Genomic DNA, 144,179 nt, shown 5'->3' on the forward strand with positions numbered 1-144,179 from the left:
CCTCTGGAAATCTCAATACTTATACTTTTTTCGGTTTTCACGTACTTGGCTATCGACAACATGTTTTACTTTAACTTATATCAAGACATGTAGCACTCTAACTTGCTTCAAGACAAGCTCGCCTGAAAGTTTTATTAAGTTTTCTTCAACTTGCATACCCTTGGAAATCTCAATATTTATACTTTTTTCGGTTTGCTTCAACTTGCATACTTCTGGAAATCTCAATACTTATACTTTTTTCGGTTTTCACGTACTTGGCTATCGAACACATGTTTTACTTTGACTTATATCAAGACATGTAGCACTCTAACTTGCTGCAAGACAAGCTCGCCTGCCCGTTTTATTAAGTTGACTTCAACTTGCATACCCCTGGAAATCTCAATACTTATACTTTTTTCGGTTTGCTTCAACTTGCATACCCCTGGAAATCTCAATACTTATACTTTTTTCGGTTTTCACGTACTTGGCTATCGACAACATGTTTTACTTTGACTTATATCAAGACATGTAGCACTCTAACTTGCTTCAAGACAAGCTTGCCTGCAAGTTTTATTAAGTTTTCTTCAACTTGCATACCCCTGGAAATCTCAATACTTATACTTTTTTCGGTTTGCTTCAACTTGCATACCCCTGGAAATCTCAATACTTATACTTTTTTCGGTTTCCACGTGCTTGGCTATCGACAACATGTTTTACTTTGACTTATATCAAGACATGTAGCACTCTAACTTGCTGCAAGACAAGCTCGCCTGCAAGTTTTATTAAGTTGACTTCAACTTGCATACCCCTGGAAATCTCAATACTTATACTTTTTTCGGTTTTCTTCAACTTGCATACCCCTGGAAATCTCAATTCTTATACTTTTTTCGGTTTTCACGTACTTGGCTATCGACAACATGTTTTACTTTGACTTATATCAAGACATGTAGCACTCTAACTTGCTGCAAGACAAGCTCGCCTGCAAGTTTTATTAAGTTGACTTCAACTTGCATACCCCTGGAAATCTCAATACTTATACTTTGCTCGGTTTGCTTCAACTTGCATACCCCTGGAAATCTCAATACTTATACTTTTTTCGGTTTTCACGTACTTGGCTATCGACAACATGTTTTACTTTGACTTATATCAAGACATGTAGCACTCTAACTTGCTTCACGACAAGCTTGCCTGCAAGTTTTATTAAGTTTTCTTCAACTTGCATACCCCTGGAAATCTCAATACTTATACTTTGCTCGGTTTGCTTCAACTTGCATACCCCTGGAAATCTCAATACTTATACTTTTTTCGGTTTTCACGTACTTGGCTATCGACAACATGTTTTACTTTGACTTATATCAAGACATGTAGCACTCTAACTTGCTTCAAGACAAGCTTGCCTGCAAGTTTTATTAAGTTTTCTTCAACTTGCATACCTCTGGAAATCTCAATACTTATACTTTTTTCGGTTTTCACGTACTTGGCTATCGACAACATGTTTTACTTTGACTTATATCAAGACATGTAGCACTCTAACTTGCTGCAAGACAAGCTCGCCTGCAAGTTTTATTAAGTTGACTTCAACTTGCATACCCCTGGAAATCTCAATACTTATACTTTGCTCGGTTTGCTTCAACTTGCATACCCCTGGAAATCTCAATACTTATACTTTTTTCGGTTTCCACGTACTTGGCTATCGACAACATGTTTTACTTTGACTTATATCAAGACATGTAGCACTCTAACTTGCTGCAAGACAAGCTCGCCTGCAAGTTTTATTAAGTTGACTTCAACTTGCATACCCCTGGAAATCTCAATACTTATACTTTTTTCGGTTTTCTTCAACTTGCATACCCCTGGAAATCTCAATACTTATACTTTGCTCGGTTTGCTTCAACTTGCATACCCCTGGAAATCTCAATACTTATACTTTTTTCGGTTTTCACGTACTTGGCTATCGACAACATGTTTTACTTTGACTTATATCAAGACATGTAGCACTCTAACTTGCTTCAAGACAAGCTTGCCTGCAAGTTTTATTAAGTTTTCTTCAACTTGCATACCTCTGGAAATCTCAATACTTATACTTTTTTCGGTTTTCACGTACTTGGCTATCGACAACATGTTTTACTTTGACTTATATCAAGACATGTAGCACTCTAACTTGCTGCAAGACAAGCTCGCCTGCAAGTTTTATTAAGTTGACTTCAACTTGCATACCCCTGGAAATCTCAATACTTATACTTTGCTCGGTTTGCTTCAACTTGCATACCCCTGGAAATCTCAATACTTATACTTTTTTCGGTTTGCTTCAACTTGCATACCCCTGGAAATCTCAATACTTATACTTTTTTCGGTTTTCACGTACTTGGCTATCGACAACATGTTTTACTTTGACTTATATCAAGACATGTAGCACTCTAACTTGCTTCAAGACAAGCTTGCCTGCAAGTTTTATTAAGTTTTCTTCAACTTGCATACCTCTGGAAATCTCAATACTTATACTTTTTTCGGTTTTCACGTACTTGGCTATCGACAACATGTTTTACTTTAACTTATATCAAGACATGTAGCACTCTAACTTGCTTCAAGACAAGCTCGCCTGCAAGTTTTATTAAGTTTTCTTCAACTTGCATACCCTTGGAAATCTCAATATTTATACTTTTTTCGGTTTGCTTCAACTTGCATACTTCTGGAAATCTCAATACTTATACTTTTTTCGGTTTTCACGTACTTGGCTATCGAACACATGTTTTACTTTGACTTATATCAAGACATGTAGCACTCTAACTTGCTGCAAGACAAGCTCGCCTGCAAGTTTTATTAAGTTGACTTCAACTTGCATACCCCTGGAAATCTCAATACTTATACTTTGCTCGGTTTGCTTCAACTTGCATACCCCTGGAAATCTCAATACTTATACTTTTTTCGGTTTTCACGTACTTGGCTATCGACAACATGTTTTACTTTGACTTATATCAAGACATGTAGCACTCTAACTTGCTTCAAGACAAGCTTGCCTGCAAGTTTTATTAAGTTTTCTTCAACTTGCATACCTCTGGAAATCTCAATACTTATACTTTTTTCGGTTTTCACGTACTTGGCTATCGACAACATGTTTTACTTTGACTTATATCAAGACATGTAGCACTCTAACTTGCTGCAAGACAAGCTCGCCTGCAAGTTTTATTAAGTTTTCTTCAACTTGCATACCCTTGGAAATCTCAATATTTATACTTTTTTCGGTTTGCTTCAACTTGCATACTTCTGGAAATCTCAATACTTATACTTTTTTCGGTTTTCACGTACTTGGCTATCGACAACATGTTTTACTTTGACTTATATCAAGACATGTAGCACTCTAACTTGCTGCAAGACAAGCTCGCCTGCAAGTTTTATTAAGTTGACTTCAACTTGCATACCCCTGGAAATCTCAATACTTATACTTTTTTCGGTTTTCTTCAACTTGCATACCCCTGGAAATCTCAATACTTATACTTTTTTCGGTTTGCTTCAACTTGCATACCCCTGGAAATCTCAATACTTATACTTTTTTCGGTTTTCACGTACTTGGCTATCGACAACATGTTTTACTTTGACTTATATCAAGACATGTAGCACTCTAACTTGCTTCAAGACAAGCTTGCCTGCAAGTTTTATTAAGTTTTCTTCAACTTGCATACCTCTGGAAATCTCAATACTTATACTTTTTTCGGTTTTCACGTACTTGGCTATCGACAACATGTTTTACTTTAACTTATATCAAGACATGTAGCACTCTAACTTGCTTCAAGACAAGCTCGCCTGCAAGTTTTATTAAGTTTTCTTCAACTTGCATACCCTTGGAAATCTCAATATTTATACTTTTTTCGTTTTGCTTCAACTTGCATACCCCTGGAAATCTCAATACTTATACTTTTTTCGGTTTCCACGTACTTGGCTATCGACAACATGTTTTACTTTGACTTATATCAAGACATGTAGCACTCTAACTTGCTGCAAGACAAGCTCGCCTGCAAGTTTTATTAAGTTGACTTCAACTTGCATACCCCTGGAAATCTCAATACTTATACTTTTTTCGGTTTTCTTCAACTTGCATACCCCTGGAAATCTCAATACTTATACTTTTTTCGGTTTGCTTCAACTTGCATACCCCTGGAAATCTCAATACTTATACTTTTTTCGGTTTTCACGTACTTGGCTATCGACAACATGTTTTACTTTGACTTATATCAAGACATGTAGCACTCTAACTTGCTTCAAGACAAGCTTGCCTGCAAGTTTTATTAAGTTTTCTTCAACTTGCATACCTCTGGAAATCTCAATACTTATACTTTTTTCGGTTTTCACGTACTTGGCTATCGACAACATGTTTTACTTTAACTTATATCAAGACATGTAGCACTCTAACTTGCTTCAAGACAAGCTCGCCTGCAAGTTTTATTAAGTTTTCTTCAACTTGCATACCCTTGGAAATCTCAATATTTATACTTTTTTCGGTTTGCTTCAACTTGCATACTTCTGGAAATCTCAATACTTATACTTTTTTCGGTTTTCACGTACTTGGCTATCGAACACATGTTTTACTTTGACTTATATCAAGACATGTAGCACTCTAACTTGCTGCAAGACAAGCTCGCCTGCCCGTTTTATTAAGTTGACTTCAACTTGCATACCCCTGGAAATCTCAATACTTATACTTTTTTCGGTTTTCACGTACTTGGCTATCGACAACATGTTTTACTTTGACTTATATCAAGACATGTAGCACTCTAACTTGCTTCAAGACAAGCTTGCCTGCAAGTTTTATTAAGTTTTCTTCAACTTGCATACCCTTGGAAATCTCAATATTTATACTTTTTTCGGTTTGCTTCAACTTGCATACTTCTGGAAATCTCAATACTTATACTTTTTTCGGTTTTCACGTACTTGGCTATCGAACACATGTTTTACTTTGACTTATATCAAGACATGTAGCACTCTAACTTGCTGCAAGACAAGCTCGCCTGCCCGTTTTATTAAGTTGACTTCAACTTGCATACCCCTGGAAATCTCAATACTTATACTTTTTTCGGTTTGCTTCAACTTGCATACCCCTGGAAATCTCAATACTTATACTTTTTTCGGTTTTCACGTACTTGGCTATCGACAACATGTTTTACTTTAACTTATATCAAGACATGTAGCACTCTAACTTGCTTCAAGACAAGCTCGCCTGCAAGTTTTATTAAGTTTTCTTCAACTTGCATACCCCTGGAAATCTCAATATTTATACTTTTTTCGGTTTGCTTCAACTTGCATACCCCTGGAAATCTCAATACTTATACTTTTTTCGGTTTTCACGTACTTGGCTATCGACAACATGTTTTACTTTAACTTATATCAAGACATGTAGCACTCTAACTTGCTTCAAGACAAGCTCGCCTGCAAGTTTTATTAAGTTTTCTTCAACTTGCATACCCTTGGAAATCTCAATATTTATACTTTTTTCGGTTTGCTTCAACTTGCATACTTCTGGAAATCTCAATACTTATACTTTTTTCGGTTTTCACGTACTTGGCTATCGAACACATGTTTTACTTTGACTTATATCAAGACATGTAGCACTCTAACTTGCTGCAAGACAAGCTCGCCTGCCCGTTTTATTAAGTTGACTTCAACTTGCATACCCCTGGAAATCTCAATACTTATACTTTTTGCGGTTTTCTTCAACTTGCATACCCCTGGAAATCTCAATACTTATACTTTTTTCGGTTTGCTTCAACTTGCATACCCCTGGAAATCTCAATACTTATACTTTTTTCGGTTTTCACGTACTTGGCTATCGACAACATGTTTTACTTTGACTTATATCAAGACATGTAGCACTCTAACTTGCTTCAAGACAAGCTTGCCTGCAAGTTTTATTAAGTTTTCTTCAACTTGCATACCCCTGGAAATCTCAATACTTATACTTTTTTCGGTTTGCTTCAACTTGCATACCCCTGGAAATCTCAATACTTATACTTTGCTCGGTTTGCTTCAACTTGCATACCCCTGGAAATCTCAATACTTATACTTTTTTCGGTTTCCACGTACTTGGCTATCGACAACATGTTTTACTTTGACTTATATCAAGACATGTAGCACTCTAACTTGCTGCAAGACAAGCTCGCCTGCAAGTTTTATTAAGTTGACTTCAACTTGCATACCCCTGGAAATCTCAATACTTATACTTTTTTCGGTTTGCTTCAACTTGCATACCCCTGGAAATCTCAATACTTATACTTTTTTCGGTTTTCACGTACTTGGCTATCGACAACATGTTTTACTTTGACTTATATCAAGACATGTAGCACTCTAACTTGCTTCACGACAAGCTTGCCTGCAAGTTTTATTAAGTTTTCTTCAACTTGCATACCCCTGGAAATCTCAATACTTATACTTTGCTCGGTTTTCTTCAACTTGCATACCCCTGGAAATCTCAATTCTTATACTTTTTTCGGTTTTCACGTACTTGGCTATCGACAACATGTTTTACTTTGACTTATATCAAGACATGTAGCACTCTAACTTGCTGCAAGACAAGCTCGCCTGCAAGTTTTATTAAGTTGACTTCAACTTGCATACCCCTGGAAATCTCAATACTTATACTTTGCTCGGTTTGCTTCAACTTGCATACCCCTGGAAATCTCAATACTTATACTTTTTTCGGTTTTCACGTACTTGGCTATCGACAACATGTTTTACTTTGACTTATATCAAGACATGTAGCACTCTAACTTGCTTCAAGACAAGCTTGCCTGCAAGTTTTATTAAGTTTTCTTCAACTTGCATACCTCTGGAAATCTCAATACTTATACTTTTTTCGGTTTTCACGTACTTGGCTATCGACAACATGTTTTACTTTGACTTATATCAAGACATGTAGCACTCTAACTTGCTGCAAGACAAGCTCGCCTGCAAGTTTTATTAAGTTGACTTCAACTTGCATACCCCTGGAAATCTCAATACTTATACTTTGCTCGGTTTGCTTCAACTTGCATACCCCTGGAAATCTCAATACTTATACTTTTTTCGGTTTCCACGTACTTGGCTATCGACAACATGTTTTACTTTGACTTATATCAAGACATGTAGCACTCTAACTTGCTGCAAGACAAGCTCGCCTGCAAGTTTTATTAAGTTGACTTCAACTTGCATACCCCTGGAAATCTCAATACTTATACTTTTTTCGGTTTGCTTCAACTTGCATACCCCTGGAAATCTCAATACTTATACTTTTTTCGGTTTTCTTCAACTTGCATACCCCTGGAAATCTCAATACTTATACTTTTTTCGGTTTTCACGTACTTGGCTATCGACAACATGTTTTACTTTGACTTATATCAAGACATGTAGCACTCTAACTTGCTTCAAGACAAGCTTGCCTGCAAGTTTTATTAAGTTTTCTTCAACTTGCATACCCCTGGAAATCTCAATACTTATACTTTTTTCGGTTTGCTTCAACTTGCATACCCCTGGAAATCTCAATACTTATACTTTGCTCGGTTTGCTTCAACTTGCATACCCCTGGAAATCTCAATACTTATACTTTTTTCGGTTTCCACGTACTTGGCTATCGACAACATGTTTTACTTTGACTTATATCAAGACATGTAGCACTCTAACTTGCTGCAAGACAAGCTCGCCTGCAAGTTTTATTAAGTTGACTTCAACTTGCATACCCCTGGAAATCTCAATACTTATACTTTGCTCGGTTTGCTTCAACTTGCATACCCCTGGAAATCTCAATACTTATACTTTTTTCGGTTTCCACGTACTTGGCTATCGACAACATGTTTTACTTTGACTTATATCAAGACATGTAGCACTCTAACTTGCTGCAAGACAAGCTCGCCTGCAAGTTTTATTAAGTTGACTTCAACTTGCATACCCCTGGAAATCTCAATACTTATACTTTTTTCGGTTTGCTTCAACTTGCATACCCCTGGAAATCTCAATACTTATACTTTTTTCGGTTTTCTTCAACTTGCATACCCCTGGAAATCTCAATACTTATACTTTTTTCGGTTTTCACGTACTTGGCTATCGACAACATGTTTTACTTTGACTTATATCAAGACATGTAGCACTCTAACTTGCTTCAAGACAAGCTTGCCTGCAAGTTTTATTAAGTTTTCTTCAACTTGCATACCCCTGGAAATCTCAATACTTATACTTTTTTCGGTTTGCTTCAACTTGCATACCCCTGGAAATCTCAATACTTATACTTTGCTCGGTTTGCTTCAACTTGCATACCCCTGGAAATCTCAATACTTATACTTTTTTCGGTTTCCACGTACTTGGCTATCGACAACATGTTTTACTTTGACTTATATCAAGACATGTAGCACTCTAACTTGCTGCAAGACAAGCTCGCCTGCAAGTTTTATTAAGTTGACTTCAACTTGCATACCCCTGGAAATCTCAATACTTATACTTTTTTCGGTTTGCTTCAACTTGCATACCCCTGGAAATCTCAATACTTATACTTTTTTCGGTTTTCACGTACTTGGCTATCGACAACATGTTTTACTTTGACTTATATCAAGACATGTAGCACTCTAACTTGCTTCACGACAAGCTTGCCTGCAAGTTTTATTAAGTTTTCTTCAACTTGCATACCCCTGGAAATCTCAATACTTATACTTTGCTCGGTTTTCTTCAACTTGCATACCCCTGGAAATCTCAATTCTTATACTTTTTTCGGTTTTCACGTACTTGGCTATCGACAACATGTTTTACTTTGACTTATATCAAGACATGTAGCACTCTAACTTGCTGCAAGACAAGCTCGCCTGCAAGTTTTATTAAGTTGACTTCAACTTGCATACCCCTGGAAATCTCAATACTTATACTTTGCTCGGTTTGCTTCAACTTGCATACCCCTGGAAATCTCAATACTTATACTTTTTTCGGTTTTCACGTACTTGGCTATCGACAACATGTTTTACTTTGACTTATATCAAGACATGTAGCACTCTAACTTGCTTCAAGACAAGCTTGCCTGCAAGTTTTATTAAGTTTTCTTCAACTTGCATACCTCTGGAAATCTCAATACTTATACTTTTTTCGGTTTTCACGTACTTGGCTATCGACAACATGTTTTACTTTGACTTATATCAAGACATGTAGCACTCTAACTTGCTGCAAGACAAGCTCGCCTGCAAGTTTTATTAAGTTGACTTCAACTTGCATACCCCTGGAAATCTCAATACTTATACTTTGCTCGGTTTGCTTCAACTTGCATACCCCTGGAAATCTCAATACTTATACTTTTTTCGGTTTCCACGTACTTGGCTATCGACAACATGTTTTACTTTGACTTATATCAAGACATGTAGCACTCTAACTTGCTGCAAGACAAGCTCGCCTGCAAGTTTTATTAAGTTGACTTCAACTTGCATACCCCTGGAAATCTCAATACTTATACTTTTTTCGGTTTGCTTCAACTTGCATACCCCTGGAAATCTCAATACTTATACTTTTTTCGGTTTTCTTCAACTTGCATACCCCTGGAAATCTCAATACTTATACTTTTTTCGGTTTTCTTCAACTTGCATACCCCTGGAAATCTCAATTCTTATACTTTTTTCGGTTTTCACGTACTTGGCTATCGACAACATGTTTTACTTTGACTTATATCAAGACATGTAGCACTCTAACTTGCTTCAAGACAAGCTTGCCTGCAAGTTTTATTAAGTTTTCTTCAACTTGCATACCTCTGGAAATCTCAATACTTATACTTTTTTCGGTTTTCACGTACTTGGCTATCGACAACATGTTTTACTTTGACTTATATCAAGACATGTAGCACTCTAACTTGCTGCAAGACAAGCTCGCCTGCAAGTTTTATTAAGTTGACTTCAACTTGCATACCCCTGGAAATCTCAATACTTATACTTTGCTCGGTTTGCTTCAACTTGCATACCCCTGGAAATCTCAATACTTATACTTTTTTCGGTTTCCACGTACTTGGCTATCGACAACATGTTTTACTTTGACTTATATCAAGACATGTAGCACTCTAACTTGCTGCAAGACAAGCTCGCCTGCAAGTTTTATTAAGTTGACTTCAACTTGCATACCCCTGGAAATCTCAATACTTATACTTTTTTCGGTTTGCTTCAACTTGCATACCCCTGGAAATCTCAATACTTATACTTTTCTCGGTTTTCTTCAACTTGCATACCCCTGGAAATCTCAATTCTTATACTTTTTTCGGTTTTCACGTACTTGGCTATCGACAACATGTTTTACTTTGACTTATATCAAGACATGTAGCACTCTAACTTGCTGCAAGACAAGCTCGCCTGCAAGTTTTATTAAGTTGACTTCAACTTGCATACCCCTGGAAATCTCAATACTTATACTTTGCTCGGTTTGCTTCAACTTGCATACCCCTGGAAATCTCAATATTTATACTTTTTTCGGTTTTCACGTACTTGGCTATCGACAACATGTTTTACTTTGACTTATATCAAGACATGTAGCACTCTAACTTGCTTCACGACAAGCTTGCCTGCAAGTTTTATTAAGTTTTCTTCAACTTGCATACCCCTGGAAATCTCAATACTTATACTTTGCTCGGTTTTCTTCAACTTGCATACCCCTGGAAATCTCAATTCTTATACTTTTTTCGGTTTTCACGTACTTGGCTATCGACAACATGTTTTACTTTGACTTATATCAAGACATGTAGCACTCTAACTTGCTGCAAGACAAGCTCGCCTGCAAGTTTTATTAAGTTGACTTCAACTTGCATACCCCTGGAAATCTCAATACTTATACTTTGCTCGGTTTGCTTCAACTTGCATACCCCTGGAAATCTCAATACTTATACTTTTTTCGGTTTTCACGTACTTGGCTATCGACAACATGTTTTACTTTGACTTATATCAAGACATGTAGCACTCTAACTTGCTTCAAGACAAGCTTGCCTGCAAGTTTTATTAAGTTTTCTTCAACTTGCATACCCCTGGAAATCTCAATACTTATACTTTTTTCGGTTTGCTTCAACTTGCATACCCCTGGAAATCTCAATACTTATACTTTTTTCGGTTTTCTTCAACTTGCATACCCCTGGAAATCTCAATACTTATACTTTTTTCGGTTTTCTTCAACTTGCATACCCCTGGAAATCTCAATTCTTATACTTTTTTCGGTTTTCACGTACTTGGCTATCGACAACATGTTTTACTTTGACTTATATCAAGACATGTAGCACTCTAACTTGCTTCAAGACAAGCTTGCCTGCAAGTTTTATTAAGTTTTCTTCAACTTGCATACCTCTGGAAATCTCAATACTTATACTTTTTTCGGTTTTCACGTACTTGGCTATCGACAACATGTTTTACTTTGACTTATATCAAGACATGTAGCACTCTAACTTGCTGCAAGACAAGCTCGCCTGCAAGTTTTATTAAGTTGACTTCAACTTGCATACCCCTGGAAATCTCAATACTTATACTTTGCTCGGTTTGCTTCAACTTGCATACCCCTGGAAATCTCAATACTTATACTTTTTTCGGTTTCCACGTACTTGGCTATCGACAACATGTTTTACTTTGACTTATATCAAGACATGTAGCACTCTAACTTGCTGCAAGACAAGCTCGCCTGCAAGTTTTATTAAGTTGACTTCAACTTGCATACCCCTGGAAATCTCAATACTTATACTTTTTTCGGTTTGCTTCAACTTGCATACCCCTGGAAATCTCAATACTTATACTTTTTTCGGTTTTCTTCAACTTGCATACCCCTGGAAATCTCAATACTTATACTTTTTTCGGTTTTCTTCAACTTGCATACCCCTGGAAATCTCAATTCTTATACTTTTTTCGGTTTTCACGTACTTGGCTATCGACAACATGTTTTACTTTGACTTATATCAAGACATGTAGCACTCTAACTTGCTTCAAGACAAGCTTGCCTGCAAGTTTTATTAAGTTTTCTTCAACTTGCATACCTCTGGAAATCTCAATACTTATACTTTTTTCGGTTTTCACGTACTTGGCTATCGACAACATGTTTTACTTTGACTTATATCAAGACATGTAGCACTCTAACTTGCTGCAAGACAAGCTCGCCTGCAAGTTTTATTAAGTTGACTTCAACTTGCATACCCCTGGAAATCTCAATACTTATACTTTGCTCGGTTTGCTTCAACTTGCATACCCCTGGAAATCTCAATACTTATACTTTTTTCGGTTTCCACGTACTTGGCTATCGACAACATGTTTTACTTTGACTTATATCAAGACATGTAGCACTCTAACTTGCTGCAAGACAAGCTCGCCTGCAAGTTTTATTAAGTTGACTTCAACTTGCATACCCCTGGAAATCTCAATACTTATACTTTTTTCGGTTTGCTTCAACTTGCATACCCCTGGAAATCTCAATACTTATACTTTTTTCGGTTTTCTTCAACTTGCATACCCCTGGAAATCTCAATTCTTATACTTTTTTCGGTTTTCACGTACTTGGCTATCGACAACATGTTTTACTTTGACTTATATCAAGACATGTAGCACTCTAACTTGCTGCAAGACAAGCTCGCCTGCAAGTTTTATTAAGTTGACTTCAACTTGCATACCCCTGGAAATCTCAATACTTATACTTTGCTCGGTTTGCTTCAACTTGCATACCCCTGGAAATCTCAATATTTATACTTTTTTCGGTTTTCACGTACTTGGCTATCGACAACATGTTTTACTTTGACTTATATCAAGACATGTAGCACTCTAACTTGCTTCACGACAAGCTTGCCTGCAAGTTTTATTAAGTTTTCTTCAACTTGCATACCCCTGGAAATCTCAATACTTATACTTTGCTCGGTTTTCTTCAACTTGCATACCCCTGGAAATCTCAATTCTTATACTTTTTTCGGTTTTCACGTACTTGGCTATCGACAACATGTTTTACTTTGACTTATATCAAGACATGTAGCACTCTAACTTGCTGCAAGACAAGCTCGCCTGCAAGTTTTATTAAGTTGACTTCAACTTGCATACCCCTGGAAATCTCAATACTTATACTTTGCTCGGTTTGCTTCAACTTGCATACCCCTGGAAATCTCAATACTTATACTTTTTTCGGTTTTCACGTACTTGGCTATCGACAACATGTTTTACTTTGACTTATATCAAGACATGTAGCACTCTAACTTGCTTCAAGACAAGCTTGCCTGCAAGTTTTATTAAGTTTTCTTCAACTTGCATACCTCTGGAAATCTCAATACTTATACTTTTTTCGGTTTTCACGTACTTGGCTATCGACAACATGTTTTACTTTGACTTATATCAAGACATGTAGCACTCTAACTTGCTTCAAGACAAGCTCGCCTGCAAGTTTTATTCAGTTGACTTCAACTTGCATACCCCTGGAAATCTCAATTCTTATACTTTTTTCGGTTTTCACGTACTTGGCTATCGACAACATGTTTTACTTTGACTTATATCAAGACATGTAGCACTCTAACTTGCTGCAAGACAAGCTCGCCTGCAAGTTTTATTAAGTTGACTTCAACTTGCATACCCCTGGAAATCTCAATACTTATACTTTGCTCGGTTTGCTTCAACTTGCATACCCCTGGAAATCTCAATACTTATACTTTTTTCGGTTTTCACGTACTTGGCTATCGACAACATGTTTTACTTTGACTTATATCAAGACATGTAGCACTCTAACTTGCTTCACGACAAGCTTGCCTGCAAGTTTTATTAAGTTTTCTTCAACTTGCATACCCCTGGAAATCTCAATACTTATACTTTGCTCGGTTTTCTTCAACTTGCATACCCCTGGAAATCTCAATTCTTATACTTTTTTCGGTTTTCACGTACTTGGCTATCGACAACATGTTTTACTTTGACTTATATCAAGACATGTAGCACTCTAACTTGCTTCACGACAAGCTTGCCTGCAAGTTTTATTAAGTTTTCTTCAACTTGCATACCCCTGGAAATCTCAATACTTATACTTTGCTCGGTTTGCTTCAACTTGCATACCCCTGGAAATCTCAATACTTATACTTTGCTCGGTTTGCTTCAACTTGCATACCCCTGGAAATCTCAATATGCATACTTTTTTCGGTTTTCACGTACTTGGCTATCGACAACATGTTTTACTTTGACTTATATCAAGACATGTAGCACTCTAACTTGCTTCACGACAAGCTTGCCTGCAAGTTTTATTAAGTTTTCTTCAACTTGCATACCCCTGGAAATCTCAATACTTATACTTTGCTCGGTTTTCTTCAACTTGCATACCCCTGGAAATCTCAATTCTTATACTTTTTTCGGTTTTCACGTACTTGGCTATCGACAACATGTTTTACTTTGACTTATATCAAGACATGTAGCACTCTAACTTGCTGCAAGACAAGCTCGCCTGCAAGTTTTATTAAGTTGACTTCAACTTGCATACCCCTGGAAATCTCAATACTTATACTTTGCTCGGTTTGCTTCAACTTGCATACCCCTGGAAATCTCAATACTTATACTTTTTTCGGTTTTCACGTACTTGGCTATCGACAACATGTTTTACTTTGACTTATATCAAGACATGTAGCACTCTAACTTGCTTCAAGACAAGCTTGCCTGCAAGTTTTATTAAGTTTTCTTCAACTTGCATACCTCTGGAAATCTCAATACTTATACTTTTTTCGGTTTTCACGTACTTGGCTATCGACAACATGTTTTACTTTGACTTATATCAAGACATGTAGCACTCTAACTTGCTTCAAGACAAGCTCGCCTGCAAGTTTTATTCAGTTGACTTCAACTTGCATACCCCTGGAAATCTCAATTCTTATACTTTTTTCGGTTTTCACGTACTTGGCTATCGACAACATGTTTTACTTTGACTTATATCAAGACATGTAGCACTCTAACTTGCTGCAAGACAAGCTCGCCTGCAAGTTTTATTAAGTTGACTTCAACTTGCATACCCCTGGAAATCTCAATACTTATACTTTGCTCGGTTTGCTTCAACTTGCATACCCCTGGAAATCTCAATTCTTATACTTTTTTCGGTTTTCACGTACTTGGCTATCGACAACATGTTTTACTTTGACTTATATCAAGACATGTAGCACTCTAACTTGCTTCACGACAAGCTTGCCTGCAAGTTTTATTAAGTTTTCTTCAACTTGCATACCCCTGGAAATCTCAATACTTATACTTTGCTCGGTTTGCTTCAACTTGCATACCCCTGGAAATCTCAATACTTATACTTTGCTCGGTTTGCTTCAACTTGCATACCCCTGGAAATCTCAATATTTATACTTTTTTCGGTTTTCACGTACTTGGCTATCGACAACATGTTTTACTTTGACTTATATCAAGACATGTAGCACTCTAACTTGCTTCACGACAAGCTTGCCTGCAAGTTTTATTAAGTTTTCTTCAACTTGCATACCCCTGGAAATCTCAATACTTATACTTTGCTCGGTTTTCTTCAACTTGCATACCCCTGGAAATCTCAATTCTTATACTTTTTTCGGTTTTCACGTACTTGGCTATCGACAACATGTTTTACTTTGACTTATATCAAGACATGTAGCACTCTAACTTGCTGCAAGACAAGCTCGCCTGCAAGTTTTATTAAGTTGACTTCAACTTGCATACCCCTGGAAATCTCAATACTTATACTTTGCTCGGTTTGCTTCAACTTGCATACCCCTGGAAATCTCAATACTTATACTTTTTTCGGTTTTCACGTACTTGGCTATCGACAACATGTTTTACTTTGACTTATATCAAGACATGTAGCACTCTAACTTGCTTCACGACAAGCTTGCCTGCAAGTTTTATTAAGTTTTCTTCAACTTGCATACCCCTGGAAATCTCAATACTTATACTTTGCTCGGTTTTCTTCAACTTGCATACCCCTGGAAATCTCAATTCTTATACTTTTTTCGGTTTTCACGTACTTGGCTATCGACAACATGTTTTACTTTGACTTATATCAAGACATGTAGCACTCTAACTTGCTTCACGACAAGCTTGCCTGCAAGTTTTATTAAGTTTTCTTCAACTTGCATACCCCTGGAAATCTCAATACTTATACTTTGCTCGGTTTGCTTCAACTTGCATACCCCTGGAAATCTCAATACTTATACTTTGCTCGGTTTGCTTCAACTTGCATACCCCTGGAAATCTCAATACTTATACTTTTTTCGGTTTTCACGTACTTGGCTATCGACAACATGTTTTACTTTGACTTATATCAAGACATGTAGCACTCTAACTTGCTTCACGACAAGCTTGCCTGCAAGTTTTATTAAGTTTTCTTCAACTTGCATACCCCTGGAAATCTCAATACTTATACTTTGCTCGGTTTTCTTCAACTTGCATACCCCTGGAAATCTCAATTCTTATACTTTTTTCGGTTTTCACGTACTTGGCTATCGACAACATGTTTTACTTTGACTTATATCAAGACATGTAGCACTCTAACTTGCTTCACGACAAGCTTGCCTGCAAGTTTTATTAAGTTTTCTTCAACTTGCATACCCCTGGAAATCTCAATACTTATACTTTGCTCGGTTTGCTTCAACTTGCATACCCCTGGAAATCTCAATACTTATACTTTGCTCGGTTTGCTTCAACTTGCATACCCCTGGAAATCTCAATATGCATACTTTTTTCGGTTTTCACGTACTTGGCTATCGACAACATGTTTTACTTTGACTTATATCAAGACATGTAGCACTCTAACTTGCTTCACGACAAGCTTGCCTGCAAGTTTTATTAAGTTTTCTTCAACTTGCATACCCCTGGAAATCTCAATACTTATACTTTGCTCGGTTTTCTTCAACTTGCATACCCCTGGAAATCTCAATTCTTATACTTTTTTCGGTTTTCACGTACTTGGCTATCGACAACATGTTTTACTTTGACTTATATCAAGACATGTAGCACTCTAACTTGCTGCAAGACAAGCTCGCCTGCAAGTTTTATTAAGTTGACTTCAACTTGCATACCCCTGGAAATCTCAATACTTATACTTTGCTCGGTTTGCTTCAACTTGCATACCCCTGGAAATCTCAATACTTATACTTTTTTCGGTTTTCACGTACTTGGCTATCGACAACATGTTTTACTTTGACTTATATCAAGACATGTAGCACTCTAACTTGCTTCAAGACAAGCTTGCCTGCAAGTTTTATTAAGTTTTCTTCAACTTGCATACCTCTGGAAATCTCAATACTTATACTTTTTTCGGTTTTCACGTACTTGGCTATCGACAACATGTTTTACTTTGACTTATATCAAGACATGTAGCACTCTAACTTGCTTCAAGACAAGCTCGCCTGCAAGTTTTATTCAGTTGACTTCAACTTGCATACCCCTGGAAATCTCAATTCTTATACTTTTTTCGGTTTTCACGTACTTGGCTATCGACAACATGTTTTACTTTGACTTATATCAAGACATGTAGCACTCTAACTTGCTGCAAGACAAGCTCGCCTGCAAGTTTTATTAAGTTGACTTCAACTTGCATACCCCTGGAAATCTCAATACTTATACTTTGCTCGGTTTGCTTCAACTTGCATACCCCTGGAAATCTCAATTCTTATACTTTTTTCGGTTTTCACGTACTTGGCTATCGACAACATGTTTTACTTTGACTTATATCAAGACATGTAGCACTCTAACTTGCTTCACGACAAGCTTGCCTGCAAGTTTTATTAAGTTTTCTTCAACTTGCATACCCCTGGAAATCTCAATACTTATACTTTGCTCGGTTTGCTTCAACTTGCATACCCCTGGAAATCTCAATACTTATACTTTGCTCGGTTTGCTTCAACTTGCATACCCCTGGAAATCTCAATATTTATACTTTTTTCGGTTTTCACGTACTTGGCTATCGACAACATGTTTTACTTTGACTTATATCAAGACATGTAGCACTCTAACTTGCTTCACGACAAGCTTGCCTGCAAGTTTTATTAAGTTTTCTTCAACTTGCATACCCCTGGAAATCTCAATACTTATACTTTGCTCGGTTTTCTTCAACTTGCATACCCCTGGAAATCTCAATTCTTATACTTTTTTCGGTTTTCACGTACTTGGCTATCGACAACATGTTTTACTTTGACTTATATCAAGACATGTAGCACTCTAACTTGCTGCAAGACAAGCTCGCCTGCAAGTTTTATTAAGTTGACTTCAACTTGCATACCCCTGGAAATCTCAATACTTATACTTTGCTCGGTTTGCTTCAACTTGCATACCCCTGGAAATCTCAATACTTATACTTTTTTCGGTTTTCACGTACTTGGCTATCGACAACATGTTTTACTTTGACTTATATCAAGACATGTAGCACTCTAACTTGCTTCACGACAAGCTTGCCTGCAAGTTTTATTAAGTTTTCTTCAACTTGCATACCCCTGGAAATCTCAATACTTATACTTTGCTCGGTTTGCTTCAACTTGCATACCCCTGGAAATCTCAATACTTATACTTTGCTCGGTTTGCTTCAACTTGCATACCCCTGGAAATCTCAATATTTATACTTTTTTCGGTTTTCACGTACTTGGCTATCGACAACATGTTTTACTTTGACTTATATCAAGACATGTAGCACTCTAACTTGCTTCACGACAAGCTTGCCTGCAAGTTTTATTAAGTTTTCTTCAACTTGCATACCCCTGGAAATCTCAATACTTATACTTTGCTCGGTTTTCTTCAACTTGCATACCCCTGGAAATCTCAATTCTTATACTTTTTTCGGTTTTCACGTACTTGGCTATCGACAACATGTTTTACTTTGACTTATATCAAGACATGTAGCACTCTAACTTGCTGCAAGACAAGCTCGCCTGCAAGTTTTATTAAGTTGACTTCAACTTGCATACCCCTGGAAATCTCAATACTTATACTTTGCTCGGTTTGCTTCAACTTGCATACCCCTGGAAATCTCAATACTTATACTTTTTTCGGTTTTCACGTACTTGGCTATCGACAACATGTTTTACTTTGACTTATATCAAGACATGTAGCACTCTAACTTGCTTCAAGACAAGCTTGCCTGCAAGTTTTATTAAGTTTTCTTCAACTTGCATACCTCTGGAAATCTCAATACTTATACTTTTTTCGGTTTTCACGTACTTGGCTATCGACAACATGTTTTACTTTGACTTATATCAAGACATGTAGCACTCTAACTTGCTTCAAGACAAGCTCGCCTGCAAGTTTTATTCAGTTGACTTCAACTTGCATACCCCTGGAAATCTCAATTCTTATACTTTTTTCGGTTTTCACGTACTTGGCTATCGACAACATGTTTTACTTTGACTTATATCAAGACATGTAGCACTCTAACTTGCTGCAAGACAAGCTCGCCTGCAAGTTTTATTAAGTTGACTTCAACTTGCATACCCCTGGAAATCTCAATACTTATACTTTGCTCGGTTTGCTTCAACTTGCATACCCCTGGAAATCTCAATACTTATACTTTTTTCGGTTTTCACGTACTTGGCTATCGACAACATGTTTTACTTTGACTTATATCAAGACATGTAGCACTCTAACTTGCTTCACGACAAGCTTGCCTGCAAGTTTTATTAAGTTTTCTTCAACTTGCATACCCCTGGAAATCTCAATACTTATACTTTGCTCGGTTTTCTTCAACTTGCATACCCCTGGAAATCTCAATTCTTATACTTTTTGCGGTTTTCACGTACTTGGCTATCGACAACATGTTTTACTTTAACTTATATCAAGACATGTAGCACTCTATCTTGCTTCGCGACAAGCTCGCCTGCAAGTTTTATTAAGTTTTCTTCAACTTGCATACCCCTGGAAATCTCAATACTTATATTTTTTTCGGTTTTCTTCAACTTGCATACCCCTGGAAATCTCAATTCTTATACTTTTTTCGGTTTTCATATACTTGGCTATCGACAACATGTTTTACTTTGACTTATATCAAGACATGTAGCACTCTAACTTGCTGCAAGACAAGCTCGCCTGCAAGTTTTATTAAGTTGACTTCAACTTGCATACCCCTGGAAATCTCAATACTTATACTTTTTTCGGTTTGCTTCAACTTGCATACCCCTGGAAATCTCAATACTTATACTTTTTTCGGTTTTCACGTACTTGGCTATCGACAACATGTTTTACTTTGACTTATATCAAGACATGTAGCACTCTAACTTGCTTCAAGACAAGCTTGCCTGCAAGTTTTATTAAGTTTTCTTCAACTTGCATACCCCTGGAAATCTCAATACTTATACTTTTTTCGGTTTGCTTCAACTTGCATACCCCTGGAAATCTCAATACTTATACTTTTTTCGGTTTTCACGTACTTGGCTATCGACAACATGTTTTACTTTAACTTATATCAAGACATGTAGCACTCTAACTTGCTGCAAGACAAGCTCGCCTGCAAGTTTTATTAAGTTGACTTCAACTTGCATACCCCTGGAAATCTCAATACTTATACTTTGCTCGGTTTGCTTCAACTTGCATACCCCTGGAAATCTCAATACTTATACTTTTTTCGGTTTTCACGTACTTGGCTATCCACAACATGTTTTACTTTGACTTATATCAAGACATGTAGCACTCTAACTTGCTTCAAGACAAGCTTGCCTGCAAGTTTTATTAAGTTTTCTTCAACTTGCATACCTCTGGAAATCTCAATACTTATACTTTTTTCGGTTTTCACGTACTTGGCTATCGACAACATGTTTTACTTTGACTTATATCAAGACATGTAGCACTCTAACTTGCTTCAAGACAAGCTCGCCTGCAAGTTTTATTCAGTTGACTTCAACTTGCATACCCCTGGAAATCTCAATACTTATACTTTTTGCGGTTTTCACGTACTTGGCTATCGACAACATGTTTTACTTTAACTTATATCAAGACATGTAGCACTCTAACTTGCTTCGCGACAAGCTCGCCTGCAAGTTTTATTAAGTTTTCTTCAACTTGCATACCCCTGGAAATCTCAATACTTATATTTTTTTCGGTTTTCTTCAACTTGCATACCCCTGGAAATCTCAATTCTTATACTTTTTTCGGTTTTCATATACTTGGCTATCGACAACATGTTTTACTTTGACTTATATCAAGACATGTAGCACTCTAACTTGCTGCAAGACAAGCTCGCCTGCAAGTTTTATTAAGTTGACTTCAACTTGCATACCCCTGGAAATCTCAATACTTATACTTTTTTCGGTTTTCACGTACTTGGCTATCGACAACATGTTTTACTTTGACTTATATCAAGACATGTAGCACTCTAACTTGCTTCAAGACAAGCTTGCCTGCAAGTTTTATTAAGTTTTCTTCAACTTGCATACCCCTGGAAATCTCAATACTTATACTTTTTTCGGTTTGCTTCAACTTGCATACCCCTGGAAATCTCAATACTTATACTTTTTTCGGTTTTCTTCAACTTGCATACCCCTGGAAATATCAATTCTTATACTTTTTTCGGTTTTCACGTACTTGGCTATCGACAACATGTTTTACTTTGACTTATATCAAGACATGTAGCACTCTAACTTGCTGCAAGACAAGCTCGCCTGCAAGTTTTATTAAGTTGACTTCAACTTGCATACCCCTGGAAATCTCAATACTTATACTTTGCTCGGTTTGCTTCAACTTGCATACCCCTGGAAATCTCAATACTTATACTTTTTTCGGTTTTCACGTACTTGGCTATCGACAACATGTTTTACTTTGACTTATATCAAGACATGTAGCACTCTAACTTGCTTCAAGACAAGCTTGCCTGCAAGTTTTATTAAGTTTTCTTCAACTTGCATACCCCTGGAAATCTCAATACTTATACTTTTTTCGGTTTGCTTCAACTTGCATACCCCTGGAAATCTCAATACTTATACTTTTTTCGGTTTTCACGTACTTGGCTATCGACAACATGTTTTACTTTGACTTATATCAAGACATGTAGCACTCTAACTTGCTTCAAGACAAGCTTGCCTGCAAGTTTTATTAAGTTTTCTTCAACTTGCATACCCCTGGAAATCTCAATACTTATACTTTTTTCGGTTTGCTTCAACTTGCATACCCCTGGAAATCTCAATACTTATACTTTTTTCGGTTTTCTTCAACTTGCATACCCCTGGAAATCTCAATTCTTATACTTTTTTCGGTTTTCACGTACTTGGCTATCGACAACATGTTTTACTTTGACTTATATCAAGACATGTAGCACTCTAACTTGCTGCAAGACAAGCTCGCCTGCAAGTTTTATTAAGTTGACTTCAACTTGCATACCCCTGGAAATCTCAATACTTATACTTTTTTCGGTTTTCTTCAACTTGCATACCCCTGGAAATCTCAATTCTTATACTTTTTTCGGTTTTCACGTACTTGGCTATCGACAACATGTTTTACTTTGACTTATATCAAGACATGTAGCACTCTAACTTGCTGCAAGACAAGCTCGCCTGCAAGTTTTATTAAGTTGACTTCAACTTGCATACCCCTGGAAATCTCAATACTTATACTTTTTTCGGTTTTCTTCAACTTGCATACCCCTGGAAATCTCAATTCTTATACTTTTTTCGGTTTTCACGTACTTGGCTATCGACAACATGTTTTACTTTGACTTATATCAAGACATGTAGCACTCTAACTTGCTGCAAGACAAGCTCGCCTGCAAGTTTTATTAAGTTGACTTCAACTTGCATACCCCTGGAAATCTCAATACTTATACTTTGCTCGGTTTGCTTCAACTTGCATACCCCTGGAAATCTCAATACTTATACTTTTTTCGGTTTTCACGTACTTGGCTATCGACAACATGTTTTACTTTGACTTATATCAAGACATGTAGCACTCTAACTTGCTTCAAGACAAGCTTGCCTGCAAGTTTTATTAAGTTTTCTTCAACTTGCATACCTCTGGAAATCTCAATACTTATACTTTTTTCGGTTTTCACGTACTTGGCTATCGACAACATGTTTTACTTTGACTTATATCAAGACATGTAGCACTCTAACTTGCTTCAAGACAAGCTCGCCTGCAAGTTTTATTCAGTTGACTTCAACTTGCATACCCCTGGAAATCTCAATACTTATACTTTTTGCGGTTTTCACGTACTTGGCTATCGACAACATGTTTTACTTTAACTTATATCAAGACATGTAGCACTCTAACTTGCTTCGCGACAAGCTCGCCTGCAAGTTTTATTAAGTTTTCTTCAACTTGCATACCCCTGGAAATCTCAATACTTATATTTTTTTCGGTTTTCTTCAACTTGCATACCCCTGGAAATCTCAATTCTTATACTTTTTTCGGTTTTCATATACTTGGCTATCGACAACATGTTTTACTTTGACTTATATCAAGACATGTAGCACTCTAACTTGCTGCAAGACAAGCTCGCCTGCAAGTTTTATTAAGTTTTCTTCAACTTGCATACCCCTGGAAATCTCAATACTTATACTTTTTTCGGTTTGCTTCAACTTGCATACCCCTGGAAATCTCAATACTTATACTTTTTTCGGTTTTCTTCAACTTGCATACCCCTGGAAATCTCAATTCTTATACTTTTTTCGGTTTTCACGTACTTGGCTATCGACAACATGTTTTACTTTGACTTATATCAAGACATGTAGCACTCTAACTTGCTGCAAGACAAGCTCGCCTGCAAGTTTTATTAAGTTGACTTCAACTTGCATACCCCTGGAAATCTCAATACTTATACTTTTTTCGGTTTTCTTCAACTTGCATACCCCTGGAAATCTCAATTCTTATACTTTTTTCGGTTTTCACGTACTTGGCTATCGACAACATGTTTTACTTTGACTTATATCAAGACATGTAGCACTCTAACTTGCTGCAAGACAAGCTCGCCTGCAAGTTTTATTAAGTTGACTTCAACTTGCATACCCCTGGAAATCTCAATACTTATACTTTGCTCGGTTTGCTTCAACTTGCATACCCCTGGAAATCTCAATACTTATACTTTTTTCGGTTTTCACGTACTTGGCTATCGACAACATGTTTTACTTTGACTTATATCAAGACATGTAGCACTCTAACTTGCTTCAAGACAAGCTTGCCTGCAAGTTTTATTAAGTTTTCTTCAACTTGCATACCTCTGGAAATCTCAATACTTATACTTTTTTCGGTTTTCACGTACTTGGCTATCGACAACATGTTTTACTTTGACTTATATCAAGACATGTAGCACTCTAACTTGCTTCAAGACAAGCTCGCCTGCAAGTTTTATTCAGTTGACTTCAACTTGCATACCCCTGGAAATCTCAATACTTATACTTTTTGCGGTTTTCACGTACTTGGCTATCGACAACATGTTTTACTTTAACTTATATCAAGACATGTAGCACTCTAACTTGCTTCGCGACAAGCTCGCCTGCAAGTTTTATTAAGTTTTCTTCAACTTGCATACCCCTGGAAATCTCAATACTTATACTTTTTTCGGTTTGCTTCAACTTGCATACCCCTGGAAATCTCAATACTTATACTTTTTTCGGTTTCCACGTACTTGGCTATCGACAACATGTTTTACTTTGACTTATATCAAGACATGTAGCACTCTAACTTGCTGCAAGACAAGCTCGCCTGCAAGTTTTATTAAGTTGACTTCAACTTGCATACCCCTGGAAATCTCAATACTTATACTTTTTTCGGTTTGCTTCAACTTGCATACCCCTGGAAATCTCAATACTTATACTTTTTTCGGTTTTCACGTACTTGGCTATCGACAACATGTTTTACTTTGACTTATATCAAGACATGTAGCACTCTAACTTGCTTCAAGACAAGCTTGCCTGCAAGTTTTATTAAGTTTTCTTCAACTTGCATACCTCTGGAAATCTCAATACTTATACTTTTTTCGGTTTTCACGTACTTGGCTATCGACAACATGTTTTACTTTGACTTATATCAAGACATGTAGCACTCTAACTTGCTGCAAGACAAGCTCGCCTGCAAGTTTTATTAAGTTGACTTCAACTTGCATACCCCTGGAAATCTCAATACTTATACTTTTTTCGGTTTGCTTCAACTTGCATACCCCTGGAAATCTCAATACTTATACTTTTTTCGGTTTTCTTCAACTTGCATACCCCTGGAAATCTCAATTCTTATACTTTTTTCGGTTTTCACGTACTTGGCTATCGACAACATGTTTTACTTTGACTTATATCAAGACATGTAGCACTCTAACTTGCTGCAAGACAAGCTCGCCTGCAAGTTTTATTAAGTTGACTTCAACTTGCATACCCCTGGAAATCTCAATACTTATACTTTGCTCGGTTTGCTTCAACTTGCATACCCCTGGAAATCTCAATACTTATACTTTTTTCGGTTTTCACGTACTTGGCTATCGACAACATGTTTTACTTTGACTTATATCAAGACATGTAGCACTCTAACTTGCTTCAAGACAAGCTTGCCTGCAAGTTTTATTAAGTTTTCTTCAACTTGCATACCCCTGGAAATCTCAATACTTATACTTTTTTCGGTTTTCTTCAACTTGCATACCCCTGGAAATCTCAATTCTTATACTTTTTTCGGTTTTCACGTACTTGGCTATCGACAACATGTTTTACTTTGACTTATATCAAGACATGTAGCACTCTAACTTGCTGCAAGACAAGCTCGCCTGCAAGTTTTATTAAGTTGACTTCAACTTGCATACCCCTGGAAATCTCAATACTTATACTTTGCTCGGTTTGCTTCAACTTGCATACCCCTGGAAATCTCAATACTTATACTTTTTTCGGTTTTCACGTACTTGGCTATCGACAACATGTTTTACTTTGACTTATATCAAGACATGTAGCACTCTAACTTGCTTCAAGACAAGCTTGCCTGCAAGTTTTATTAAGTTTTCTTCAACTTGCATACCTCTGGAAATCTCAATACTTATACTTTTTTCGGTTTTCACGTACTTGGCTATCGACAACATGTTTTACTTTAACTTATATCAAGACATGTAGCACTCTAACTTGCTTCAAGACAAGCTCGCCTGCAAGTTTTATTAAGTTTTCTTCAACTTGCATACCCCTGGAAATCTCAATACTTATACTTTTTGCGGTTTTCACGTACTTGGCTATCGACAACATGTTTTACTTTAACTTATATCAAGACATGTAGCACTCTAACTTGCTGCAAGACAAGCTCGCCTGCAAGTTTTATTAAGTTGACTTCAACTTGCATACCCCTGGAAATCTCAATACTTATACTTTGCTCGGTTTGCTTCAACTTGCATACCCCTGGAAATCTCAATACTTATACTTTTTTCGGTTTTCACGTACTTGGCTATCGACAACATGTTTTACTTTGACTTATATCAAGACATGTAGCACTCTAACTTGCTTCAAGACAAGCTTGCCTGCAAGTTTTATTAAGTTTTCTTCAACTTGCATACCTCTGGAAATCTCAATACTTATACTTTTTTCGGTTTTCACGTACTTGGCTATCGACAACATGTTTTACTTTGACTTATATCAAGACATGTAGCACTCTAACTTGCTTCAAGACAAGCTCGCCTGCAAGTTTTATTAAGTTTTCTTCAACTTGCATACCCCTGGAAATCTCAATACTTATACTTTTTGCGGTTTTCACGTACTTGGCTATCGACAACATGTTTTACTTTAACTTATATCAAGACATGTAGCACTCTAACTTGCTTCGCGACAAGCTCGCCTGCAAGTTTTATTAAGTTTTCTTCAACTTGCATACCCCTGGAAATCTCAATACTTATATTTTTTTCGGTTTTCTTCAACTTGCATACCCCTGGAAATCTCAATTCTTATACTTTTTTCGGTTTTCATATACTTGGCTATCGACAACATGTTTTACTTTGACTTATATCAAGACATGTAGCACTCTAACTTGCTTCAAGACAAGCTTGCCTGCAAGTTTTATTAAGTTTTCTTCAACTTGCATACCTCTGGAAATTTCAATACTTATACTTTTTTCGGTTTTCACGTACTTGGCTATCGACAACATGTTTTACTTTGACTTATATCAAGACATGTAGCACTCTAACTTGCTTCAAGACAAGCTCGCCTGCAAGTTTTATTAAGTTTTCTTCAACTTGCATACCCCTGGAAATCTCAATACTTATACTTTTTTCGGTTTTCACGTACTTGGCTATCGACAACATGTTTTACTTTGACTTATATCAAGACATGTAGCACTCTAACTTGCTTCAAGACAAGCTTGCCTGCAAGTTTTATTAAGTTTTCTTCAACTTGCATACCTCTGGAAATCTCAATACTTATACTTTTTTCGGTTTTCACGTACTTGGCTATCGACAACATGTTTTACTTTGACTTATATCAAGACATGTAGCACTCTAACTTGCTTCAAGACAAGCTCGCCTGCAAGTTTTATTAAGTTTTCTTCAACTTGCATACCCCTGGAAATCTCAATACTTATACTTTTTGCGGTTTTCACGTACTTGGCTATCGACAACATGTTTTACTTTAACTTATATCAAGACATGTAGCACTCTAACTTGCTGCAAGACAAGCTCGCCTGCAAGTTTTATTAAGTTGACTTCAACTTGCATACCCCTGGAAATCTCAATACTTATACTTTGCTCGGTTTGCTTCAACTTGCATACCCCTGGAAATCTCAATACTTATACTTTTTTCGGTTTTCACGTACTTGGCTATCGACAACATGTTTTACTTTGACTTATATCAAGACATGTAGCACTCTAACTTGCTTCAAGACAAGCTTGCCTGCAAGTTTTATTAAGTTTTCTTCAACTTGCATACCTCTGGAAATCTCAATACTTATACTTTTTTCGGTTTTCACGTACTTGGCTATCGACAACATGTTTTACTTTGACTTATATCAAGACATGTAGCACTCTAACTTGCTTCAAGACAAGCTCGCCTGCAAGTTTTATTAAGTTTTCTTCAACTTGCATACCCCTGGAAATCTAAATACTTATACTTTTTGCGGTTTTCACGTACTTGGCTATCGACAACATGTTTTACTTTAACTTATATCAAGACATGTAGCACTCTAACTTGCTTCGCGACAAGCTCGCCTGCAAGTTTTATTAAGTTTTCTTCAACTTGCATACCCCTGGAAATCTCAATACTTATATTTTTTTCGGTTTTCTTCAACTTGCATACCCCTGGAAATCTCAATTCTTATACTTTTTTCGGTTTTCATATACTTGGCTATCGACAACATGTTTTACTTTGACTTATATCAAGACATGTAGCACTCTAACTTGCTTCAAGACAAGCTTGCCTGCAAGTTTATCAAGTTTTCTTCAACTTGCATACCCCTGGAAATCTCGATATTTATACTTTTTTCGGTTTTCACGTACTTGGCTATCGACAACATGTTTTACTTTGACTTATATCAAGACATGTAGCACTCTAACTTGCTTCAAGACAAGCTTGCCTGCAAGTTTTATTAAGTTTTCTTCAACTTGCATACCTCTGGAAATTTCAATACTTATACTTTTTTCGGTTTTCACGTACTTGGCTATCGACAACATGTTTTACTTTGACTTATATCAAGACATGTAGCACTCTAACTTGCTTCAAGACAAGCTCGCCTGCAAGTTTTATTAAGTTTTCTTCAACTTGCATACCCCTGGAAATCTCAATACTTATACTTTTTGCGGTTTTCACGTACTTGGCTATCGACAACATGTTTTACTTTAACTTATATCAAGACATGTAGCACTCTAACTTGCTTCGCGACAAGCTCGCCTGCAAGTTTTATTAAGTTTTCTTCAACTTGCATACCCCTGGAAATCTCAATACTTATATTTTTTTCGGTTTTCTTCAACTTGCATACCCCTGGAAATCTCAATTCTTATACTTTTTTCGGTTTTCATATACTTGGCTATCGACAACATGTTTTACTTTGACTTATATCAAGACATGTAGCACTCTAACTTGCTTCAAGACAAGCTTGCCTGCAAGTTTATCAAGTTTTCTTCAACTTGCATACCCCTGGAAATCTCGATATTTATACTTTTTTCGGTTTTCACGTACTTGGCTATCGACAACATGTTTTACTTTGACTTATATCAAGACATGTAGCACTCTAACTTGCTTCAAGACAAGCTTGCCTGCAAGTTTAATTAAGTTTTCTTCAACTTGCATACCTCTGGAAATTTCAATACTTATACTTTTTTCGGTTTTCACGTACTTGGCTATCGACAACATGTTTTACTTTGACTTATATCAAGACATGTAGCACTCTAACTTGCTTCAAGACAAGCTCGCCTGCAAGTTTTATTAAGTTTTCTTCAACTTGCATACCCCTGGAAATCTCAATACTTATACTTTTTGCGGTTTTCACGTACTTGGCTATCGACAACATGTTTTACTTTAACTTATATCAAGACATGTAGCACTCTAACTTGCTTCAAGACAAGCTCGCCTGCAAGTTTATCAAGTTTTCTTCAACTTGCATACCCCTGGAAATCTCGATATTTATACTTTTTTCGGTTTTCACGTACTTGGCTATCGACAACATGTTTTACTTTGACTTATATCAAGACATGTAGCACTCTAACTTGCTTCAAGACAAGCTTGCCTGCAAGTTTTATTAAGTTTTCTTCAACTTGCATACCCCTGGAAATCTCAATACTTATACTTTTTTCGGTTTTCTTCAACTTGCATACCCCTGGAAATCTCAAATCTTATACTTTTTTCGGTTTTCACGTACTTGGCTATCGACAACATGTTTTAATTTGACTTATATCAAGACATGTAGCACTTTAACTTGCTTCAAGACAAGCTCGCCTGAACGTTTTATTAAGTTGACTTCAACTTGCATACCCCTGGAAATCTCAATATTTATACTTTTTTCGGTTTGCTTCAACTTGCATACCCCTGGAAATCTCAATACTTATACTTTTTTCGGTTTTCACGTACTTGGCTAACGACAACATGTTTTACATTGACTTATATGAAGACATGTAGCACTCTAACTTGCTTCAAGACAAGCTTGCCTGCAAGTTTTATTAAGTTTTCTTCAACTTGCATACCCCTGGAAATCTCAATACTTATACTTTTTTCGGTTTTCACGTACTTGGCTATCGACAACATGTTTTACTGAAACTTATATCAAGACATGTAGCACTCTAACTTGCTTCGCGACAAGCTCGCCTGCAAGTTTTATTAAGTTGACTTCAACTTGCATACCCCTGGAAATCTCAATACTTATACTTTTTTCGGTTTTCTTCAACTTGCATACCCCTGATAATCTCAATACTTATACTTTTTTCGGTTTTCTTCAACTTGCATACCCCTGGAAATCTCGATATTTATACTTTTTCGGTTTTCACGTACTTGGCTATCGACAACATGTTTTACTTTGACTTATATCAAGACATGTAGCACTCTAACTTGCTTCAAGACAAGCTTGCCTGCAAGTTTTATTAAGTTTTCTTCAACTTGCATACCCCTGGAAATCTCAATACTTATACTTTTTTCGGTTTTCTTCAACTTGCATACCCCTGGAAATCTCAATACTTATACTTTTTTCGGTTTTCACGTACTTGGCTATCGACAACATGTTTTAATTTGACTTATATCAAGACATGTAGCACTTTAACTTGCTTCAAGACAAGCTCGCCTGAACGTTTTATTAAGTTTTCTTCAACTTGCATACCCCTGGAAATCTCAATACTTATATTTTTTTCGGTTTGCTTCAACTTGCATACCCCTGGAAATCTCAATACTTATACTTTTTTCGGTTTTCACGTACTTGGCTAACGACAACATGTTTTACATTGACTTATATCAAGACATGTAGCACTCTAACTTGCTTCAAGACAAGCTTGCCTGCAAGTTTTATTAAGTTTTCTTCAACTTGCATACCCCTGGAAATCTCAATACTTATACTTTTTTCGGTTTGCTTCAACTTGCATACCCCTGAAAATCTCAATATTTATATTTTTTTCGGTTTTCTTCAACTTGCATACCCCTGGAAATCTCAATTCTTATACTTTTTTCGGTTTTCATATACTTGGCTATCGACAACATGTTTTACTTTGACTTATATCAAGACATGTAGCACTCTAACTTGCTTCAAGACAAGCTTGCCTGCAAGTTTATCAAGTTTTCTTCAACTTGCATACCCCTGGAAATCTCAATACTTATATTTTTTTCGGTTTTCTTCAACTTGCATACCCCTGGAAATCTCAATTCTTATACTTTTTTCGGTTTTCATATACTTGGCTATCGACAACATGTTTTACTTTGACTTATATCAAGACATGTAGCACTCTAACTTGCTTCAAGACAAGCTTGCCTGCAAGTTTTATTAAGTTTTCTTCAACTTGCATACCCCTGGAAATCTCAATACTTATACTTTTTTCGGTTTTCTTCAACTTGCATACCCCTGGAAATCTCAATACTTATACTTTTTTCGGTTTTCACGTACTTGGCTATCGACAACATGTTTTAATTTGACTTATATCAAGACATGTAGCACTTTAACTTGCTTCAAGACAAGCTCGCCTGAACGTTTTATTAAGTTGACTTCAACTTGCATACCCCTGGAAATCTCAATATTTATACTTTTTTCGGTTTGCTTCAACTTGCATACCCCTGGAAATCTCAATACTTATACTTTTTTCGGTTTTCACGTACTTGGCTAACGACAACATGTTTTACATTGACTTATATGAAGACATGTAGCACTCTAACTTGCTTCAAGACAAGCTTGCCTGCAAGTTTTATTAAGTTTTCTTCAACTTGCATACCCCTGGAAATCTCAATACTTATACTTTTTTCGGTTTTCTTCAACTTGCATACCCCTGGAAATCTCAATACTTATACTTTTTTCGGTTTTCACGTACTTGGCTATCGACAACATGTTTTACTTTGACTTATATCAAGACATGTAGCACTCTAACTTGCTTCAAGACAAGCTCGCCTGCAAGTTTTATTAAGTTTTCTTCAACTTGCATACCCCTGGAAATCTCAATATTTATACTTTTTTCGGTTTTCTTCAACTTGCATACCCCTGGAAATCTCAATACTTATACTTTTTTCGGTTTTCACGTACTTGGCTATCGACAACATGTTTTACTGAAACTTATATCAAGACATGTAGCACTCTAACTTGCTTCGCGACAAGCTCGCCTGCAAGTTTTATTAAGTTGACTTCAACTTGCATACCCCTGGAAATCTCAATACTTATACTTTTTTCGGTTTTCTTCAACTTGCATACCCCTGATAATCTCAATACTTATACTTTTTTCGGTTTTCTTCAACTTGCATACCCCTGGAAATCTCGATATTTATACTTTTTCGGTTTTCACGTACTTGGCTATCGACAACATGTTTTACTTTGACTTATATCAAGACATGTAGCACTCTAACTTGCTTCAAGACAAGCTTGCCTGCAAGTTTTATTAAGTTTTCTTCAACTTGCATACCCCTGGAAATCTCAATACTTATACTTTTTTCGGTTTTCTTCAACTTGCATACCCCTGGAAATCTCAATACTTATACTTTTTTCGGTTTTCTTCAACTTGCATACCCCTGGAAATCTCAATACTTATACTTTTTTCGGTTTTCACGTACTTGGCTATCGACAACATGTTTTAATTTGACTTATATCAAGACATGTAGCACTTTAACTTGCTTCAAGACAAGCTCGCCTGAACGTTTTATTAAGTTTTCTTCAACTTGCATACCCCTGGAAATCTCAATACTTATACTTTTTTCGGTTTGCTTCAACTTGCATACCCCTGGAAATCTCAATACTTATACTTTTTTCGGTTTTCACGTACTTGGCTAACGACAACATGTTTTACATTGACTTATATCAAGACATGTAGCACTCTAACTTGCTTCAAGACAAGCTTGCCTGCAAGTTTTATTAAGTTTTCTTCAACTTGCATACCCCTGGAAATCTCAATACTTATACTTTTTTCGGTTTGCTTCAACTTGCATACCCCTGAAAATCTCAATATTTATATTTTTTTCGGTTTTCTTCAACTTGCATACCCCTGGAAATCTCAATTCTTATACTTTTTTCGGTTTTCATATACTTGGCTATCGACAACATGTTTTACTTTGACTTATATCAAGACATGTAGCACTCTAACTTGCTTCAAGACAAGCTTGCCTGCAAGTTTATCAAGTTTTCTTCAACTTGCATACCCCTGGAAATCTCAATACTTATACTTTTTTCGGTTTTCTTCAACTTGCATACCCCTGGAAATCTCAATTCTTATACTTTTTTCGGTTTTCACGTACTTGGCTATCGACAACATGTTTTACTTTGACTTATATCAAGACATGTAGCACTCTAACTTGCTTCAAGACAAGCTTGCCTGCAAGTTTTATTAAGTTTTCTTCAACTTGCATACCCCTGGAAATCTCAATACTTATACTTTTTTCGGTTTGCTTCAACTTGCATACCCCTGGAAATCTCAATATTTATACTTTTTTCGGTTTGCTTCAACTTGCATGCCCCTGGAAATCTCAATACTTATACTTTTTTCGGTTTTCACGTACTTGGCTATCGACAACATGTTTTACTTTGACTTATATCAAGACATGTAGCACTCTAACTTGCTTCAAGACAAGCTTGCGTGCAAGTTTATCAAGTTTTCTTCAACTTGCATACCCCTGGAAATCTCAATACTTATACTTTTTTCGGTTTTCTTCAACTTGCATACCCCTGGAAATCTCAATTCTTATACTTTTTTCGGTTTTCACGTACTTGGCTATCGACAACATGTTTTACTTTGACTTATATCAAGACATGTAGCACTCTAACTTGCTTCAAGACAAGCTCGCCTGCAAGTTTTATTAAGTTGACTTCAACTTGCATACCCCTGGAAATCTCAATTCTTATACTTTTTTCGGTTTTCATATACTTGGCTATCGACAACATGTTTTACTTTGACTTATATCAAGACATGTAGCACTCTAACTTGCTTCAAGACAAGCTTGCCTGCAAGTTTATCAAGTTTTCTTCAACTTGCATACCCCTGGAAATCTCAATACTTATACTTTTTTCGGTTTTCTTCAACTTGCATACCCCTGGAAATCTCAATTCTTATACTTTTTTCGGTTTTCACGTACTTGGCTATCGACAACATGTTTTACTTTGACTTATATCAAGACATGTAGCACTCTAACTTGCTTCAAGACAAGCTCGCCTGCAAGTTTTATTAAGTTGACTTCAACTTGCATACCCCTGTAAATCTCAATATTTATACTTTTTTCGGTTTGCTTCAACTTGCATACCCCTGGAAATCTCAATACTTATACTTTTTTCGGTTTTCTTCAACTTGCATACCCCTGGAAATCTCAATAATTATACTTTTTTCGGTTTTCACGTACTTGGCTATCGACAACATGTTTTACTTTAACTTATATCAAGACATGTAGCACTCTAACTTGCTTCAAGACAAGCTCGCCTGCAAGTTTTATTAAGTTTTCTTCAACTTGCATACCCCTGGAAATCTCAATATTTATACTTTTTTCGGTTTGCTTCAACTTGCATACCCCTGGAAATCTCAATACTTATACTTTTTTCGGTTTTCACGTACTTGGCTAACGACAACATGTTTTACATTGACTTATATCAAGACATGTAGCACTCTAACTTGCTTCAAGACAAGCTCGCCTGCAAGTTTTATTAAGTTTTCTTCAACTTGCATACCCCTGGAAACCTCAATACTTATACTTTTTTCGGTTTTCTTCAACTTGCATACCCCTGGAAATCTCAATACTTATACTTTTTTCGGTTTTCTTCAACTTGCATACCCCTGGAAATCTCAATACTTATACTTTTTTCGGTTTTCACGTACTTGGCTATCCACAACATGTTTTACTTTAACTTATATCAAGACATGTAGCACTCTAACTTGCTTCAAGACAAGCTCGCCTGCAAGTTTTATTAAGTTTTCTTCAACTTGCATACCCCTGGAAACCTCAATACTTATACTTTTTTCGGTTTTCTTCAACTTGCATACCCCTGGAAATCTCAATACTTATACTTTTTTCGGTTTTCACGTACTTGGCTAACGACAACATGTTTTACATTGACTTATATCAAGACATGTAGCACTCTAACTTGCTTCAAGACAAGCTCGCCTGCAAGTTTTATTAAGTTTTCTTCAACTTGCATACCCCTGGAAATCTCAATACTTATACTTTTTTCGGTTTTCTTCAACTTGCATACCCCTGGAAATCTCAATACTTATACTTTTTTCGGTTTTCTTCAACTTGCATACCCCTGGAAATCTCAATACTTATACTTTTTTCGGTTTTCTTCAACTTGCATACCCCTGGAAATCTCAATACTTATACTTTTTTCGGTTTTCTTCAACTTGCATACCCCTGGAAATCTCGATATTTATACTTTTTTCGGTTTTCACGTACTTGGCTATCGACAACATGTTTTACTTTGACTTATATCAAGACATGTAGCACTCTAACTTGCTTCAAGACAAGCTTGCCTGCAAGTTTTATTAAGTTTTCTTCAACTTGCATACCCCTGGAAATCTCAATACTTATACTTTTTTCGGTTTTCACGTACTTGGCTATCGTCAACATGTTTTAATTTGACTTATATCAAGACATGTAGCACTTTAACTTGCTTCAAGACAAGCTCGCCTGAACGTTTTATTAAGTTGACTTCAACTTGCATACCCCTGGAAATCTCAATATTTATACTTTTTTCGGTTTGCTTCAACTTGCATACCCCTGGAAATCTCAATACTTATACTTTTTTCGGTTTTCACGTACTTGGCTATCGACAACATGTTTTACTTTGACTTATATCAAGACATGTAGCACTCTAACTTGCTTCAAGACAAGCTTGCCTGCAAGTTTATCAAGTTTTCTTCAACTTGCATACCCCTGGAAATCTCAATACTTATAATTTTTTCGGTTTTCACGTACTTGGCTATCGACAAGATGTTTTACTTTAACTTATATCAAGACATGTAGCACTCTAACTTGCTTCAAGACAAGCTCGCCTGCAAGTTTTATTAAGTTTTCTTCAACTTGCATACCCCTGAAAATCTCAATATTTATACTTTTTTCGGTTTTCTTCAACTTGCATACCCCTGGAAATCTCAATACTTATACTTTTTTCGGTTTTCTTCAACTTGCATACCCCTGGAAATCTCAATTCTTATACTTTTTTCGGTTTTCACGTACTTGGCTATCGACAACATGTTTTACTTTGACTTATATCAAGACATGTAGCACTCTAACTTGCTTCAAGACAAGCTTGCCTGCAAGTTTTATAAAGTTTTCTTCAACTTGCATACCCCTGGAAATCTCAATACTTATACTTTTTTCGGTTTTCTTCAACTTGCATACCCCTGGAAATCTCAATTCTTATACTTTTTTCGGTTTTCACGTACTTGGCTAACGACAATATGTTTTACTTTGACTTATATCAAGACATGTAGCACTCTAACTTGCTTCAAGACAAGCTCGCCTGAACGTTTTATTAAGTTGACTTCAACTTGCATACCCCTGGAAATCTCAATACTTATACTTTTTTCGGTTTTCACGTACTTGGCTATCGACAACATGTTTTACTTTGACTTATATCAAGACATGTAGCACTCTAACTTGCTTCAAGACAAGCTTGCCTGCAAGTTTTATTAAGTTTTCTTCAACTTGCATACCCCTGAAAATCTCAATATTTATACTTTTTTCGGTTTTCTTCAACTTGCATACCCCTGGAAATCTCAATACTTATACTTTTTTCGGTTTTCTTCAACTTGCATACCCCTGGAAATCTCAATTCTTATACTTTTTTCGGTTTTCACGTACTTGGCTATCGACAACATGTTTTACTTTGACTTATATCAAGACATGTAGCACTCTAACTTGCTTCAAGACAAGCTTGCCTGCAAGTTTTATTAAGTTTTCTTCAACTTGCATACCCCTGGAAATCTCAATACTTATACTTTTTTCGGTTTTCTTCAACTTGCATACCCCTGAAAATCTCAATTCTTATACTTTTTTCGGTTTTCACGTACTTGGCTAACGACAACATGTTTTACATTGACTTATATCAAGACATGTAGCACTCTAACTTGCTTCAAGACAAGTTCGCCTGCAAGTTTTATTAAGTTTTCTTCAATTTGCAAACCCCTGGAAATCTCAATACTTATACTTTTTTCGGTTTTCTTCAACTTGCATACCCCTGGAAATCTCAATACTTATACTTTTTTCGGTTTTCACGTACTTGGCTATCGACAACATGTTTTACTTTGACTTATATCAAGACATGTAGCACTCTAACTTGCTTCAAGACAAGCTTGCCTGCAAGTTTTATTAAGTTTTCTTCAACTTGCATACCCCTGAAAATCTCAATATTTATACTTTTTTCGGTTTTCTTCAACTTGCATACCCCTGGAAATCTCAATACTTATACTTTTTTCGGTTTTCTTCAACTTGCATACCCCTGGAAATCTCAATTCTTATACTTTTTTCGGTTTTCACGTACTTGGCTATCGACAATATGTTTTACTTTGACTTATATCAAGACATGTAGCACTCTAACTTGCTTCAAGACAAGCTCGCCTGAACGTTTTATTAAGTTGACTTCAACTTGCATACCCCTGGAAATCTCAATATTTATACTTTTTTCGGTTTGCTTCAACTTGCATACCCCTGGAAATCTCAATACTTATACTTTTTTCGGTTTTCACGTACTTGGCTATCGACAACATGTTTTACTTTGACTTATATCAAGACATGTAGCACTTCAACTTGCTTCAAGACAAGCTTGCCTGCAAGTTTATCAAGTTTTCTTCAACTTGCATACCCCTGGAAATCTCAATTCTTATACTTTTTTCGGTTTTCACGTACTTGGCTATCGACAACATGTTTTACTTTGACTTATATCAAGACATGTAGCACTCTAACTTGCTTCAAGACAAGCTTGCCTGCAAGTTTTATTAAGTTTTCTTCAACTTGCATACCCCTGAAAATCTCAATATTTATACTTTTTTCGGTTTTCTTCAACTTGCATACCCCTGGAAATCTCAATACTTATACTTTTTTCGGTTTTCTTCAACTTGCATACCCCTGGAAATCTCAATTCTTATACTTTTTTCGGTTTTCACGTACTTGGCTATCGACAACATGTTTTACTTTGACTTATATCAAGACATGTAGCACTCTAACTTGCTTCAAGACAAGCTTGCCTGCAAGTTTTATTAAGTTTTCTTCAACTTGCATACCCCTGGAAATCTCAATACTTATACTTTTTTCGGTTTTCTTCAACTTGCATACCCCTGGAAATCTCAATTCTTATACTTTTTTCGGTTTTCACGTACTTGGCTAACGACAACATGTTTTACATTGACTTATATCAAGACATGTAGCACTCTAACTTGCTTCAAGACAAGTTCGCCTGCAAGTTTTATTAAGTTTTCTTCAATTTGCAAACCCCTGGAAATCTCAATACTTATACTTTTTTCGGTTTTCTTCAACTTGCATACCCCTGGAAATCTCAATACTTATACTTTTTTCGGTTTTCACGTACTTGGCTATCGACAACATGTTTTACTTTAACTTATATCAAGACATGTAGCACTCTAACTTGCTTCAAGACAAGCTCGCCTGCAAGTTTTATTAAGTTTTCTTCAACTTGCATACCCCTGGAAATCTCAATATTTATACTTTTTTCGGTTTTCTTCAACTTGCATACCCCTGGAAATCTCAATACTTATACTTTTTTCGGTTTTCACGTACTTGGCTATCGACAACATGTTTTACTTTGACTTATATCAAGACATGTAGCACTCTAACTTGCTTCAAGACAAGCTTGCCTGCAAGTTTATCAAGTTTTCTTCAACTTGCATACCCCTGGAAATCTCAATTCTTATACTTTTTTCGGTTTTCACGTACTTGGCTATCGACAACATGTTTTACTTTGACTTATATCAAGACATGTAGCACTCTAACTTGCTTCAAGACAAGCTTGCCTGCAAGTTTTATTAAGTTTTCTTCAACTTGCATACCCCTGAAAATCTCAATATTTATACTTTTTTCGGTTTTCTTCAACTTGCATACCCCTGGAAATCTCAATACTTATACTTTTTTCGGTTTTCTTCAACTTGCATACCCCTGGAAATCTCAATTCTTATACTTTTTTCGGTTTTCACGTACTTGGCTATCGACAACATGTTTTACTTTGACTTATATCAAGACATGTAGCACTCTAACTTGCTTCAAGACAAGCTTGCCTGCAAGTTTTATTAAGTTTTCTTCAACTTGCATACCCCTGGAAATCTCAATACTTATACTTTTTTCGGTTTTCTTCAACTTGCATACCCCTGGAAATCTCAATTCTTATACTTTTTTCGGTTTTCACGTACTTGGCTATCGACAACATGTTTTACTTTGACTTATATCAAGACATGTAGCACTCTAACTTGCTTCAAGACAAGCTTGCCTGCAAGTTTTATTAAGTTTTCTTCAACTTGCATACCCCTGGAAATCTCAATACTTATACTTTTTTCGGTTTTCTTCAACTTGCATACCCCTGGAAATCTCAATTCTTATACTTTTTTCGGTTTTCACGTACTTGGCTAACGACAACATGTTTTACATTGACTTATATCAAGACATGTAGCACTCTAACTTGCTTCAAGACAAGTTCGCCTGCAAGTTTTATTAAGTTTTCTTCAATTTGCAAACCCCTGGAAATCTCAATACTTATACTTTTTTCGGTTTTCTTCAACTTGCATACCCCTGGAAATCTCAATACTTATACTTTTTTCGGTTTTCACGTACTTGGCTATCGACAACATGTTTTACTTTAACTTATATCAAGACATGTAGCACTCTAACTTGCTTCAAGACAAGCTCGCCTGCAAGTTTTATTAAGTTTTCTTCAACTTGCATACCCCTGGAAATCTCAATATTTATACTTTTTTCGGTTTTCTTCAACTTGCATACCCCTGGAAATCTCAATACTTATACTTTTTTCGGTTTTCACGTACTTGGCTATCGACAACATGTTTTACTTTGACTTATATCAAGACATGTAGCACTCTAACTTGCTTCAAGACAAGCTTGCCTGCAAGTTTATCAAGTTTTCTTCAACTTGCATACCCCTGGAAATCTCAATTCTTATACTTTTTTCGGTTTTCACGTACTTGGCTATCGACAACATGTTTTACTTTGACTTATATCAAGACATGTAGCACTCTAACTTGCTTCAAGACAAGCTTGCCTGCAAGTTTTATTAAGTTTTCTTCAACTTGCATACCCCTGAAAATCTCAATATTTATACTTTTTTCGGTTTTCTTCAACTTGCATACCCCTGGAAATCTCAATACTTATACTTTTTTCGGTTTTCTTCAACTTGCATACCCCTGGAAATCTCAATTCTTATACTTTTTTCGGTTTTCACGTACTTGGCTATCGACAACATGTTTTACTTTGACTTATATCAAGACATGTAGCACTCTAACTTGCTTCAAGACAAGCTTGCCTGCAAGTTTTATTAAGTTTTCTTCAACTTGCATACCCCTGGAAATCTCAATACTTATACTTTTTTCGGTTTTCTTCAACTTGCATACCCCTGGAAATCTCAATTCTTATACTTTTTTCGGTTTTCACGTACTTGGCTAACGACAACATGTTTTACATTGACTTATATCAAGACATGTAGCACTCTAACTTGCTTCAAGACAAGTTCGCCTGCAAGTTTTATTAAGTTTTCTTCAATTTGCAAACCCCTGGAAATCTCAATACTTATACTTTTTTCGGTTTTCTTCAACTTGCATACCCCTGGAAATCTCAATACTTATACTTTTTTCGGTTTTCACGTACTTGGCTATCGACAACATGTTTTACTTTAACTTATATCAAGACATGTAGCACTCTAACTTGCTTCAAGACAAGCTCGCCTGCAAGTTTTATTAAGTTTTCTTCAACTTGCATACCCCTGGAAATCTCAATATTTATACTTTTTTCGGTTTTCTTCAACTTGCATACCCCTGGAAATCTCAATACTTATACTTTTTTCGGTTTTCACGTACTTGGCTATCGACAACATGTTTTACTTTAACTTATATCAAGACATGTAGCACTCTAACTTGCTTCGCGACAAGCTCGCCTGCAAGTTTTATTAAGTTTTCTTCAACTTGCATACCCCTGGAAATCTCAATATTTATACTTTTTTCGGTTTTCTTCAACTTGCATACCCCTGGAAATCTCAATTCTTATACTTTTTTCGGTTTTCACGTACTTGGCTATCGACAAGATGTTTTACTTTAACTTATATCAAGACATGTAGCACTCTAACTTGCTTCAAGACAAGCTCGCCTGCAAGTTTTATTAAGTTTTCTTCAACTTGCATACCCCTGGAAATCTCAATATTTATACTTTTTTCGGTTTGCTTCAACTTGCATACCCCTGGAAATCTCAATACTTATACTTTTTTCGGTTTTCACGTACTTGGCTATCGACAACATGTTTTACTTTGACTTATATCAAGACATGTAGCACTCTAACTTGCTTCAAGACAAGCTTGCCTGCAAGTTTATCAAGTTTTCTTCAACTTGCATACCCCTGGAAATCTCAATTCTTATACTTTTTTCGGTTTTCACGTACTTGGCTATCGACAACATGTTTTACTTTGACTTATATCAAGACATGTAGCACTCTAACTTGCTTCAAGACAAGCTTGCCTGCAAGTTTTATTAAGTTTTCTTCAACTTGCATACCCCTGGAAATCTCAATACTTATACTTTTTTCGGTTTTCACGTACTTGGCTATCGACAAGATGTTTTACTTTAACTTATATCAAGACATGTAGCACTCTAACTTGCTTCAAGACAAGCTCGCCTGCAAGTTTTATTAAGTTTTCTTCAACTTGCATACCCCTGAAAATCTCAATATTTATACTTTTTTCGGTTTTCTTCAACTTGCATACCCCTGGAAATCTCAATACTTATACTTTTTTCGGTTTTCTTCAACTTGCATACCCCTGGAAATCTCAATTCTTATACTTTTTTCGGTTTTCACGTACTTGGCTATCGACAACATGTTTTACTTTGACTTATATCAAGACATGTAGCACTCTAACTTGCTTCAAGACAAGCTTGCCTGCAAGTTTTATTAAGTTTTCTTCAACTTGCATACCCCTGAAAATCTCAATATTTATACTTTTTTCGGTTTTCTTCAACTTGCATACCCCTGGAAATCTCAATACTTATACTTTTTTCGGTTTTCTTCAACTTGCATACCCCTGGAAATCTCAATTCTTATACTTTTTTCGGTTTTCACGTACTTGGCTATCGACAACATGTTTTACTTTGACTTATATCAAGACATGTAGCACTCTAACTTGCTTCAAGACAAGCTTGCCTGCAAGTTTTATTAAGTTTTCTTCAACTTGCATACCCCTGGAAATCTCAATACTTATACTTTTTTCGGTTTTCTTCAACTTGCATACCCCTGGAAATCTCAATTCTTATACTTTTTTCGGTTTTCACGTACTTGGCTAACGACAACATGTTTTACATTGACTTATATCAAGACATGTAGCACTCTAACTTGCTTCAAGACAAGTTCGCCTGCAAGTTTTATTAAGTTTTCTTCAATTTGCAAACCCCTGGAAATCTCAATACTTATACTTTTTTCGGTTTTCTTCAACTTGCATACCCCTGGAAATCTCAATACTTATACTTTTTTCGGTTTTCACGTACTTGGCTATCGACAACATGTTTTACTTTAACTTATATCAAGACATGTAGCACTCTAACTTGCTTCAAGACAAGCTCGCCTGCAAGTTTTATTAAGTTTTCTTCAACTTGCATACCCCTGGAAATCTCAATATTTATACTTTTTTCGGTTTTCTTCAACTTGCATACCCCTGGAAATCTCAATACTTATACTTTTTTCGGTTTTCACGTACTTGGCTATCGACAACATGTTTTACTTTAACTTATATCAAGACATGTAGCACTCTAACTTGCTTCGCGACAAGCTCGCCTGCAAGTTTTATTAAGTTTTCTTCAACTTGCATACCCCTGGAAATCTCAATATTTATACTTTTTTCGGTTTTCTTCAACTTGCATACCCCTGGAAATCTCAATTCTTATACTTTTTTCGGTTTTCACGTACTTGGCTATCGACGAGATGTTTTACTTTAACTTATATCAAGACATGTAGCACTCTAACTTGCTTCAAGACAAGCTCGCCTGCAAGTTTTATTAAGTTTTCTTCAACTTGCATACCCCTGGAAATCTCAATATTTATACTTTTTTCGGTTTGCTTCAACTTGCATACCCCTGGAAATCTCAATACTTATACTTTTTTCGGTTTTCACGTACTTGGCTATCGACAACATGTTTTACTTTGACTTATATCAAGACATGTAGCACTCTAACTTGCTTCAAGACAAGCTTGCCTGCAAGTTTATCAAGTTTTCTTCAACTTGCATACCCCTGGAAATCTCAATTCTTATACTTTTTTCGGTTTTCACGTACTTGGCTATCGACAACATGTTTTACTTTGACTTATATCAAGACATGTAGCACTCTAACTTGCTTCAAGACAAGCTTGCCTGCAAGTTTTATTAAGTTTTCTTCAACTTGCATACCCCTGGAAATCTCAATACTTATACTTTTTTCGGTTTTCACGTACTTGGCTATCGACAAGATGTTTTACTTTAACTTATATCAAGACATGTAGCACTCTAACTTGCTTCAAGACAAGCTCGCCTGCAAGTTTTATTAAGTTTTCTTCAACTTGCATACCCCTGAAAATCTCAATATTTATACTTTTTTCGGTTTTCTTCAACTTGCATACCCCTGGAAATCTCAATACTTATACTTTTTTCGGTTTTCTTCAACTTGCATACCCCTGGAAATCTCAATTCTTATACTTTTTTCGGTTTTCACGTACTTGGCTATCGACAACATGTTTTACTTTGACTTATATCAAGACATGTAGCACTCTAACTTGCTTCAAGACAAGCTTGCCTGCAAGTTTTATTAAGTTTTCTTCTTTTTGCATACCCCTGGAAATCTCAATACTTATACTTTTTTCGGTTTTCTTCAACTTGCATACCCCTGGAAATCTCAATTCTTATACTTTTTTCGGTTTTCACGTACTTGGCTAACGACAACATGTTTTACATTGACTTATATCAAGACATGTAGCACTCTAACTTGCTTCAAGACAAGTTCGCCTGCAAGTTTTATTAAGTTTTCTTCAATTTGCAAACCCCTGGAAATCTCAATACTTATACTTTTTTCGGTTTTCTTCAACTTGCATACCCCTGGAAATCTCAATACTTATACTTTTTACGGTTTTCTTCAACTTGCATACCCCTGCAAATCTCAATACTTATACTTTTTTCGGTTTTCACGTACTTGGCTATCGACAACATGTTTTACTTTAACTTATATCAAGACATGTAGCACTCTAACTTGCTTCAAGACAAGCTCGCCTGCAAGTTTTATTAAGTTTTCTTCAACTTGCATACCCCTGGAAATCTCAATATTTATACTTTTTTCGGTTTTCTTCAACTTGCATACCCCTGGAAATCTCAATACTTATACTTTTTTCGGTTTTCACGTACTTGGCTATCGACAACATGTTTTACTTTAACTTATATCAAGACATGTAGCACTCTAACTTGCTTCAAGACAAGCTCGCCTGCAAGTTTTATTAAGTTTTCTTCAACTTGCATACCCCTGGAAATCTCAATATTTATACTTTTTTCGGTTTTCTTCAACTTGCATACCCCTGGAAATCTCAATACTTATACTTTTTTCGGTTTTCACGTACTTGGCTATCGACAACATGTTTTACTTTAACTTATATCAAGACATGTAGCACTCTAACTTGCTTCAAGACAAGCTCGCCTGCAAGTTTTATTAAGTTTTCTTCAACTTGCATACCCCTGGAAATCTCAATATTTATACTTTTTTCGGTTTTCTTCAACTTGCATACCCCTGGAAATCTCAATACTTATACTTTTTTCGGTTTTCACGTACTTGGCTATCGACAACATGTTTTACTTTAACTTATATCAAGACATGTAGCACTCTAACTTGCTTCAAGACAAGCTCGCCTGCAAGTTTTATTAAGTTTTCTTCAACTTGCATACCCCTGGAAATCTCAATATTTATACTTTTTTCGGTTTGCTTCAACTTGCATACCCCTGGAAATCTCAATACTTATACTTTTTTCGGTTTTCACGTACTTGGCTAACGACAACATGTTTTACATTGACTTATATCAAGACATGTAGCACTCTAACTTGCTTCAAGACAAGCTCGCCTGCAAGTTTTATTAAGTTTTCTTCAACTTGCATACCCCTGGAAATCTCAATATTTATACTTTTTCGGTTTTCTTCAACTTGCATACCCCTGGAAATCTCAATACTTATACTTTTGCCGGTTTTCACGTACTTGGCTATCGACAACATGTTTTACTTTAACTTATATCAAGACATGTAGCACTCTAACTTGCTTCAAGACAAGCTCGCCTGCAAGTTTTAATAAGTTTTCTTCAACTTGCATACCCCTGGAAATCTCAATATTTATACTTTTTTCGGTTTTCTTCAACTTGCATACCCCTGGAAATCTCAATACTTATACTTTTTTCGGTTTTCACGTACTTGGCTATCGACAACATGTTTTACTTTAACTTATATCAAGACATGTAGCACTCTAACTTGCTTCGCGACAAGCTCGCCTGCAAGTTTTATTAAGTTTTCTTCAACTTGCATACCCCTGGAAATCTCAATATTTATACTTTTTTCGGTTTTCTTCAACTTGCATACCCCTGGAAATCTCAATACTTATACTTTTTTCGGTTTTCACGTACTTGGCTATCGACAACATGTTTTACTTTAACTTATATCAAGACATGTAGCACTCTAACTTGCTTCAAGACAAGCTCGCCTGCAAGTTTTATTAAGTTTTCTTCAACTTGCATACCCCTGGAAATCTCAATATTTATACTTTTTTCGGTTTGCTTCAACTTGCATACCCCTGGAAATCTCAATACTTATACTTTTTTCGGTTTTCACGTACTTGGCTAACGACAACATGTTTTACATTGACTTATATCAAGACATGTAGCACTCTAACTTGCTTCAAGACAAGCTCGCCTGCAAGTTTTATTAAGTTTTCTTCAACTTGCATACCCCTGGAAATCTCAATATTTATACTTTTTCGGTTTTCTTCAACTTGCATACCCCTGGAAATCTCAATACTTATACTTTTGCCGGTTTTCACGTACTTGGCTATCGACAACATGTTTTACTTTAACTTATATCAAGACATGTAGCACTCTAACTTGCTTCAAGACAAGCTCGCCTGCAAGTTTTAATAAGTTTTCTTCAACTTGCATACCCCTGGAAATCTCAATATTTTTACTTTTTTCGGTTTTCTTCAACTTGCATACCCCTGGAAATCTCAATACTTATACTTTTTTCGGTTTTCACGTACTTGGCTATCGACAACATGTTTTACTTTAACTTATATCAAGACATGTAGCACTCTAACTTGCTTCAAGACAAGCTCGCCTGCAAGTTTTATTAAGTTTTCTTCAACTTGCATACCCCTGGAAATCTCAATATTTATACTTTTTTCGGTTTGCTTCAACTTGCATACCCCTGGAAATCTCAATACTTATACTTTTTTCAGTTTTCACGTACTTGGCTAACGACAACATGTTTTACTTTAACTTATATCAAGACATGTAGCACTCTAACTTGCTTCAACACAAGCTCGCCCGCAAGTTTTATTAAGTTTTCTTCAACTTGCATACCCCTGGAAATCTCAATATTTATACTTTTTTCGGTTTTCTTCAACTTGCATACCCCTGGAAATCTCAATATTTATACTTTTTTCGGTTTGCTTCAACTTGCATACCCCTGGAAATCTCAATACTTATACTTTTTTCGGTTTTCACGTACTTGGCTATCGACAACATGTTTTACTTTAACTTATATCAAGACATGTAGCACTCTAACTTGCTTCAAGACAAGCTCGCCTGCAAGTTTTATTAAGTTTTCTTCAACTTGCATACCCCTGGAAATCTCAATATTTATACTTTTTTCGGTTTTCTTCAACTTGCATACCCCTGGAAATCTCAATTCTTATACTTTTTTCGGTTTTCACGTACTTGGCTATCGACAATATGTTTTACTTTGACTTATATCAAGACATGTAGCACTCTAACTTGCTTCAAGACAAGCTCGCCTGCAAGTTTGATTAAGTTTTCTTCAACTTGCATACCCCTGGAAATCTCAATATTTATACTTTTTTCGGTTTTCTTCAACTTGCATACCCCTGGAAATCTCAATACATATACTTTTTTCGGTTTTCACGTACTTGGCTATCGACAACATGTTTTACTTTAACTTATATCAAGACATGTAGCACTCTAACTTGCTTCAAGACAAGCTCGCCTGCAAGTTTTATTAAGTTTTCTTCAACTTGCATACCCCTGGAAATCTCAATATTTATACTTTTTTCGGTCTGCTTCAACTTGCATACCCCTGGAAATCTCAATACTTATACTTTTTTCGGTTTTCACGTACTTGGCTAACGACAACATGTTTTACATTGACTTATATCAAGACATGTAGCACTCTAACTTGCTTCAAGACAAGCTCGCCTGCAAGTTTGATTAAGTTTTCTTCAACTTGCATACCCCTGGAAATCTCAATATTTATACTTTTTTCGGTTTTCTTCAACTTGCATACCCCTGGAAATCTCAATACTTATACTTTTTTCGGTTTTCACGTACTTGGCTATCGACAACATGTTTTACATTAACTTATATCAAGACATGTAGCACTCTAACTTGCTTCAAGACAAGCTTGCCTGCAAGTTTTATTAAGTTTTCTTCAACTTGCATACCCCTGGAAATCTCAATACTTATACTTTTTTCGGTTTGCTTCAACTTGCATACCCCTGGAAATCTCAATACTTATACTTTTTTCGGTTTTCACGTACTTGGCTATCGACAACATGTTTTACTTTAACTTATATCAAGACATGTAGCACTCTAACTTGCTTCAAGACAAGCTCGCCTGCAAGTTTGATTAAGTTTTCTTCAACTTGCATACCCCTGGAAATCTCAATATTTATACTTTTTTCGGTTTTCTTCAACTTGCATACCCCTGGAAATCTCAATACTTATACTTTTTTCAGTTTTCACGTACTTGGCTAACGACAACATGTTTTACTTTAACTTATATCAAGACATGTAGCACTCTAACTTGCTTCAACACAAGCTCGCCCGCAAGTTTTATTAAGTTTTCTTCAACTTGCATACCCCTGGAAATCTCAATATTTATACTTTTTTCGGTTTGCTTCAACTTGCATACCCCTGGAAATCTCAATACTTATACTTTTTTCGGTTTTCACGTACTTGGCTATCGACAACATGTTTTACTTTAACTGATATCAAGACATGTAGCACTCTAACTTGCTTCAAGACAAGCTCGCCTGCAAGTTTTATTAAGTTTTCTTCAACTTGCATACCCCTGGAAATCTCAATATTTATACTTTTTTCGGTTTTCTTCAACTTGCATACCCCTGGAAATCTCAATTCTTATACTTTTTTCGGTTTTCACGTACTTGGCTATCGACAATATGTTTTACTTTGACTTATATCAAGACATGTAGCACTCTAACTTGCTTCAAGACAAGCTCGCCTGCAAGTTTGATTAAGTTTTCTTCAACTTGCATACCCCTGGAAATCTCAATATTTATACTTTTTTCGGTTTTCTTCAACTTGCATACCCCTGGAAATCTCAATACATATACTTTTTTCGGTTTTCACGTACTTGGCTATCGACAACATGTTTTACTTTAACTTATATCAAGACATGTAGCACTCTAACTTGCTTCAAGACAAGCTCGCCTGCAAGTTTTATTAAGTTTTCTTCAACTTGCATACCCCTGGAAATCTCAATATTTATACTTTTTTCGGTCTGCTTCAACTTGCATACCCCTGGAAATCTCAATACTTATACTTTTTTCGGTTTTCACGTACTTGGCTAACGACAACATGTTTTACATTGACTTATATCAAGACATGTAGCACTCTAACTTGCTTCAAGACAAGCTCGCCTGCAAGTTTGATTAAGTTTTCTTCAACTTGCATACCCCTGGAAATCTCAATATTTATACTTTTTTCGGTTTTCTTCAACTTGCATACCCCTGGAAATCTCAATACTTATACTTTTTTCGGTTTTCACGTACTTGGCTATCGACAACATGTTTTACATTAACTTATATCAAGACATGTAGCACTCTAACTTGCTTCAAGACAAGCTTGCCTGCAAGTTTTATTAAGTTTTCTTCAACTTGCATACCCCTGGAAATCTCAATACTTATACTTTTTTCGGTTTGCTTCAACTTGCATACCCCTGGAAATCTCAATACTTATACTTTTTTCGGTTTTCACGTACTTGGCTATCGACAACATGTTTTACTTTAACTTATATCAAGACATGTAGCACTCTAACTTGCTTCAAGACAAGCTCGCCTGCAAGTTTGATTAAGTTTTCTTCAACTTGCATACCCCTGGAAATCTCAATATTTATACTTTTTTCGGTTTTCTTCAACTTGCATACCCCTGGAAATCTCAATTCTTATACTTTTTTCGGTTTTCACGTACTTGGCTATCGACAATATGTTTTACTTTGACTTATATCAAGACATGTAGCACTCTAACTTGCTTCAAGACAAGCTCGCCTGCAAGTTTGATTAAGTTTTCTTCAACTTGCATACCCCTGGAAATCTCAATATTTATACTTTTTTCGGTTTTCTTCAACTTGCATACCCCTGGAAATCTCAATACTTATACTTTTTTCGGTTTTCTTCAACTTGCATACCCCTGGAAATCTCAATACTTATACTTTTTTCGGTTTTCTTCAACTTGCATACCCCTGGAAATCTCAATATTTATACTTTTTTCGGTTTTCTTCAACTTGCATACCCCTGGAAATCTCAATACTTATACTTTTTTCGGTTTTCTTCAACTTGCATACCCCTGGAAATCTCAATACTTATACTTTTTTCGGTTTTCTTCAACTTGCATACCCCTGACAATCTCAATACTTATACTTTTTCCGGTTTTCACGTACTTGGCTATCGACAATATGTTTTACTTTGACTTATATCAAGACATGTAGCACTCTAACTTGCTTCAAGACAAGCTCGCCTGCAAGTTTTATTAAGTTTTCTTCAACTTGCATACCCCTGGAAATCTCAATATTTATACTTTTTTCGGTTTTCTTCAACTTGCATACCCCTGGAAATCTCAATTCTTATACTTTTTTCGGTTTTCTTCAACTTGCATACCCCTGGAAATCTCAATACTTATACTTTTTTCGGTTTTCTTCAACTTGCATACCCCTGGAAATCTCAATATTTATACTTTTTTCGGTTTTCTTCAACTTGCATACCCCTGGAAATCTCAATACTTATACTTTTTTCGGTTTTCTTCAACTTGCATACCCCTGACAATCTCAATACTTATACTTTTTTCGGTTTTCACGTACTTGGCTATCGACAATATGTTTTACTTTGACTTATATCAAGACATGTAGCACTCTAACTTGCTTCAAGACAAGCTCGCCTGCAAGTTTGATTAAGTTTTCTTCAACTTGCATACCCCTGGAAATCTCAATATTTATACTTTTTTCGGTTTTCTTCAACTTGCATACCCCTGGAAATCTCAATACTTATACTTTTTTCGGTTTTCTTCAACTTGCATACCCCTGGAAATCTCAATACTTATACTTTTTTCGGTTTTCTTCAACTTGCATACCCCTGGAAATCTCAATATTTATACTTTTTTCGGTTTTCTTCAACTTGCATACCCCTGGAAATCTCAATACTTATACTTTTTTCGGTTTTCTTCAACTTGCATACCCCTGACAATCTCAATTCTTATACTTTTTTCGGTTTTCACGTACTTGGCTATCGACAACATGTTTTACTTTAACTTATATCAAGACATGTAGCACTCTAACTTGCTTCAAGACAAGCTTGCCTGCAAGTTTTATTAAGTTTTCTTCAACTTGCATACCCCTGGAAATCTCAATATTTATACTTTTTTCGGTTTTCTTCAACTTGCATACCCCTGGAAATCTCAATTCTTATACTTTTTTCGGTTTTCACGTACTTGGCTATCGACAATATGTTTTACTTTGACTTATATCAAGACATGTAGCACTCTAACTTGCTTCAAGACAAGCTCGCCTGCAAGTTTGATTAAGTTTTCTTCAACTTGCATACCCCTGGAAATCTCAATATTTATACTTTTTTCGGTTTTCTTCAACTTGCATACCCCTGGATATCTCAATACTTATACTTTTTTCGGTTTTCTTCAACTTGCATACCCCTGGAAATCTCAATACTTATACTTTTTTCGGTTTTCTTCAACTTGCATACCCCTGGAAATCTCAATATTTATACTTTTTTCGGTTTTCTTCAACTTGCATACCCCTGGAAATCTCAATACTTATACTTTTTTCAGTTTTCACGTACTTGGCTAACGACAACATGTTTTACTTTAACTTATATCAAGACATGTAGCACTCTAACTTGCTTCAACACAAGCTCGCCCGCAAGTTTTATTAAGTTTTCTTCAACTTGCATACCCCTGGAAATCTCAATATTTATACTTTTTTCGGTTTTCTTCAACTTGCATACCCCTGGAAATCTCAATATTTATACTTTTTTCGGTTTGCTTCAACTTGCATACCCCTGGAAATCTCAATACTTATACTTTTTTCGGTTTTCACGTACTTGGCTATCGACAACATGTTTTACTTTAACTGATATCAAGACATGTAGCACTCTAACTTGCTTCAAGACAAGCTCGCCTGCAAGTTTTATTAAGTTTTCTTCAACTTGCATACCCCTGGAAATCTCAATATTTATACTTTTTTCGGTTTTCTTCAACTTGCATACCCCTGGAAATCTCAATTCTTATACTTTTTTCGGTTTTCACGTACTTGGCTATCGACAATATGTTTTACTTTGACTTATATCAAGACATGTAGCACTCTAACTTGCTTCAAGACAAGCTCGCCTGCAAGTTTGATTAAGTTTTCTTCAACTTGCATACCCCTGGAAATCTCAATATTTATACTTTTTTCGGTTTTCTTCAACTTGCATACCCCTGGAAATCTCAATACATATACTTTTTTCGGTTTTCACGTACTTGGCTATCGACAACATGTTTTACTTTAACTTATATCAAGACATGTAGCACTCTAACTTGCTTCAAGACAAGCTCGCCTGCAAGTTTTATTAAGTTTTCTTCAACTTGCATACCCCTGGAAATCTCAATATTTATACTTTTTTCGGTCTGCTTCAACTTGCATACCCCTGGAAATCTCAATACTTATACTTTTTTCGGTTTTCACGTACTTGGCTAACGACAACATGTTTTACATTGACTTATATCAAGACATGTAGCACTCTAACTTGCTTCAAGACAAGCTCGCCTGCAAGTTTGATTAAGTTTTCTTCAACTTGCATACCCCTGGAAATCTCAATATTTATACTTTTTTCGGTTTTCTTCAACTTGCATACCCCTGGAAATCTCAATACTTATACTTTTTTCGGTTTTCACGTACTTGGCTATCGACAACATGTTTTACATTAACTTATATCAAGACATGTAGCACTCTAACTTGCTTCAAGACAAGCTTGCCTGCAAGTTTTATTAAGTTTTCTTCAACTTGCATACCCCTGGAAATCTCAATACTTATACTTTTTTCGGTTTGCTTCAACTTGCATACCCCTGGAAATCTCAATACTTATACTTTTTTCGGTTTTCACGTACTTGGCTATCGACAACATGTTTTACTTTAACTTATATCAAGACATGTAGCACTCTAACTTGCTTCAAGACAAGCTCGCCTGCAAGTTTGATTAAGTTTTCTTCAACTTGCATACCCCTGGAAATCTCAATATTTATACTTTTTTCGGTTTTCTTCAACTTGCATACCCCTGGAAATCTCAATTCTTATACTTTTTTCGGTTTTCACGTACTTGGCTATCGACAATATGTTTTACTTTGACTTATATCAAGACATGTAGCACTCTAACTTGCTTCAAGACAAGCTCGCCTGCAAGTTTGATTAAGTTTTCTTCAACTTGCATACCCCTGGAAATCTCAATATTTATACTTTTTTCGGTTTTCTTCAACTTGCATACCCCTGGAAATCTCAATACTTATACTTTTTTCGGTTTTCTTCAACTTGCATACCCCTGGAAATCTCAATACTTATACTTTTTTCGGTTTTCTTCAACTTGCATACCCCTGGAAATCTCAATATTTATACTTTTTTCGGTTTTCTTCAACTTGCATACCCCTGGAAATCTCAATACTTATACTTTTTTCGGTTTTCTTCAACTTGCATACCCCTGGAAATCTCAATACTTATACTTTTTTCGGTTTTCTTCAACTTGCATACCCCTGACAATCTCAATACTTATACTTTTTCCGGTTTTCACGTACTTGGCTATCGACAATATGTTTTACTTTGACTTATATCAAGACATGTAGCACTCTAACTTGCTTCAAGACAAGCTCGCCTGCAAGTTTTATTAAGTTTTCTTCAACTTGCATACCCCTGGAAATCTCAATATTTATACTTTTTTCGGTTTTCTTCAACTTGCATACCCCTGGAAATCTCAATTCTTATACTTTTTTCGGTTTTCTTCAACTTGCATACCCCTGGAAATCTCAATACTTATACTTTTTTCGGTTTTCTTCAACTTGCATACCCCTGGAAATCTCAATATTTATACTTTTTTCGGTTTTCTTCAACTTGCATACCCCTGGAAATCTCAATACTTATACTTTTTTCGGTTTTCTTCAACTTGCATACCCCTGACAATCTCAATACTTATACTTTTTTCGGTTTTCACGTACTTGGCTATCGACAATATGTTTTACTTTGACTTATATCAAGACATGTAGCACTCTAACTTGCTTCAAGACAAGCTCGCCTGCAAGTTTGATTAAGTTTTCTTCAACTTGCATACCCCTGGAAATCTCAATATTTATACTTTTTTCGGTTTTCTTCAACTTGCATACCCCTGGAAATCTCAATACTTATACTTTTTTCGGTTTTCTTCAACTTGCATACCCCTGGAAATCTCAATACTTATACTTTTTTCGGTTTTCTTCAACTTGCATACCCCTGGAAATCTCAATATTTATACTTTTTTCGGTTTTCTTCAACTTGCATACCCCTGGAAATCTCAATACTTATACTTTTTTCGGTTTTCTTCAACTTGCATACCCCTGACAATCTCAATTCTTATACTTTTTTCGGTTTTCACGTACTTGGCTATCGACAACATGTTTTACTTTAACTTATATCAAGACATGTAGCACTCTAACTTGCTTCAAGACAAGCTTGCCTGCAAGTTTTATTAAGTTTTCTTCAACTTGCATACCCCTGGAAATCTCAATATTTATACTTTTTTCGGTTTTCTTCAACTTGCATACCCCTGGAAATCTCAATTCTTATACTTTTTTCGGTTTTCACGTACTTGGCTATCGACAATATGTTTTACTTTGACTTATATCAAGACATGTAGCACTCTAACTTGCTTCAAGACAAGCTCGCCTGCAAGTTTGATTAAGTTTTCTTCAACTTGCATACCCCTGGAAATCTCAATATTTATACTTTTTTCGGTTTTCTTCAACTTGCATACCCCTGGATATCTCAATACTTATACTTTTTTCGGTTTTCTTCAACTTGCATACCCCTGGAAATCTCAATACTTATACTTTTTTCGGTTTTCTTCAACTTGCATACCCCTGGAAATCTCAATATTTATACTTTTTTCGGTTTTCTTCAACTTGCATACCCCTGGAAATCTCAATACTTATACTTTTTTCGGTTTTCTTCAACTTGCATACCCCTGACAATCTCAATACTTGTACTTTTTTCGGTTTTCACGTACTTGGCTATCGACAATATGTTTTACTTTGACTTATATCAAGACATGTAGCACTCTAACTTGCTTCAAGACAAGCTCGCCTGCAAGTTTTATTAAGTTTTCTTCAACTTGCATACCCCTGGAAATCTCAATACTTATACTTTTTTCGGTTTTCTTCAACTTGCATACCCCTGGAAATCTCAATATTTATACTTTTTTCGGTTTTCTTCAACTTGCATACCCCTGGAAATCTCAATTCTTATACTTTTTTCGGTTTTCTTCAACTTGCATACCCCTAGAAATCTCAATACTTATACTTTTTTCGGTTTTCTTCAACTTGCATACCCCTGGAAATCTCAATATTTATACTTTTTTCGGTTTTCTTCAACTTGCATACCCCTGACAATCTCAATATTATACTTTTTTCGGTTTTCACGTACTTGGCTATCGACAATATGTTTTACTTTGACTTATATCAAGACATGTAGCACTCTAACTTGCTTCAAGACAAGCTCGCCTGCAAGTTTGATTAAGTTTTCTTCAACTTGCATACCCCTGGAAATCTCAATATTTATACTTTTTTCGGTTTTCTTCAACTTGCATACCCCTGGAAATCTCAATACTTATACTTTTTTCGGTTTTCTTCAACTTGCATACCCCTGGAAATCTCAATATTTATACTTTTTTCGGTTTTCTTCAACTTGCATACCCCTGACAATCTCAATTCTTATACTTTTTTCGGTTTTCACGTACTTGGCTATCGACAACATGTTTTACTTTAACTTATATCAAGACATGTAGCACTCTAACTTGCTTCAAGACAAGCTTGCCTGCAAGTTTTATTAAGTTTTCTTCAACTTGCATACCCCTGGAAATCTCAATACTTATACTTTTTTCGGTTTTCTTCAACTTGCATACCCCTGGAAATCTCAATACTTATACTTTTTTCGGTTTTCTTCAACTTGCATACCCCTGACAATCTCAATACTTATACTTTTTTCGGTTTTCACGTACTTGGCTATCGACAATATGTTTTACTTTGACTTATATCAAGACATGTAGCACTCTAACTTGCTTCAAGACAAGCTCGCCTGAACGTTTTATTAAGTTGACTTCAACTTGCATACCCCTGGAAATCTCAATACTTATACTTTTTTCGGTTTTCTTCAACTTGCATACCCCTGGAAATCTCAATACTTATACTTTTTTCGGTTTTCTTCAACTTGCATACCCCTGGAAATCTCAATATTTATACTTTTTTCGGTTTTCTTCAACTTGCATACCCCTGGAAATCTCAATACTTATACTTTTTTCGGTTTTCTTCAACTTGCATACCCCTGACAATCTCAATACTTGTACTTTTTTCGGTTTTCACGTACTTGGCTATCGACAATATGTTTTACTTTGACTTATATCAAGACATGTAGCACTCTAACTTGCTTCAAGACAAGCTCGCCTGCAAGTTTTATTAAGTTTTCTTCAACTTGCATACCCCTGGAAATCTCAATACTTATACTTTTTTCGGTTTTCTACAACTTGCATACCCCTGGAAATCTCAATATTTATACTTTTTTCGGTTTTCTTCAACTTGCATACCCCTGGAAATCTCAATTCTTATACTTTTTTCGGTTTTCTTCAACTTGCATACCCCTAGAAATCTCAATACTTATACTTTTTTCGGTTTTCTTCAACTTGCATACCCCTGGAAATCTCAATATTTATACTTTTTTCGGTTTTCTTCAACTTGCATACCCCTGACAATCTCAATATTATACTTTTTTCGGTTTTCACGTACTTGGCTATCGACAATATGTTTTACTTTGACTTATATCAAGACATGTAGCACTCTAACTTGCTTCAAGACAAGCTCGCCTGCAAGTTTGATTAAGTTTTCTTCAACTTGCATACCCCTGGAAATCTCAATATTTATACTTTTTTCGGTTTTCTTCAACTTGCATACCCCTGGAAATCTCAATACTTATACTTTTTTCGGTTTTCTTCAACTTGCATACCCCTGGAAATCTCAATATTTATACTTTTTTCGGTTTTCTTCAACTTGCATACCCCTGGAAATCTCAATACTTATACTTTTTTCGGTTTTCTTCAACTTGCATACCCCTGACAATCTCAATACTTGTACTTTTTTCGGTTTTCACGTACTTGGCTATCGACAATATGTTTTACTTTGACTTATATCAAGACATGTAGCACTCTAACTTGCTTCAAGACAAGCTCGCCTGCAAGTTTTATTAAGTTTTCTTCAACTTGCATACCCCTGGAAATCTCAATACTTATACTTTTTTCGGTTTTCTTCAACTTGCATACCCCTGGAAATCTCAATATTTATACTTTTTTCGGTTTTCTTCAACTTGCATACCCCTGGAAATCTCAATTCTTATACTTTTTTCGGTTTTCTTCAACTTGCATACCCCTAGAAATCTCAATACTTATACTTTTTTCGGTTTTCTTCAACTTGCATACCCCTGGAAATCTCAATATTTATACTTTTTTCGGTTTTCTTCAACTTGCATACCCCTGACAATCTCAATATTATACTTTTTTCGGTTTTCACGTACTTGGCTATCGACAATATGTTTTACTTTGACTTATATCAAGACATGTAGCACTCTAACTTGCTTCAAGACAAGCTCGCCTGCAAGTTTGATTAAGTTTTCTTCAACTTGCATACCCCTGGAAATCTCAATACTTATACTTTTTTCGGTTTTCTTCAACTTGCATACCCCTGGAAATCTCAATATTTATACTTTTTTCGGTTTTCTTCAACTTGCATACCCCTGACAATCTCAATTCTTATACTTTTTTCGGTTTTCACGTACTTGGCTATCGACAACATGTTTTACTTTAACTTATATCAAGACATGTAGCACTCTAACTTGCTTCAAGACAAGCTTGCCTGCAAGTTTTATTAAGTTTTCTTCAACTTGCATACCCCTGGAAATCTCAATACTTATACTTTTTTCGGTTTTCTTCAACTTGCATACCCCTGGAAATCTCAATACTTATACTTTTTTCGGTTTTCTTCAACTTGCATACCCCTGACAATCTCAATACTTATACTTTTTTCGGTTTTCACGTACTTGGCTATCGACAATATGTTTTACTTTGACTTATATCAAGACATGTAGCACTCTAACTTGCTTCAAGACAAGCTCGCCTGAACGTTTTATTAAGTTGACTTCAACTTGCATACCCCTGGAAATCTCAATACTTATACTTTTTTCGGTTTTCTTCAACTTGCATACCCCTGGAAATCTCAATACTTATACTTTTTTCGGTTTTCTTCAACTTGCATACCCCTGGAAATCTCAATATTTATACTTTTTTCGGTTTTCTTCAACTTGCATACCCCTGGAAATCTCAATACTTATACTTTTTTCGGTTTTCTTCAACTTGCATACCCCTGACAATCTCAATACTTGTACTTTTTTCGGTTTTCACGTACTTGGCTATCGACAATATGTTTTACTTTGACTTATATCAAGACATGTAGCACTCTAACTTGCTTCAAGACAAGCTCGCCTGCAAGTTTTATTAAGTTTTCTTCAACTTGCATACCCCTGGAAATCTCAATACTTATACTTTTTTCGGTTTTCTTCAACTTGCATACCCCTGGAAATCTCAATATTTATACTTTTTTCGGTTTTCTTCAACTTGCATACCCCTGGAAATCTCAATTCTTATACTTTTTTCGGTTTTCTTCAACTTGCATACCCCTAGAAATCTCAATACTTATACTTTTTTCGGTTTTCTTCAACTTGCATACCCCTGGAAATCTCAATATTTATACTTTTTTCGGTTTTCTTCAACTTGCATACCCCTGACAATCTCAATATTATACTTTTTTCGGTTTTCACGTACTTGGCTATCGACAATATGTTTTACTTTGACTTATATCAAGACATGTAGCACTCTAACTTGCTTCAAGACAAGCTCGCCTGCAAGTTTGATTAAGTTTTCTTCAACTTGCATACCCCTGGAAATCTCAATATTTATACTTTTTTCGGTTTTCTTCAACTTGCATACCCCTGGAAATCTCAATACTTATACTTTTTTCGGTTTTCTTCAACTTGCATACCCCTGGAAATCTCAATATTTATACTTTTTTCGGTTTTCTTCAACTTGCATACCCCTGGAAATCTCAATACTTATACTTTTTTCGGTTTTCTTCAACTTGCATACCCCTGACAATCTCAATACTTGTACTTTTTTCGGTTTTCACGTACTTGGCTATCGACAATATGTCCTACTTTGACTTATATCAAGACATGTAGCACTCTAACTTGCTTCAAGACAAGCTCGCCTGCAAGTTTTATTAAGTTTTCTTCAACTTGCATACCCCTGGAAATCTCAATACTTATACTTTTTTCGGTTTTCTTCAACTTGCATACCCCTGGAAATCTCAATATTTATACTTTTTTCGGTTTTCTTCAACTTGCATACCCCTGGAAATCTCAATTCTTATACTTTTTTCGGTTTTCTTCAACTTGCATACCCCTAGAAATCTCAATACTTATACTTTTTTCGGTTTTCTTCAACTTGCATACCCCTGGAAATCTCAATATTTATACTTTTTTCGGTTTTCTTCAACTTGCATACCCCTGACAATCTCAATATTATACTTTTTTCGGTTTTCACGTACTTGGCTATCGACAATATGTTTTACTTTGACTTATATCAAGACATGTAGCACTCTAACTTGCTTCAAGACAAGCTCGCCTGCAAGTTTGATTAAGTTTTCTTCAACTTGCATACCCCTGGAAATCTCAATATTTATACTTTTTTCGGTTTTCTTCAACTTGCATACCCCTGGAAATCTCAATACTTATACTTTTTTCGGTTTTCTTCAACTTGCATACCCCTGGAAATCTCAATATTTATACTTTTTTCGGTTTTCTTCAACTTGCATACCCCTGGAAATCTCAATACTTATACTTTTTTCGGTTTTCTTCAACTTGCATACCCCTGACAATCTCAATTCTTATACTTTTTTCGGTTTTCACGTACTTGGCTATCGACAACATGTTTTACTTTAACTTATATCAAGACATGTAGCACTCTAACTTGCTTCAAGACAAGCTTGCCTGCAAGTTTTATTAAGTTTTCTTCAACTTGCATACCCCTGGAAATCTCAATACTTATACTTTTTTCGGTTTTCTTCAACTTGCATACCCCTGGAAATCTCAATACTTATACTTTTTTCGGTTTTCTTCAACTTGCATACCCCTGACAATCTCAATACTTATACTTTTTTCGGTTTTCACGTACTTGGCTATCGACAATATGTTTTACTTTGACTTATATCAAGACATGTAGCACTCTAACTTGCTTCAAGACAAGCTCGCCTGCAAGTTTGATTAAGTTTTCTTCAACTTGCATACCCCTGGAAATCTCAATATTTATACTTTTTTCGGTTTTCTTCAACTTGCATACCCCTGACAATCTCAATACTTATACTTTTTTCGGTTTTCACGTACTTGGCTATCGACAATATGTTTTACTTTGACTTATATCAAGACATGTAGCACTCTAACTTGCTTCAAGACAAGCTCGCCTGCAAGTTTTATTAAGTTTTCTTCAACTTGCATACCCCTGGAAATCTCAATATTTATACTTTTTTCGGTTTTCTTCAACTTGCATACCCCTGGAAATCTCAATTCTTATACTTTTTTCGGTTTTCTTCAACTTGCATACCCCTGGAAATCTCAATACTTATACTTTTTTCGGTTTTCTTCAACTTGCATACCCCTGACAATCTCAATTCTTATACTTTTTTCGGTTTTCACGTACTTGGCTATCGACAACATGTTTTACTTTAACTTATATCAAGACATGTAGCACTCTAACTTGCTTCAAGACAAGCTTGCCTGCAAGTTTTATTAAGTTTTCTTCAACTTGCATACCCCTGGAAATCTCAATACTTATACTTTTTTCGGTTTTCTTCAACTTGCATACCCCTGGAAATCTCAATACTTATACTTTTTTCGGTTTTCTTCAACTTGCATACCCCTGACAATCTCAATACTTATACTTTTTTCGGTTTTCACGTACTTGGCTATCGACAATATGTTTTACTTTGACTTATATCAAGACATGTAGCACTCTAACTTGCTTCAAGACAAGCTCGCCTGCAAGTTTGATTAAGTTTTCTTCAACTTGCATACCCCTGGAAATCTCAATATTTATACTTTTTTCGGTTTTCTTCAACTTGCATACCCCTGACAATCTCAATACTTATACTTTTTTCGGTTTTCACGTACTTGGCTATCGACAATATGTTTTACTTTGACTTATATCAAGACATGTAGCACTCTAACTTGCTTCAAGACAAGCTCGCCTGCAAGTTTTATTAAGTTTTCTTCAACTTGCATACCCCTGGAAATCTCAATATTTATACTTTTTTCGGTTTTCTTCAACTTGCATACCCCTGGAAATCTCAATTCTTATACTTTTTTCGGTTTTCTTCAACTTGCATACCCCTGGAAATCTCAATACTTATACTTTTTTCGGTTTTCTTCAACTTGCATACCCCTGGAAATCTCAATATTTATACTTTTTTCGGTTTTCTTCAACTTGCATACCCCTGGAAATCTCAATACTTATACTTTTTTCGGTTTTCTCCAACTTGCATACCCCTGACAATCTCAATACTTATACTTTTTTCGGTTTTCACGTACTTGGCTATCGACAATATGTTTTACTTTGACTTATATCAAGCCATGTAGCACTCTAACTTGCTTCAAGACAAGCTCGCCTGCAAGTTTGATTAAGTTTTCTTCAACTTGCATACCCCTGGAAATCTCAATATTTATACTTTTTTCGGTTTTCTTCAACTTGCATACCCCTGGAAATCTCAATACTTATACTTTTTTCGGTTTTCTTCAACTTGCATACCCCTGGAAATCTCAATACTTATACTTTTTTCGGTTTTCTTCAACTTGCATACCCCTGGAAATCTCAATATTTATACTTTTTTCGGTTTTCTTCAACTTGCATACCCCTGACAATCTCAATACTTATACTTTTTTCGGTTTTCACGTACTTGGCTATCGACAACATGTTTTACTTTAACTTATATCAAGACATGTAGCACTCTAACTTGCTTCAAGACAAGCTCGCCTGCAAGTTTTATTAAGTTTTCTTCAACTTGCATACCCCTGGAAATCTCAATTCTTATACTTTTTTCGGTTTTCTTCAACTTGCATACCCCTAGAAATCTCAATACTTATACTTTTTTCGGTTTTCTTCAACTTGCATACCCCTGGAAATCTCAATATTTATACTTTTTTCGGTTTTCTTCAACTTGCATACCCCTGACAATCTCAATATTATACTTTTTTCGGTTTTCACGTACTTGGCTATCGACAATATGTTTTACTTTGACTTATATCAAGACATGTAGCACTCTAACTTGCTTCAAGACAAGCTCGCCTGCAAGTTTGATTAAGTTTTCTTCAACTTGCATACCCCTGGAAATCTCAATATTTATACTTTTTTCGGTTTTCTTCAACTTGCATACCCCTGGAAATCTCAATACTTATACTTTTTTCGGTTTTCTTCAACTTGCATACCCCTGGAAATCTCAATACTTATACTTTTTTCGGTTTTCTTCAACTTGCATACCCCTGGAAATCTCAATATTTATACTTTTTTCGGTTTTCTTCAACTTGCATACCCCTGACAATCTCAATACTTATACTTTTTTCGGTTTTCACGTACTTGGCTATCGACAACATGTTTTACTTTAACTTATATCAAGACATGTAGCACTCTAACTTGCTTCAAGACAAGCTCGCCTGCAAGTTTTATTAAGTTTTCTTCAACTTGCATACCCCTGGAAATCTCAATTCTTATACTTTTTTCGGTTTTCTTCAACTTGCATACCCCTAGAAATCTCAATACTTATACTTTTTTCGGTTTTCTTCAACTTGCATACCCCTGGAAATCTCAATATTTATACTTTTTTCGGTTTTCTTCAACTTGCATACCCCTGACAATCTCAATATTATACTTTTTTCGGTTTTCACGTACTTGGCTATCGACAATATGTTTTACTTTGACTTATATCAAGACATGTAGCACTCTAACTTGCTTCAAGACAAGCTCGCCTGCAAGTTTGATTAAGTTTTCTTCAACTTGCATACCCCTGGAAATCTCAATATTTATACTTTTTTCGGTTTTCTTCAACTTGCATACCCCTGGAAATCTCAATACTTATACTTTTTTCGGTTTTCTTCAACTTGCATACCCCTGGAAATCTCAATATTTATACTTTTTTCGGTTTTCTTCAACTTGCATACCCCTGGAAATCTCAATACTTATACTTTTTTCGGTTTTCTTCAACTTGCATACCCCTGACAATCTCAATACTTGTACTTTTTTCGGTTTTCACGTACTTGGCTATCGACAATATGTTTTACTTTGACTTATATCAAGACATGTAGCACTCTAACTTGCTTCAAGACAAGCTCGCCTGCAAGTTTTATTAAGTTTTCTTCAACTTGCATACCCCTGGAAATCTCAATACTTATACTTTTTTCTGTTTTCTTCAACTTGCATACCCCTGGAAATCTCAATATTTATACTTTTTTCGGTTTTCTTCAACTTGCATACCCCTGGAAATCTCAATTCTTATACTTTTTTCGGTTTTCTTCAACTTGCATACCCCTAGAAATCTCAATACTTATACTTTTTTCGGTTTTCTTCAACTTGCATACCCCTGGAAATCTCAATATTTATACTTTTTTCGGTTTTCTTCAACTTGCATACCCCTGACAATCTCAATATTATACTTTTTTCGGTTTTCACGTACTTGGCTATCGACAATATGTTTTACTTTGACTTATATCAAGACATGTAGCACTCTAACTTGCTTCAAGACAAGCTCGCCTGCAAGTTTGATTAAGTTTTCTTCAACTTGCATACCCCTGGAAATCTCAATATTTATACTTTTTTCGGTTTTCTTCAACTTGCATACCCCTGGAAATCTCAATACTTATACTTTTTTCGGTTTTCTTCAACTTGCATACCCCTGGAAATCTCAATATTTATACTTTTTTCGGTTTTCTTCAACTTGCATACCCCTGGAAATCTCAATACTTATACTTTTTTCGGTTTTCTTCAACTTGCATACCCCTGACAATCTCAATTCTTATACTTTTTTCGGTTTTCACGTACTTGGCTATCGACAACATGTTTTACTTTAACTTATATCAAGACATGTAGCACTCTAACTTGCTTCAAGACAAGCTTGCCTGCAAGTTTTATTAAGTTTTCTTCAACTTGCATACCCCTGGAAATCTCAATACTTATACTTTTTTCGGTTTTCTTCAACTTGCATACCCCTGGAAATCTCAATACTTATACTTTTTTCGGTTTTCTTCAACTTGCATACCCCTGACAATCTCAATACTTATACTTTTTTCGGTTTTCACGTACTTGGCTATCGACAATATGTTTTACTTTGACTTATATCAAGACATGTAGCACTCTAACTTGCTTCAAGACAAGCTCGCCTGCAAGTTTGATTAAGTTTTCTTCAACTTGCATACCCCTGGAAATCTCAATATTTATACTTTTTTCGGTTTTCTTCAACTTGCATACCCCTGACAATCTCAATACTTATACTTTTTTCGGTTTTCACGTACTTGGCTATCGACAATATGTTTTACTTTGACTTATATCAAGACATGTAGCACTCTAACTTGCTTCAAGACAAGCTCGCCTGCAAGTTTTATTAAGTTTTCTTCAACTTGCATACCCCTGGAAATCTCAATATTTATACTTTTTTCGGTTTTCTTCAACTTGCATACCCCTGGAAATCTCAATATTTATACTTTTTTCGGTTTTCTTCAACTTGCATACCCCTGACAATCTCAATACTTATACTTTTTTCGGTTTTCACGTACTTGGCTATCGACAATATGTTTTACTTTGACTTATATCAAGACATGTAGCACTCTAACTTGCTTCAAGACAAGCTCGCCTGCAAGTTTGATTAAGTTTTCTTCAACTTGCATACCCCTGGAAATCTCAATTCTTATACTTTTTTCGGTTTTCTTCAACTTGCATACCCCTAGAAATCTCAATACTTATACTTTTTTCGGTTTTCTTCAACTTGCATACCCCTGGAAATCTCAATATTTATACTTTTTTCGGTTTTCTTCAACTTGCATACCCCTGACAATCTCAATATTATACTTTTTTCGGTTTTCACGTACTTGGCTATCGACAATATGTTTTACTTTGACTTATATCAAGACATGTAGCACTCTAACTTGCTTCAAGACAAGCTCGCCTGCAAGTTTGATTAAGTTTTCTTCAACTTGCATACCCCTGGAAATCTCAATATTTATACTTTTTTCGGTTTTCTTCAACTTGCATACCCCTGGAAATCTCAATACTTATACTTTTTTCGGTTTTCTTCAACTTGCATACCCCTGGAAATCTCAATATTTATACTTTTTTCGGTTTTCTTCAACTTGCATACCCCTGGAAATCTCAATACTTATACTTTTTTCGGTTTTCTTCAACTTGCATACCCCTGACAATCTCAATTCTTATACTTTTTTCGGTTTTCACGTACTTGGCTATCGACAACATGTTTTACTTTAACTTATATCAAGACATGTAGCACTCTAACTTGCTTCAAGACAAGCTTGCCTGCAAGTTTTATTAAGTTTTCTTCAACTTGCATACCCCTGGAAATCTCAATACTTATACTTTTTTCGGTTTTCTTCAACTTGCATACCCCTGGAAATCTCAATACTTATACTTTTTTCGGTTTTCTTCAACTTGCATACCCCTGACAATCTCAATACTTATACTTTTTTCGGTTTTCACGTACTTGGCTATCGACAATATGTTTTACTTTGACTTATATCAAGACATGTAGCACTCTAACTTGCTTCAAGACAAGCTCGCCTGCAAGTTTGATTAAGTTTTCTTCAACTTGCATACCCCTGGAAATCTCAATATTTATACTTTTTTCGGTTTTCTTCAACTTGCATACCCCTGACAATCTCAATACTTATACTTTTTTCGGTTTTCACGTACTTGGCTATCGACAATATGTTTTACTTTGACTTATATCAAGACATGTAGCACTCTAACTTGCTTCAAGACAAGCTCGCCTGCAAGTTTTATTAAGTTTTCTTCAACTTGCATACCCCTGGAAATCTCAATATTTATACTTTTTTCGGTTTTCTTCAACTTGCATACCCCTGGAAATCTCAATTCTTATACTTTTTTCGGTTTTCTTCAACTTGCATACCCCTGGAAATCTCAATACTTATACTTTTTTCGGTTTTCTTCAACTTGCATACCCCTGGAAATCTCAATATTTATACTTTTTTCGGTTTTCTTCAACTTGCATACCCCTGGAAATCTCAATACTTATACTTTTTTCGGTTTTCTCCAACTTGCATACCCCTGACAATCTCAATACTTATACTTTTTTCGGTTTTCACGTACTTGGCTATCGACAATATGTTTTACTTTGACTTATATCAAGCCATGTAGCACTCTAACTTGCTTCAAGACAAGCTCGCCTGCAAGTTTGATTAAGTTTTCTTCAACTTGCATACCCCTGGAAATCTCAATATTTATACTTTTTTCGGTTTTCTTCAACTTGCATACCCCTGGAAATCTCAATACTTATACTTTTTTCGGTTTTCTTCAACTTGCATACCCCTGGAAATCTCAATACTTATACTTTTTTCGGTTTTCTTCAACTTGCATACCCCTGGAAATCTCAATATTTATACTTTTTTCGGTTTTCTTCAACTTGCATACCCCTGGAAATCTCAATACTTATACTTTTTTCGGTTTTCTCCAACTTGCATACCCCTGACAATCTCAATACTTATACTTTTTTCGGTTTTCACGTACTTGGCTATCGACAATATGTTTTACTTTGACTTATATCAAGCCATGTAGCACTCTAACTTGCTTCAAGACAAGCTCGCCTGCAAGTTTGATTAAGTTTTCTTCAACTTGCATACCCCTGGAAATCTCAATATTTATACTTTTTTCGGTTTTCTTCAACTTGCATACCCCTGGAAATCTCAATACTTATACTTTTTTCGGTTTTCTTCAACTTGCATACCCCTGGAAATCTCAATACTTATACTTTTTTCGGTTTTCTTCAACTTGCATACCCCTGGAAATCTCAATATTTATACTTTTTTCGGTTTTCTTCAACTTGCATACCCCTGGAAATCTCAATATTTATACTTTTTTCGGTTTTCTTCAACTTGCATACCCCTGACAATCTCAATATTATACTTTTTTCGGTTTTCACGTACTTGGCTATCGACAATATGTTTTACTTTGACTTATATCAAGACATGTAGCACTCTAACTTGCTTCAAGACAAGCTCGCCTGCAAGTTTGATTAAGTTTTCTTCAACTTGCATACCCCTGGAAATCTCAATATTTATACTTTTTTCGGTTTTCTTCAACTTGCATACCCCTGGAAATCTCAATACTTATACTTTTTTCGGTTTTCTTCAACTTGCATACCCCTGGAAATCTCAATATTTATACTTTTTTCGGTTTTCTTCAACTTGCATACCCCTGGAAATCTCAATACTTATACTTTTTTCGGTTTTCTTCAACTTGCATACCCCTGACAATCTCAATACTTGTACTTTTTTCGGTTTTCACGTACTTGGCTATCGACAATATGTTTTACTTTGACTTATATCAAGACATGTAGCACTCTAACTTGCTTCAAGACAAGCTCGCCTGCAAGTTTTATTAAGTTTTCTTCAACTTGCATACCCCTGGAAATCTCAATACTTATACTTTTTTCGGTTTTCTTCAACTTGCATACCCCTGGAAATCTCAATATTTATACTTTTTTCGGTTTTCTTCAACTTGCATACCCCTGGAAATCTCAATTCTTATACTTTTTTCGGTTTTCTTCAACTTGCATACCCCTAGAAATCTCAATACTTATACTTTTTTCGGTTTTCTTCAACTTGCATACCCCTGGAAATCTCAATATTTATACTTTTTTCGGTTTTCTTCAACTTGCATACCCCTGACAATCTCAATATTATACTTTTTTCGGTTTTCACGTACTTGGCTATCGACAATATGTTTTACTTTGACTTATATCAAGACATGTAGCACTCTAACTTGCTTCAAGACAAGCTCGCCTGCAAGTTTGATTAAGTTTTCTTCAACTTGCATACCCCTGGAAATCTCAATATTTATACTTTTTTCGGTTTTCTTCAACTTGCATACCCCTGGAAATCTCAATACTTATACTTTTTTCGGTTTTCTTCAACTTGCATACCCCTGGAAATCTCAATATTTATACTTTTTTCGGTTTTCTTCAACTTGCATACCCCTGGAAATCTCAATACTTATACTTTTTTCGGTTTTCTTCAACTTGCATACCCCTGACAATCTCAATTCTTATACTTTTTTCGGTTTTCACGTACTTGGCTATCGACAACATGTTTTACTTTAACTTATATCAAGACATGTAGCACTCTAACTTGCTTCAAGACAAGCTTGCCTGCAAGTTTTATTAAGTTTTCTTCAACTTGCATACCCCTGGAAATCTCAATACTTATACTTTTTTCGGTTTTCTTCAACTTGCATACCCCTGGAAATCTCAATACTTATACTTTTTTCGGTTTTCTTCAACTTGCATACCCCTGACAATCTCAATACTTATACTTTTTTCGGTTTTCACGTACTTGGCTATCGACAATATGTTTTACTTTGACTTATATCAAGACATGTAGCACTCTAACTTGCTTCAAGACAAGCTCGCCTGCAAGTTTGATTAAGTTTTCTTCAACTTGCATACCCCTGGAAATCTCAATATTTATACTTTTTTCGGTTTTCTTCAACTTGCATACCCCTGACAATCTCAATACTTATACTTTTTTCGGTTTTCACGTACTTGGCTATCGACAATATGTTTTACTTTGACTTATATCAAGACATGTAGCACTCTAACTTGCTTCAAGACAAGCTCGCCTGCAAGTTTTATTAAGTTTTCTTCAACTTGCATACCCCTGGAAATCTCAATATTTATACTTTTTTCGGTTTTCTTCAACTTGCATACCCCTGGAAATCTCAATTCTTATACTTTTTTCGGTTTTCTTCAACTTGCATACCCCTGGAAATCTCAATACTTATACTTTTTTCGGTTTTCTTCAACTTGCATACCCCTGGAAATCTCAATATTTATACTTTTTTCGGTTTTCTTCAACTTGCATACCCCTGGAAATCTCAATACTTATACTTTTTTCGGTTTTCTCCAACTTGCATACCCCTGACAATCTCAATACTTATACTTTTTTCGGTTTTCACGTACTTGGCTATCGACAATATGTTTTACTTTGACTTATATCAAGCCATGTAGCACTCTAACTTGCTTCAAGACAAGCTCGCCTGCAAGTTTGATTAAGTTTTCTTCAACTTGCATACCCCTGGAAATCTCAATATTTATACTTTTTTCGGTTTTCTTCAACTTGCATACCCCTGGAAATCTCAATACTTATACTTTTTTCGGTTTTCTTCAACTTGCATACCCCTGGAAATCTCAATACTTATACTTTTTTCGGTTTTCTTCAACTTGCATACCCCTGGAAATCTCAATATTTATACTTTTTTCGGTTTTCTTCAACTTGCATACCCCTGGAAATCTCAATACTTATACTTTTTTCGGTTTTCTCCAACTTGCATACCCCTGACAATCTCAATACTTATACTTTTTTCGGTTTTCACGTACTTGGCTATCGACAATATGTTTTACTTTGACTTATATCAAGACATGTAGCACTCTAACTTGCTTCAAGACAAGCTCGCCTGCAAGTTTTATTAAGTTTTCTTCAACTTGCATACCCCTGGAAATCTCAATATTTATACTTTTTTCGGTTTTCTTCAACTTGCATACCCCTGGAAATCTCAATTCTTATACTTTTTTCGGTTTTCTTCAACTTGCATACCCCTGGAAATCTCAATACTTATACTTTTTTCGGTTTTCTTCAACTTGCATACCCCTGGAAATCTCAATATTTATACTTTTTTCGGTTTTCTTCAACTTGCATACCCCTGGAAATCTCAATACTTATACTTTTTTCGGTTTTCTCCAACTTGCATACCCCTGACAATCTCAATACTTATACTTTTTTCGGTTTTCACGTACTTGGCTATCGACAATATGTTTTACTTTGACTTATATCAAGCCATGTAGCACTCTAACTTGCTTCAAGACAAGCTCGCCTGCAAGTTTGATTAAGTTTTCTTCAACTTGCATACCCCTGGAAATCTCAATATTTATACTTTTTTCGGTTTTCTTCAACTTGCATACCCCTGACAATCTCAATACTTATACTTTTTTCGGTTTTCACGTACTTGGCTATCGACAATATGTTTTACTTTGACTTATATCAAGACATGTAGCACTCTAACTTGCTTCAAGACAAGCTCGCCTGCAAGTTTTATTAAGTTTTCTTCAACTTGCATACCCCTGGAAATCTCAATATTTATACTTTTTTCGGTTTTCTTCAACTTGCATACCCCTGGAAATCTCAATTCTTATACTTTTTTCGGTTTTCTTCAACTTGCATACCCCTGGAAATCTCAATACTTATACTTTTTTCGGTTTTCTTCAACTTGCATACCCCTGGAAATCTCAATATTTATACTTTTTTCGGTTTTCTTCAACTTGCATACCCCTGGAAATCTCAATACTTATACTTTTTTCGGTTTTCTCCAACTTGCATACCCCTGACAATCTCAATACTTATACTTTTTTCGGTTTTCACGTACTTGGCTATCGACAATATGTTTTACTTTGACTTATATCAAGCCATGTAGCACTCTAACTTGCTTCAAGACAAGCTCGCCTGCAAGTTTGATTAAGTTTTCTTCAACTTGCATACCCCTGGAAATCTCAATATTTATACTTTTTTCGGTTTTCTTCAACTTGCATACCCCTGGAAATCTCAATACTTATACTTTTTTCGGTTTTCTTCAACTTGCATACCCCTGGAAATCTCAATACTTATACTTTTTTCGGTTTTCTTCAACTTGCATACCCCTGGAAATCTCAATATTTATACTTTTTTCGGTTTTCTTCAACTTGCATACCCCTGGAAATCTCAATACTTATACTTTTTTCGGTTTTCTCCAACTTGCATACCCCTGACAATCTCAATACTTATACTTTTTTCGGTTTTCACGTACTTGGCTATCGACAATATGTTTTACTTTGACTTATATCAAGACATGTAGCACTCTAACTTGCTTCAAGACAAGCTCGCCTGCAAGTTTTATTAAGTTTTCTTCAACTTGCATACCCCTGGAAATCTCAATATTTATACTTTTTTCGGTTTTCTTCAACTTGCATACCCCTGGAAATCTCAATTCTTATACTTTTTTCGGTTTTCTTCAACTTGCATACCCCTGGAAATCTCAATACTTATACTTTTTTCGGTTTTCTTCAACTTGCATACCCCTGGAAATCTCAATATTTATACTTTTTTCGGTTTTCTTCAACTTGCATACCCCTGGAAATCTCAATACTTATACTTTTTTCGGTTTTCTCCAACTTGCATACCCCTGACAATCTCAATACTTATACTTTTTTCGGTTTTCACGTACTTGGCTATCGACAATATGTTTTACTTTGACTTATATCAAGCCATGTAGCACTCTAACTTGCTTCAAGACAAGCTCGCCTGCAAGTTTGATTAAGTTTTCTTCAACTTGCATACCCCTGGAAATCTCAATATTTATACTTTTTTCGGTTTTCTTCAACTTGCATACCCCTGGAAATCTCAATACTTATACTTTTTTCGGTTTTCTTCAACTTGCATACCCCTGGAAATCTCAATACTTATACTTTTTTCGGTTTTCTTCAACTTGCATACCCCTGGAAATCTCAATATTTATACTTTTTTCGGTTTTCTTCAACTTGCATACCCCTGGAAATCTCAATACTTATACTTTTTTCGGTTTTCTCCAACTTGCATACCCCTGACAATCTCAATACTTATACTTTTTTCGGTTTTCACGTACTTGGCTATCGACAATATGTTTTACTTTGACTTATATCAAGCCATGTAGCACTCTAACTTGCTTCAAGACAAGCTCGCCTGCAAGTTTGATTAAGTTTTCTTCAACTTGCATACCCCTGGAAATCTCAATATTTATACTTTTTTCGGTTTTCTTCAACTTGCATACCCCTGGAAATCTCAATACTTATACTTTTTTCGGTTTTCTTCAACTTGCATACCCCTGGAAATCTCAATACTTATACTTTTTTCGGTTTTCTTCAACTTGCATACCCCTGGAAATCTCAATATTTATACTTTTTTCGGTTTTCTTCAACTTGCATACCCCTGGAAATCTCAATACTTATACTTTTTTCGGTTTTCTTCAACTTGCATACCCCTGACAATCTCAATACTTATACTTTTTTCGGTTTTCACGTACTTGGCTATCGACAACATGTTTTACTTTAACTTATATCAAGACATGTAGCACTCTAACTTGCTTCAAGACAAGCTCGCCTGCAAGTTTTATTAAGTTTTCTTCAACTTGCATACCCCTGGAAATCTCAATACTTATACTTTTTTCGGTTTTCTTCAACTTGCATACCCCTGGAAATCTCAATACTTATACTTTTTTCGGTTTTCACGTACTTGGCTATCGACAACATGTTTTACTTTAACTTATATCAAGACATGTAGCACTCTAACTTGCTGCAAGACAAGCTCGCCTGCAAGTTTTATTAAGTTTTCTTCAACTTGCATACCCCTGGAAATCTCAATATTTATACTTTTTTCGGTTTTCTTCAACTTGCATACCCCTGGAAATCTCAATACTTATACTTTTTTCGGTTTTCACGTACTTGGCTATCGACAATATGTTTTACTTTAACTTATATCAAGACATGTAGCACTCTAACTTGCTTCAAGACAAGCTCGCCTGCAAGTTTTATTAAGTTTTCTTCAACTTGCATACCCCTGGAAATCTCAATATTTATACTTTTTTCGGTTTTCTTCAACTTGCATACCCCTGGAAATCTCAATACTTATACTTTTTTCGGTTTTCTTCAACTTGCATACCCCTGGAAATCTCAATTCTTATACTTTTTTCGGTTTTCACGTACTTGGCTATCGACAACATGTTTTAATTTGACTTATATCAAGACATGTAGCACTCTAACTTGCTTCAAGACAAGCTCGCCTGAACGTTTTATTAAGTTGACTTCAACTTGCATACCCCTGGAAATCTCAATACTTATACTTTTTTCGGTTTTCTTCAACTTGCATACCCCTGGAAATCTCAATACTTATACTTTTTTCGGTTTTCTTCAACTTGCATACCCCTGGAAATCTCAATATTTATACTTTTTTCGGTTTTCTTCAACTTGCATACCCCTGGAAATCTCAATACTTATACTTTTTTCGGTTTTCTTCAACTTGCATACCCCTGACAATCTCAATACTTGTACTTTTTTCGGTTTTCACGTACTTGGCTATCGACAATATGTTTTACTTTGACTTATATCAAGACATGTAGCACTCTAACTTGCTTCAAGACAAGCTCGCCTGCAAGTTTTATTAAGTTTTCTTCAACTTGCATACCCCTGGAAATCTCAATACTTATACTTTTTTCGGTTTTCTTCAACTTGCATACCCCTGGAAATCTCAATATTTATACTTTTTTCGGTTTTCTTCAACTTGCATACCCCTGGAAATCTCAATTCTTATACTTTTTTCGGTTTTCTTCAACTTGCATACCCCTGGAAATCTCAATACTTATACTTTTTTCGGTTTTCTTCAACTTGCATACCCCTGGAAATCTCAATATTTATACTTTTTTCGGTTTTCTTCAACTTGCATACCCCTGGAAATCTCAATACTTATACTTTTTTCGGTTTTCTTCAACTTGCATACCCCTGACAATCTCAATACTTATACTTTTTTCGGTTTTCACGTACTTGGCTATCGACAACATGTTTTACTTTAACTTATATCAAGACATGTAGCACTCTAACTTGCTTCAAGACAAGCTCGCCTGCAAGTTTTATTAAGTTTTCTTCAACTTGCATACCCCTGGAAATCTCAATACTTATACTTTTTTCGGTTTTCTTCAACTTGCATACCCCTGGAAATCTCAATACTTATACTTTTTTCGGTTTTCACGTACTTGGCTATCGACAACATGTTTTACTTTAACTTATATCAAGACATGTAGCACTCTAACTTGCTGCAAGACAAGCTCGCCTGCAAGTTTTATTAAGTTTTCTTCAACTTGCATACCCCTGGAAATCTCAATATTTATACTTTTTTCGGTTTTCTTCAACTTGCATACCCCTGGAAATCTCAATACTTATACTTTTTTCGGTTTTCACGTACTTGGCTATCGACAATATGTTTTACTTTAACTTATATCAAGACATGTAGTACTCTAACTTGCTTCAAGACAAGCTCGCCTGCAAGTTTTATTAAGTTTTCTTCAACTTGCATACCCCTGGAAATCTCAATATTTATACTTTTTTCGGTTTTCTTCAACTTGCATACCCCTGGAAATCTCAATACTTATACTTTTTTCGGTTTTCTTCAACTTGCATACCCCTGGAAATCTCAATTCTTATACTTTTTTCGGTTTTCACGTACTTGGCTATCGACAACATGTTTTAATTTGACTTATATCAAGACATGTAGCACTCTAACTTGCTTCAAGACAAGCTCGCCTGAACGTTTTATTAAGTTGACTTCAACTTGCATACCCCTGGAAATCTCAATACTTATACTTTTTTCGGTTTTCTTCAACTTGCATACCCCTGGAAATCTCAATATTTATACTTTTTTCGGTTTTCTTCAACTTGCATACCCCTGGAAATCTCAATACTTATACTTTTTTCGGTTTTCTTCAACTTGCATACCCCTGACAATCTCAATACTTGTACTTTTTTCGGTTTTCACGTACTTGGCTATCGACAATATGTTTTACTTTGACTTATATCAAGACATGTAGCACTCTAACTTGCTTCAAGACAAGCTCGCCTGCAAGTTTTATTAAGTTTTCTTCAACTTGCATACCCCTGGAAATCTCAATACTTATACTTTTTTCGGTTTTCTTCAACTTGCATACCCCTGGAAATCTCAATATTTATACTTTTTTCGGTTTTCTTCAACTTGCATACCCCTGGAAATCTCAATTCTTATACTTTTTTCGGTTTTCTTCAACTTGCATACCCCTAGAAATCTCAATACTTATACTTTTTTCGGTTTTCTTCAACTTGCATACCCCTGGAAATCTCAATATTTATACTTTTTTCGGTTTTCTTCAACTTGCATACCCCTGACAATCTCAATATTATACTTTTTTCGGTTTTCACGTACTTGGCTATCGACAATATGTTTTACTTTGACTTATATCAAGACATGTAGCACTCTAACTTGCTTCAAGACAAGCTCGCCTGCAAGTTTGATTAAGTTTTCTTCAACTTGCATACCCCTGGAAATCTCAATATTTATACTTTTTTCGGTTTTCTTCAACTTGCATACCCCTGGAAATCTCAATACTTATACTTTTTTCGGTTTTCTTCAACTTGCATACCCCTGGAAATCTCAATATTTATACTTTTTTCGGTTTTCTTCAACTTGCATACCCCTGGAAATCTCAATACTTATACTTTTTTCGGTTTTCTTCAACTTGCATACCCCTGACAATCTCAATTCTTATACTTTTTTCGGTTTTCACGTACTTAACTATCGACAACATGTTTTACTTTAACTTATATCAAGACATGTAGCACTCTAACTTGCTTCAAGACAAGCTTGCCTGCAAGTTTTATTAAGTTTTCTTCAACTTGCATACCCCTGGAAATCTCAATACTTATACTTTTTTCGGTTTTCTTCAACTTGCATACCCCTGACAATCTCAATACTTATACTTTTTTCGGTTTTCACGTACTTGGCTATCGACAATATGTTTTACTTTGACTTATATCAAGACATGTAGCACTCTAACTTGCTTCAAGACAAGCTCGCCTGCAAGTTTGATTAAGTTTTCTTCAACTTGCATACCCCTGGAAATCTCAATATTTATACTTTTTTCGGTTTTCTTCAACTTGCATACCCCTGACAATCTCAATACTTATACTTTTTTCGGTTTTCACGTACTTGGCTATCGACAATATGTTTTACTTTGACTTATATCAAGACATGTAGCACTCTAACTTGCTTCAAGACAAGCTCGCCTGCAAGTTTTATTAAGTTTTCTTCAACTTGCATACCCCTGGAAATCTCAATATTTATACTTTTTTCGGTTTTCTTCAACTTGCATACCCCTGGAAATCTCAATTCTTATACTTTTTTCGGTTTTCTTCAACTTGCATACCCCTGGAAATCTCAATACTTATACTTTTTTCGGTTTTCTTCAACTTGCATACCCCTGGAAATCTCAATATTTATACTTTTTTCGGTTTTCTTCAACTTGCATACCCCTGGAAATCTCAATACTTATACTTTTTTCGGTTTTCTCCAACTTGCATACCCCTGACAATCTCAATACTTATACTTTTTTCGGTTTTCACGTACTTGGCTATCGACAATATGTTTTACTTTGACTTATATCAAGCCATGTAGCACTCTAACTTGCTTCAAGACAAGCTCGCCTGCAAGTTTGATTAAGTTTTCTTCAACTTGCATACCCCTGGAAATCTCAATATTTATACTTTTTTCGGTTTTCTTCAACTTGCATACCCCTGGAAATCTCAATACTTATACTTTTTTCGGTTTTCTTCAACTTGCATACCCCTGGAAATCTCAATACTTATACTTTTTTCGGTTTTCTTCAACTTGCATACCCCTGGAAATCTCAATATTTATACTTTTTTCGGTTTTCTTCAACTTGCATACCCCTGGAAATCTCAATACTTATACTTTTTTCGGTTTTCTTCAACTTGCATACCCCTGACAATCTCAATACTTATACTTTTTTCGGTTTTCACGTACTTGGCTATCGACAACATGTTTTACTTTAACTTATATCAAGACATGTAGCACTCTAACTTGCTTCAAGACAAGCTCGCCTGCAAGTTTTATTAAGTTTTCTTCAACTTGCATACCCCTGGAAATCTCAATACTTATACTTTTTTCGGTTTTCTTCAACTTGCATACCCCTGGAAATCTCAATTCTTATACTTTTTTCGGTTTTCACGTACTTGGCTATCGACAACATGTTTTAATTTGACTTATATCAAGACATGTAGCACTCTAACTTGCTTCAAGACAAGCTCGCCTGAACGTTTTATTAAGTTGACTTCAACTTGCATACCCCTGGAAATCTCAATACTTATACTTTTTTCGGTTTTCTTCAACTTGCATACCCCTGGAAATCTCAATACTTATACTTTTTTCGGTTTTCTTCAACTTGCATACCCCTGGAAATCTCAATACTTATACTTTTTTCGGTTTTCTTCAACTTGCATACCCCTGGAAATCTCAATACTTATACTTTTTTCGGTTTTCTTCAACTTGCATACCCCTGGAAATCTCAATACTTATACTTTTTTCGGTTTTCTTCAACTTGCATACCCCTGGAAATCTCAATATTTATACTTTTTTCGGTTTTCTTCAACTTGCATACCCCTGGAAATCTCAATACTTATACTTTTTTCGGTTTTCTTCAACTTGCATACCCCTGACAATCTCAATACTTGTACTTTTTTCGGTTTTCACGTACTTGGCTATCGACAATATGTTTTACTTTGACTTATATCAAGACATGTAGCACTCTAACTTGCTTCAAGACAAGCTCGCCTGCAAGTTTTATTAAGTTTTCTTCAACTTGCATACCCCTGGAAATCTCAATACTTATACTTTTTTCGGTTTTCTTCAACTTGCATACCCCTGGAAATCTCAATATTTATACTTTTTTCGGTTTTCTTCAACTTGCATACCCCTGGAAATCTCAATTCTTATACTTTTTTCGGTTTTCTTCAACTTGCATACCCCTAGAAATCTCAATACTTATACTTTTTTCGGTTTTCTTCAACTTGCATACCCCTGGAAATCTCAATATTTATACTTTTTTCGGTTTTCTTCAACTTGCATACCCCTGACAATCTCAATATTATACTTTTTTCGGTTTTCACGTACTTGGCTATCGACAATATGTTTTACTTTGACTTATATCAAGACATGTAGCACTCTAACTTGCTTCAAGACAAGCTCGCCTGCAAGTTTGATTAAGTTTTCTTCAACTTGCATACCCCTGGAAATCTCAATATTTATACTTTTTTCGGTTTTCTTCAACTTGCATACCCCTGGAAATCTCAATACTTATACTTTTTTCGGTTTTCTTCAACTTGCATACCCCTGGAAATCTCAATATTTATACTTTTTTCGGTTTTCTTCAACTTGCATACCCCTGGAAATCTCAATACTTATACTTTTTTCGGTTTTCTTCAACTTGCATACCCTTGACAATCTCAATTCTTATACTTTTTTCGGTTTTCACGTACTTAACTATCGACAACATGTTTTACTTTAACTTATATCAAGACATGTAGCACTCTAACTTGCTTCAAGACAAGCTTGCCTGCAAGTTTTATTAAGTTTTCTTCAACTTGCATACCCCTGGAAATCTCAATACTTATACTTTTTTCGGTTTTCTTCAACTTGCATACCCCTGACAATCTCAATACTTATACTTTTTTCGGTTTTCACGTACTTGGCTATCGACAATATGTTTTACTTTGACTTATATCAAGACATGTAGCACTCTAACTTGCTTCAAGACAAGCTCGCCTGCAAGTTTGATTAAGTTTTCTTCAACTTGCATACCCCTGGAAATCTCAATATTTATACTTTTTTCGGTTTTCTTCAACTTGCATACCCCTGACAATCTCAATACTTATACTTTTTTCGGTTTTCACGTACTTGGCTATCGACAATATGTTTTACTTTGACTTATATCAAGACATGTAGCACTCTAACTTGCTTCAAGACAAGCTCGCCTGCAAGTTTTATTAAGTTTTCTTCAACTTGCATACCCCTGGAAATCTCAATATTTATACTTTTTTCGGTTTTCTTCAACTTGCATACCCCTGGAAATCTCAATTCTTATACTTTTTTCGGTTTTCTTCAACTTGCATACCCCTGGAAATCTCAATACTTATACTTTTTTCGGTTTTCTTCAACTTGCATACCCCTGGAAATCTCAATATTTATACTTTTTTCGGTTTTCTTCAACTTGCATACCCCTGGAAATCTCAATACTTATACTTTTTTCGGTTTTCTCCAACTTGCATACCCCTGACAATCTCAATACTTATACTTTTTTCGGTTTTCACGTACTTGGCTATCGACAATATGTTTTACTTTGACTTATATCAAGCCATGTAGCACTCTAACTTGCTTCAAGACAAGCTCGCCTGCAAGTTTGATTAAGTTTTCTTCAACTTGCATACCCCTGGAAATCTCAATATTTATACTTTTTTCGGTTTTCTTCAACTTGCATACCCCTGGAAATCTCAATACTTATACTTTTTTCGGTTTTCTTCAACTTGCATACCCCTGGAAATCTCAATACTTATACTTTTTTCGGTTTTCTTCAACTTGCATACCCCTGGAAATCTCAATATTTATACTTTTTTCGGTTTTCTTCAACTTGCATACCCCTGGAAATCTCAATACTTATACTTTTTTCGGTTTTCTTCAACTTGCATACCCCTGACAATCTCAATACTTATACTTTTTTCGGTTTTCACGTACTTGGCTATCGACAACATGTTTTACTTTAACTTATATCAAGACATGTAGCACTCTAACTTGCTTCAAGACAAGCTCGCCTGCAAGTTTTATTAAGTTTTCTTCAACTTGCATACCCCTGGAAATCTCAATACTTATACTTTTTTCGGTTTTCTTCAACTTGCATACCCCTGGAAATCTCAATACTTATACTTTTTTCGGTTTTCACGTACTTGGCTATCGACAACATGTTTTACTTTAACTTATATCAAGACATGTAGCACTCTAACTTGCTGCAAGACAAGCTCGCCTGCAAGTTTTATTAAGTTTTCTTCAACTTGCATACCCCTGGAAATCTCAATATTTATACTTTTTTCGGTTTTCTTCAACTTGCATACCCCTGGAAATCTCAATACTTATACTTTTTTCGGTTTTCACGTACTTGGCTATCGACAACATGTTTTACTTTAACTTATATCAAGACATGTAGCACTCTAACTTGCTTCAAGACAAGCTCGCCTGCAAGTTTTATTAAGTTTTCTTCAACTTGCATACCCCTGGAAATCTCAATATTTATACTTTTTTCGGTTTTCTTCAACTTGCATACCCCTGGAAATCTCAATACTTATACTTTTTTCGGTTTTCTTCAACTTGCATACCCCTGGAAATCTCAATTCTTATACTTTTTTCGGTTTTCACGTACTTGGCTATCGACAACATGTTTTAATTTGACTTATATCAAGACATGTAGCACTCTAACTTGCTTCAAGACAAGCTCGCCTGAACGTTTTATTAAGTTGACTTCAACTTGCATACCCCTGGAAATCTCAATACTTATACTTTTTTCGGTTTTCTTCAACTTGCATACCCCTGGAAATCTCAATACTTATACTTTTTTCGGTTTTCTTCAACTTGCATACCCCTGGAAATCTCAATACTTATACTTTTTTCGGTTTTCTTCAACTTGCATACCCCTGGAAATCTCAATACTTATACTTTTTTCGGTTTTCTTCAACTTGCATACCCCTGGAAATCTCAATACTTATACTTTTTTCGGTTTTCTTCAACTTGCATACCCCTGGAAATCTCAATACTTATACTTTTTTCGGTTTTCACGTACTTGGCTATCGACAACATGTTTTACTTTAACTTATATCAAGACATGTAGCACTCTAACTTGCTGCAAGACAAGCTCGCCTGCAAGTTTTATTAAGTTTTCTTCAACTTGCATACCCCTGGAAATCTCAATATTTATACTTTTTTCGGTTTTCTTCAACTTGCATACCCCTGGAAATCTCAATACTTATACTTTTTTCGGTTTTCACGTACTTGGCTATCGACAACATGTTTTACTTTAACTTATATCAAGACATGTAGCACTCTAACTTGCTTCAAGACAAGCTCGCCTGCAAGTTTTATTAAGTTTTCTTCAACTTGCATACCCCTGGAAATCTCAATATTTATACTTTTTTCGGTTTTCTTCAACTTGCATACCCCTGGTAATCTCAATACTTATACTTTTTTCGGTTTTCACGTACTTGGCTATCGACAACATGTTTTAATTTGACTTATATCAAGACATGTAGCACTCTAACTTGCTTCAAGACAAGCTCGCCTGAACGTTTTATTAAGTTGACTTCAACTTGCATACCCCTGGAAATCTCAATATTTATACTTTTTTCGGTTTGCTTCAACTTGCATCACCCTGGAAATCTCAATACTTATACTTTTTTCGGTTTTCACGTACTTGGCTAACGACACCATGTTTTACATTGACTTATATCAAGACATGTAGCACTCTAACTTGCTTCAAGACAAGCTCGCCTGCAAGTTTGATTAAGTTTTCTTCAACTTGCATACCCCTGGAAATCTCAATATTTATACTTTTTTCGGTTTTCTTCAACTTGCATACCCCTGGAAATCTCAATACTTATACTTTTTTCGGTTTTCTTCAACTTGCATACCCCTGGAAATCTCAATACTTATACTTTTTTCGGTTTTCTTCAACTTGCATACCCCTGGAAATCTCAATATTTATACTTTTTTCGGTTTTCTTCAACTTGCATACCCCTGGAAATCTCAATACTTATACTTTTTTCGGTTTTCTTCAACTTGCATACCCCTGACAATCTCAATACTTATACTTTTTTCGGTTTTCACGTACTTGGCTATCGACAACATGTTTTACTTTAACTTATATCAAGACATGTAGCACTCTAACTTGCTTCAAGACAAGCTCGCCTGCAAGTTTTATTAAGTTTTCTTCAACTTGCATACCCCTGGAAATCTCAATACTTATACTTTTTTCGGTTTTCTTCAACTTGCATACCCCTGGAAATCTCAATACTTATACTTTTTTCGGTTTTCACGTACTTGGCTATCGACAACATGTTTTAATTTGACTTATATCAAGACATGTAGCACTCTAACTTGCTTCAAGACAAGCTCGCCTGCAAGTTTGATTAAGTTTTCTTCAACTTGCATACCCCTGGAAATCTCAATATTTATACTTTTTTCGGTTTTCTTCAACTTGCATACCCCTGGAAATCTCAATACTTATACTTTTTTCGGTTTTCACGTACTTGGCTATCGACAACATGTTTTACTTTAACTTATATCAAGACATGTAGCACTCTAACTTGCTTCAAGACAAGCTCGCCTGCAAGTTTTATTAAGTTTTCTTCAACTTGCATACCCCTGGAAATCTCAATATTTATACTTTTTTCGGTTTTCTTCAACTTGCATACCCCTGACAATCTCAATACTTATACTTTTTTCGGTTTTCACGTACTTGGCTATCGACAACATGTTTTACTTTAACTTATATCAAGACATGTAGCACTCTAACTTGCTTCAAGACAAGCTCGCCTGCAAGTTTTATTAAGTTTTCTTCAACTTGCATACCCCTGGAAATCTCAATACTTATACTTTTTTCGGTTTTCTTCAACTTGCATACCCCTGGAAATCTCAATACTTATACTTTTTTCGGTTTTCACGTACTTGGCTATCGACAACATGTTTTACTTTAACTTATATCAAGACATGTAGCACTCTAACTTGCTGCAAGACAAGCTCGCCTGCAAGTTTTATTAAGTTTTCTTCAACTTGCATACCCCTGGAAATCTCAATATTTATACTTTTTTCGGTTTTCTTCAACTTGCATACCCCTGGAAATCTCAATACTTATACTTTTTTCGGTTTCCACGTACTTGGCTATCGACAATATGTTTTACTTTGACTTATATCAAGACATGTAGCACTCTAACTTGCTTCAAGACAAGCTCGCCTGCAAGTTTTATTAAGTTTTCTTCAACTTGCATACCCCTGGAAATCTCAATATTTATACTTTTTTCGGTTTTCTTCAACTTGCATACCCCTGCAAATCTCAATACTTATACTTTTTTCGGTTTTCACGTACTTGGCTATCGACAACATGTTTTACTTTAACTTATATCAAGACATGTAGCACTCTAACTTGCTTCAAGACAAGCTCGCCTGCAAGTTTTATTAAGTTTTCTTCAACTTGCATACCCCTGGAAATCTCAATATTTATACTTTTTTCGGTTTTCTTCAACTTGCATACCCCTGGAAATCTCAATACTTATACTTTTTTCGGTTTTCACGTACTTGGCTATCGACAACATGTTTTACTTTGACTTATATCAAGACATGTAGCACTCTAACTTGCTTCAAGACAAGCTTGCCTGCAAGTTTATCAAGTTTTCTTCAACTTGCATACCCCTGGAAATCTCAATACTTATACTTTTTTCGGTTTTCTTCAACTTGCATACCCCTGGAAATCTCAATTCTTATACTTTTTTCGGTTTTCACGTACTTGGCTATCGACAACATGTTTTAATTTGACTTATATCAAGACATGTAGCACTCTAACTTGCTTCAAGACAAGCTCGCCTGAACGTTTTATTAAGTTGACTTCAACTTGCATACCCCTGGAAATCTCAATATTTATACTTTTTTCGGTTTGCTTCAACTTGCATCACCCTGGAAATCTCAATACTTATACTTTTTTCGGTTTTCACGTACTTGGCTAACGACAACATGTTTTACATTGACTTATATCAAGACATGTAGCACTCTAACTTGCTTCAAGACAAGCTCGCCTGCAAGTTTTATTAAGTTTTCTTCAACTTGCATACCCCTGGAAATCTCAATACTTATACTTTTTTCGGTTTTCTTCAACTTGCATACCCCTGGAAATCTCAATACTTATACTTTTTACGGTTTTCTTCAACTTGCATACCCCTGCAAATCTCAATACTTATACTTTTTTCGGTTTTCACGTACTTGGCTATCGACAACATGTTTTACTTTAACTTATATCAAGACATGTAGCACTCTAACTTGCTTCAAGACAAGCTCGCCTGCAAGTTTTATTAAGTTTTCTTCAACTTGCATACCCCTGGAAATCTCAATATTTATACTTTTTTCGGTTTTCTTCAACTTGCATACCCCTGGAAATCTCAATTCTTATACTTTTTTCGGTTTTCACGTACTTGGCTATCGACAATATGTTTTACTTTGACTTATATCAAGACATGTAGCACTCTAACTTGCTTCAAGACAAGCTCGCCTGCAAGTTTGATTAAGTTTTCTTCAACTTGCATACCCCTGGAAATCTCAATATTTATACTTTTTTCGGTTTTCTTCAACTTGCATACCCCTGGAAATCTCAATACTTATACTTTTTTCGGTTTTCACGTACTTGGCTATCGACAACATGTTTTAATTTGACTTATATCAAGACATGTAGCACTCTAACTTGCTTCAAGACAAGCTCGCCTGAACGTTTTATTAAGTTGACTTCAACTTGCATACCCCTGGAAATCTCAATATTTATACTTTTTTCGGTTTGCTTCAACTTGCATCACCCTGGAAATCTCAATACTTATACTTTTTTCGGTTTTCACGTACTTGGCTAACGACAACATGTTTTACATTGACTTATATCAAGACATGTAGCACTCTAACTTGCTTCAAGACAAGCTCGCCTGCAAGTTTTATTAAGTTTTCTTCAACTTGCATACCCCTGGAAATCTCAATACTTATACTTTTTTCGGTTTTCTTCAACTTGCATACCCCTGGAAATCTCAATACTTATACTTTTTACGGTTTTCTTCAACTTGCATACCCCTGCAAATCTCAATACTTATACTTTTTTCGGTTTTCACGTACTTGGCTATCGACAACATGTTTTACTTTAACTTATATCAAGACATGTAGCACTCTAACTTGCTTCAAGACAAGCTCGCATGCAAGTTTTATTAAGTTTTCTTCAACTTGCATACCCCTGGAAATCTCAATATTTATACTTTTTTCGGTTTTCTTCAACTTGCATACCCCTGGAAATCTCAATATTTATACTTTTTTCGGTTTTCTTCAACTTGCATACCCCTGCAAATCTCAATACTTATACTTTTTTCGGTTTTCACGTACTTGGCTATCGACAATATGTTTTACTTTGACTTATATCAAGACATGTAGCACTCTAACTTGCTTCAAGACAAGCTCGCCTGCAAGTTTTATTAAGTTTTCTTCAACTTGCATACCCCTGGAAATCTCAATATTTATACTTTTTTCGGTTTGCTTCAACTTGCATACCCCTGGAAATCTCAATACTTATACTTTTTTCGGTTTTCACGTACTTGGCTAACGACAACATGTTTTACTTTAACTTATATCAAGACATGTAGCACTCTAACTTGCTTCAAGACAAGCTCGCCTGCAAGTTTGATTAAGTTTTCTTCAACTTGCATACCCCTGGAAATCTCAATATTTATACTTTTTTCGGTTTTCTTCAACTTGCATACCCCTGACAATCTCAATACTTATACTTTTTTCGGTTTTCTTCAACTTGCATACCCCTGGAAATCTCAATATTTATACTTTTTTCGGTTTTCTTCAACTTGCATACCCCTGGAAATCTCAATATTTATACTTTTTTCGGTTTTCTTCAACTTGCATACCCCTGACAATCTCAATACTTATACTTTTTTCGGTTTTCTTCAACTTGCATACCCCTGGAAATCTCAATTCTTATACTTTTTTCGGTTTTCACGTACTTGGCTATCGACAATATGTTTTACTTTGACTTATATCAAGACATGTAGCACTCTAACTTGCTTCAAGACAAGCTCGCCTGCAAGTTTGATTAAGTTTTCTTCAACTTGCATACGTCTGGAAATCTCAATATTTATACTTTTTTCGGTTTTCTTCAACTTGCATACCCCTGGAAATCTCAATACTTATACTTTTTTCGGTTTTCACGTACTTGGCTATCGACAACATGTTTTAATTTGACTTATATCAAGACATGTAGCACTCTAACTTGCTTCAAGACAAGCTCGCCTGAACGTTTTATTAAGTTGACTTCAACTTGCATACCCCTGGAAATCTCAATATTTATACTTTTTTCGGTTTGCTTCAACTTGCATCACCCTGGAAATCTCAATACTTATACTTTTTTCGGTTTTCACGTACTTGGCTAACGACAACATGTTTTACATTGACTTATATCAAGACATGTAGCACTCTAACTTGCTTCAAGACAAGCTCGCCTGCAAGTTTTATTAAGTTTTCTTCAACTTGCATACCCCTGGAAATCTCAATACTTATACTTTTTTCGGTTTTCTTCAACTTGCATACCCCTGGAAATCTCAATACTTATACTTTTTACGGTTTTCTTCAACTTGCATACCCCTGCAAATCTCAATACTTATACTTTTTTCGGTTTTCACGTACTTGGCTATCGACAACATGTTTTACTTTAACTTATATCAAGACATGTAGCACTCTAACTTGCTTCAAGACAAGCTCGCATGCAAGTTTTATTAAGTTTTCTTCAACTTGCATACCCCTGGAAATCTCAATATTTATACTTTTTTCGGTTTTCTTCAACTTGCATACCCCTGGAAATCTCAATATTTATACTTTTTTCGGTTTTCTTCAACTTGCATACCCCTGCAAATCTCAATACTTATACTTTTTTCGGTTTTCACGTACTTGGCTATCGACAATATGTTTTACTTTGACTTATATCAAGACATGTAGCACTCTAACTTGCTTCAAGACAAGCTCGCCTGCAAGTTTTATTAAGTTTTCTTCAACTTGCATACCCCTGGAAATCTCAATATTTATACTTTTTTCGGTTTGCTTCAACTTGCATACCCCTGGAAATCTCAATACTTATACTTTTTTCGGTTTTCACGTACTTGGCTAACGACAACATGTTTTACTTTAACTTATATCAAGACATGTAGCACTCTAACTTGCTTCAAGACAAGCTCGCCTGCAAGTTTGATTAAGTTTTCTTCAACTTGCATACCCCTGGAAATCTCAATATTTATACTTTTTTCGGTTTTCTTCAACTTGCATACCCCTGACAATCTCAATACTTATACTTTTTTCGGTTTTCTTCAACTTGCATACCCCTGGAAATCTCAATATTTATACTTTTTTCGGTTTTCTTCAACTTGCATACCCCTGGAAATCTCAATACTTATACTTTTTTCGGTTTTCTTCAACTTGCATACCCCTGACAATCTCAATACTTGTACTTTTTTCGGTTTTCACGTACTTGGCTAACGACAACATGTTTTACTTTAACTTATATCAAGACATGTAGCACTCTAACTTGCTTCAAGACAAGCTCGCCTGCAAGTTTGATTAAGTTTTCTTCAACTTGCATACCCCTGGAAATCTCAATATTTATACTTTTTTCGGTTTTCTTCAACTTGCATACCCCTGACAATCTCAATTCTTATACTTTTTTCGGTTTTCTTCAACTTGCATACCCCTGGAAATCTCAATACTTATACTTTTTTCGGTTTTCTTCAACTTGCATACCCCTGGAAATCTCAATATTTATACTTTTTTCGGTTTTCTTCAACTTGCATACCCCTGGAAATCTCAATACTTATACTTTTTTCGGTTTTCTCCAACTTGCATACCCCTGACAATCTCAATACTTATACTTTTTTCGGTTTTCACGTACTTGGCTATCGACAATATGTTTTACTTTGACTTATATCAAGCCATGTAGCACTCTAACTTGCTTCAAGACAAGCTCGCCTGCAAGTTTGATTAAGTTTTCTTCAACTTGCATACCCCTGGAAATCTCAATATTTATACTTTTTTCGGTTTTCTTCAACTTGCATACCCCTGGAAATCTCAATACTTATACTTTTTTCGGTTTTCTTCAACTTGCATACCCCTGGAAATCTCAATACTTATACTTTTTTCGGTTTTCTTCAACTTGCATACCCCTGGAAATCTCAATATTTATACTTTTTTCGGTTTTCTTCAACTTGCATACCCCTGGAAATCTCAATACTTATACTTTTTTCGGTTTTCTTCAACTTGCATACCCCTGACAATCTCAATACTTATACTTTTTTCGGTTTTCACGTACTTGGCTATCGATAACATGTTTTACTTTAACTTATATCAAGACATGTAGCACTCTAACTTGCTTCAAGACAAGCTCGCCTGCAAGTTTTATTAAGTTTTCTTCAACTTGCATACCCCTGGAAATCTCAATACTTATACTTTTTTCGGTTTTCTTCAACTTGCATACCCCTGGAAATCTCAATACTTATACTTTTTTCGGTTTTCACGTACTTCGCTATCGACAACATGTTTTACTTTAACTTATATCAAGACATGTAGCACTCTAACTTGCTGCAAGACAAGCTCGCCTGCAAGTTTTATTAAGTTTTCTTCAACTTGCATACCCCTGGAAATCTCAATATTTATACTTTTTTCGGTTTTCTTCAACTTGCATACCCCTGGAAATCTCAATTCTTATACTTTTTTCGGTTTTCTTCAACTTGCATACCCCTGGAAATCTCAATACTTATACTTTTTTCGGTTTTCACGTACTTGGCTATCGACAATATGTTTTACTTTGACTTATATCAAGACATGTAGCACTCTAACTTGCTTCAAGACAAGCTCGCCTGCAAGTTTTATTAAGTTTTCTTCAACTTGCATACCCCTGGAAATCTCAATATTTATACTTTTTTCGGTTTGCTTCAACTTGCATACCCCTGGAAATCTCAATACTTATACTTTTTTCGGTTTTCACGTACTTGGCTAACGACAACATGTTTTACTTTAACTTATATCAAGACATGTAGCACTCTAACTTGCTTCAAGACAAGCTCGCCTGCAAGTTTGATTAAGTTTTCTTCAACTTGCATACCCCTGGAAATCTCAATATTTATACTTTTTTCGGTTTTCTTCAACTTGCATACCCCTGACAATCTCAATACTTATACTTTTTTCGGTTTTCTTCAACTTGCATACCCCTGGAAATCTCAATATTTATACTTTTTTCGGTTTTCTTCAACTTGCATACCCCTGGAAATCTCAATACTTATACTTTTTTCGGTTTTCTTCAACTTGCATACCCCTGACAATCTCAATACTTGTACTTTTTTCGGTTTTCACGTACTTGGCTATCGACAATATGTTTTACTTTGACTTATATAAGTATTGAGATTTCCAGGGGTATGCAAGTTGAAGAAAACCGAAAACAGTATAAGTATTGAGATTTCCAGGGGTATGCAAGTTGAAGAAAACCGAAAAAAGTATAAATATTGAGATTTCCAGGGGTATGCAAGTTGAAGAAAACTAAATAAACTTGCAGGCGAGCTTGTCTTGAAGCAAGTTAGAGTGCTACATGTCTTGATATAAGTCAAAGTAAAACATATTGTCGATAGCCAAGTACGTGAAAACCGAAAAAAGTATAAGTATTGAGATTGTCAGGGGTATGCAAGTTGAAGAAAACCGAAAAAAGTATAAGTATTGAGATTTCCAGGGGTTATTAAGTTTTCTTCAACTTGCATACCCCTGGAAATCTCAATACTTATACTTTTTTCGGTTTTCTTCAACTTGCATACCCCTGGAAATCTCAATACTTATACTTTTTTCGGTTTTCTTCAACTTGCATACCCCTGACAATCTCAATACTTATACTTTTTTCGGTTTTCACGTACTTGGCTATCGACAATATGTTTTACTTTGACTTATATCAAGACATGTAGCACTCTAACTTGCTTCAAGACAAGCTCGCCTGCAAGTTTGATTAAGTTTTCTTCAACTTGCATACCCCTGGAAATCTCAATATTTATACTTTTTTTCGGTTTTCTTCAACTTGCATACCCCTGACAATCTCAATACTTATACTTTTTTCGGTTTTCACGTACTTGGCTATCGACAATATGTTTTACTTTGACTTATATCAAGACATGTAGCACTCTAACTTGCTTCAAGACAAGCTCGCCTGCAAGTTTTATTAAGTTTTCTTCAACTTGCATACCCCTGGAAATCTCAATATTTATACTTTTTTCGGTTTGCTTCAACTTGCATACCCCTGGAAATCTCAATACTTATACTTTTTTCGGTTTTCACGTACTTGGCTAACGACAACATGTTTTACTTTAACTTATATCAAGACATGTAGCACTCTAACTTGCTTCAAGACAAGCTCGCCTGCAAGTTTGATTAAGTTTTCTTCAACTTGCATACCCCTGGAAATCTCAATATTTATACTTTTTTCGGTTTTCTTCAACTTGCATACCCCTGACAATCTCAATACTTATACTTTTTTCGGTTTTCTTCAACTTGCATACCCCTGGAAATCTCAATATTTATACTTTTTTCGGTTTTCTTCAACTTGCATACCCCTGGAAATCTCAATACTTATACTTTTTTCGGTTTTCTTCAACTTGCATACCCCTGACAATCTCAATACTTGTACTTTTTTCGGTTTTCACGTACTTGGCTATCGACAATATGTTTTACTTTGACTTATATAAGTATTGAGATTTCCAGGGGTATGCAAGTTGAAGAAAACCGAAAAAAGTATAAGTATTGAGATTTCCAGGGGTATGCAAGTTGAAGAAAACCGAAAAAAGTATAAATATTGAGATTTCCAGGGGTATGCAAGTTGAAGAAAACTTAATCAAACTTGCAGGCGAGCTTGTCTTGAAGCAAGTTAGAGTGCTACATGTCTTGATATAAGTCAAAGTAAAACATATTGTCGATAGCCAAGTACGTGAAAACCGAAAAAAGTATAAGTATTGAGATTGTCAGGGGTATGCAAGTTGAAGAAAACCGAAAAAAGTATAAGTATTGAGATTTCCAGGGGTTATTAAGTTTTCTTCAACTTGCATACCCCTGACAATCTCAATACTTATACTTTTTTCGGTTTTCACGTACTTGGCTATCGATAACATGTTTTACTTTAACTTATATCAAGACATGTAGCACTCTAACTTGCTTCAAGACAAGCTCGCCTGCAAGTTTTATTAAGTTTTCTTCAACTTGCATACCCCTGGAAATCTCAATACTTATACTTTTTTCGGTTTTCTTCAACTTGCATACCCCTGGAAATCTCAATTCTTATACTTTTTTCGGTTTTCTTCAACTTGCATACCCCTGGAAATCTCAATACTTATACTTTTTTCGGTTTTCACGTACTTGGCTATCGACAATATGTTTTACTTTGACTTATATCAAGACATGTAGCACTCTAACTTGCTTCAAGACAAGCTCGCCTGCAAGTTTTATTAAGTTTTCTTCAACTTGCATACCCCTGGAAATCTCAATATTTATACTTTTTTCGGTTTGCTTCAACTTGCATACCCCTGGAAATCTCAATACTTATACTTTTTTCGGTTTTCACGTACTTGGCTAACGACAACATGTTTTACTTTAACTTATATCAAGACATGTAGCACTCTAACTTGCTTCAAGACAAGCTCGCCTGCAAGTTTGATTAAGTTTTCTTCAACTTGCATACCCCTGGAAATCTCAATATTTATACTTTTTTCGGTTTTCTTCAACTTGCATACCCCTGACAATCTCAATACTTATACTTTTTTCGGTTTTCTTCAACTTGCATACCCCTGGAAATCTCAATATTTATACTTTTTTCGGTTTTCTTCAACTTGCATACCCCTGGAAATCTCAATACTTATACTTTTTTCGGTTTTCTTCAACTTGCATACCCCTGACAATCTCAATACTTGTACTTTTTTCGGTTTTCACGTACTTGGCTATCGACAATATGTTTTACTTTGACTTATATAAGTATTGAGATTTCCAGGGGTATGCAAGTTGAAGAAAACCGAAAAAAGTATAAGTATTGAGATTTCCAGGGGTATGCAAGTTGAAGAAAACCGAAAAAAGTATAAATATTGAGATTTCCAGGGGTATGCAAGTTGAAGAAAACTTAATCAAACTTGCAGGCGAGCTTGTCTTGAAGCAAGTTAGAGTGCTACATGTCTTGATATAAGTCAAAGTAAAACATATTGTCGATAGCCAAGTACGTGAAAACCGAAAAAAGTATAAGTATTGAGATTGTCAGGGGTATGCAAGTTGAAGAAAACCGAAAAAAGTATAAGTATTGAGATTTCCAGGGGTTATTAAGTTTTCTTCAACTTGCATACCCCTGGAAATCTCAATACTTATACTTTTTTCGGTTTTCTTCAACTTGCATACCCCTGGAAATCTCAATACTTATACTTTTTTCGGTTTTCTTCAACTTGCATACCCCTGACAATCTCAATACTTATACTTTTTTCGGTTTTCACGTACTTGGCTATCGACAATATGTTTTACTTTGACTTATATCAAGACATGTAGCACTCTAACTTGCTTCAAGACAAGCTCGCCTGCAAGTTTGATTAAGTTTTCTTCAACTTGCATACCCCTGGAAATCTCAATATTTATACTTTTTTTCGGTTTTCTTCAACTTGCATACCCCTGACAATCTCAATACTTATACTTTTTTCGGTTTTCACGTACTTGGCTATCGACAATATGTTTTACTTTGACTTATATCAAGACATGTAGCACTCTAACTTGCTTCAAGACAAGCTCGCCTGCAAGTTTTATTAAGTTTTCTTCAACTTGCATACCCCTGGAAATCTCAATATTTATACTTTTTTCGGTTTGCTTCAACTTGCATACCCCTGGAAATCTCAATACTTATACTTTTTTCGGTTTTCACGTACTTGGCTAACGACAACATGTTTTACTTTAACTTATATCAAGACATGTAGCACTCTAACTTGCTTCAAGACAAGCTCGCCTGCAAGTTTGATTAAGTTTTCTTCAACTTGCATACCCCTGGAAATCTCAATATTTATACTTTTTTCGGTTTTCTTCAACTTGCATACCCCTGACAATCTCAATACTTATACTTTTTTCGGTTTTCTTCAACTTGCATACCCCTGGAAATCTCGATATTTATACTTTTTTCGGTTTTCTTCAACTTGCATACCCCTGGAAATCTCAATACTTATACTTTTTTCGGTTTTCTTCAACTTGCATACCCCTGACAATCTCAATACTTGTACTTTTTTCGGTTTTCACGTACTTGGCTATCGACAATATGTTTTACTTTGACTTATATAAGTATTGAGATTTCCAGGGGTATGCAAGTTGAAGAAAACCGAAAAAAGTATAAGTATTGAGATTTCCAGGGGTATGCAAGTTGAAGAAAACCGAAAAAAGTATAAATATTGAGATTTCCAGGGGTATGCAAGTTGAAGAAAACTTAATCAAACTTGCAGGCGAGCTTGTCTTGAAGCAAGTTAGAGTGCTACATGTCTTGATATAAGTCAAAGTAAAACATATTGTCGATAGCCAAGTACGTGAAAACCGAAAAAAGTATAAGTATTGAGATTGTCAGGGGTATGCAAGTTGAAGAAAACCGAAAAAAGTATAAGTATTGAGATTTCCAGGGGTTATTAAGTTTTCTTCAACTTGCATACCCCTGGAAATCTCAATATTTATACTTTTTTCGGTTTTCTTCAACTTGCATACCCCTGACAATCTCAATACTTATACTTTTTTCGGTTTTCTTCAACTTGCATACCCCTGACAATCTCAATACTTATACTTTTTTCGGTTTTCACGTACTTGGCTATCGACAATATGTTTTACTTTGACTTATATCAAGACATGTAGCACTCTAACTTGCTTCAAGACAAGCTCGCCTGCAAGTTTGATTAAGTTTTCTTCAACTTGCATACCCCTGGAAATCTCAATATTTATACTTTTTTCGGTTTTCTTCAACTTGCATACCCCTGACAATCTCAATACTTATACTTTTTTCGGTTTTCACGTACTTGGCTATCGACAATATGTTTTACTTTGACTTATATCAAGACATGTAGCACTCTAACTTGCTTCAAGACAAGCTCGCCTGCAAGTTTTATTAAGTTTTCTTCAACTTGCATACCCCTGGAAATCTCAATATTTATACTTTTTTCGGTTTTCTTCAACTTGCATACCCCTGGAAATCTCAATTCTTATACTTTTTTCGGTTTTCTTCAACTTGCATACCCCTGGAAATCTCAATACTTATACTTTTTTCGGTTTTCTTCAACTTGCATACCCCTGGAAATCTCAATATTTATACTTTTTTCGGTTTTCTTCAACTTGCATACCCCTGGAAATCTCAATACTTATACTTTTTTCGGTTTTCTCCAACTTGCATACCCCTGACAATCTCAATACTTATACTTTTTTCGGTTTTCACGTACTTGGCTATCGACAATATGTTTTACTTTGACTTATATCAAGCCATGTAGCACTCTAACTTGCTTCAAGACAAGCTCGCCTGCAAGTTTGATTAAGTTTTCTTCAACTTGCATACCCCTGGAAATCTCAATATTTATACTTTTTTCGGTTTTCTTCAACTTGCATACCCCTGGAAATCTCAATACTTATACTTTTTTCGGTTTTCTTCAACTTGCATACCCCTGGAAATCTCAATACTTATACTTTTTTCGGTTTTCTTCAACTTGCATACCCCTGGAAATCTCAATATTTATACTTTTTTCGGTTTTCTTCAACTTGCATACCCCTGGAAATCTCAATACTTATACTTTTTTCGGTTTTCTTCAACTTGCATACCCCTGACAATCTCAATACTTATACTTTTTTCGGTTTTCACGTACTTGGCTATCGATAACATGTTTTACTTTAACTTATATCAAGACATGTAGCACTCTAACTTGCTTCAAGACAAGCTCGCCTGCAAGTTTTATTAAGTTTTCTTCAACTTGCATACCCCTGGAAATCTCAATACTTATACTTTTTTCGGTTTTCTTCAACTTGCATACCCCTGGAAATCTCAATACTTATACTTTTTTCGGTTTTCACGTACTTGGCTATCGACAACATGTTTTACTTTAACTTATATCAAGACATGTAGCACTCTAACTTGCTGCAAGACAAGCTCGCCTGCAAGTTTTATTAAGTTTTCTTCAACTTGCATACCCCTGGAAATCTCAATATTTATACTTTTTTCGGTTTTCTTCAACTTGCATACCCCTGGAAATCTCAATTCTTATACTTTTTTCGGTTTTCTTCAACTTGCATACCCCTGGAAATCTCAATACTTATACTTTTTTCGGTTTTCTTCAACTTGCATACCCCTGGAAATCTCAATACTTATACTTTTTTCGGTTTTCTTCAACTTGCATACCCCTGGAAATCTCAATATTTATACTTTCTTCGGTTTTCTTCAACTTGCATACCCCTGGAAATCTCAATACTTATACTTTTTTCGGTTTTCTTCAACTTGCATACCCCTGACAATCTCAATACTTATACTTTTTTCGGTTTTCACGTACTTGGCTATCGATAACATGTTTTACTTTAACTTATATCAAGACATGTAGCACTCTAACTTGCTTCAAGACAAGCTCGCCTGCAAGTTTTATTAAGTTTTCTTCAACTTGCATACCCCTGGAAATCTCAATACTTATACTTTTTTCGGTTTTCTTCAACTTGCATACCCCTGGAAATCTCAATACTTATACTTTTTTCGGTTTTCACGTACTTGGCTATCGACAACATGTTTTACTTTAACTTATATCAAGACATGTAGCACTCTAACTTGCTGCAAGACAAGCTCGCCTGCAAGTTTTATTAAGTTTTCTTCAACTTGCATACCCCTGGAAATCTCAATATTTATACTTTTTTCGGTTTTCTTCAACTTGCATACCCCTGGAAATCTCAATTCTTATACTTTTTTCGGTTTTCTTCAACTTGCATACCCCTGGAAATCTCAATACTTATACTTTTTTCGGTTTTCTTCAACTTGCATACCCCTGGAAATCTCAATACTTATACTTTTTTCGGTTTTCTTCAACTTGCATACCCCTGGAAATCTCAATATTTATACTTTTTTCGGTTTTCTTCAACTTGCATACCCCTGGAAATCTCAATACTTATACTTTTTTCGGTTTTCTTCAACTTGCATACCCCTGACAATCTCAATACTTGTACTTTTTTCGGTTTTCACGTACTTGGCTATCGACAATATGTTTTACTTTGACTTATATCAAGACATGTAGCACTCTAACTTGCTTCAAGACAAGCTCGCCTGCAAGTTTTATTAAGTTTTCTTCAACTTGCATACCCCTGGAAATCTCAATACTTATACTTTTTTCGGTTTTCTTCAACTTGCATACCCCTGGAAATCTCAATATTTATACTTTTTTCGGTTTTCTTCAACTTGCATACCCCTGGAAATCTCAATTCTTATACTTTTTTCGGTTTTCTTCAACTTGCATACCCCTAGAAATCTCAATACTTATACTTTTTTCGGTTTTCTTCAACTTGCATACCCCTGGAAATCTCAATATTTATACTTTTTTCGGTTTTCTTCAACTTGCATACCCCTGACAATCTCAATATTATACTTTTTTCGGTTTTCACGTACTTGGCTATCGACAATATGTTTTACTTTGACTTATATCAAGACATGTAGCACTCTAACTTGCTTCAAGACAAGCTCGCCTGCAAGTTTGATTAAGTTTTCTTCAACTTGCATACCCCTGGAAATCTCAATATTTATACTTTTTTCGGTTTTCTTCAACTTGCATACCCCTGGAAATCTCAATACTTATACTTTTTTCGGTTTTCTTCAACTTGCATACCCCTGGAAATCTCAATATTTATACTTTTTTCGGTTTTCTTCAACTTGCATACCCCTGGAAATCTCAATACTTATACTTTTTTCGGTTTTCTTCAACTTGCATACCCCTGACAATCTCAATTCTTATACTTTTTTCGGTTTTCACGTACTTAACTATCGACAACATGTTTTACTTTAACTTATATCAAGACATGTAGCACTCTAACTTGCTTCAAGACAAGCTTGCCTGCAAGTTTTATTAAGTTTTCTTCAACTTGCATACCCCTGGAAATCTCAATACTTATACTTTTTTCGGTTTTCTTCAACTTGCATACCCCTGACAATCTCAATACTTATACTTTTTTCGGTTTTCACGTACTTGGCTATCGACAATATGTTTTACTTTGACTTATATCAAGACATGTAGCACTCTAACTTGCTTCAAGACAAGCTCGCCTGCAAGTTTGATTAAGTTTTCTTCAACTTGCATACCCCTGGAAATCTCAATATTTATACTTTTTTCGGTTTTCTTCAACTTGCATACCCCTGACAATCTCAATACTTATACTTTTTTCGGTTTTCACGTACTTGGCTATCGACAATATGTTTTACTTTGACTTATATCAAGACATGTAGCACTCTAACTTGCTTCAAGACAAGCTCGCCTGCAAGTTTTATTAAGTTTTCTTCAACTTGCATACCCCTGGAAATCTCAATATTTATACTTTTTTCGGTTTTCTTCAACTTGCATACCCCTGGAAATCTCAATTCTTATACTTTTTTCGGTTTTCTTCAACTTGCATACCCCTGGAAATCTCAATACTTATACTTTTTTCGGTTTTCTTCAACTTGCATACCCCTGACAATCTCAATACTTATACTTTTTTCGGTTTTCACGTACTTGGCTATCGACAATATGTTTTACTTTGACTTATATCAAGACATGTAGCACTCTAACTTGCTTCAAGACAAGCTCGCCTGCAAGTTTGATTAAGTTTTCTTCAACTTGCATACCCCTGGAAATCTCAATATTTATACTTTTTTTCGGTTTTCTTCAACTTGCATACCCCTGACAATCTCAATACTTATACTTTTTTCGGTTTTCACGTACTTGGCTATCGACAATATGTTTTACTTTGACTTATATCAAGACATGTAGCACTCTAACTTGCTTCAAGACAAGCTCGCCTGCAAGTTTTATTAAGTTTTCTTCAACTTGCATACCCCTGGAAATCTCAATACTTATACTTTTTTCGGTTTTCACGTACTTGGCTAACGACAACATGTTTTACTTTAACTTATATCAAGACATGTAGCACTCTAACTTGCTTCAAGACAAGCTCGCCTGCAAGTTTGATTAAGTTTTCTTCAACTTGCATACCCCTGGAAATCTCAATATTTATACTTTTTTCGGTTTTCTTCAACTTGCATACCCCTGACAATCTCAATACTTATACTTTTTTCGGTTTTCTTCAACTTGCATACCCCTGGAAATCTCAATATTTATACTTTTTTCGGTTTTCTTCAACTTGCATACCCCTGGAAATCTCAATACTTATACTTTTTTCGGTTTTCTTCAACTTGCATACCCCTGACAATCTCAATACTTGTACTTTTTTCGGTTTTCACGTACTTGGCTATCGACAATATGTTTTACTTTGACTTATATAAGTATTGAGATTTCCAGGGGTATGCAAGTTGAAGAAAACCGAAAAAAGTATAAGTATTGAGATTTCCAGGGGTATGCAAGTTGAAGAAAACCGAAAAAAGTATAAATATTGAGATTTCCAGGGGTATGCAAGTTGAAGAAAACTTAATCAAACTTGCAGGCGAGCTTGTCTTGAAGCAAGTTAGAGTGCTACATGTCTTGATATAAGTCAAAGTAAAACATATTGTCGATAGCCAAGTACGTGAAAACCGAAAAAAGTATAAGTATTGAGATTGTCAGGGGTATGCAAGTTGAAGAAAACCGAAAAAAGTATAAGTATTGAGATTTCCAGGGGTTATTAAGTTTTCTTCAACTTGCATACCCCTGACAATCTCAATACTTATACTTTTTTCGGTTTTCACGTACTTGGCTATCGACAATATGTTTTACTTTGACTTATATCAAGACATGTAGCACTCTAACTTGCTTCAAGACAAGCTCGCCTGCAAGTTTTATTAAGTTTTCTTCAACTTGCATACCCCTGGAAATCTCAATATTTATACTTTTTTCGGTTTTCTTCAACTTGCATACCCCTGGAAATCTCAATTCTTATACTTTTTTCGGTTTTCTTCAACTTGCATACCCCTGGAAATCTCAATACTTATACTTTTTTCGGTTTTCTTCAACTTGCATACCCCTGGAAATCTCAATATTTATACTTTTTTCGGTTTTCTTCAACTTGCATACCCCTGGAAATCTCAATACTTATACTTTTTTCGGTTTTCTCCAACTTGCATACCCCTGACAATCTCAATACTTATACTTTTTTCGGTTTTCACGTACTTGGCTATCGACAATATGTTTTACTTTGACTTATATCAAGCCATGTAGCACTCTAACTTGCTTCAAGACAAGCTCGCCTGCAAGTTTGATTAAGTTTTCTTCAACTTGCATACCCCTGGAAATCTCAATATTTATACTTTTTTCGGTTTTCTTCAACTTGCATACCCCTGGAAATCTCAATACTTATACTTTTTTCGGTTTTCTTCAACTTGCATACCCCTGGAAATCTCAATACTTATACTTTTTTCGGTTTTCTTCAACTTGCATACCCCTGGAAATCTCAATATTTATACTTTTTTCGGTTTTCTTCAACTTGCATACCCCTGGAAATCTCAATACTTATACTTTTTTCGGTTTTCTTCAACTTGCATACCCCTGACAATCTCAATACTTATACTTTTTTCGGTTTTCACGTACTTGGCTATCGATAACATGTTTTACTTTAACTTATATCAAGACATGTAGCACTCTAACTTGCTTCAAGACAAGCTCGCCTGCAAGTTTTATTAAGTTTTCTTCAACTTGCATACCCCTGGAAATCTCAATACTTATACTTTTTTCGGTTTTCTTCAACTTGCATACCCCTGGAAATCTCAATACTTATACTTTTTTCGGTTTTCACGTACTTGGCTATCGACAACATGTTTTACTTTAACTTATATCAAGACATGTAGCACTCTAACTTGCTGCAAGACAAGCTCGCCTGCAAGTTTTATTAAGTTTTCTTCAACTTGCATACCCCTGGAAATCTCAATATTTATACTTTTTTCGGTTTTCTTCAACTTGCATACCCCTGGAAATCTCAATTCTTATACTTTTTTCGGTTTTCTTCAACTTGCATACCCCTGGAAATCTCAATACTTATACTTTTTTCGGTTTTCTTCAACTTGCATACCCCTGGAAATCTCAATACTTATACTTTTTTCGGTTTTCTTCAACTTGCATACCCCTGGAAATCTCAATATTTATACTTTTTTCGGTTTTCTTCAACTTGCATACCCCTGGAAATCTCAATACTTATACTTTTTTCGGTTTTCTTCAACTTGCATACCCCTGACAATCTCAATACTTGTACTTTTTTCGGTTTTCACGTACTTGGCTATCGACAATATGTTTTACTTTGACTTATATCAAGACATGTAGCACTCTAACTTGCTTCAAGACAAGCTCGCCTGCAAGTTTTATTAAGTTTTCTTCAACTTGCATACCCCTGGAAATCTCAATACTTATACTTTTTTCGGTTTTCTTCAACTTGCATACCCCTGGAAATCTCAATATTTATACTTTTTTCGGTTTTCTTCAACTTGCATACCCCTGGAAATCTCAATTCTTATACTTTTTTCGGTTTTCTTCAACTTGCATACCCCTAGAAATCTCAATACTTATACTTTTTTCGGTTTTCTTCAACTTGCATACCCCTGGAAATCTCAATATTTATACTTTTTTCGGTTTTCTTCAACTTGCATACCCCTGACAATCTCAATATTATACTTTTTTCGGTTTTCACGTACTTGGCTATCGACAATATGTTTTACTTTGACTTATATCAAGACATGTAGCACTCTAACTTGCTTCAAGACAAGCTCGCCTGCAAGTTTGATTAAGTTTTCTTCAACTTGCATACCCCTGGAAATCTCAATATTTATACTTTTTTCGGTTTTCTTCAACTTGCATACCCCTGGAAATCTCAATACTTATACTTTTTTCGGTTTTCTTCAACTTGCATACCCCTGGAAATCTCAATATTTATACTTTTTTCGGTTTTCTTCAACTTGCATACCCCTGGAAATCTCAATACTTATACTTTTTTCGGTTTTCTTCAACTTGCATACCCCTGACAATCTCAATTCTTATACTTTTTTCGGTTTTCACGTACTTAACTATCGACAACATGTTTTACTTTAACTTATATCAAGACATGTAGCACTCTAACTTGCTTCAAGACAAGCTTGCCTGCAAGTTTTATTAAGTTTTCTTCAACTTGCATACCCCTGGAAATCTCAATACTTATACTTTTTTCGGTTTTCTTCAACTTGCATACCCCTGACAATCTCAATACTTATACTTTTTTCGGTTTTCACGTACTTGGCTATCGACAATATGTTTTACTTTGACTTATATCAAGACATGTAGCACTCTAACTTGCTTCAAGACAAGCTCGCCTGCAAGTTTGATTAAGTTTTCTTCAACTTGCATACCCCTGGAAATCTCAATATTTATACTTTTTTCGGTTTTCTTCAACTTGCATACCCCTGACAATCTCAATACTTATACTTTTTTCGGTTTTCACGTACTTGGCTATCGACAATATGTTTTACTTTGACTTATATCAAGACATGTAGCACTCTAACTTGCTTCAAGACAAGCTCGCCTGCAAGTTTTATTAAGTTTTCTTCAACTTGCATACCCCTGGAAATCTCAATATTTATACTTTTTTCGGTTTTCTTCAACTTGCATACCCCTGGAAATCTCAATTCTTATACTTTTTTCGGTTTTCTTCAACTTGCATACCCCTGGAAATCTCAATACTTATACTTTTTTCGGTTTTCTTCAACTTGCATACCCCTGGAAATCTCAATATTTATACTTTTTTCGGTTTTCTTCAACTTGCATACCCCTGGAAATCTCAATACTTATACTTTTTTCGGTTTTCTCCAACTTGCATACCCCTGACAATCTCAATACTTATACTTTTTTCGGTTTTCACGTACTTGGCTATCGACAATATGTTTTACTTTGACTTATATCAAGCCATGTAGCACTCTAACTTGCTTCAAGACAAGCTCGCCTGCAAGTTTGATTAAGTTTTCTTCAACTTGCATACCCCTGGAAATCTCAATATTTATACTTTTTTCGGTTTTCTTCAACTTGCATACCCCTGGAAATCTCAATACTTATACTTTTTTCGGTTTTCTTCAACTTGCATACCCCTGGAAATCTCAATATTTATACTTTTTTCGGTTTTCTTCAACTTGCATACCCCTGGAAATCTCAATACTTATACTTTTTTCGGTTTTCTTCAACTTGCATACCCCTGACAATCTCAATACTTATACTTTTTTCGGTTTTCACGTACTTGGCTATCGACAACATGTTTTACTTTAACTTATATCAAGACATGTAGCACTCTAACTTGCTTCAAGACAAGCTCGCCTGCAAGTTTTATTAAGTTTTCTTCAACTTGCATACCCCTGGAAATCTCAATACTTATACTTTTTTCGGTTTTCTTCAACTTGCATACCCCTGGAAATCTCAATACTTATACTTTTTTCGGTTTTCACGTACTTGGCTATCGACAACATGTTTTACTTTAACTTATATCAAGACATGTAGCACTCTAACTTGCTGCAAGACAAGCTCGCCTGCAAGTTTTATTAAGTTTTCTTCAACTTGCATACCCCTGGAAATCTCAATATTTATACTTTTTTCGGTTTTCTTCAACTTGCATACCCCTGGAAATCTCAATACTTATACTTTTTTCGGTTTTCACGTACTTGGCTATCGACAACATGTTTTACTTTAACTTATATCAAGACATGTAGCACTCTAACTTGCTTCAAGACAAGCTCGCCTGCAAGTTTTATTAAGTTTTCTTCAACTTGCATACCCCTGGAAATCTCAATATTTATACTTTTTTCGGTTTTCACGTACTTGGCTATCGACAACATGTTTTAATTTGACTTATATCAAGACATGTAGCACTCTAACTTGCTTCAAGACAAGCTCGCCTGAACGTTTTATTAAGTTGACTTCAACTTGCATACCCCTGGAAATCTCAATATTTATACTTTTTTCGGTTTGCTTCAACTTGCATCACCCTGGAAATCTCAATACTTATACTTTTTTCGGTTTTCACGTACTTGGCTAACGACACCATGTTTTACATTGACTTATATCAAGACATGTAGCACTCTAACTTGCTTCAAGACAAGCTCGCCTGCAAGTTTGATTAAGTTTTCTTCAACTTGCATACCCCTGGAAATCTCAATATTTATACTTTTTTCGGTTTTCTTCAACTTGCATACCCCTGGAAATCTCAATACTTATACTTTTTTCGGTTTTCTTCAACTTGCATACCCCTGGAAATCTCAATACTTATACTTTTTTCGGTTTTCTTCAACTTGCATACCCCTGGAAATCTCAATATTTATACTTTTTTCGGTTTTCTTCAACTTGCATACCCCTGACAATCTCAATACTTATACTTTTTTCGGTTTTCACGTACTTGGCTATCGACAACATGTTTTACTTTAACTTATATCAAGACATGTAGCACTCTAACTTGCTTCAAGACAAGCTCGCCTGCAAGTTTTATTAAGTTTTCTTCAACTTGCATACCCCTGGAAATCTCAATACTTATACTTTTTTCGGTTTTCACGTACTTGGCTATCGACAACATGTTTCAATTTGACTTATATCAAGACATGTAGCACTCTAACTTGCTTCAAGACAAGCTCGCCTGCAAGTTTGATTAAGTTTTCTTCAACTTGCATACCCCTGGAAATCTCAATATTTATACTTTTTTCGGTTTTCTTCAACTTGCATACCCCTGGAAATCTCAATACTTATACTTTTTTCGGTTTTCACGTACTTGGCTATCGACAACATGTTTTACTTTAACTTATATCAAGACATGTAGCACTCTAACTTGCTTCAAGACAAGCTCGCCTGCAAGTTTGATTAAGTTTTCTTCAACTTGCATACCCCTGGAAATCTCAATATTTATACTTTTTTCGGTTTTCTTCAACTTGCATACCCCTGGAAATCTCAATACTTATACTTTTTTCGGTTTTCACGTACTTGGCTATCGACAACATGTTTTACTTTAACTTATATCAAGACATGTAGCACTCTAACTTGCTTCAAGACAAGCTCGCCTGCAAGTTTTATTAAGTTTTCTTCAACTTGCATACCCCTGGAAATCTCAATATTTATACTTTTTTCGGTTTTCTTCAACTTGCATACCCCTGGAAATCTCAATACTTATACTTTTTTCGGTTTTCACGTACTTGGCTATCGACAACATGTTTTACTTTGACTTATATCAAGACATGTAGCACTCTAACTTGCTTCAAGACAAGCTCGCCTGCAAGTTTGATTAAGTTTTCTTCAACTTGCATACCCCTGGAAATCTCAATATTTATACTTTTTTCGGTTTTCTTCAACTTGCATACCCCTGACAATCTCAATACTTATACTTTTTTCGGTTTTCACGTACTTGGCTATCGACAATATGTTTTACATTGACTTATATCAAGACATGTAGCACTCTAACTTGCTTCAAGACAAGCTCGCCTGCAAGTTTTATTAAGTTTTCTTCAACTTGCATACCCCTGGAAATCTCAATACTTATACTTTTTTCGGTTTTCTTCAACTTGCATACCCCTGGAAATCTCAATACTTATACTTTTTACGGTTTTCTTCAACTTGCATACCCCTGCAAATCTCAATACTTATACTTTTTTCGGTTTTCACGTACTTGGCTATCGACAACATGTTTTACTTTAACTTATATCAAGACATGTAGCACTCTAACTTGCTTCAAGACAAGCTCGCCTGCAAGTTTTATTAAGTTTTCTTCAACTTGCATACCCCTGGAAATCTCAATATTTATACTTTTTTCGGTTTTCTTCAACTTGCATACCCCTGGAAATCTCAATTCTTATACTTTTTTCGGTTTTCACGTACTTGGCTATCGACAATATGTTTTACTTTGACTTATATCAAGACATGTAGCACTCTAACTTGCTTCAAGACAAGCTCGCCTGCAAGTTTGATTAAGTTTTCTTCAACTTGCATACCCCTGGAAATCTCAATATTTATACTTTTTTCGGTTTTCTTCAACTTGCATACCCCTGGAAATCTCAATACTTATACTTTTTTCGGTTTTCACGTACTTGGCTATCGACAACATGTTTTAATTTGACTTATATCAAGACATGTAGCACTCTAACTTGCTTCAAGACAAGCTCGCCTGAACGTTTTATTAAGTTGACTTCAACTTGCATACCCCTGGAAATCTCAATATTTATACTTTTTTCGGTTTGCTTCAACTTGCATCACCCTGGAAATCTCAATACTTATACTTTTTTCGGTTTTCACGTACTTGGCTAACGACAACATGTTTTACATTGACTTATATCAAGACATGTAGCACTCTAACTTGCTTCAAGACAAGCTCGCCTGCAAGTTTTATTAAGTTTTCTTCAACTTGCATACCCCTGGAAATCTCAATACTTATACTTTTTTCGGTTTTCTTCAACTTGCATACCCCTGGAAATCTCAATACTTATACTTTTTACGGTTTTCTTCAACTTGCATACCCCTGCAAATCTCAATACTTATACTTTTTTCGGTTTTCACGTACTTGGCTATCGACAACATGTTTTACTTTAACTTATATCAAGACATGTAGCACTCTAACTTGCTTCAAGACAAGCTCGCCTGCAAGTTTTATTAAGTTTTCTTCAACTTGCATACCCCTGGAAATCTCAATATTTATACTTTTTTCGGTTTTCTTCAACTTGCATACCCCTGGAAATCTCAATATTTATACTTTTTTCGGTTTTCTTCAACTTGCATACCCCTGCAAATCTCAATACTTATACTTTTTTCGGTTTTCACGTACTTGGCTATCGACAATATGTTTTACTTTGACTTATATCAAGACATGTAGCACTCTAACTTGCTTCAAGACAAGCTCGCCTGCAAGTTTTATTAAGTTTTCTTCAACTTGCATACCCCTGGAAATCTCAATATTTATACTTTTTTCGGTTTGCTTCAACTTGCATACCCCTGGAAATCTCAATACTTATACTTTTTTCGGTTTTCACGTACTTGGCTAACGACAACATGTTTTACTTTAACTTATATCAAGACATGTAGCACTCTAACTTGCTTCAAGACAAGCTCGCCTGCAAGTTTGATTAAGTTTTCTTCAACTTGCATACCCCTGGAAATCTCAATATTTATACTTTTTTCGGTTTTCTTCAACTTGCATACCCCTGACAATCTCAATACTTATACTTTTTTCGGTTTTCTTCAACTTGCATACCCCTGGAAATCTCAATATTTATACTTTTTTCGGTTTTCTTCAACTTGCATACCCCTGGAAATCTCAATACTTATACTTTTTTCGGTTTTCACGTACTTGGCTATCGACAACATGTTTTAATTTGACTTATATCAAGACATGTAGCACTCTAACTTGCTTCAAGACAAGCTCGCCTGAACGTTTTATTAAGTTGACTTCAACTTGCATACCCCTGGAAATCTCAATATTTATACTTTTTTCGGTTTGCTTCAACTTGCATCACCCTGGAAATCTCAATACTTATACTTTTTTCGGTTTTCACGTACTTGGCTAACGACAACATGTTTTACATTGACTTATATCAAGACATGTAGCACTCTAACTTGCTTCAAGACAAGCTCGCCTGCAAGTTTTATTAAGTTTTCTTCAACTTGCATACCCCTGGAAATCTCAATACTTATACTTTTTTCGGTTTTCTTCAACTTGCATACCCCTGGAAATCTCAATACTTATACTTTTTACGGTTTTCTTCAACTTGCATACCCCTGCAAATCTCAATACTTATACTTTTTTCGGTTTTCACGTACTTGGCTATCGACAACATGTTTTACTTTAACTTATATCAAGACATGTAGCACTCTAACTTGCTTCAAGACAAGCTCGCCTGCAAGTTTTATTAAGTTTTCTTCAACTTGCATACCCCTGGAAATCTCAATATTTATACTTTTTTCGGTTTTCTTCAACTTGCATACCCCTGGAAATCTCAATATTTATACTTTTTTCGGTTTTCTTCAACTTGCATACCCCTGCAAATCTCAATACTTATACTTTTTTCGGTTTTCACGTACTTGGCTATCGACAATATGTTTTACTTTGACTTATATCAAGACATGTAGCACTCTAACTTGCTTCAAGACAAGCTCGCCTGCAAGTTTTATTAAGTTTTCTTCAACTTGCATACCCCTGGAAATCTCAATATTTATACTTTTTTCGGTTTGCTTCAACTTGCATACCCCTGGAAATCTCAATACTTATACTTTTTTCGGTTTTCACGTACTTGGCTAACGACAACATGTTTTACTTTAACTTATATCAAGACATGTAGCACTCTAACTTGCTTCAAGACAAGCTCGCCTGCAAGTTTGATTAAGTTTTCTTCAACTTGCATACCCCTGGAAATCTCAATATTTATACTTTTTTCGGTTTTCTTCAACTTGCATACCCCTGACAATCTCAATACTTATACTTTTTTCGGTTTTCTTCAACTTGCATACCCCTGGAAATCTCAATATTTATACTTTTTTCGGTTTTCTTCAACTTGCATACCCCTGGAAATCTCAATACTTATACTTTTTTCGGTTTTCTTCAACTTGCATACCCCTGACAATCTCAATACTTGTACTTTTTTCGGTTTTCACGTACTTGGCTATCGACAATATGTTTTACTTTGACTTATATAAGTATTGAGATTTCCAGGGGTATGCAAGTTGAAGAAAACCGAAAAAAGTATAAGTATTGAGATTTCCAGGGGTATGCAAGTTGAAGAAAACCGAAAAAAGTATAAATATTGAGATTTCCAGGGGTATGCAAGTTGAAGAAAACTTAATCAAACTTGCAGGCGAGCTTGTCTTGAAGCAAGTTAGAGTGCTACATGTCTTGATATAAGTCAAAGTAAAACATATTGTCGATAGCCAAGTACGTGAAAACCGAAAAAAGTATAAGTATTGAGATTGTCAGGGGTATGCAAGTTGAAGAAAACCGAAAAAAGTATAAGTATTGAGATTTCCAGGGGTTATTAAGTTTTCTTCAACTTGCATACCCCTGGAAATCTCAATACTTATACTTTTTTCGGTTTTCTTCAACTTGCATACCCCTGGAAATCTCAATACTTATACTTTTTTCGGTTTTCTTCAACTTGCATACCCCTGACAATCTCAATACTTATACTTTTTTCGGTTTTCACGTACTTGGCTATCGACAATATGTTTTACTTTGACTTATATCAAGACATGTAGCACTCTAACTTGCTTCAAGACAAGCTCGCCTGCAAGTTTGATTAAGTTTTCTTCAACTTGCATACCCCTGGAAATCTCAATATTTATACTTTTTTCGGTTTTCTTCAACTTGCATACCCCTGACAATCTCAATACTTATACTTTTTTCGGTTTTCACGTACTTGGCTATCGACAATATGTTTTACTTTGACTTATATCAAGACATGTAGCACTCTAACTTGCTTCAAGACAAGCTCGCCTGCAAGTTTTATTAAGTTTTCTTCAACTTGCATACCCCTGGAAATCTCAATATTTATACTTTTTTCGGTTTTCTTCAACTTGCATACCCCTGGAAATCTCAATTCTTATACTTTTTTCGGTTTTCTTCAACTTGCATACCCCTGGAAATCTCAATACTTATACTTTTTTCGGTTTTCTTCAACTTGCATACCCCTGGAAATCTCAATATTTATACTTTTTTCGGTTTTCTTCAACTTGCATACCCCTGGAAATCTCAATACTTATACTTTTTTCGGTTTTCTCCAACTTGCATACCCCTGACAATCTCAATACTTATACTTTTTTCGGTTTTCACGTACTTGGCTATCGACAATATGTTTTACTTTGACTTATATCAAGCCATGTAGCACTCTAACTTGCTTCAAGACAAGCTCGCCTGCAAGTTTGATTAAGTTTTCTTCAACTTGCATACCCCTGGAAATCTCAATATTTATACTTTTTTCGGTTTTCTTCAACTTGCATACCCCTGGAAATCTCAATACTTATACTTTTTTCGGTTTTCTTCAACTTGCATACCCCTGGAAATCTCAATACTTATACTTTTTTCGGTTTTCTTCAACTTGCATACCCCTGGAAATCTCAATATTTATACTTTTTTCGGTTTTCTTCAACTTGCATACCCCTGGAAATCTCAATACTTATACTTTTTTCGGTTTTCTTCAACTTGCATACCCCTGACAATCTCAATACTTATACTTTTTTCGGTTTTCACGTACTTGGCTATCGATAACATGTTTTACTTTAACTTATATCAAGACATGTAGCACTCTAACTTGCTTCAAGACAAGCTCGCCTGCAAGTTTTATTAAGTTTTCTTCAACTTGCATACCCCTGGAAATCTCAATACTTATACTTTTTTCGGTTTTCTTCAACTTGCATACCCCTGGAAATCTCAATACTTATACTTTTTTCGGTTTTCACGTACTTGGCTATCGACAACATGTTTTACTTTAACTTATATCAAGACATGTAGCACTCTAACTTGCTGCAAGACAAGCTCGCCTGCAAGTTTTATTAAGTTTTCTTCAACTTGCATACCCCTGGAAATCTCAATATTTATACTTTTTTCGGTTTTCTTCAACTTGCATACCCCTGGAAATCTCAATTCTTATACTTTTTTCGGTTTTCTTCAACTTGCATACCCCTGGAAATCTCAATACTTATACTTTTTTCGGTTTTCTTCAACTTGCATACCCCTGGAAATCTCAATTCTTATACTTTTTTCGGTTTTCACGTACTTGGCTATCGACAACATGTTTTAATTTGACTTATATCAAGACATGTAGCACTCTAACTTGCTTCAAGACAAGCTCGCCTGAACGTTTTATTAAGTTGACTTCAACTTGCATACCCCTGGAAATCTCAATACTTATACTTTTTTCGGTTTTCTTCAACTTGCATACCCCTGGAAATCTCAATACTTATACTTTTTTCGGTTTTCTTCAACTTGCATACCCCTGGAAATCTCAATACTTATACTTTTTTCGGTTTTCTTCAACTTGCATACCCCTGACAATCTCAATACTTATACTTTTTTCGGTTTTCACGTACTTGGCTATCGACAATATGTTTTACTTTGACTTATATCAAGACATGTAGCACTCTAACTTGCTTCAAGACAAGCTCGCCTGCAAGTTTGATTAAGTTTTCTTCAACTTGCATACCCCTGGAAATCTCAATATTTATACTTTTTTCGGTTTTCTTCAACTTGCATACCCCTGACAATCTCAATACTTATACTTTTTTCGGTTTTCACGTACTTGGCTATCGACAATATGTTTTACTTTGACTTATATCAAGACATGTAGCACTCTAACTTGCTTCAAGACAAGCTCGCCTGCAAGTTTTATTAAGTTTTCTTCAACTTGCATACCCCTGGAAATCTCAATATTTATACTTTTTTCGGTTTTCTTCAACTTGCATACCCCTGGAAATCTCAATTCTTATACTTTTTTCGGTTTTCTTCAACTTGCATACCCCTGGAAATCTCAATACTTATACTTTTTTCGGTTTTCTTCAACTTGCATACCCCTGGAAATCTCAATATTTATACTTTTTTCGGTTTTCTTCAACTTGCATACCCCTGGAAATCTCAATACTTATACTTTTTTCGGTTTTCTCCAACTTGCATACCCCTGACAATCTCAATACTTATACTTTTTTCGGTTTTCACGTACTTGGCTATCGACAATATGTTTTACTTTGACTTATATCAAGCCATGTAGCACTCTAACTTGCTTCAAGACAAGCTCGCCTGCAAGTTTGATTAAGTTTTCTTCAACTTGCATACCCCTGGAAATCTCAATATTTATACTTTTTTCGGTTTTCTTCAACTTGCATACCCCTGGAAATCTCAATACTTATACTTTTTTCGGTTTTCTTCAACTTGCATACCCCTGGAAATCTCAATACTTATACTTTTTTCGGTTTTCTTCAACTTGCATACCCCTGGAAATCTCAATATTTATACTTTTTTCGGTTTTCTTCAACTTGCATACCCCTGGAAATCTCAATACTTATACTTTTTTCGGTTTTCTTCAGTTTGCATACCCCTGACAATCTCAATACTTGTACTTTTTTCGGTTTTCACGTACTTGGCTATCGACAATATGTTTTACTTTGACTTATATCAAGACATGTAGCACTCTAACTTGCTTCAAGACAAGCTCGCCTGCAAGTTTTATTAAGTTTTCTTCAACTTGCATACCCCTGGAAATCTCAATACTTATACTTTTTTCGGTTTTCTTCAACTTGCATACCCCTGGAAATCTCAATATTTATACTTTTTTCGGTTTTCTTCAACTTGCATACCCCTGGAAATCTCAATATTTATACTTTTTTCGGTTTTCTTCAACTTGCATACCCCTGGAAATCTCAATACTTATACTTTTTTCGGTTTTCTTCAACTTGCATACCCCTGACAATCTCAATATTATACTTTTTTCGGTTTTCACGTACTTGGCTATCGACAATATGTTTTACTTTAACTTATATCAAGACATGTAGCACTCTAACTTGCTTCAAGACAAGCTTGCCTGCAAGTTTGATTAAGTTTTCTTCAACTTGCATACCCCTGGAAATCTCAATATTTATACTTTTTTCGGTTTTCTTCAACTTGCATACCCCTGGAAATCTCAATACTTATACTTTTTTCGGTTTTCTTCAACTTGCATACCCCTGGAAATCTCAATATTTATACTTTTTTCGGTTTTCTTCAACTTGCATACCCCTGGAAATCTCAATACTTATACTTTTTTCGGTTTTCTTCAACTTGCATACCCCTGACAATCTCAATTCTTATACTTTTTTCGGTTTTCACGTACTTGGCTATCGACAACATGTTTTACTTTAACTTATATCAAGACATGTAGCACTCTAACTTGCTTCAAGACAAGCTTGCCTGCAAGTTTTATTAAGTTTTCTTCAACTTGCATACCCCTGGAAATCTCAATACTTATACTTTTTTCGGTTTTCTTCAACTTGCATACCCCTGACAATCTCAATACTTGTACTTTTTTCGGTTTTCACGTACTTGGCTATCGACAATATGTTTTACTTTGACTTATATCAAGACATGTAGCACTCTAACTTGCTTCAAGACAAGCTCGCCTGCAAGTTTTATTAAGTTTTCTTCAACTTGCATACCCCTGGAAATCTCAATACTTATACTTTTTTCGGTTTTCTTCAACTTGCATACCCCTGGAAATCTCAATATTTATACTTTTTTCGGTTTTCTTCAACTTGCATACCCCTGGAAATCTCAATTCTTATACTTTTTTCGGTTTTCTTCAACTTGCATACCCCTAGAAATCTCAATACTTATACTTTTTTCGGATTTCTTCAACTTGCATACCCCTGGAAATCTCAATATTTATACTTTTTTCGGTTTTCTTCAACTTGCATACCCCTGGAAATCTCAATATTTATACTTTTTTCGGTTTTCTTCAACTTGCATACCCCTGGAAATCTCAATACTTATACTTTTTTCGGTTTTCTTCAACTTGCATACCCCTGACAATCTCAATACTTATACTTTTTTCGGTTTTCACGTACTTGGCTATCGACAACATGTTTTACTTTAACTTATATCAAGACATGTAGCACTCTAACTTGCTTCAAGACAAGCTCGCCTGCAAGTTTTATTAAGTTTTCTTCAACTTGCATACCCCTGGAAATCTCAATACTTATACTTTTTTCGGTTTTCTTCAACTTGCATACCCCTGGAAATCTCAATACTTATACTTTTTTCGGTTTTCACGTACTTGGCTATCGACAACATGTTTTACTTTAACTTATATCAAGACATGTAGCACTCTAACTTGCTGCAAGACAAGCTCGCCTGCAAGTTTTATTAAGTTTTCTTCAACTTGCATACCCCTGGAAATCTCAATATTTATACTTTTTTCGGTTTTCTTCAACTTGCATACCCCTGGAAATCTCAATACTTATACTTTTTTCGGTTTTCTTCAACTTGCATACCCCTGGAAATCTCAATTCTTATACTTTTTTCGGTTTTCACGTACTTGGCTATCGACAACATGTTTTAATTTGACTTATATCAAGACATGTAGCACTCTAACTTGCTTCAAGACAAGCTCGCCTGAACGTTTTATTAAGTTGACTTCAACTTGCATACCCCTGGAAATCTCAATACTTATACTTTTTTCGGTTTTCTTCAACTTGCATACCCCTGGAAATCTCAATACTTATACTTTTTTCGGTTTTCTTCAACTTGCATACCCCTGGAAATCTCAATACTTATACTTTTTTCGGTTTTCTTCAACTTGCATACCCCTGACAATCTCAATACTTGTACTTTTTTCGGTTTTCACGTACTTGGCTATCGACAATATGTTTTACTTTGACTTATATCAAGACATGTAGCACTCTAACTTGCTTCAAGACAAGCTCGCCTGCAAGTTTTATTAAGTTTTCTTCAACTTGCATACCCCTGGAAATCTCAATACTTATACTTTTTTCGGTTTTCTTCAACTTGCATACCCCTGGAAATCTCAATATTTATACTTTTTTCGGTTTTCTTCAACTTGCATACCCCTGGAAATCTCAATTCTTATACTTTTTTCGGTTTTCTTCAACTTGCATACCCCTAGAAATCTCAATACTTATACTTTTTTCGGATTTCTTCAACTTGCATACCCCTGGAAATCTCAATATTTATACTTTTTTCGGTTTTCTTCAACTTGCATACCCCTGGAAATCTCAATATTTATACTTTTTTCGGTTTTCTTCAACTTGCATACCCCTGGAAATCTCAATACTTATACTTTTTTCGGTTTTCACGTACTTGGCTATCGACAACATGTTTTACTTTAACTTATATCAAGACATGTAGCACTCTAACTTGCTTCAAGACAAGCTCGCCTGCAAGTTTTATTAAGTTTTCTTCAACTTGCATACCCCTGGAAATCTCAATACTTATACTTTTTTCGGTTTTCTTCAACTTGCATACCCCTGGAAATCTCAATACTTATACTTTTTTCGGTTTTCACGTACTTGGCTATCGACAACATGTTTTACTTTAACTTATATCAAGACATGTAGCACTCTAACTTGCTGCAAGACAAGCTCGCCTGCAAGTTTTATTAAGTTTTCTTCAACTTGCATACCCCTGGAAATCTCAATATTTATACTTTTTTCGGTTTTCTTCAACTTGCATACCCCTGGAAATCTCAATACTTATACTTTTTTCGGTTTTCTTCAACTTGCATACCCCTGGAAATCTCAATTCTTATACTTTTTTCGGTTTTCACGTACTTGGCTATCGACAACATGTTTTAATTTGACTTATATCAAGACATGTAGCACTCTAACTTGCTTCAAGACAAGCTCGCCTGAACGTTTTATTAAGTTGACTTCAACTTGCATACCCCTGGAAATCTCAATACTTATACTTTTTTCGGTTTTCTTCAACTTGCATACCCCTGGAAATCTCAATACTTATACTTTTTTCGGTTTTCTTCAACTTGCATACCCCTGGAAATCTCAATATTTATACTTTTTTCGGTTTTCTTCAACTTGCATACCCCTGGAAATCTCAATACTTATACTTTTTTCGGTTTTCTTCAACTTGCATACCCCTGACAATCTCAATACTTGTACTTTTTTCGGTTTTCACGTACTTGGCTATCGACAATATGTTTTACTTTGACTTATATCAAGACATGTAGCACTCTAACTTGCTTCAAGACAAGCTCGCCTGCAAGTTTTATTAAGTTTTCTTCAACTTGCATACCCCTGGAAATCTCAATACTTATACTTTTTTCGGTTTTCTTCAACTTGCATACCCCTGGAAATCTCAATATTTATACTTTTTTCGGTTTTCTTCAACTTGCATACCCCTGGAAATCTCAATTCTTATACTTTTTTCGGTTTTCTTCAACTTGCATACCCCTAGAAATCTCAATACTTATACTTTTTTCGGTTTTCTTCAACTTGCATACCCCTGGAAATCTCAATATTTATACTTTTTTCGGTTTTCTTCAACTTGCATACCCCTGACAATCTCAATATTATACTTTTTTCGGTTTTCACGTACTTGGCTATCGACAATATGTTTTACTTTGACTTATATCAAGACATGTAGCACTCTAACTTGCTTCAAGACAAGCTCGCCTGCAAGTTTGATTAAGTTTTCTTCAACTTGCATACCCCTGGAAATCTCAATATTTATACTTTTTTCGGTTTTCTTCAACTTGCATACCCCTGGAAATCTCAATACTTATACTTTTTTCGGTTTTCTTCAACTTGCATACCCCTGGAAATCTCAATATTTATACTTTTTTCGGTTTTCTTCAACTTGCATACCCCTGGAAATCTCAATACTTATACTTTTTTCGGTTTTCTTCAACTTGCATACCCCTGACAATCTCAATTCTTATACTTTTTTCGGTTTTCACGTACTTGGCTATCGACAACATGTTTTACTTTAACTTATATCAAGACATGTAGCACTCTAACTTGCTTCAAGACAAGCTTGCCTGCAAGTTTTATTAAGTTTTCTTCAACTTGCATACCCCTGGAAATCTCAATACTTATACTTTTTTCGGTTTTCTTCAACTTGCATACCCCTGACAATCTCAATACTTGTACTTTTTTCGGTTTTCACGTACTTGGCTATCGACAATATGTTTTACTTTGACTTATATCAAGACATGTAGCACTCTAACTTGCTTCAAGACAAGCTCGCCTGCAAGTTTTATTAAGTTTTCTTCAACTTGCATACCCCTGGAAATCTCAATACTTATACTTTTTTCGGTTTTCTTCAACTTGCATACCCCTGGAAATCTCAATATTTATACTTTTTTCGGTTTTCTTCAACTTGCATACCCCTGGAAATCTCAATTCTTATACTTTTTTCGGTTTTCTTCAACTTGCATACCCCTAGAAATCTCAATACTTATACTTTTTTCGGTTTTCTTCAACTTGCATACCCCTGGAAATCTCAATATTTATACTTTTTTCGGTTTTCTTCAACTTGCATACCCCTGGAAATCTCAATATTTATACTTTTTTCGGTTTTCTTCAACTTGCATACCCCTGGAAATCTCAATACTTATACTTTTTTCGGTTTTCTTCAACTTGCATACCCCTGACAATCTCAATACTTGTACTTTTTTCGGTTTTCACGTACTTGGCTATCGACAATATGTTTTACTTTGACTTATATCAAGACATGTAGCACTCTAACTTGCTTCAAGACAAGCTCGCCTGCAAGTTTTATTAAGTTTTCTTCAACTTGCATACCCCTGGAAATCTCAATACTTATACTTTTTTCGGTTTTCTTCAACTTGCATACCCCTGGAAATCTCAATATTTATACTTTTTTCGGTTTTCTTCAACTTGCATACCCCTGGAAATCTCAATTCTTATACTTTTTTCGGTTTTCTTCAACTTGCATACCCCTAGAAATCTCAATACTTATACTTTTTTCGGTTTTCTTCAACTTGCATACCCCTGGAAATCTCAATATTTATACTTTTTTCGGTTTTCTTCAACTTGCATACCCCTGACAATCTCAATATTATACTTTTTTCGGTTTTCACGTACTTGGCTATCGACAATATGTTTTACTTTGACTTATATCAAGACATGTAGCACTCTAACTTGCTTCAAGACAAGCTCGCCTGCAAGTTTGATTAAGTTTTCTTCAACTTGCATACCCCTGGAAATCTCAATATTTATACTTTTTTCGGTTTTCTTCAACTTGCATACCCCTGGAAATCTCAATACTTATACTTTTTTCGGTTTTCTTCAACTTGCATACCCCTGGAAATCTCAATATTTATACTTTTTTCGGTTTTCTTCAACTTGCATACCCCTGGAAATCTCAATACTTATACTTTTTTCGGTTTTCTTCAACTTGCATACCCCTGACAATCTCAATTCTTATACTTTTTTCGGTTTTCACGTACTTGGCTATCGACAACATGTTTTACTTTAACTTATATCAAGACATGTAGCACTCTAACTTGCTTCAAGACAAGCTTGCCTGCAAGTTTTATTAAGTTTTCTTCAACTTGCATACCCCTGGAAATCTCAATACTTATACTTTTTTCGGTTTTCTTCAACTTGCATACCCCTGACAATCTCAATACTTGTACTTTTTTCGGTTTTCACGTACTTGGCTATCGACAATATGTTTTACTTTGACTTATATCAAGACATGTAGCACTCTAACTTGCTTCAAGACAAGCTCGCCTGCAAGTTTTATTAAGTTTTCTTCAACTTGCATACCCCTGGAAATCTCAATACTTATACTTTTTTCGGTTTTCTTCAACTTGCATACCCCTGGAAATCTCAATATTTATACTTTTTTCGGTTTTCTTCAACTTGCATACCCCTGGAAATCTCAATTCTTATACTTTTTTCGGTTTTCTTCAACTTGCATACCCCTAGAAATCTCAATACTTATACTTTTTTCGGTTTTCTTCAACTTGCATACCCCTGGAAATCTCAATATTTATACTTTTTTCGGTTTTCTTCAACTTGCATACCCCTGGAAATCTCAATATTTATACTTTTTTCGGTTTTCTTCAACTTGCATACCCCTGGAAATCTCAATACTTATACTTTTTTCGGTTTTCTTCAACTTGCATACCCCTGACAATCTCAATACTTGTACTTTTTTCGGTTTTCACGTACTTGGCTATCGACAATATGTTTTACTTTGACTTATATCAAGACATGTAGCACTCTAACTTGCTTCAAGACAAGCTCGCCTGCAAGTTTTATTAAGTTTTCTTCAACTTGCATACCCCTGGAAATCTCAATACTTATACTTTTTTCGGTTTTCTTCAACTTGCATACCCCTGGAAATCTCAATATTTATACTTTTTTCGGTTTTCTTCAACTTGCATACCCCTGGAAATCTCAATTCTTATACTTTTTTCGGTTTTCTTCAACTTGCATACCCCTAGAAATCTCAATACTTATACTTTTTTCGGTTTTCTTCAACTTGCATACCCCTGGAAATCTCAATATTTATACTTTTTTCGGTTTTCTTCAACTTGCATACCCCTGACAATCTCAATATTATACTTTTTTCGGTTTTCACGTACTTGGCTATCGACAATATGTTTTACTTTGACTTATATCAAGACATGTAGCACTCTAACTTGCTTCAAGACAAGCTCGCCTGCAAGTTTGATTAAGTTTTCTTCAACTTGCATACCCCTGGAAATCTCAATATTTATACTTTTTTCGGTTTTCTTCAACTTGCATACCCCTGGAAATCTCAATACTTATACTTTTTTCGGTTTTCTTCAACTTGCATACCCCTGGAAATCTCAATATTTATACTTTTTTCGGTTTTCTTCAACTTGCATACCCCTGGAAATCTCAATACTTATACTTTTTTCGGTTTTCTTCAACTTGCATACCCCTGACAATCTCAATTCTTATACTTTTTTCGGTTTTCACGTACTTGGCTATCGACAACATGTTTTACTTTAACTTATATCAAGACATGTAGCACTCTAACTTGCTTCAAGACAAGCTTGCCTGCAAGTTTTATTAAGTTTTCTTCAACTTGCATACCCCTGGAAATCTCAATACTTATACTTTTTTCGGTTTTCTTCAACTTGCATACCCCTGACAATCTCAATACTTGTACTTTTTTCGGTTTTCACGTACTTGGCTATCGACAATATGTTTTACTTTGACTTATATCAAGACATGTAGCACTCTAACTTGCTTCAAGACAAGCTCGCCTGCAAGTTTTATTAAGTTTTCTTCAACTTGCATACCCCTGGAAATCTCAATACTTATACTTTTTTCGGTTTTCTTCAACTTGCATACCCCTGGAAATCTCAATATTTATACTTTTTTCGGTTTTCTTCAACTTGCATACCCCTGGAAATCTCAATTCTTATACTTTTTTCGGTTTTCTTCAACTTGCATACCCCTAGAAATCTCAATACTTATACTTTTTTCGGTTTTCTTCAACTTGCATACCCCTGGAAATCTCAATATTTATACTTTTTTCGGTTTTCTTCAACTTGCATACCCCTGGAAATCTCAATATTTATACTTTTTTCGGTTTTCTTCAACTTGCATACCCCTGGAAATCTCAATACTTATACTTTTTTCGGTTTTCTTCAACTTGCATACCCCTGACAATCTCAATACTTGTACTTTTTTCGGTTTTCACGTACTTGGCTATCGACAATATGTTTTACTTTGACTTATATCAAGACATGTAGCACTCTAACTTGCTTCAAGACAAGCTCGCCTGCAAGTTTTATTAAGTTTTCTTCAACTTGCATACCCCTGGAAATCTCAATACTTATACTTTTTTCGGTTTTCTTCAACTTGCATACCCCTGGAAATCTCAATACTTATACTTTTTTCGGTTTTCACGTACTTGGCTATCGACAATATGTTTTACTTTGACTTATATCAAGACATGTAGCACTCTAACTTGCTGCAAGACAAGCTCGCCTGCAAGTTTTATTAAGTTTTCTTCAACTTGCATACCCCTAGAAATCTCAATACTTATACTTTTTTCGGTTTTCTTCAACTTGCATACCCCTGGAAATCTCAATATTTATACTTTTTTCGGTTTTCTTCAACTTGCATACCCCTGACAATCTCAATACTTGTACTTTTTTCGGTTTTCACGTACTTGGCTATCGACAATATGTTTTACTTTGACTTATATCAAGACATGTAGCACTCTAACTTGCTGCAAGACAAGCTCGCCTGCAAGTTTTATTAAGTTTTCTTCAACTTGCATACCCCTAGAAATCTCAATATTTATACTTTTTTCGGTTTTCTTCAACTTGCATACCCCTGGAAATCTCAATTCTTATACTTTTTTCGGTTTTCTTCAACTTGCATACCCCTAGAAATCTCAATACTTATACTTTTTTCGGTTTTCTTCAACTTGCATACCCCTGGAAATCTCAATATTTATACTTTTTTCGGTTTTCTTCAACTTGCATACCCCTGGAAATCTCAATATTTATATTTTTTCGGGTTTTCTTCAACTTGCATACCCCTGGAAATCTCAATTCTTATACTTTTTTCGGTTTTCACGTACTTGGCTATCGACAACATGTTTTAATTTGACTTATATCAAGACATGTAGCACTCTAACTTGCTTCAAGACAAGCTCGCCTGAACGTTTTATTAAGTTGACTTCAACTTGCATACCCCTGGAAATCTCAATACTTATACTTTTTTCGGTTTTCTTCAACTTGCATACCCCTGGAAATCTCAATACTTATACTTTTTTCGGTTTTCTTCAACTTGCATACCCCTGGAAATCTCAATATTTATACTTTTTTCGGTTTTCTTCAACTTGCATACCCCTGGAAATCTCAATACTTATACTTTTTTCGGTTTTCTTCAACTTGCATACCCCTGACAATCTCAATACTTGTACTTTTTTCGGTTTTCACGTACTTGGCTATCGACAATATGTTTTACTTTGACTTATATCAAGACATGTAGCACTCTAACTTGCTTCAAGACAAGCTCGCCTGCAAGTTTTATTAAGTTTTCTTCAACTTGCATACCCCTGGAAATCTCAATACTTATACTTTTTTCGGTTTTCTTCAACTTGCATACCCCTGACAATCTCAATATTTATACTTTTTTCGGTTTTCTTCAACTTGCATACCCCTGGAAATCTCAATTCTTATACTTTTTTCGGTTTTCTTCAACTTGCATACCCCTAGAAATCTCAATACTTATACTTTTTTCGGTTTTCTTCAACTTGCATACCCCTGGAAATCTCAATATTTATACTTTTTTCGGTTTTCTTCAACTTGCATACCCCTGACAATCTCAATATTATACTTTTTTCGGTTTTCACGTACTTGGCTATCGACAATATGTTTTACTTTGACTTATATCAAGACATGTAGCACTCTAACTTGCTTCAAGACAAGCTCGCCTGCAAGTTTGATTAAGTTTTCTTCAACTTGCATACCCCTGGAAATCTCAATATTTATACTTTTTTCGGTTTTCTTCAACTTGCATACCCCTGGAAATCTCAATACTTATACTTTTTTCGGTTTTCTTCAACTTGCATACCCCTGGAAATCTCAATATTTATACTTTTTTCGGTTTTCTTCAACTTGCATACCCCTGGAAATCTCAATACTTATACTTTTTTCGGTTTTCTTCAACTTGCATACCCCTGACAATCTCAATTCTTATACTTTTTTCGGTTTTCACGTACTTGGCTATCGACAACATGTTTTACTTTAACTTATATCAAGACATGTAGCACTCTAACTTGCTTCAAGACAAGCTTGCCTGCAAGTTTTATTAAGTTTTCTTCAACTTGCATACCCCTGGAAATCTCAATACTTATACTTTTTTCGGTTTTCTTCAACTTGCATACCCCTGACAATCTCAATACTTGTACTTTTTTCGGTTTTCACGTACTTGGCTATCGACAATATGTTTTACTTTGACTTATATCAAGACATGTAGCACTCTAACTTGCTTCAAGACAAGCTCGCCTGCAAGTTTTATTAAGTTTTCTTCAACTTGCATACCCCTGGAAATCTCAATACTTATACTTTTTTCGGTTTTCTTCAACTTGCATACCCCTGGAAATCTCAATATTTATACTTTTTTCGGTTTTCTTCAACTTGCATACCCCTGGAAATCTCAATTCTTATACTTTTTTCGGTTTTCTTCAACTTGCATACCCCTGGAAATCTCAATACTTATACTTTTTTCGGTTTTCTTCAACTTGCATACCCCTGACAATCTCAATACTTGTACTTTTTTCGGTTTTCACGTACTTGGCTATCGACAATATGTTTTACTTTGACTTATATCAAGACATGTAGCACTCTAACTTGCTTCAAGACAAGCTCGCCTGCAAGTTTTATTAAGTTTTCTTCAACTTGCATACCCCTGGAAATCTCAATACTTATACTTTTTTCGGTTTTCTTCAACTTGCATACCCCTGGAAATCTCAATATTTATACTTTTTTCGGTTTTCTTCAACTTGCATACCCCTGGAAATCTCAATTCTTATACTTTTTTCGGTTTTCTTCAACTTGCATACCCCTAGAAATCTCAATACTTATACTTTTTTCGGTTTTCTTCAACTTGCATACCCCTGGAAATCTCAATATTTATACTTTTTTCGGTTTTCTTCAACTTGCATACCCCTGACAATCTCAATATTATACTTTTTTCGGTTTTCACGTACTTGGCTATCGACAATATGTTTTACTTTGACTTATATCAAGACATGTAGCACTCTAACTTGCTTCAAGACAAGCTCGCCTGCAAGTTTGATTAAGTTTTCTTCAACTTGCATACCCCTGGAAATCTCAATATTTATACTTTTTTCGGTTTTCTTCAACTTGCATACCCCTGGAAATCTCAATACTTATACTTTTTTCGGTTTTCTTCAACTTGCATACCCCTGGAAATCTCAATATTTATACTTTTTTCGGTTTTCTTCAACTTGCATACCCCTGGAAATCTCAATACTTATACTTTTTTCGGTTTTCTTCAACTTGCATACCCCTGACAATCTCAATTCTTATACTTTTTTCGGTTTTCACGTACTTGGCTATCGACAACATGTTTTACTTTAACTTATATCAAGACATGTAGCACTCTAACTTGCTTCAAGACAAGCTTGCCTGCAAGTTTTATTAAGTTTTCTTCAACTTGCATACCCCTGGAAATCTCAATACTTATACTTTTTTCGGTTTTCTTCAACTTGCATACCCCTGACAATCTCAATACTTGTACTTTTTTCGGTTTTCACGTACTTGGCTATCGACAATATGTTTTACTTTGACTTATATCAAGACATGTAGCACTCTAACTTGCTTCAAGACAAGCTCGCCTGCAAGTTTTATTAAGTTTTCTTCAACTTGCATACCCCTGGAAATCTCAATACTTATACTTTTTTCGGTTTTCTTCAACTTGCATACCCCTGGAAATCTCAATATTTATACTTTTTTCGGTTTTCTTCAACTTGCATACCCCTGGAAATCTCAATTCTTATACTTTTTTCGGTTTTCTTCAACTTGCATACCCCTAGAAATCTCAATACTTATACTTTTTTCGGTTTTCTTCAACTTGCATACCCCTGGAAATCTCAATATTTATACTTTTTTCGGTTTTCTTCAACTTGCATACCCCTGGAAATCTCAATACTTATACTTTTTTCGGTTTTCTTCAACTTGCATACCCCTGGAAATCTCAATACTTATACTTTTTTCGGTTTTCTTCAACTTGCATACCCCTGACAATCTCAATACTTGTACTTTTTTCGGTTTTCACGTACTTGGCTATCGACAATATGTTTTACTTTGACTTATATCAAGACATGTAGCACTCTAACTTGCTTCAAGACAAGCTCGCCTGCAAGTTTTATTAAGTTTTCTTCAACTTGCATACCCCTGGAAATCTCAATACTTATACTTTTTTCGGTTTTCTTCAACTTGCATACCCCTGGAAATCTCAATATTTATACTTTTTTCGGTTTTCTTCAACTTGCATACCCCTGGAAATCTCAATTCTTATACTTTTTTCGGTTTTCTTCAACTTGCATACCCCTAGAAATCTCAATACTTATACTTTTTTCGGTTTTCTTCAACTTGCATACCCCTGGAAATCTCAATATTTATACTTTTTTCGGTTTTCTTCAACTTGCATACCCCTGACAATCTCAATATTATACTTTTTTCGGTTTTCACGTACTTGGCTATCGACAATATGTTTTACTTTGACTTATATCAAGACATGTAGCACTCTAACTTGCTTCAAGACAAGCTCGCCTGCAAGTTTGATTAAGTTTTCTTCAACTTGCATACCCCTGGAAATCTCAATATTTATACTTTTTTCGGTTTTCTTCAACTTGCATACCCCTGGAAATCTCAATACTTATACTTTTTTCGGTTTTCTTCAACTTGCATACCCCTGGAAATCTCAATATTTATACTTTTTTCGGTTTTCTTCAACTTGCATACCCCTGGAAATCTCAATACTTATACTTTTTTCGGTTTTCTTCAACTTGCATACCCCTGACAATCTCAATTCTTATACTTTTTTCGGTTTTCACGTACTTGGCTATCGACAACATGTTTTACTTTAACTTATATCAAGACATGTAGCACTCTAACTTGCTTCAAGACAAGCTTGCCTGCAAGTTTTATTAAGTTTTCTTCAACTTGCATACCCCTGGAAATCTCAATACTTATACTTTTTTCGGTTTTCTTCAACTTGCATACCCCTGACAATCTCAATACTTGTACTTTTTTCGGTTTTCACGTACTTGGCTATCGACAATATGTTTTACTTTGACTTATATCAAGACATGTAGCACTCTAACTTGCTTCAAGACAAGCTCGCCTGCAAGTTTTATTAAGTTTTCTTCAACTTGCATACCCCTGGAAATCTCAATACTTATACTTTTTTCGGTTTTCTTCAACTTGCATACCCCTGGAAATCTCAATATTTATACTTTTTTCGGTTTTCTTCAACTTGCATACCCCTGGAAATCTCAATTCTTATACTTTTTTCGGTTTTCTTCAACTTGCATACCCCTAGAAATCTCAATACTTATACTTTTTTCGGTTTTCTTCAACTTGCATACCCCTGGAAATCTCAATATTTATACTTTTTTCGGTTTTCTTCAACTTGCATACCCCTGGAAATCTCAATACTTATACTTTTTTCGGTTTTCTTCAACTTGCATACCCCTGACAATCTCAATTCTTATACTTTTTTCGGTTTTCACGTACTTGGCTATCGACAACATGTTTTACTTTAACTTATATCAAGACATGTAGCACTCTAACTTGCTTCAAGACAAGCTTGCCTGCAAGTTTTATTAAGTTTTCTTCAACTTGCATACCCCTGGAAATCTCAATACTTATACTTTTTTCGGTTTTCTTCAACTTGCATACCCCTGGAAATCTCAATACTTATACTTTTTTCGGTTTTCTTCAACTTGCATACCCCTGACAATCTCAATACTTATACTTTTTTCGGTTTTCACGTACTTGGCTATCGACAATATGTTTTACTTTGACTTATATCAAGACATGTAGCACTCTAACTTGCTTCAAGACAAGCTCGCCTGCAAGTTTTATTAAGTTTTCTTCAACTTGCATACCCCTGGAAATCTCAATACTTATACTTTTTTCGGTTTTCTTCAACTTGCATACCCCTGGAAATCTCAATATTTATACTTTTTTCGGTTTTCTTCAACTTGCATACCCCTGGAAATCTCAATTCTTATACTTTTTTCGGTTTTCTTCAACTTGCATACCCCTAGAAATCTCAATACTTATACTTTTTTCGGTTTTCTTCAACTTGCATACCCCTGGAAATCTCAATATTTATACTTTTTTCGGTTTTCTTCAACTTGCATACCCCTGGAAATCTCAATACTTATACTTTTTTCGGTTTTCTTCAACTTGCATACCCCTGACAATCTCAATTCTTATACTTTTTTCGGTTTTCACGTACTTGGCTATCGACAACATGTTTTACTTTAACTTATATCAAGACATGTAGCACTCTAACTTGCTTCAAGACAAGCTTGCCTGCAAGTTTTATTAAGTTTTCTTCAACTTGCATACCCCTGGAAATCTCAATACTTATACTTTTTTCGGTTTTCTTCAACTTGCATACCCCTGGAAATCTCAATACTTATACTTTTTTCGGTTTTCTTCAACTTGCATACCCCTGACAATCTCAATACTTATACTTTTTTCGGTTTTCACGTACTTGGCTATCGACAATATGTTTTACTTTGACTTATATCAAGACATGTAGCACTCTAACTTGCTTCAAGACAAGCTCGCCTGCAAGTTTGATTAAGTTTTCTTCAACTTGCATACCCCTGGAAATCTCAATATTTATACTTTTTTCGGTTTTCTTCAACTTGCATACCCCTGACAATCTCAATACTTATACTTTTTTCGGTTTTCACGTACTTGGCTATCGACAATATGTTTTACTTTGACTTATATCAAGACATGTAGCACTCTAACTTGCTTCAAGACAAGCTCGCCTGCAAGTTTTATTAAGTTTTCTTCAACTTGCATACCCCTGGAAATCTCAATATTTATACTTTTTTCGGTTTTCTTCAACTTGCATACCCCTGGAAATCTCAATTCTTATACTTTTTTCGGTTTTCTTCAACTTGCATACCCCTGGAAATCTCAATACTTATACTTTTTTCGGTTTTCTTCAACTTGCATACCCCTGGAAATCTCAATATTTATACTTTTTTCGGTTTTCTTCAACTTGCATACCCCTGGAAATCTCAATACTTATACTTTTTTCGGTTTTCTCCAACTTGCATACCCCTGACAATCTCAATACTTATACTTTTTTCGGTTTTCACGTACTTGGCTATCGACAATATGTTTTACTTTGACTTATATCAAGCCATGTAGCACTCTAACTTGCTTCAAGACAAGCTCGCCTGCAAGTTTGATTAAGTTTTCTTCAACTTGCATACCCCTGGAAATCTCAATATTTATACTTTTTTCGGTTTTCTTCAACTTGCATACCCCTGGAAATCTCAATACTTATACTTTTTTCGGTTTTCTTCAACTTGCATACCCCTGGAAATCTCAATACTTATACTTTTTTCGGTTTTCTTCAACTTGCATACCCCTGGAAATCTCAATATTTATACTTTTTTCGGTTTTCTTCAACTTGCATACCCCTGACAATCTCAATACTTATACTTTTTTCGGTTTTCACGTACTTGGCTATCGACAACATGTTTTACTTTAACTTATATCAAGACATGTAGCACTCTAACTTGCTTCAAGACAAGCTCGCCTGCAAGTTTTATTAAGTTTTCTTCAACTTGCATACCCCTGGAAATCTCAATTCTTATACTTTTTTCGGTTTTCTTCAACTTGCATACCCCTAGAAATCTCAATACTTATACTTTTTTCGGTTTTCTTCAACTTGCATACCCCTGGAAATCTCAATATTTATACTTTTTTCGGTTTTCTTCAACTTGCATACCCCTGACAATCTCAATATTATACTTTTTTCGGTTTTCACGTACTTGGCTATCGACAATATGTTTTACTTTGACTTATATCAAGACATGTAGCACTCTAACTTGCTTCAAGACAAGCTCGCCTGCAAGTTTGATTAAGTTTTCTTCAACTTGCATACCCCTGGAAATCTCAATATTTATACTTTTTTCGGTTTTCTTCAACTTGCATACCCCTGGAAATCTCAATACTTATACTTTTTTCGGTTTTCTTCAACTTGCATACCCCTGGAAATCTCAATATTTATACTTTTTTCGGTTTTCTTCAACTTGCATACCCCTGGAAATCTCAATACTTATACTTTTTTCGGTTTTCTTCAACTTGCATACCCCTGACAATCTCAATACTTGTACTTTTTTCGGTTTTCACGTACTTGGCTATCGACAATATGTTTTACTTTGACTTATATCAAGACATGTAGCACTCTAACTTGCTTCAAGACAAGCTCGCCTGCAAGTTTTATTAAGTTTTCTTCAACTTGCATACCCCTGGAAATCTCAATACTTATACTTTTTTCGGTTTTCTTCAACTTGCATACCCCTGGAAATCTCAATATTTATACTTTTTTCGGTTTTCTTCAACTTGCATACCCCTGGAAATCTCAATTCTTATACTTTTTTCGGTTTTCTTCAACTTGCATACCCCTAGAAATCTCAATACTTATACTTTTTTCGGTTTTCTTCAACTTGCATAACCCTGGAAATCTCAATATTTATACTTTTTTCGGTTTTCTTCAACTTGCATACCCCTGACAATCTCAATATTATACTTTTTTCGGTTTTCACGTACTTGGCTATCGACAATATGTTTTACTTTGACTTATATCAAGACATGTAGCACTCTAACTTGCTTCAAGACAAGCTCGCCTGCAAGTTTGATTAAGTTTTCTTCAACTTGCATACCCCTGGAAATCTCAATATTTATACTTTTTTCGGTTTTCTTCAACTTGCATACCCCTGGAAATCTCAATACTTATACTTTTTTCGGTTTTCTTCAACTTGCATACCCCTGGAAATCTCAATATTTATACTTTTTTCGGTTTTCTTCAACTTGCATACCCCTGGAAATCTCAATACTTATACTTTTTTCGGTTTTCTTCAACTTGCATACCCCTGACAATCTCAATTCTTATACTTTTTTCGGTTTTCACGTACTTGGCTATCGACAACATGTTTTACTTTAACTTATATCAAGACATGTAGCACTCTAACTTGCTTCAAGACAAGCTTGCCTGCAAGTTTTATTAAGTTTTCTTCAACTTGCATACCCCTGGAAATCTCAATACTTATACTTTTTTCGGTTTTCTTCAACTTGCATACCCCTGGAAATCTCAATACTTATACTTTTTTCGGTTTTCTTCAACTTGCATACCCCTGACAATCTCAATACTTATACTTTTTTCGGTTTTCACGTACTTGGCTATCGACAATATGTTTTACTTTGACTTATATCAAGACATGTAGCACTCTAACTTGCTTCAAGACAAGCTCGCCTGCAAGTTTGATTAAGTTTTCTTCAACTTGCATACCCCTGGAAATCTCAATATTTATACTTTTTTCGGTTTTCTTCAACTTGCATACCCCTGACAATCTCAATACTTATACTTTTTTCGGTTTTCACGTACTTGGCTATCGACAATATGTTTTACTTTGACTTATATCAAGACATGTAGCACTCTAACTTGCTTCAAGACAAGCTCGCCTGCAAGTTTTATTAAGTTTTCTTCAACTTGCATACCCCTGGAAATCTCAATATTTATACTTTTTTCGGTTTTCTTCAACTTGCATACCCCTGGAAATCTCAATTCTTATACTTTTTTCGGTTTTCTTCAACTTGCATACCCCTGGAAATCTCAATACTTATACTTTTTTCGGTTTTCTTCAACTTGCATACCCCTGGAAATCTCAATATTTATACTTTTTTCGGTTTTCTTCAACTTGCATACCCTTGGAAATCTCAATACTTATACTTTTTTCGGTTTTCTCCAACTTGCATACCCCTGACAATCTCAATACTTATACTTTTTTCGGTTTTCACGTACTTGGCTATCGACAATATGTTTTACTTTGACTTATATCAAGCCATGTAGCACTCTAACTTGCTTCAAGACAAGCTCGCCTGCAAGTTTGATTAAGTTTTCTTCAACTTGCATACCCCTGGAAATCTCAATATTTATACTTTTTTCGGTTTTCTTCAACTTGCATACCCCTGGAAATCTCAATACTTATACTTTTTTCGGTTTTCTTCAACTTGCATACCCCTGGAAATCTCAATACTTATACTTTTTTCGGTTTTCTTCAACTTGCATACCCCTGGAAATCTCAATATTTATACTTTTTTCGGTTTTCTTCAACTTGCATACCCCTGGAAATCTCAATACTTATACTTTTTTCGGTTTTCTTCAACTTGCATACCCCTGGAAATCTCAATACTTATACTTTTTTCGGTTTTCTTCAACTTGCATACCCCTGGAAATCTCAATATTTATACTTTTTTCGGTTTTCTTCAACTTGCATACCCCTGGAAATCTCAATACTTATACTTTTTTCGGTTTTCTTCAACTTGCATACCCCTGACAATCTCAATACTTATACTTTTTTCGGTTTTCACGTACTTGGCTATCGACAACATGTTTTACTTTAACTTATATCAAGACATGTAGCACTCTAACTTGCTTCAAGACAAGCTCGCCTGCAAGTTTTATTAAGTTTTCTTCAACTTGCATACCCCTGGAAATCTCAATACTTATACTTTTTTCGGTTTTCTTCAACTTGCATACCCCTGGAAATCTCAATACTTATACTTTTTTCGGTTTTCACGTACTTGGCTATCGACAACATGTTTTACTTTAACTTATATCAAGACATGTAGCACTCTAACTTGCTGCAAGACAAGCTCGCCTGCAAGTTTTATTAAGTTTTCTTCAACTTGCATACCCCTGGAAATCTCAATATTTATACTTTTTTCGGTTTTCTTCAACTTGCATACCCCTGGAAATCTCAATACTTATACTTTTTTCGGTTTTCACGTACTTGGCTATCGACAACATGTTTTACTTTAACTTATATCAAGACATGTAGCACTCTAACTTGCTTCAAGACAAGCTCGCCTGCAAGTTTGATTAAGTTTTCTTCAACTTGCATACCCCTGGAAATCTCAATATTTATACTTTTTTCGGTTTTCTTCAACTTGCATACCCCTGGAAATCTCAATACTTATACTTTTTTCGGTTTTCTTCAACTTGCATACCCCTGGAAATCTCAATTCTTATACTTTTTTCGGTTTTCACGTACTTGGCTATCGACAACATGTTTTAATTTGACTTATATCAAGACATGTAGCACTCTAACTTGCTTCAAGACAAGCTCGCCTGAACGTTTTATTAAGTTGACTTCAACTTGCATACCCCTGGAAATCTCAATACTTATACTTTTTTCGGTTTTCTTCAACTTGCATACCCCTGGAAATCTCAATACTTATACTTTTTTCGGTTTTCTTCAACTTGCATACCCCTGGAAATCTCAATATTTATACTTTTTTCGGTTTTCTTCAACTTGCATACCCCTGGAAATCTCAATTCTTATACTTTTTTCGGTTTTCTTCAACTTGCATACCCCTAGAAATCTCAATACTTATACTTTTTTCGGTTTTCTTCAACTTGCATACCCCTGGAAATCTCAATATTTATACTTTTTTCGGTTTTCTTCAACTTGCATACCCCTGACAATCTCAATATTATACTTTTTTCGGTTTTCACGTACTTGGCTATCGACAATATGTTTTACTTTGACTTATATCAAGACATGTAGCACTCTAACTTGCTTCAAGACAAGCTCGCCTGCAAGTTTGATTAAGTTTTCTTCAACTTGCATACCCCTGGAAATCTCAATATTTATACTTTTTTCGGTTTTCTTCAACTTGCATACCCCTGGAAATCTCAATACTTATACTTTTTTCGGTTTTCTTCAACTTGCATACCCCTGGAAATCTCAATATTTATACTTTTTTCGGTTTTCTTCAACTTGCATACCCCTGGAAATCTCAATACTTATACTTTTTTCGGTTTTCTTCAACTTGCATACCCCTGACAATCTCAATTCTTATACTTTTTTCGGTTTTCACGTACTTGGCTATCGACAACATGTTTTACTTTAACTTATATCAAGACATGTAGCACTCTAACTTGCTTCAAGACAAGCTTGCCTGCAAGTTTTATTAAGTTTTCTTCAACTTGCATACCCCTGGAAATCTCAATACTTATACTTTTTTCGGTTTTCTTCAACTTGCATACCCCTGGAAATCTCAATACTTATACTTTTTTCGGTTTTCTTCAACTTGCATACCCCTGACAATCTCAATACTTATACTTTTTTCGGTTTTCACGTACTTGGCTATCGACAATATGTTTTACTTTGACTTATATCAAGACATGTAGCACTCTAACTTGCTTCAAGACAAGCTCGCCTGCAAGTTTTATTAAGTTTTCTTCAACTTGCATACCCCTGGAAATCTCAATATTTATACTTTTTTCGGTTTTCTTCAACTTGCATACCCCTGGAAATCTCAATTCTTATACTTTTTTCGGTTTTCTTCAACTTGCATACCCCTGGAAATCTCAATACTTATACTTTTTTCGGTTTTCTTCAACTTGCATACCCCTGGAAATCTCAATATTTATACTTTTTTCGGTTTTCTTCAACTTGCATACCCCTGGAAATCTCAATACTTATACTTTTTTCGGTTTTCTCCAACTTGCATACCCCTGACAATCTCAATACTTATACTTTTTTCGGTTTTCACGTACTTGGCTATCGACAATATGTTTTACTTTGACTTATATCAAGCCATGTAGCACTCTAACTTGCTTCAAGACAAGCTCGCCTGCAAGTTTGATTAAGTTTTCTTCAACTTGCATACCCCTGGAAATCTCAATATTTATACTTTTTTCGGTTTTCTTCAACTTGCATACCCCTGGAAATCTCAATACTTATACTTTTTTCGGTTTTCTTCAACTTGCATACCCCTGGAAATCTCAATATTCATACTTTTTTCGGTTTTCTTCAACTTGCATACCCCTGGAAATCTCAATACTTATACTTTTTTCGGTTTTCTTCAACTTGCATACCCCTGACAATCTCAATACTTATACTTTTTTCGGTTTTCACGTACTTGGCTATCGACAACATGTTTTACTTTAACTTATATCAAGACATGTAGCACTCTAACTTGCTTCAAGACAAGCTCGCCTGCAAGTTTTATTAAGTTTTCTTCAACTTGCATACCCCTGGAAATCTCAATACTTATACTTTTTTCGGTTTTCTTCAACTTGCATACCCCTGGAAATCTCAATACTTATACTTTTTTCGGTTTTCACGTACTTGGCTATCGACAACATGTTTTACTTTAACTTATATCAAGACATGTAGCACTCTAACTTGCTGCAAGACAAGCTCGCCTGCAAGTTTTATTAAGTTTTCTTCAACTTGCATACCCCTGGAAATCTCAATATTTATACTTTTTTCGGTTTTCTTCAACTTGCATACCCCTGGAAATCTCAATACTTATACTTTTTTCGGTTTTCTTCAACTTGCATACCCCTGGAAATCTCAATTCTTATACTTTTTTCGGTTTTCACGTACTTGGCTATCGACAACATGTTTTAATTTGACTTATATCAAGACATGTAGCACTCTAACTTGCTTCAAGACAAGCTCGCCTGAACGTTTTATTAAGTTGACTTCAACTTGCATACCCCTGGAAATCTCAATACTTATACTTTTTTCGGTTTTCTTCAACTTGCATACCCCTGGAAATCTCAATACTTATACTTTTTTCGGTTTTCTTCAACTTGCATACCCCTGGAAATCTCAATATTTATACTTTTTTCGGTTTTCTTCAACTTGCATACCCCTGGAAATCTCAATACTTATACTTTTTTCGGTTTTCTTCAACTTGCATACCCCTGACAATCTCAATACTTGTACTTTTTTCGGTTTTCACGTACTTGGCTATCGACAATATGTTTTACTTTGACTTATATCAAGACATGTAGCACTCTAACTTGCTTCAAGACAAGCTCGCCTGCAAGTTTTATTAAGTTTTCTTCAACTTGCATACCCCTGGAAATCTCAATACTTATACTTTTTTCGGTTTTCACGTACTTGGCTATCGACAACATGTTTTACTTTAACTTATATCAAGACATGTAGCACTCTAACTTGCTGCAAGACAAGCTCGCCTGCAAGTTTTATTAAGTTTTCTTCAACTTGCATACCCCTGGAAATCTCAATATTTATACTTTTTTCGGTTTTCTTCAACTTGCATACCCCTGGAAATCTCAATACTTATACTTTTTTCGGTTTTCACGTACTTGGCTATCGACAACATGTTTTACTTTAACTTATATCAAGACATGTAGCACTCTAACTTGCTTCAAGACAAGCTCGCCTGCAAGTTTTATTAAGTTTTCTTCAACTTGCATACCCCTGGAAATCTCAATATTTATACTTTTTTCGGTTTTCTTCAACTTGCATACCCCTGGAAATCTCAATACTTATACTTTTTTCGGTTTTCTTCAACTTGCATACCCCTGGAAATCTCAATTCTTATACTTTTTTCGGTTTTCACGTACTTGGCTATCGACAACATGTTTTAATTTGACTTATATCAAGACATGTAGCACTCTAACTTGCTTCAAGACAAGTTCGCTTGAACGTTTTATTAAGTTGACTTCAACTTGCATACCCCTGGAAATCTCAATACTTATACTTTTTTCGGTTTTCTTCAACTTGCATACCCCTGGAAATCTCAATACTTATACTTTTTTCGGTTTTCTTCAACTTGCATACCCCTGGAAATCTCAATATTTATACTTTTTTCGGTTTTCTTCAACTTGCATACCCCTGGAAATCTCAATACTTATACTTTTTTCGGTTTTCTTCAACTTGCATACCCCTGACAATCTCAATACTTGTACTTTTTTCGGTTTTCACGTACTTGGCTATCGACAATATGTTTTACTTTGACTTATATCAAGACATGTAGCACTCTAACTTGCTTCAAGACAAGCTCGCCTGCAAGTTTTATTAAGTTTTCTTCAACTTGCATACCCCTGGAAATCTCAATACTTATACTTTTTTCGGTTTTCTTCAACTTGCATACCCCTGGAAATCTCAATATTTATACTTTTTTCGGTTTTCTTCAACTTGCATACCCCTGGAAATCTCAATTCTTATACTTTTTTCGGTTTTCTTCAACTTGCATACCCCTAGAAATCTCAATACTTATACTTTTTTCGGTTTTCTTCAACTTGCATACCCCTGGAAATCTCAATATTTATACTTTTTTCGGTTTTCTTCAACTTGCATACCCCTGACAATCTCAATATTATACTTTTTTCGGTTTTCACGTACTTGGCTATCGACAATATGTTTTACTTTGACTTATATCAAGACATGTAGCACTCTAACTTGCTTCAAGACAAGCTCGCCTGCAAGTTTGATTAAGTTTTCTTCAACTTGCATACCCCTGGAAATCTCAATACTTATACTTTTTTCGGTTTTCTTCAACTTGCATACCCCTGGAAATCTCAATACTTATACTTTTTTCGGTTTTCTTCAACTTGCATACCCCTGACAATCTCAATACTTATACTTTTTTCGGTTTTCACGTACTTGGCTATCGACAATATGTTTTACTTTGACTTATATCAAGACATGTAGCACTCTAACTTGCTTCAAGACAAGCTCGCCTGCAAGTTTGATTAAGTTTTCTTCAACTTGCATACCCCTGGAAATCTCAATATTTATACTTTTTTCGGTTTTCTTCAACTTGCATACCCCTGACAATCTCAATACTTATACTTTTTTCGGTTTTCACGTACTTGGCTATCGACAATATGTTTTACTTTGACTTATATCAAGACATGTAGCACTCTAACTTGCTTCAAGACAAGCTCGCCTGCAAGTTTTATTAAGTTTTCTTCAACTTGCATACCCCTGGAAATCTCAATATTTATACTTTTTTCGGTTTTCTTCAACTTGCATACCCCTGGAAATCTCAATTCTTATACTTTTTTCGGTTTTCTTCAACTTGCATACCCCTGGAAATCTCAATACTTATACTTTTTTCGGTTTTCTTCAACTTGCATACCCCTGGAAATCTCAATATTTATACTTTTTTCGGTTTTCTTCAACTTGCATACCCCTGGAAATCTCAATACTTATACTTTTTTCGGTTTTCTCCAACTTGCATACCCCTGACAATCTCAATACTAATACTTTTTTCGGTTTTCACGTACTTGGCTATCGACAATATGTTTTACTTTGACTTATATCAAGCCATGTAGCACTCTAACTTGCTTCAAGACAAGCTCGCCTGCAAGTTTGATTAAGTTTTCTTCAACTTGCATACCCCTGGAAATCTCAATATTTATACTTTTTTCGGTTTTCTTCAACTTGCATACCCCTGGAAATCTCAATACTTATACTTTTTTCGGTTTTCTTCAACTTGCATACCCCTGGAAATCTCAATACTTATACTTTTTTCGGTTTTCTTCAACTTGCATACCCCTGGAAATCTCAATATTTATACTTTTTTCGGTTTTCTTCAACTTGCATACCCCTGGAAATCTCAATACTTATACTTTTTTCGGTTTTCTTCAACTTGCATACCCCTGACAATCTCAATACTTATACTTTTTTCGGTTTTCACGTACTTGGCTATCGACAACATGTTTTACTTTAACTTATATCAAGACATGTAGCACTCTAACTTGCTTCAAGACAAGCTCGCCTGCAAGTTTTATTAAGTTTTCTTCAACTTGCATACCCCTGGAAATCTCAATACTTATACTTTTTTCGGTTTTCTTCAACTTGCATACCCCTGGAAATCTCAATACTTATACTTTTTTCGGTTTTCACGTACTTGGCTATCGACAACATGTTTTACTTTAACTTATATCAAGACATGTAGCACTCTAACTTGCTGCAAGACAAGCTCGCCTGCAAGTTTTATTAAGTTTTCTTCAACTTGCATACCCCTGGAAATCTCAATATTTATACTTTTTTCGGTTTTCTTCAACTTGCATACCCCTGGAAATCTCAATACTTATACTTTTTTCGGTTTTCACGTACTTGGCTATCGACAACATGTTTTACTTTAACTTATATCAAGACATGTAGCACTCTAACTTGCTTCAAGACAAGCTCGCCTGCAAGTTTTATTAAGTTTTCTTCAACTTGCATACCCCTGGAAATCTCAATATTTATACTTTTTTCGCTTTTCTTCAACTTGCATACCCCTGGAAATCTCAATACTTATACTTTTTTCGGTTTTCTTCAACTTGCATACCCCTGGAAATCTCAATTCTTATACTTTTTTCGGTTTTCACGTACTTGGCTATCGACAACATGTTTTAATTTGACTTATATCAAGACATGTAGCACTCTAACTTGCTTCAAGACAAGCTCGCCTGAACGTTTTATTAAGTTGACTTCAACTTGCATACCCCTGGAAATCTCAATACTTATACTTTTTTCGGTTTTCTTCAACTTGCATACCCCTGGAAATCTCAATACTTATACTTTTTTCGGTTTTCTTCAACTTGCATACCCCTGGAAATCTCAATACTTATACTTTTTTCGGTTTTCTTCAACTTGCATACCCCTGGAAATCTCAATACTTATACTTTTTTCGGTTTTCTTCAACTTGCATACCCCTGGAAATCTCAATACTTATACTTTTTTCGGTTTTCTTCAACTTGCATACCCCTGGAAATCTCAATACTTATACTTTTTTCGGTTTTCACGTACTTGGCTATCGACAACATGTTTTACTTTAACTTATATCAAGACATGTAGCACTCTAACTTGCTGCAAGACAAGCTCGCCTGCAAGTTTTATTAAGTTTTCTTCAACTTGCATACCCCTGGAAATCTCAATATTTATACTTTTTTCGGTTTTCTTCAACTTGCATACCCCTGGAAATCTCAATACTTATACTTTTTTCGGTTTTCACGTACTTGGCTATCGACAACATGTTTTACTTTAACTTATATCAAGACATGTAGCACTCTAACTTGCTTCAAGACAAGCTCGCCTGCAAGTTTTATTAAGTTTTCTTCAACTTGCATACCCCTGGAAATCTCAATATTTATACTTTTTTCGGTTTTCTTCAACTTGCATACCCCTGGTAATCTCAATACTTATACTTTTTTCGGTTTTCACGTACTTGGCTATCGACAACATGTTTTAATTTGACTTATATCAAGACATGTAGCACTCTAACTTGCTTCAAGACAAGCTCGCCTGAACGTTTTATTAAGTTGACTTCAACTTGCATACCCCTGGAAATCTCAATATTTATACTTTTTTCGGTTTGCTTCAACTTGCATCACCCTGGAAATCTCAATACTTATACTTTTTTCGGTTTTCACGTACTTGGCTAACGACACCATGTTTTACATTGACTTATATCAAGACATGTAGCACTCTAACTTGCTTCAAGACAAGCTCGCCTGCAAGTTTGATTAAGTTTTCTTCAACTTGCATACCCCTGGAAATCTCAATATTTATACTTTTTCCGGTTTTCTTCAACTTGCATACCCCTGGAAATCTCAATACTTATACTTTTTTCGGTTTTCTTCAACTTGCATACCCCTGGAAATCTCAATACTTATACTTTTTTCGGTTTTCTTCAACTTGCATACCCCTGGAAATCTCAATATTTATACTTTTTTCGGTTTTCTTCAACTTGCATACCCCTGGAAATCTCAATACTTATACTTTTTTCGGTTTTCTTCAACTTGCATACCCCTGACAATCTCAATACTTATACTTTTTTCGGTTTTCACGTACTTGGCTATCGACAACATGTTTTACTTTAACTTATATCAAGACATGTAGCACTCTAACTTGCTTCAAGACAAGCTCGCCTGCAAGTTTTATTAAGTTTTCTTCAACTTGCATACCCCTGGAAATCTCAATACTTATACTTTTTTCGGTTTTCTTCAACTTGCATACCCCTGGAAATCTCAATACTTATACTTTTTTCGGTTTTCACGTACTTGGCTATCGACAACATGTTTTAATTTGACTTATATCAAGACATGTAGCACTCTAACTTGCTTCAAGACAAGCTCGCCTGCAAGTTTGATTAAGTTTTCTTCAACTTGCATACCCCTGGAAATCTCAATATTTATACTTTTTTCGGTTTTCTTCAACTTGCATACCCCTGGAAATCTCAATACTTATACTTTTTTCGGTTTTCACGTACTTGGCTATCGACAACATGTTTTACTTTAACTTATATCAAGACATGTAGCACTCTAACTTGCTTCAAGACAAGCTCGCCTGCAAGTTTTATTAAGTTTTCTTCAACTTGCATACCCCTGGAAATCTCAATATTTATACTTTTTTCGGTTTTCTTCAACTTGCATACCCCTGACAATCTCAATACTTATACTTTTTTCGGTTTTCACGTACTTGGCTATCGACAACATGTTTTACTTTAACTTATATCAAGACATGTAGCACTCTAACTTGCTTCAAGACAAGCTCGCCTGCAAGTTTTATTAAGTTTTCTTCAACTTGCATACCCCTGGAAATCTCAATACTTATACTTTTTTCGGTTTTCTTCAACTTGCATACCCCTGGAAATCTCAATACTTATACTTTTTTCGGTTTTCACGTACTTGGCTATCGACAACATGTTTTACTTTAACTTATATCAAGACATGTAGCACTCTAACTTGCTGCAAGACAAGCTCGCCTGCAAGTTTTATTAAGTTTTCTTCAACTTGCATACCCCTGGAAATCTCAATATTTATACTTTTTTCGGTTTTCTTCAACTTGCATACCCCTGGAAATCTCAATACTTATACTTTTTTCGGTTTCCACGTACTTGGCTATCGACAATATGTTTTACTTTGACTTATATCAAGACATGTAGCACTCTAACTTGCTTCAAGACAAGCTCGCCTGCAAGTTTGATTAAGTTTTCTTCAACTTGCATACCCCTGGAAATCTCAATATTTATACTTTTTTCGGTTTTCTTCAACTTGCATACCCCTGGAAATCTCAATTCTTATACTTTTTTCGGTTTTCTTCAACTTGCATACCCCTGGAAATCTCAATACTTATACTTTTTTCGGTTTTCTTCAACTTGCATACCCCTGGAAATCTCAATATTTATACTTTTTTCGGTTTTCTTCAACTTGCATACCCCTGGAAATCTCAATACTTATACTTTTTTCGGTTTTCTCCAACTTGCATACCCCTGACAATCTCAATACTTATACTTTTTTCGGTTTTCACGTACTTGGCTATCGACAATATGTTTTACTTTGACTTATATCAAGCCATGTAGCACTCTAACTTGCTTCAAGACAAGCTCGCCTGCAAGTTTGATTAAGTTTTCTTCAACTTGCATACCCCTGGAAATCTCAATATTTATACTTTTTTCGGTTTTCTTCAACTTGCATACCCCTGGAAATCTCAATACTTATACTTTTTTCGGTTTTCTTCAACTTGCATACCCCTGGAAATCTCAATACTTATACTTTTTTCGGTTTTCTTCAACTTGCATACCCCTGGAAATCTCAATATTTATACTTTTTTCGGTTTTCTTCAACTTGCATACCCCTGGAAATCTCAATACTTATACTTTTTTCGGTTTTCTTCAACTTGCATACCCCTGACAATCTCAATACTTATACTTTTTTCGGTTTTCACGTACTTGGCTATCGACAACATGTTTTACTTTAACTTATATCAAGACATGTAGCACTCTAACTTGCTTCAAGACAAGCTCGCCTGCAAGTTTTATTAAGTTTTCTTCAACTTGCATACCCCTGGAAATCTCAATACTTATACTTTTTTCGGTTTTCTTCAACTTGCATACCCCTGGAAATCTCAATACTTATACTTTTTTCGGTTTTCACGTACTTGGCTATCGACAACATGTTTTACTTTAACTTATATCAAGACATGTAGCACTCTAACTTGCTGCAAGACAAGCTCGCCTGCAAGTTTTATTAAGTTTTCTTCAACTTGCATACCCCTGGAAATCTCAATATTTATACTTTTTTCGGTTTTCTTCAACTTGCATACCCCTGGAAATCTCAATACTTATACTTTTTTCGGTTTTCACGTACTTGGCTATCGACAACATGTTTTACTTTAACTTATATCAAGACATGTAGCACTCTAACTTGCTTCAAGACAAGCTCGCCTGCAAGTTTTATTAAGTTTTCTTCAACTTGCATACCCCTGGAAATCTCAATATTCATACTTTTTTCGGTTTTCTTCAACTTGCATACCCCTGGAAATCTCAATACTTATACTTTTTTCGGTTTTCTTCAACTTGCATACCCCTGGAAATCTCAATACTTATACTTTTTTCGGTTTTCACGTACTTGGCTATCGACAACATGTTTTAATTTGACTTATATCAAGACATGTAGCACTCTAACTTGCTTCAAGACAAGCTCGCCTGAACGTTTTATTAAGTTGACTTCAACTTGCATACCCCTGGAAATCTCAATACTTATACTTTTTTCGGTTTTCTTCAACTTGCATACCCCTGGAAATCTCAATACTTATACTTTTTTCGGTTTTCTTCAACTTGCATACCCCTGGAAATCTCAATACTTATACTTTTTTCGGTTTTCTTCAACTTGCATACCCCTGGAAATCTCAATACTTATACTTTTTTCGGTTTTCTTCAACTTGCATACCCCTGGAAATCTCAATACTTATACTTTTTTCGGTTTTCTTCAACTTGCATACCCCTGGAAATCTCAATACTTATACTTTTTTCGGTTTTCACGTACTTGGCTATCGACAACATGTTTTACTTTAACTTATATCAAGACATGTAGCACTCTAACTTGCTGCAAGACAAGCTCGCCTGCAAGTTTTATTAAGTTTTCTTCAACTTGCATACCCCTGGAAATCTCAATATTTATACTTTTTTCGGTTTTCTTCAACTTGCATACCCCTGGAAATCTCAATACTTATACTTTTTTCGGTTTTCACGTACTTGGCTATCGACAACATGTTTTACTTTGACTTATATCAAGACATGTAGCACTCTAACTTGCTTCAAGACAAGCTCGCCTGCAAGTTTGATTAAGTTTTCTTCAACTTGCATACCCCTGGAAATCTCAATATTTATACTTTTTTCGGTTTTCTTCAACTTGCATACCCCTGGAAATCTCAATTCTTATACTTTTTTCGGTTTTCTTCAACTTGCATACCCCTGGAAATCTCAATACTTATACTTTTTTCGGTTTTCTTCAACTTGCATACCCCTGGAAATCTCAATATTTATACTTTTTTCGGTTTTCTTCAACTTGCATACCCCTGGAAATCTCAATACTTATACTTTTTTCGGTTTTCTCCAACTTGCATACCCCTGACAATCTCAATACTTATACTTTTTTCGGTTTTCACGTACTTGGCTATCGACAATATGTTTTACTTTGACTTATATCAAGCCATGTAGCACTCTAACTTGCTTCAAGACAAGCTCGCCTGCAAGTTTGATTAAGTTTTCTTCAACTTGCATACCCCTGGAAATCTCAATATTTATACTTTTTTCGGTTTTCTTCAACTTGCATACCCCTGGAAATCTCAATACTTATACTTTTTTCGGTTTTCTTCAACTTGCATACCCCTGGAAATCTCAATACTTATACTTTTTTCGGTTTTCTTCAACTTGCATACCCCTGGAAATCTCAATATTTATACTTTTTTCGGTTTTCTTCAACTTGCATACCCCTGGAAATCTCAATACTTATACTTTTTTCGGTTTTCTTCAACTTGCATACCCCTGACAATCTCAATACTTATACTTTTTTCGGTTTTCACGTACTTGGCTATCGACAACATGTTTTACTTTAACTTATATCAAGACATGTAGCACTCTAACTTGCTTCAAGACAAGCTCGCCTGCAAGTTTTATTAAGTTTTCTTCAACTTGCATACCCCTGGAAATCTCAATACTTATACTTTTTTCGGTTTTCTTCAACTTGCATACCCCTGGAAATCTCAATACTTATACTTTTTTCGGTTTTCACGTACTTGGCTATCGACAACATGTTTTACTTTAACTTATATCAAGACATGTAGCACTCTAACTTGCTGCAAGACAAGCTCGCCTGCAAGTTTTATTAAGTTTTCTTCAACTTGCATACCCCTGGAAATCTCAATATTTATACTTTTTTCGGTTTTCTTCAACTTGCATACCCCTGGAAATCTCAATACTTATACTTTTTTCGGTTTTCACGTACTTGGCTATCGACAACATGTTTTACTTTAACTTATATCAAGACATGTAGCACTCTAACTTGCTTCAAGACAAGCTCGCCTGCAAGTTTTATTAAGTTTTCTTCAACTTGCATACCCCTGGAAATCTCAATATTCATACTTTTTTCGGTTTTCTTCAACTTGCATACCCCTGGAAATCTCAATACTTATACTTTTTTCGGTTTTCTTCAACTTGCATACCCCTGGAAATCTCAATACTTATACTTTTTTCGGTTTTCACGTACTTGGCTATCGACAACATGTTTTAATTTGACTTATATCAAGACATGTAGCACTCTAACTTGCTTCAAGACAAGCTCGCCTGAACGTTTTATTAAGTTGACTTCAACTTGCATACCCCTGGAAATCTCAATACTTATACTTTTTTCGGTTTTCTTCAACTTGCATACCCCTGGAAATCTCAATACTTATACTTTTTTCGGTTTTCTTCAACTTGCATACCCCTGGAAATCTCAATACTTATACTTTTTTCGGTTTTCTTCAACTTGCATACCCCTGGAAATCTCAATACTTATACTTTTTTCGGTTTTCTTCAACTTGCATACCCCTGGAAATCTCAATACTTATACTTTTTTCGGTTTTCTTCAACTTGCATACCCCTGGAAATCTCAATACTTATACTTTTTTCGGTTTTCACGTACTTGGCTATCGACAACATGTTTTACTTTAACTTATATCAAGACATGTAGCACTCTAACTTGCTGCAAGACAAGCTCGCCTGCAAGTTTTATTAAGTTTTCTTCAACTTGCATACCCCTGGAAATCTCAATATTTATACTTTTTTCGGTTTTCTTCAACTTGCATACCCCTGGAAATCTCAATACTTATACTTTTTTCGGTTTTCACGTACTTGGCTATCGACAACATGTTTTACTTTAACTTATATCAAGACATGTAGCACTCTAACTTGCTTCAAGACAAGCTCGCCTGCAAGTTTTATTAAGTTTTCTTCAACTTGCATACCCCTGGAAATCTCAATATTTATACTTTTTTCGGTTTTCTTCAACTTGCATACCCCTGGTAATCTCAATACTTATACTTTTTTCGGTTTTCACGTACTTGGCTATCGACAACATGTTTTAATTTGACTTATATCAAGACATGTAGCACTCTAACTTGCTTCAAGACAAGCTCGCCTGAACGTTTTATTAAGTTGACTTCAACTTGCATACCCCTGGAAATCTCAATATTTATACTTTTTTCGGTTTGCTTCAACTTGCATCACCCTGGAAATCTCAATACTTATACTTTTTTCGGTTTTCACGTACTTGGCTAACGACACCATGTTTTACATTGACTTATATCAAGACATGTAGCACTCTAACTTGCTTCAAGACAAGCTCGCCTGCAAGTTTGATTAAGTTTTCTTCAACTTGCATACCCCTGGAAATCTCAATATTTATACTTTTTCCGGTTTTCTTCAACTTGCATACCCCTGGAAATCTCAATACTTATACTTTTTTCGGTTTTCTTCAACTTGCATACCCCTGGAAATCTCAATACTTATACTTTTTTCGGTTTTCTTCAACTTGCATACCCCTGGAAATCTCAATATTTATACTTTTTTCGGTTTTCTTCAACTTGCATACCCCTGGAAATCTCAATACTTATACTTTTTTCGGTTTTCTTCAACTTGCATACCCCTGACAATCTCAATACTTATACTTTTTTCGGTTTTCACGTACTTGGCTATCGACAACATGTTTTACTTTAACTTATATCAAGACATGTAGCACTCTAACTTGCTTCAAGACAAGCTCGCCTGCAAGTTTTATTAAGTTTTCTTCAACTTGCATACCCCTGGAAATCTCAATACTTATACTTTTTTCGGTTTTCTTCAACTTGCATACCCCTGGAAATCTC

This window comes from Tetranychus urticae, unplaced genomic scaffold, assembly GCF_039701765.1.
Source record: "Tetranychus urticae isolate SD_2017Ah unplaced genomic scaffold, NJAU_TeUrti_SD_1.0 Scaffold_6, whole genome shotgun sequence".
NCBI classification, from domain to species: Eukaryota; Metazoa; Arthropoda; class Arachnida; order Trombidiformes; family Tetranychidae; genus Tetranychus; species Tetranychus urticae.